The sequence below is a fragment of the Anguilla rostrata genome, chromosome 11 (genome assembly GCF_018555375.3).
Source record: "Anguilla rostrata isolate EN2019 chromosome 11, ASM1855537v3, whole genome shotgun sequence".
Taxonomy (NCBI): domain Eukaryota; kingdom Metazoa; phylum Chordata; class Actinopteri; order Anguilliformes; family Anguillidae; genus Anguilla; species Anguilla rostrata.
The window spans coordinates 27,740,507-27,862,673 of record NC_057943.1 but is presented as its reverse complement, the minus strand read 5'-3'; the positions used below and the strand labels follow the sequence as shown (position 1 = coordinate 27,862,673).

Below are 122,167 nucleotides of genomic sequence, written 5' to 3'. Positions count from 1 at the left end.
TTTGTCTTACAGACTAGCATGTACCTGCCTGAGGGACCCCTGGACTGTTTTTTATTTTATTTGCGTGTTTTTTCTCTCTCTCTCTCTCTCTCTTTCGGAAGCTAACATCTCCTTTCTTCCCAAAGAGATTTCCTGCAGGAAGTCTTGTATCAGGGGTGAAATGGAGCTAGACGAGCACTTCCAGCCCCTCTCACTTCGACACCTGAGATGAAGAATGGACCACATGTGCGCTCCCATTGTTTGCAAATGAAAGAGACTTAAAATTCCTAAAGAGGAGTCCATAGAATCACTGTATCAAGGTGGCCATCTGATCGGGTCGAGGACAGTGGGTGAGTAACCATGTAACGAAAGTCGAGGTCGATTCGTAGACACTGCCACCTGAGCAAGGTCAACCGAATTGCTCAGTCATCCAGCGAAGATACATGTAAATGCTATTAAAATATAAGTGCCGTAAGCGCTCAATCCCTATGATGTAATAATTTCATTTTCCTTCCTTTTTTATTCCAAAATGCCTAGTGCCTCACGCATTTTTTTTTTGGTTGTTTTGCCTTAGTTTCCAGAATCTGGAGTTGGTTTTTAAGCAGTATTCCCAGCTGAACCTTCACTTAATTTAGTATAATTTGTTCTGGGCATAAACCGCTGACCTCACTTGCAACCTCATTCATTTGCTGCACTCCTGAGGAATGCAACTCAAAGTCTTAAAAAGTGTGAAATGGTTCAGTGTTTTTTTTACCCCCCCAAACCTCTGTCACAAGAGAAAAAATTCTAATGATTACATGCAATTGCCATTCTGCAGCGTCTTGTGTTGCTTTTAATGCACAACTGAACAAATATTGGGACAATCCAATGTTTGATTTCCTATAATTATTTTAACTTGAAAATGCACACATTTGGGCCAACCTTAAATTGCATTTGCAGAACACAGCTTTTGGACTAAAGAAATAATGCTTTGTATCTGTGTTTTTATAATAAAAAGGCACAATTGCCTTGCAGTGTGACTCTCTGGACACAGTACAGAGACAGACAACTTAACTGTATGCTCTACATTAAATAAATGCCTCCAAAATCAAATCAAGCTTAAAATCAAATCTTCATATCAGCAATCTAGATAGCTTAAACCTGACAAATATACGAAAAAACAATACAATGAGACTTGCTGAAACCAACAGTTTAATCCTGCCAAAAACTAATCCTCCCTTGCGGACCTCTTGTCAGGACAAACTTGGAAGACCTGCAAGTCAAATAACAATGAGATCCCTATGTGTTGTCGTGACGGACTGTTATCATTTTGTGTATAATTTACTTGGTCTCCCCCGCACAAGCACACGGAAACAAATACACACACGTGCTGCACGCACAAAGACCCCACCCACCTCCAGGGATATCAGCTTGTCTGAGTATTCAGGGGTAATATTTGGACAGTGCAGAATATCCGTCTGTCTTGCTCTCTATCACTCCCTCACACACTAAAATATATACGGATATTTGGTCTAGAAGTACTGCATTGAATTTATTTATCTATGCATGGCCCTGAAAAAGTAAAACCATTATTCACCAAAACAAATCTAGTGTATACAGGATTACTGAGTCCAGATGTGTCCAGTGTGCCTTCTAATACTCTTTATCAAATAAAGTTTATTTTTTGTAAAAATGTATTTGAAAAACTGCAGTCAATGGCAACAAGTACTCAAATTTTGTGCATTTCTCTCTCTCTTTCAGAGATTCCACAGTTAACAAGGTGTTTAAATGCAATGAGCAATTTACTGCGAATACAGACATTGCCTCTCACCAGGATAGTGTTCTTCAACTAATCCCTCGTTATTGTGAGGCATATGGCACAGACATTGCAAAGTTGTACTCGACACGTACGTGTCTGTTTTCCCCATACACGCGCTTGACTTAAATTATTCAAATTATTTGCATATGACTATGACTATTTTTTCTTGGTAAAATGGGAAACATTTAACATTGGCTTTTTTTTTTTGCATTGGCCATTATCATTGGCCATTTTTCTCTCATTTTCTCCCCAATTTAGTCATTATACCAATTTCCTGTGTGTATCACAGTCCTGGGCAATGCACTATCCTCTGTCGGTCTGGGGAGGGTGTAGACTACCACATACCTCCTCCGATACATGTGGAGTCACCAGCCGCTTCTTTTCATCTGACAGCGAGCAGTTTCACTGGGAGAGTGTAACACATGCGGAAGTTCATGGTATCTCCCCCAGATCCCCTCCCTGCTGAACAGACACCCTGACCAACCAGTAGGAGTTGGTAATGCAATGATCAGGACTCATACCCTCACCGGCTTCCCACCCGCAAACACTGACCAAGCCGGAAGTACCGCTGCCGGGGATTGAACCCAGGTCTCTGCAGTGGTAGGCAAGTGCATACACCTCTACACTACCCAGACTATGGCCCCAACAGCTTTTTTATTAATAGTCATAAGTGTCAAAATGTATATAAGCCGTGGTATAATAATAGGAATACAATTAGTGGCAGCGATAGAAGTAGAAGCTGCAGCCGTAGTTCTCGGTTCTGCTAAGATCTTAAGTTCCTCAATACTTATAAAACACTGAAATGGCCGCTTTCCTTAGCTCGAACACATTTATCACCAGCAACTACTGGATGTGAGAAACACAGTGGTCAGAGTGCGCAAGCGAATAGGAAGTTAGACACATTTTGCAAAGTCAGAGGATCGCAGCTCCAAATCACAGCGGCGAGCAGGCTTCCAGACATTTGCAACGCAGCAGGGCTTGCTAAAGAGCCCTTGGAACACGTCTGTGCAGGGGTAATATTTTAATAACATCCGCCCCGCAGCCCTCCGCTGGAAATAAACACTATTGTGCCATATTTCAGACGGACGCTGACAAGGGGAGATGGCTCTCGCTCAACTTGCACAGCGGGGAATATTAATGGCTGCCAGACACGCACCCCCGACTCACCCGGGCTGAGCCGCTCGGAGAACGGCGCTTCCGATTTTTTACGGCCCCCTTCCACCTTTTCCAGGGAGGGGAGACTTGTTCCCCCCCCAGCCAGCAGACAAGACAGGGCGTGGTGGCGGGAGGGGGGGGGGTTTGCCGTGAACGACGGGCCGCACGCTCCCGCACACACAAGGCCTATTGTTTTCCAGAGGAGGAAGTGGAGTAATTCCCTGAGAAGGAACGGCGGACAATGCAAGCCGTCCCCCGACGAGGTCGGCCGCCGTGCGGACTTGGCTCCGGGTCCAAGGGCCCAACCCCCCCCCCCCCCCCCCCTCCAGGGCGGGGTCCCCTGATGAAGGCAGAGGTGAAAATCCAGCTACGGCCGTTCTGGGTACGATGCTTCCCTGCACAAACAATGGAACAATAACGAGACGGCCCGGTGTGCGCAAGCAGCATTAGCGAGAGCCGGGAGAGTCCACATCAGTTAGAGCACAGCCCGTGATTAGAGCCATTAATGAGGAGCACGTCTTTAACAGGGGAGGGAGGTCACGGGGTTGAAACCGCAGCCAAGGCAGAGACTTGTGAGGATGGTTCTCCAGCATGCACACGGACAGACACGCGCACACGTACAGACGCGCACACGTACATGTGCACACGCACACGCACACACATAAACGTACATAAACACATGCACGTGTGCAGTTAAGCTCATACACATGCCGCGCACACAAACACGCAGACACGCGCACACATTCACATATGCACAGACGCACATGCACGTATATGGAAATAGGGGGGTCTTAAAGAACTTCAAGCCAAACTATGGATAATCAGGACATCATCAGAACCTGTAAACGTTAAATCTGATTACCCGACCGAGCGTTCGAAAGTAGCTGGCGAGAACAGGAGAGTGTAGGTGGGTGAAGACTGCAGCTATGACCACAATCGGCGTGCATGCAACTGCTTTCCATCAGGACAGATCAACAGGAAACCGAAAGCGTAAACGCAGCCTCAGCCCTCAGCAGCGAGCGCCAAACAGCCTCACAGACGCAGTCAGGATCTGCCCTTCTGCTCCGGCTGCGACGGCTTTCTTTCACATGGGAAAATCTTCCAGCTGCGCTCAGCCTGCACAGCGCTGGGCGAGGCGGGGGTGGGAGGGGGGTTGTTTTGGGGGGGGGGGGTGTAGGTGAGCGGTCGGAGGCGTGGGGTCGCTGGGGCGTCGTGTTTCGGCACCCGGAGCAATCGCGGGGAGGATATCCTCAATCAAGGACCCGGAGTGCACAATGAACAACCTCGCTGACAGAAACATGGGCCCTGCAGCTGGCCGGGCTAACAACCTGAGGGACCCGCCGCGGAACGCGGGGGCGACCCGTCGCCTGCAGGCCCCCCCGAAACGAGCACCGTTTTTTAACCTTCGCTTTCTCGGCGAGGTGGTCTTGTTCATGTCCTTTCGTGCAGCAAAAAGAAGTGTGAAATTATAGCCTCTCTCTCCACCTTGGAGATGTGTATCCTCAAAGCGTTTCGTTTTTCTGCACAAGACCTTTAGTGTGCTTTTCTGCTTTTCCTAGACAATCAAAAAACTAGGCTTTAGTCGACAGATAATATCCTTTAACACAGTAAATGGACTCCTCAACCTCACACATATCATGTTTGCATTCACTTTGCATTGCTCTGTGACTTAGCTTCCATACCTCCACTGAACACCAGTACAACAGCCTGGCCTCCCTGCAGTGCAGAAAACCAGCAGTCAGAATTAGTGCAGCAGCTGAGAGAACAGCTACAGAAACCGTGGGCAGAACCTGGAGGTGATCCGCCATGACACTGAAGCCTCGGCCTCAGCCAACTTTTGCCTCTTGCAAGTGAGAGCTCTCGCATTCACGTCACATCTGCTTTTATTGCACCCACAACAGTGCCCACTCAAGCCCGAGGCAGAGTGAGGGACCGAGTAAATTACACACAAAATGATAACAGTCCATCACTACAACACACAAGGATCTCATTGTTATTTGACTTGCAGCTGAGTCTAGCACCGGGGCTACTGGTCTTATACGGTCGTCAGCCAAGCCCTGCCCCTTTCCCATCATCCCCTTTGTGTCTTTTCCTCCAGGTGGAAAGCTTGTGTCATCCAGCCAGCCCAAATTAAACACCTCTTTCTTCCCCCTTCCATAAGCTTACCCTACAGATACGGTGCACGTGTGAACCGTGTGAACAGAGACAATGAAGAGGCTGTTTTAGATGGTGAAAAACTGGACTTCAGGCAGTTTGACGATCAAGTGGGTTAGTGACAGCTGAAATCCCGAGCAGTCAAATGAACAGGCTACACCTGTAGGAGTATGCCTTGGTGTTCTACACTTCCTTATTTAATGCACTATACAAGGTTCAATAAATCATATTATTTCATTAATCTAACCAAAGGATCCTTACATTAACTCTAACAACACCTAATCTGCACAGCTAACAACTCAGGTTTTTTAAAAGTACTTTTAAAAAGAATTCACGTGTTTGACAATTACTGACATGTTCTGTTATAATCATTTGCTGGACCGCCTGTCAGTATTAAATGTCCATAATTCTTTCAGATTTGGTGCCAATTATGTTTTTTAAATTGTGTTCTAAAAATTAAAGTGTACAAATTGACTGTATAAATAGTAACATGAATAATACCGTATGGCATGAGTTAGAAAAGTGACCTACACTTTTAGGCGGGTTGCATAGTCTTTTGAGCTCACATATATTTATTAAGATGCATGAGACAGTTTTACTGCCCAAATATTTAACTTGACAGCATCACAGGTGTTCTGTCGTAAAACATGATCAACGGCTTCAGCTTCAAGGTGCGTTAAAGATCAAAACCTGCGTGAAACGCGGACTTCTGACAGATTAGTTCCAGGTTCCAGGTCTCGGACATGACTTCCTGTTTTGTCTTATTATCCAAAGGTCAGAGTACAAGCAAAAAATATTGTAAGTGCAAAAATGCAATAAGACAACCAATCCAATCCTATTCAAGCAGCTTCTCAGTAAATATGCATCTGTATGAACAGGTTGTGTGGACATCTAAATGTAAATGTAAATAGAAACCAAACTGAGACATATAAGGTGAGCATGGAGACGTGCTGGGGATAAGGTAGCTCTCAGGTAGTTGTTTTCATACTTGTCCTGTTTAGCCAGCCCAACCTATGTCTGGTGACAACTGTGTACTTAACTGTGATAAGCAGGCAGAACCTGTCCCTGGCTGAAGCGAAAAGCACATAATTTTAACCATGAGGGCCAGTGATCCGCTCACTGTGTCTGACTGCTGAACTTCTATTCTATTCTATACGGTGTAACAAGCAGTGTTGGGGAAACTACTCTGAAAGCATAATTGTACAAACTACCAATTACTTCACATTGAAAATAACTGAACTACAGCAAACCTACCCCCAAAATTCCCCAGACATGATGGGCATGTGAATTGAAGGTGGAAAGACGACAGGATATGGGATTGAATGAGGTGGGCAGTGGGCCTGGGAGTCAAAACTGGAGATTACAGAAAAACAAAATCTGGGGGAGGGGGAATTTAACCATCTATACATGCATCTTTCATATCTCAAGCACTTTTCTAGTTTGCTAGCAGTCTGGTGCCATCACTACACCCAGGTGTCTGTAAGGCTTGCAAGTACTCTATCCCAGTGCTCCACCTTGTGGCCTTATTTATTAATGACATTACTGCTGATGACAAATGCCTGATACAGCTGCAGTTCAACAAGAACCAGGTGCAGCTAAGGGCAGGGGGAGTCCCTCACAGCAAGAAGGTCCTGGGTTTGAATCCTGGACCGGGGCCTTCCTGTATGGAGTTTACATTCCAACAGAAAATAAGATTAAACAATTTCTTTGTAAAATTCATCTATCGTTTTAGTTTGGTTGTCTTCTGTGTTCTTCCAAAGAGCAGGGGTGGGGGTTGTTATGTGGTTATAGCTTACCTCACTTTACGGCAGTGATAATCAGTGCACCTTCTTGCTGTGCTGTGGGAAGATGCATATTGGCTACAGTAAAGCAGTTGGTATTGAAATCTCAAAACTGTGTGGACATGCTTGTCTCCTGGATTTAACACACCAGGCAACAAAGATGCCGCCAAATCCAAACAAAAATTCAGGATAGGCACTAAGTAGTAAGTCATCAGTAATCGTAAGAACTGAATTATACCTAGTTGCATTATAAAAAGTTTCCTTTTCATACCATGAGGTGGCCGTATATGTTAATGTAATGGCACAAAGGCTTGCTCCCACTCCCGTCGTCAGCCTTGGCTGTAACCACCCCATTGCCAGTCCCCTCTTTCCTTTGCAGTTTCTTTGTCCAGCATGCTCTCTTAGCTTCAAGTGCTCAAGTGCTCAGTTGCTAATGTCAATTCAATTATTACTACTGATGTTGGATCTTACAACTTAGGCTAGTTGATTTGCCATTGTTTGCAGTCAATTCTTCCTTATACTGTACATATATTTGAATGAGAAAAACACAGTGTTACCAAACACTTTCTTTACAGGAGAAAATAATTCACAAACAATAAGGAGTATGAACTTCTCAAATGATATAAAATACGTCAGAATATCAAATATCAGAAAGGGGATCAACTGGGGACATAAATATCACTGTAGAACGTACAGTATTACTCTGCTTATTAGATACAGTTGATTAGTGCAGTAGAGATCACAGTACCACACTAGGTCAAAAACAAAATGAAATAGAACCAGTAATATAATACAAGAAATTAAACAAGTCATTAATTTGGTAGTTGGTAATGTAAGAATTATAGTAGCTGTAACAGTCATGTAACATATTCCTGGTAACTCTACTGCCAGTAACATCTACACTACAATGAAGGAAAGCTCTAAAATAATCAAATCATTGTTACCCAAGTTCAATTTTTCAGTAAATGGTTAAATTAAAATTCAATACAATTGATTGTGTTAATGAAATGAAACATCTCATCAACTGTATATGGTCTTAGGATGCATTGAGAATAAGAAGTGAAAAACGACACACATTACTCTAAACCAGACAAGCTGAAAAGAGGTGTATTTATTTTATTTTCCAAGTAGTTGTGCTTGATGGCTTCAATTTATGAACATTTAAAAAATAAAATTTCTAAAGTTACTCAGGCTGTAGAGAAAGCCTCAAGATGGCTCTGGATCAAAAGAGCAGGTCCGTGGGAGGTTGCTGCTAAAGCACAAGCTGAGAGCTGATCAACCTCAGCTGGGTCGCCTGGTTGAGGGCGTTCGATGTTAAAAGGCCCAAAACACTTGAGGACCCCAGGTTACATCACTGCCCTAGCTGGTGTGCCGTAGCATAGCATCAGAAGATATTTCTATACCACAGCAGACAGAAAATAACACCCTTCTTCCACAAGTCAATCAACTCTTGCTTAGATGATGGCAGAGGTGGACAGTCCAGGGGTCAGAGAGTACGGATGCTTTCACACTGGCTTTGGTTAGTTCGGCTGAATCAAACCCTGGTGCGTTTACCTCCTTGGTGCAGTTAGTTTGGGCAGGTGTGAAAACAGCAATCACAAAACAACCGCACCGAGACCCAGTTGAGAAGGTGGTCTTGGTCCGGCTACAAACTAACTCGCATTTGTGGCGAGACCGTGCCACGACAGTGCCATGTCAGCCAGATCTGAGCCGCAAAACTGCCAATCAGCCAGCACCAAAACAGATCAAGAATGCCAAGATCAAGAATGGCCCTGATCTGGGTCATGCAAACAATGCACATTCAGGCAAGTACCATCATGGGCCCGTGGTCCTGATGTGGCCCATATACTGTATGGTTGCCAGAGTAAAAGCCAGCCATGAACCAGCACTGAACCAAAGCTACACTGTAATATAAATATGGTATTTAAAATTGACACTAAAATGTCCTAAATGTGCCGAGTACGACTGTAACGGAGCTGCTACCCCGTTACTAAATAACATCCATAATGGAACTGTACAATAAAGACAAAATGTACATGGGTGTTTGTATTTTAAATTTTAATGCTGTGTAGAAGCGCCTTCTCAATTCTGGTTGGCAGTGGCTATCGAACCGTACGCGCTGCGGTAGGCGCATATTAAAAAGCGGCAGCGTGTATGTTTTACAAAGTTTTAAAAATCCAATTTGCCGCCACACTGTCATTATTAGGGTGGACATCTAACAGGGCAGTCTAGCAGTAAGCTGTTCGAATTCTAGCCATGGGGTTTTGCTGTTTTAAATCGCGACGTTATCGTGCTAAAATAAACACCTTACCATGCGTCAGTTGGCGCTTGTAGCTGTGAGCCACTGCTTCCAGGTCAATGAGAAGCAAAAGGGGAGATGTTGTTGCCGATATATATTTATTGTATACTGGACTGATTGGAATATCCCACAAAGAATAATGGTGTAAAGATATTACTGTTACTTTGTATGCCTGTGGAAAGAAGCAAACTAGGTTATGCATGTCTGAAACATGGGTTAGCAATATTTTAAATAGGCTACTGGTGCTTGCAAATTGACGTTACACCAGTAATTTCTTAGGGAAGTGCATTTAAAGGTGCATTTGGTGCAATGTAGAGAAAGTATGCTTTATATAGGCTACATTACCCTACACTACTTGATTTTTTTTTTTTTTTTTTTTAGTTGAAAAAACGAGGAAGTCAGGATGAGCCCTATATCAGCTGGCTGCAGGCTCAGAGAAAGCGGTTCTGGACGACGCATGCGCAGTTTTACACCGAACATGGCATAGACCATTTTGTTCTGATGTTCATTATTATTTCTGTTCTGATGTTCATTATTTTCAAACGACGACTGAAGACCCACCTCTTCAGGCTGCACCTCTCCCCATCCCTCCCTTCCCCCCTGTAAATGACTAAACTTAGGGGTGTAACTATGCGGTTGTTCCCTGTACTTGGACCGGTACTTCTCTCTAGGGGTTTCGTCATACTTGTTCCTGGTTATGGTTATACACTTTGTTGTACGTCGCTCTGGATAAGAGCGTCTGCCAAATGCCTGTAATGTAATGTAATGTAATTATGATTCGTGACTCATTATTTATTTTCACTTGGAGGGGTTTTGGGTCTGTGAATGAAAGTAAGTTGGACATGGCTTGAGCAATATGTATCCAGGTGTTAAGGTTAGCTAACTAACTAGCGAACTTTAGCTAAATGAACACTACTCACTGTAACCGGGTGCACGCGACTACAGTGAGTAGTGTTAATTTAGCTGAAGTTCCCAGCGGCAGAGGCTCCTCCCTTTTGCCCCAGAAAGTGCATGCGTTCGTCCCAGAGACTGTAAAGACGATGATAAAACTGAATGGCTGTGTTGGTAACATTAATCGTCAATAAAAGTATGAATTAGTCCATCATCATCGCTAAAAAATATAACGTTACGAGCGCACAATAAGCAATACGCCATTGTGCGATAAATATTACAATTGAAGCATTTTATAGGCTAGTTTTAAAAACATTTACTAGCTTGCTATATTACATTACACTCCATTATAATGATGTTGTACTCCAACTGAAACTGCGCGTGCATCGTCCAGAACTGCTTTCTCCAAGCCTGCAGCGAGTTGAGTCCAGAGAGGTTGAGTCTCGCTTTTTCTGAAAACACAGCATGTGGTGGACTCACTGAACTTCATTGGGTGGAATGTGCAAAACAGAGGTCACATGGATGGTTACGTAGGAGCGCAGCGGGATGTAAACAACGGCTGTTACAAAATTGTACTACAAAGAATCCTTATTCGAAATGTTTTCCTCTGAAATGCGAAACATTTTGCAGTTAATCTGTAAGTAGGTCTAGGCAATGCATAGGTACTCGGTTGCATTTATAGACATAGCCTACCGTATTATAGGCTACGATTTTGCATGGCAGCAGACGTTAACGTCTTCAATGATATTCAAGTTGATGATAGCGTATTTAATCTTGCAGTAGCCTAATATTGTTTATAGCCTATTCAAATTTACGTAAACCGCTCTAGATTTTTACTGTGAAAGTTGTATTGTGTATATTAGCTTTTGTTTTTCTATTAGAGTTAATAGCGTTACTTTCACTTTCTATTCAGAGGAAGTTGCTTCGAAACAGGGAGTGTTTCGAAGCTACTGAAAGAATAACAATGAACAGTCCTTATTCCGAAGCGAAATCTGAATAAGATGGAGTGCATATAGCTAAAGGCTACCTCCAATAATATTCCGAAAATGAAACGCGTGTAGGTTAAACGCCTATTCCGATATGATGATATTCCGAACTCATAATTTTTTTAATTCTGCGTACTTTCTATTACCAGTCCAATGCAATTTGCACTTCCGCAAATTAGTGAAACTGATATGTCGCTTCGTAACCTATTATCCGAGGTTTTGTTCAGTTTAGTGTTCACACACTAAACTGTTTTTGTCTGTTCATATTCTCATTTTGCTTCTTAAGTTCTTATTACGGTTGTTCTGTTTAATTGTAGCATTGAACCTTTTACTGCTAATCAGTCGTCAGGGAGAGTGCTACAATTCGACAAAGTTGCCATGCCGAGCTCACCGGCAGCCAGGGGTGATGTACAGGAAAATTAGTTGGTACAAGGTATGCCAAATATATATATATTTCTTTTTATTAGTAATGCGCACACACAATGTCTAATATATCTTCATAAACTCTCTACATTGCATGTTAATCTGACTGTAGACAATAGTGTGGGTGAATATGTAATGCATTTAATCTATTATTAACCTGTGTGGCTTTTACATACAAATCTTGTAAATTGGATACCTGTAACATGGCACAACTGTTAAGAGAGCCCTTGGCTTATGTTGTAATAATGTTGTAGGTAGAAGGAGGTTTGACTGGGCTGGTGCTGAAAAACCTGAAGACAAATCAGACAGTCCTCTATAAATCAGCAAACCACTCATACCAGATTGGAGAGGACCTATCGCTCATTCTTCCCACCTCAGCCTTAAATGACTGTGGTAAATACCACTGCACTCTCTGGGCTCCTATTGGTCACAAGATTCAGGAAGGAGAATGCCGCTATTATCCTCAAGGTAATTCCAGGATGTGCCAAAATATAAACAGGCACAAATGTTGGTGTAAAACAAGATTGTTGTTTTCAGATTTAATTATCGGTGAATCACATTTTCACTGTAAAACTAGGACACACATTCACTGTTTCATGAACAGAGGAGGTTGTTTTTACTGTCTAACCTTCCCACAGATTCAATTTAAATGAGCTTCTTGCTAATTCAAGTGTCTCATACTCCACTCTCCAAAGTTTGGACTGGATTTTTGCTCATCGGTATATATTTTATATTTAAAATACCTCGTTTTTTATATGTAATCTCACGACTGCTTTGTTGTAGATTGCAGCATGCTCTGTCACAGCTGTAACTGAAGGACACAATACTGAATGGTGTCTTGTTGGTTGATGTTCAGGATGCCCCGACCCTCTGGAGACCCACCTGACCAAGGCCCTGCCGAGCAGGCTCTCCAGCTCCAGCGCTGGGGGCTGTGTGGCCAGTGAAGTGATGGCGGGCACAGGTGCTATGGCTCTGCTGCTCATTGTGTTGTCCGTGGGAATGTGGAAATGTAAAGCCAGGCAACAGAAGAAATATATGAAAGTTCCAATCTAAAGTGTGCAGTTGAAAACTGAAAGTTAAATGTAACAGCATTAATACAGGTATAATTATTTCACTAGATTTTCTACTCTGTTTCACTGTGATCGCCTGTCTCTTTTTGTTTGTTTGTTTTTTAAAATATTATTCCTGTTTTGAGGCATTTTGGATGTTGGTGGCATTTCTTTCCTTTTTCCTTGGCACTCTGGTGAGTAAGGTTGGTGTGACACCATGTACAGTGTATTCAAAAAAGCAGATAATTCAAACTTGCAAAATCTAGGCCTGGCATTAAAGGTACTGATATCAAAATCGGGCCAAGTTACAAGAAACAATATTATAATCTTAACTCACATACATTAAACAAGTATTCAAAAGCATTGCCAATGTTTCCCAAATTATTTCAAATAACTCGGCCCTGTGTTTTTACCATATGAACAGAATGTGATCATTCAAACTGTTTCACATTGACGTTTCAAATAACAAAAATTGCTTCATGGAAGAAGACATCATTACGGTTTTTCAATAGGGCGTTCTGAAATTGCAAGGGGGCGCTGGAAGCATGATGGAAGAAAGGGAAGGAAGCCTCATAAACTGTCAATCGGTGATTCTTCAATTCGGGGAGTTTTTCTGTCCCCAGGGTAGATTTTCAAGAAAAAATATTTTTTAGAAAAAACAATTCTTGTATTTGTTAGGGTTAGGTTGTAGTAGCTATGAAAAAAGAATTGTGTCTCAATTGTGACATTTTAATACTTTTTCAGTATGTTGAAAATTCAAATCCGCCAGAATTTCACTGTTTTAGGCTTGTCCCCAACCCACACTTTTTAACATCGCCTCTATAATAAAGTAATAAAAATGGTTAAATTCATTAAAACTGTACTTTGCATTTTCTCATAATAACTTAAAAAGATATATTTCAAATTCATATGGTTTATGTTGTGCAATTTGCACATTTTTTATAGTTAAATATCGCTGCCCCTACTACATATGTCATTACCATCACACCAAACATTTTAGAGAGCAACTATTTGATAATAGTTGTCGATAATGTTCTTTTTTAAACAAAAATACTCAAAATCCACACAGTTCTTGCTTCTCAATCTTTTATTATATTTAACTATTCATCTTTGTGTTTTGAATTGTTTGTTGTACAAAACAAGCAATTTGAAAATGTCAACTTGGGCTTTAGGAAATTATGATGGGTTTTTTTTCCTTTTACTATTTTCTGACTTTTTGGACAAACGATAAATCCAGAAAATAACACGCAGATTAACCAACAATTAATATAATCTTTTTTTTGTTTGTTTGTTTTTTGTTTTTGCAGCCCTAGTAATTTGAATAGTAAATCCATTATCACATAACTATTTTAATCACCAATAATTGGGACATGAATCTCACCAAAATCAACAAAGGCGTGACCTTCCATTTACAGATTCAAATCACATATTGACAATACCAATATTTTGTAATGTTACCTGCATGATCAGGTCTTGCTTTGTTGATATAACTTGCTGCTACTGTACACTGAGAGGGCACTTTTACTTAGACTGTTAGACTGCAGTAACTTACTGTTGATGTCTAAAAAAGAAAACACAATAAAAATATTGTAGTGATATATCATTGAAATATCAGAAACTCACTAGGCTATATGTTACAATATATGAGAAATTAAAACTAATATCGAGTTGGATAAAGATCAGTATAATACTGATGACACAGAAATATAAGTAGCAGAAAATGCATACAAAATGAATGACTCTTACAGGTTCAGTAAAATCACGACCTCCTCTTCTGCAACCAAAAACCTGGCCACAAAAAGTAGCGGCTTGTGCCACATGTGGAAAGCGGGGCCAAGTTCGCTAGCACGATAACTAGCTAGCAGGCTAAACTGATCGGCTAACGCTAATGTTAGGTATTCAGTACTCGAACACTGACTTTAGCTGACGAGCCAACATGAATGTACAAAGTTAATTAAACATATAACTTACCCCCATGGCTTCACATCGATGAATTTTCTCACCAAATTAGCGACCAAACCATCCTGCTGTCCACATGGTCCTGCTGTTATGGCGTCTCTGAAATACAAAGCGGAAATTCTCCTCTGACGTCACCCGCTGAGCGTGCACAAGATTGCCAGGTTCACTCCTGGATTCACTGCGACAGGAATCTCTGCTCGCAGTTCTATTTGATTCATTTGCTTATTATTTTGAACAAATTTTATATTCATAAATCCAAATTCTTAAGCAAAAAGCCAAACTTTTTAGTGCTGACTGTCCATATCAAACAATACATTTATTCTATATTGGAATGTACAAACAAAAAAGCTGTTACAACGTATAACCACTGTAAGCTTTACAAGATATTTATTTAATTTTTTAAAAGATCATTTTTATTACTACCTTTAGTCCCCCTGGCGTTAATAAGTAATTGTAGACTCAATTTATATACATAAGGTTTTGTAATCTTGCTGTATAATTGTTTCAATTTTTTTTTTAATTTTTTTTATTTTATTATTATTTTTTTTTAAAGCCAGGTTAACTTCTACCCAAGTACATTTCACTTTCTTTTGTCAGGTTGTACAGTCAATACAGTAGTTTAGTTAATATCACTTGGTGTGATGGATCAAATTTACATATCGAATAGCGGATACATAATTACAAACAAACACCTTTAAACATTAAACACATTAAATAAAACGTGACATTTTATTTACACTGAAATAATAATTTCTTGTATAATTTAAACAAATCATCGAGGTAATAATTACAGGGCCAAAACATTATTTTTTTCAGTGTAGAAAGGCCAGGATCAAGCGATGTCATCGGGCATTTTGACTCCAATTCAACTTACTTCAACACCGTAAATACAATAGCCTACCGTCCTCCTTCCACAGCGTTTCCTAATCGTTTGGGCTTAAAATAAGCATGTTTTAGATTTTCAAAAAAGTCGACTGGTTGAAGAAATGCAAGCAGTTTTTCACAAAACCCCCTGGACAGTAGGCTAGGTCGTGTAGGCTTACCCAGGTGTGAAAGGGTTGCTCTCTCCTCCTGCACACTATTCAGCAACTGAATGGCTTTGAAACTAATTTCTTGATTAAGCGCTATCAAAACTACTTTTGCTCATTTGATCACACAAATGAATGCATTGCAGTTGTTTGATGAACATGAATTATTTTGATGAGTGACCTCTGACACAGGCTACATTTGTACTGAAACTGCGACTGAATTGGCTAACATTTTTTTTTGTTGGTCTGGCATCATTGCACACGTTGAATGTCTTGACAAGACTGAGAGCAGAAGAGACTTCACCATGGACCTGGGATGCGACCTGTGTAAAAAGTAGCCTACATGAAGTCGAAGACAGAAGAAGCAGCCTTCAAAGAAGACAATCGCAGCATCATCTCGTACATGTACCACTCCTGGGGGGCAAATGCAGTCGGAATATAAGGTTAAGGCCGGCGTTACACCGAAATCTGTGACCCACCGAAATCTGTGACCGCGGATATAACTAAATCACTAAATGTCACACTGTGCATGCAGGCAGAAATACACATTTTTAGAAACAGTTTATAGTTAATTTCATAAAATGTAGTAGCCTAATAATAAAAATAAAACAGTTGTTTCTAAAACATTTTTTTAACTTAATTTATTTTATTTACTTTCTACTGACAGATACCATGCCTGGGGTGGTTAGTATGATCCACCAACGTTGCCTCTTTCTCCATGGGAAGCAATAACAACCAGCGATTACATGCACTGGACAGGGAGCGATGGCAATCCAGTGCTTAGGAGTAGTTTACGCCGTCTACGTAAATGCTCTTCTTCATGCCCGTTCTCGACAACACGCATGCAGAAAATGTGCAACAGCGGCCTCTGCGGTCACAGATTTCGATGGGTCACAGATTTCGGTGTAGCACCTGAAACATAGCCTATGTAAGCATGCGAACGCAGAGGAGGCGGACAGTCGGTTAAGCATGCTATGTAGGCCTAAAGCGCACTGCAAATGAGCGGGGGCAAGGGAAGGGAGAAGCGAGTTTCTTTATGACTGAAGAAATTTGCACTATTGTACTTTGCATTTAACTCCTTTTTCCATTTTGTGTTTGCTTTGTTTTGCACAGTTTAGCTCTTTTCTTAGTGTGCCTGCAATGAGCCTTGACACATTTTCCCATAGCTTATAGACCTATAACAAACCCAGGGGGCCCAGAGGGAGGGTGCAGCGTGGGCCCTGAACATTGGCGAGGGGGGCATTTGTCTGAAAAAGGTTGTGAACCCATGATTTGAATGAATGTTTTTAAACAGCTGATTAAAACGTACGTGCCAGGAAGGATATGTCTATACTCGGTTGTCAAGTTAATTTTGTAAAATGTACAAGTTCTTGTATATTTGCAACTTGAAATCAACACCGAATGTAAAATATCTGTACTTACATACATACATAAATACATAGAATATTTAATTATCACATCCTTCCCAGCAGCATGTAACATTCACAAGTACAAACAGACATATGTTTGCCCCATTAATGCATTGTATGCTTGTCAGTCAAATAAAGTTTAGCCGAATAAGTACAACAGCATAATTCCTTCTATAATGTTAAATAATGTTTTCTTAACAACAACAATAATAATGATTTTTATTAATTATGTGCTTTTCATGCACCAAAACACTGGATGCAGACAATTGTTCAAATAGTGTTGTCATTTTAAAACATTATTAGGTGTAACACAGCTGAATTGCAAATCATTTCCGCTATAAATGATTGACATTTGACAATTTGATGTCACACGAAGTTTGAATGACCACATTCTGTTCAGATGGTAATATGAAAAAACACAGGTCCAGTTAGTTGAAATAATTTAGGAAACATTCGGCAGCACTGCTTTGGAATACAGCTTGTTAAATTTGCTTGACCTAAGACAGCCAAATTTGTTTCTTGTAACACAATTTTGATATAAGTACGTTTAATGGCAGGCCTAGATTTTGCACATTTGAAGTAATGATTTATAGACAGCTATTTTAATGTGTGAGTAACGTGGCATTTAAAAAAAAAAAAAATTTTACATTGAAAACGTGTTTTTCATTGTAGTACACTTGTATGGGAATTTACGGTTGATAGGTTATTATAACGGCATATTGTTCGCCACGTTTTTGTCCTTAATGTCACAGATAACCTAGTCCTTTCAACAAGGAAACGAGAAGCTGCAGGCTATATGCATTCCCAATTTTGGATCTCCTTTAAATTTGGACGAAACCCCGAAACGCTACATGAGCAAAATTAACGTTACAGATTAAAACGTACGTGGATAAGTGCGCACTCACCCTGTATCTCTACTCTGATTGGCAATTGCATGGAATCGGTTGCATTTCAGTTGCAAGTAAATGGCAGTGGTGTTAAGCGAAGCAATCCTAGAGCAATTTAGTTGCAAGAAACAAAAGTTGTGTGGAGATTGCTTCGTGTAACAGGGCCCCTACTTCCAGTGAAGGGAAATCTTAATGCTACAGCATACAGCGACATTCTAGAGTGGTGTGCTTCCACCTTTACATTTTAGGGCAGGTCCTGTTTCAGCATTACAATGCCCCCGTGCACAAAGCGAATCCATAAAGAAATGGTTTGCAGAGTTTGCTGTGGATTAACTTGACTGACCTGCACAGAGCCCTGACACAACCACATCGACATCGACAACCCCACCTCATTTACGGGAAATGGTGGGTGGGTTGTAGTTCTAGCAGTGGAAACATCGTGCGAGGCTCTCTCTTCACAGCGACACCATCGACAACGAAAATGTTTTCAAGATGTTTATGTAAGTTTAATTTTTTGCCTCCTGTAGATCTTCACCATAAATAAATTTAACGATTTAACTGGTTATCTGGCGATTAAACTCGTAGCCGTTTGTGTCTTAAGGCATTATGAAAGGTAGTTCTTAATCACTGCTTTTCACTATACTCGTTAATTTGGATTTCAGAAAATGACAATAATGCATACGGTAGCTAATACATATTTTAATAACCAATTTGTGTCAAATGTGTTAATAGTTTTCATTGAAAAAGGAGAAACGTGTCGTGGTTTTTGAAAGTTTCATCTGTGAAAGTGAACAGAAGAAAAGGGGACCTGTAAATCTAGTGTTGTGCGCGAAAGTACAATGAGACCGCTTCTGTGTGCTCCAACAGCGTATTTGTTTGTCGTCGGGATCCTGAGGTGCTCGGAGAGTCTGAACTCGGTTAACAGCGAGTGCGGAGAAAATATCACTCTGCCCTGTGATGCTACCCGTCGCTCTAAGCAGTACAGGTCCGTCACTTGGTATAAGGTAGGCTCCGGCCGCCCCAAGATATGGCATGTCTTTTTTCGAATACGAGTTGTTTTTAATATAGCCTAAGTATGATTCATCAACATGTGAGCCATTCGTTTATGAAAGCGGTATTTAGCAATTGTCTGCAGCATCTAGAGCATAGAATTACCCAGCTAACAGTTTTTGCTTCTTATAACGTCCCAGGGCCATTATAGGAAGGTTAAGATAAACCTTCTACGCACTTACATACATACAATTGAGTCATAATTGACATTGCATGAACGCCATTCGGTTCATACGAGCTTAATGGGAATTTTTTTTTTTTTTTTTTTTGGTGGCCGCGAATTGCAAAATGTAAAATGGTTAAAAAGAAATAAAAAGAAACTACCATTTCAATATTTACATTCAGTACATTCTAAGAATGTAGGCTATTTGAAAGATATTTTTTGCGAGTTTTCATAACTGGGAACAACTATATTTAAATTTTTTTGGGGGGACACGAACTCATCTCACAGGGATGTTCCCCAGTATTCTTGAACCATTTGGGCTAGTGTTAGCTACGATTAGTGTTTTATCTGGACATTTATGACAAAATGACTTACGGGATTGCTATGAGTTTTCCCAGATACTACAGATTAAACAACTGAAATGACTTCGGAAAACTTATCAAAACGAACACAATTGTGCTACAAAATATGACATGGGACTTGAAAATTCCAAAGCATGGTATCTGAAAACGGTAGTTTCGGCAAACATAACCCAAAATAAGACTAAGCTTTCAATTTATAACAGTATAAAATTGTTGGGGTCATTTCATTGATCTATATTAATATCAATAACAGGAAAATATATGCTAAATCCTAACTGGAAGTTTATGTTCCATCATGGTTTTCAGGCTATTGAGAATTGTCCACCAATAACCTGTACATAGCAGTCCCTTAATGCCTCTTAACTCCAAGGGTTAAATCAAAAAAAAAAATTTTCTTCGTTTTTTTGTCGTTGTTCTATGTCGCTGGTGACAGGAAACAAAAGTGGAACGCAAGACTTTTTCCCTCTTACAACCAGCCAGGTGCAGACTATTTTTGTTTTTAACTTCCTCTTCATAGGCTAGAAGTTTTTTTTTTTTTTTTTAAGTAGTTCATTTGTATTTGCATCATTGCAGATGAACACAGTGACCCTCTGTAATTCTTTTTACGTTCTTGAAGTTGAACATTATAGTGACCTTTAATTGTGTTTACATTTGCTGTTGAAAATTTCAGTAACCTTCATTAACGTATTTGGAGTGCGCTTTTAGCCTACATACCATACGTATCATAAGCTACTGTCTCTTTCCTCTTACTCAGTTTCACAGGGAACGCATAGCTTTGGTTGCTTAGTGAGCAAGGACCGCGCACTACCTTATGTAAGTACGCTAGCGTGAATGACAACGCCAGGACGACACACTGCAAACGCACATCCTGGTTGTACATATGCACTGCAAACACACGTCCTGGTTGTACATAGCTACTCAACGTGCGTTCTCATGTCCATGTGGAGGTAATAAACCCAAGTCCTCAAGGGGCCGTTGCAGGTGAATGTTACAGGGCCTGTCTGTAACATTTTTGCATTCCTGCAGGTGAATGTTACAGGGCCTGTCTTTAATTGTGTTTACATTCCTATAGGTGAGCGGTACTCGAACCGGGATTATCAGGAAAGCTCAGGACAGAGTGCAGCAGTTCAAGGCTGCACGGATGGCCGAGTTCGGACATGACGAGAGCCTGTTAGTCCCCGGTGTTAGGCCTGAGGACTCGGGGGACTACGAGTGTTTTCTGTCTGCAAATGTGGGTGGCGAGAACAAAGAATCAAAACTCCATCTCAGCGTGTCAGGTACCGTGTGCGACACTTGGCAAGGGAATCTTTGAATCATCAGTGCATTACAAAGAGGTGCATTCACTTCTAGTATTGGAAATCCCTTCTTACGGAAATCAATGGAGGGGGAGGGCATGAAAAGTGCTGTAATTTCTACATGGTGAAACCAAAATGTATAAAATACCTTTTAGTAAGATCTGAGAATCTCTAATTTAACCATGTGTGAATTATTTAATTTCAGATCTAAAATTGTGGAGTGCAGAGCTAAATCAAGAAAAATGTGTCTTTGTCTCAAACATGGAGGTCACTGTATTTCCCAGAGAATCCCAAATTCACCTCCTACTTTTATGTGAATTTTCACAGAATGTGTCACCCCTGCTGATACCACCCTTGCTGACACCACCCCTGTTGATACCACACCTGCTGCTTTGGTTACTTTGACTGGCATGATGTCCTGCTTCACTGCTCCCTGCATGGACCAGGTGGTGGAGGTCTCCCTGGTTCTGGTCGTAACCAGTTTTTCAGTCATTGCCTTTGTCAAAGTCATTTTGTCCATCTTTTCGGTCTGGGTAAGCATAATCTTCATAATGACTTTTTCTGTAAAATACTTTCTGCCTCATTTGAGGAAAATTCTGTACAAATAAAGTTGTTGTTCTTTGGTATTATTATATTGCCTTACATGCAAGCAATTGAAGTTTCTATCTGGGAGCACTGCAGAGAGGCAGGTGCTTGTTATTGAAGTTGTTATTCACTTTTGATTCTTTGCTTTTGAACTAGTGGTGGGAAAGCAATTTGTCATGAACAACATAAAGGGTGGATCTACAGCTCCTCCCATTTTTGATCTCAAAGATCCTCCCATTTTTGGCCTCATTCCCCCATAAATGATATGACACCATTTCACGGTAGATTGTTTACAAGAGAATTAGCCCTGAAATTCATCTTTTCAAAATAGCTGACGGGAAAGTTAGTTAGTTGCCTTTTATTCAGAATTAGGACAAATAACTTAGACCAAGGGTGTCCAGTCCAAAAAGTGTCGGTGTGGGTACAGATTTTTGTTTTCGCCCAGCACTACAATAATTAACTAATGAACTAATTAGCTAATTAACTAATTAAGGTCTCCAATGAAGATAAGTTAAGTGGAATCATGTGCAGACCTGCCAACCTGCACGCATTTTGTGTACCAACCAATTCTTGGTTAAAAAAAAACGCATGTACGAAATGCCAACTGAAACTACGCAAAAAAAATATATATATATTATTCTAATTTTATTACGGAAAACAATCAATCAATACAAAAAATACCGTACATTATTCGGTATTTAAACTACATCCCTCTGATTGGACCAGATACGACCTTGTGCTTGTGGTTCTGTAACTCCTCCCCGACCCACTCAACATCCACTGATACGCAGCGGTACTTTATTATCCACCGAGGCGTAACGCTGCATAGCTGAGGTAAAATGAGAAGTGGGAGAGTAATAATCAAGCACAAAAATGTGACCGTAGTGTTAACATATAAAACGTTAAAACATGTTCGGTAACGAGATGATGCATTTCAAGGGGTATATCCTAACGAGATAAATTTGTGTATATAGTTAGCCGTAGTAGTAGCTCGCATACGATTTAGCCTCGTTACGAGACGGCTACGGTGTGAATAACTGATGGAATTATTTATCTGCAGTAACTCAAACGCCACGGAGACTTTCTGTTCTAAATTTGAATCGCGCACACTGTTGGAGCAAAATATCAGGAGCAATGGCCGTACCTCCGCCCCTCAAAACTTCCGCACCATGCATTTTGCACATTGTGCATTTATGATTTTGACATTAGCCACCAAGAAGCTTCATGTAATAATTTAGCTAAACCTCTAATTACAAAGGCCTACATTCCTAGATAATTTTTCAACTGAATACTTTTTTTCATTAGCCCTATATGATGTGTGCCTATATAAGCTGATTCAATTATTTAATTATTAAATAAAAATGGAAATCATGAACAGAAACTTTTTTTTTATTCATAAAGGACAGTGTTTTACATCGGGTTTTATTTATTTATTTATTTATTTTGTTTACATTGCAGCATAAGTTTCTGTAAATACTTGAAAATGAAAACATGTTACAATATACAAAATATTTTTTTGTATTTTTATTAAATAATTAAATGCAATTCACTTATGGTTATCAGTTTGTATAAGCACACATCATATAATGAAATATTAATCATGAAAAAATGGTTTTAAGCAGGTGTACTCAAACTTTTGACTTGCAAGTATATCATAATATAGCCCAGTGCAGTGCAAGTGATATTTTAGAATCAGGTCAAATTATACAATCATTATACATTAATCAATTATACAGTCAAAACTAGAATTATGAAGAAAGGCTTGTGTGTGTGTGTGTGTGTGTGTGTGTGTCTTGCAGACTGTCGTGTGCAAATCGAAGTGGTGCGAAAGCATGTGAACTAAGCATTACACTGACTATTGTGGTACTCAAAATATTTTCCCAAGGTTGGCAGGTCTGCATGTATCTTACTGCTGGGCTAGAACAAAAACCTGCACACGGCCCTTTTCAGATAAGATTGGACACCCCTGACTTAAACAATTGCTACAAGGCTTTTTTGATCTACCTGTGGTTGATATTTAAGCCTATTACGGACAGCGAGGCACTACTACTCCAAACCCACTGTGAGTTCCAGTGACAGTGGGTTTGCTACCGTAAGGCCGAGCTAGCGGTGCTTACCCCACCAGTGACAGTGCTTAACAGAGCTGGCTTACGGATCACTGCCCTTCTGCCTTGTTGCTTCTGTAATTTATTATACTTTTGTGTGTGTGCATCAACTTTTACATCAGGTCCTGCTCTTGATCAGAAGAAGAGGAGAGAGACAGAGAATGGACGACTGGTCGTAAGACCACTGGGGGGGGGGGATGGACACGGACAATCAATCAGGCGTTGGGGAGGCAGGGGCGGGGTCACATTCCTATTTTTTTAATGGATGAAGCAAATCAAGCATTGTTGCATAGGGATTTAAGTTGAATTTAACAGTGTTTTTAAAACCCATATGTGTATGTTAATGTGTATTATTTGCATGTACATACATATAGGTGGCTAACATGTTGATAATATAGTGTATATAATGTCTTGGAAAAAAATTATATTAATATTATAATTTAATATAATATTTTATGTTAAATTCTAATATTAATGATTGGCTATGTTTATATTTGTACTTAGATTTCATTGGATGTGTGGTGATGAAATGAACATCTTGAGTCTTTCCATAAAATATATTTTTTTATTATTTAAAAAGAATTCTCTATTGTGAGTCATGATAGTATTTGAAATCTAGTAAGTTCTATTTTTTAAAATGCAAAGTGCCAGAAAGACCTCTAAGTGATAAATCGGTTAAAACCAAATCGTTGTTTTTTAATTATGGTCAGTTAAAGATGGCAGTAGGCTTTTTACGCAATCTGTAATGTCCATGATAAAAGATAATCCACCCAAAAAGACAGAAAAATAAACGACTCCCTATTTAAATAATTCAACTTATTTTTATTGTGTAAAATGTAATATAAGAAACATCTGTCTTAGAAAAACCCTTTACAAAATGAAATAACAGCAGATGTGCATTGACAAAAAGAAGCTAAGGAAGAAAGTTGGTGGTCTTGTTTATTTAACTGTTGCTCACCAGTGCCACCTGCTGCTGTAATAGGGTGTGTACAAGCAATGTGACAACTTCCTCCCAGCAGACATTTCTATTTTCTGTATGTTTTCATATCGCATACTTCTTCAAACGCCTGAAAGAAAGTTTTGCCGTTGTCACTAACACTGCACACTCATGTATGCTGGTCCAAATATGTACTCACATTTTACATATTGCCCCTGTGAATTAGGCTGATGTCCTATTTTTTTCTGAACATGTCCTGTTTTCGGGACTGAAAATCTCTGAGGGTTGGGTTTACTAATTGGATAGATTGTAAATAAATAAATAAATAAATAAAAGGCCTAATATAATTCTCACCATGCCTACCCACCCATTCTCTTTTTTGAAAACTCTTTTTTTGACTACCCAACTGTGAACTGTGGTTTTGTATTGTGTGTAGCAGGTATGCTAGCTGATACATTAGCACAGCATCATTGCTTCACACTGTTGCCCATATAAACCAGCATTATTCCACACTGTTGTGCCCCCATACTGCCATGAGCATCTTTTAGTTTTAGAAAGTCTTTGCGTTGTGGAGGTAGCTTTGGGACAATCATATAGGTATATCTGTACAAAGATAGGTCAGCAGTATGATGGTGTTTACTGTTTTGCAATCCTAATTGTTGGTTTGTTTGGTTAACTTGGCATTGATTGATTGTAAATGTTCTTTCTTCTCCTTCTTTGTATGATGTCTGTATTCCTGAGAGGACCACTGATGTTGTCCACTTCTGCAAGTCACTCTGAATAAGAGCATCTTCTGAGTGATCATTATGTAATTGTCATGTAAAATATTTTCAAGGACTTTAAAACATTTTGAAAGTTAATTGTGTCGTACTCCCCTTTTTTGAGAATTGTGGAACGATTTACGTCAAATCCAGTAAATTAAAGTGCTCTTTGTAAAATAAATCATACAAAAATGTATGTACAAATCTATCAAAAATTAAATAAGTAATGGTATAAATGGTCAGTTGAAAGGCAGCCTTTCTGCTGGGCCCTTTATTATTTATTCTCTGGGATTTGCAATATTGACCTTCCTAATTCATGACTCATCTGGTTGATGGGATGCTTGTTGCTTGCCTGCACCAGCTAGTTAAGGTCTGTCGTCATTCAGCTGAATGTTTCTGGCTCACATGACTGGCAAAAAAAATAAAAAATAAAAATTCATAACCGCTTTCCAAGAACTGTGTGCAAGCCTGCCATCTCCTGATAATATGCATTTTGGCCTGACTCTGCAGTTGCACCTAATATTACTGGCAAAATATTGCTATTACAGTTATTTAGAAATGTCAAGAATCTTTCTCTTTTCAAAAGCCCTGCTGTTAACATGCTGTGACCTTTCTTTTATAGACAGTGGATAGCTTTGACATCATTAATGCTCATGCCAGCGAGCAAATGGCGGGGGGGGGGGATTTGGTGACTGTAAAAGTTTTGTGCCCTTATTGGTCCTATGCACATGTTCCAAGGCCCTCTTAGGGGTAAGTAACAGGGCAAACATGCCCTTTCTGGGGTTGTTTTATTTAAATTCCCTTTTAGTGTATGACTGATTGGCCCAGACAGTTTTTCTGTGCAACGAAGGACATTTTAGGTATTCAAACTTGACAACTTGCTGACTTTACGATGGACGGCTGGTGTCTGGGAAATCACACTGAAAACACTTCAGGTAACTGCAAGGCAGCTCGTTTGGTTGTGTTACCCGGCCGGAGGCTGTACGTTAATTTTCTACACATTACCCTGGAACTTTCCTGTACGCATTCAACCAGAGAACACTGCACTCAAGGTGAGCATGGCTTTCTATAGCAGCAGAAGTACATGTGGAGAAAAGCAAATTACTGCATGAGAGCGACCTCAAAGTTACAATAATCAACAGGACTAAAAATGGTTTGTGCTTTGTGCAGGGGGGTAAAATGACAATTCACACACCATCACTGCCCTGTGTGTCCTTTGGTGCAAATAGCCATGAGTTATTATTATTATTATTATTAGTAGTAGTAGTAGTAATAATAATAATAATGATCATCATCAACATTATTGTTATTATTGGGGAAATTGTAGCGGAGGGGTCTGATAATAAAATGTTACATGTAGCAAAGATAGGGCCAGTAATCCAAAATCCATGATAACAGCTCAGAGTTCTGGGTTAGTTGAGGCAAGATGCAGTGTAAATAGAGGTGTTTTCAGTTTGTGGAAGACAATCTTCAGTAATTCAGCTGTCCTGGATGCAGTGGGGTGCCCATTCGACCATTGTCATTATGATCATAACTGTAAAAATAATAACAAAGGCTAACATGGTTGTAATTCAACAGCAATTTAACATTTTATATATCGAGGTAATTATGTCATGTGAGGCAGGGCTGGGGATGGCCACTGCTCACGTAGTGAACAGACAGGAAAACAACTGAAAGGTTTGGCTTACCGTCTTTTACTGATCAAAAAACCCTTACGCTACAGAAATAAATTTTAAAAATGCCAAATGAAAATTTGCCAACCAAACAGCTTAAAGGAAGAAGAATAACCAGGCACCAACCAGGCATCAACCCACCACACCGTACATACCCACACCCAACGCCCTGAAAACCCTCCTCTCTAGGCCTTAAAGCTAGGCCTCTTATACAGCCCATAATTAGGCAATGGGCCACAGCTGATGTGATTGCAATGAACCACGGCTGCGGCCATACGTGCCTGTAGGGCCAGTGCTGCCCCCTGGGAAAAATAGTTTTATAGTGTTTTTCTTTTTACTTTTGTATCCTTTTGTTGCCGTTGTATTGCAATATGACAACCTACAGTTCCCTAATCCAAAATATGCGAAAGGATTTTATATAGGCAAACCATATCAGGTGGTAGTCAAGCAGCATCTAAACACTGCTGTTAGCCTACAGGGACAGCTCCTGTTTACATGCAGGCTGCTATCTACCTTCACATCCATGCCCAAGCCTAAGCATTCCCATCCATGGCGTCTGGTGACTTGATGGCTCCTTCGAAATAGGGGCAAGCATTTTGATTATGTTCCCGCAGTGATGGAAAGAATCACCAGCAGATGCCACTGCTGAGGTATTCACAGTCTTCTGTCTTAAATCAAAAATTGAAAATGCTTTTCAACCTGTCTTTTCAGACATTTAGGCTGCTATTGCTATTCTCCTCTCAACTGCACTGAAGCATAACCATAAGCTAGAGTCCTGTAATGACTACTAGCTTGACTCCACGGAAAAAAAAAAAAAACAATTTGGCACTCTTTTCCTTGCAATTGCAATTAACTACAATCAGTGACTCTATCCATTTTCCAGATCTAGCATTACTACTCTATCCTTGTTAAATGCAATGCCTTGCTGATTTTTTACTGAGTAGAAAATGCTACTGAGTAGAAGGGGCAGAGGAGATGGATTGATGGTTGAGGAAAGAGGGGGCTTGTGTGGGATGGGGAGGGAAATGTTCAGGGGGGGAAATGTTCTCTGGAAGAAAAAGACCGCATTAGCTAGATAGACTGAGAAAAACCAATTGAAGATACACACTGGAAATGAGAATTTCAAGGAAAAGAAAATATATGTAATTTTCAGCCCGCATTAACTTCTATTTTCCCCCTTAACAATGCAGCACAGCGGTGACCTAACATGGATTCGGTAAATTTTTCTCATTATTAGATATTTCATCAAACAAGACCTTTACGTTCTTTCCAGGGGCTGCCAGCTCTGAAGCAGTCATGAGGTTCAAAGCTGTTTTTTTTTATTTCTGAAAAACCTTTATTATGTTTTCCCCATCGCATGAGCCGGCTGTTTTTAAATGCTCCATCTGCCGCAGGGCCGGCAGTATTAATGATCAACTTCTCATTCTACACCAGTTTTTATCCGTGCTTTTTCTTCCACTTTGGAATGGCCAGTTGTACTCATTGGCCTGCCGGTTTCTGAGCAAGGTTCTCTGTCAAGTCGGGAGATTGCAGGGAAGCATTTGAAGCATTTGAAGCATTTGAAGCATTTGAAGCACGTTCTGGAGTTTCCGTTTGACTATTCGGTCCATCAGTTGATCTGAGCAGTCATTGGGTGGGAAGGGTGTACTTCATTGTGCAGTTGGTGCAGGCAGACTGCAGGGGCTTGAATGGCCAGAGGGGGCGCTCTTGCATGGTGTAGTTGGCTCTTTCCAAGCAGGACCCTCTATCTCTGGATGACTCGGCCCAAGGGGTCAGTTAAATCAGTTAAGCAGGCTCTGTAATGAAACGCTAACATTTTCCTGAGAAACTACACCTTTTAATCGAGTCCACTTCAACCCCAACCAATCCCAGTCACAGGCAAGAGCCATACAGGAAAATCAGTTTGTACTCAAACACGTGGTGCACAGATATTTTTTTGACAATCTCTGCGGTAGCAACATAAATTGTAAAATGTTTGTATGCAAAACAAATATGGATCTCTGTGAGTATTGTGGATGCGTTGTAGGGCATATTAATAACTTTATGTACTGAATGTTACCACAGAAGAGAACACATGCTTGTCTGCGCTTGTTAGAGGCAGCTTCAGTTATGAGTGTTAATATAGGATTGGGCATTCTAAATTTTGAGGAAATGGGGGGAAAGCAAATAAAATACTTCAAAATAATCAACCTGAAGTACCTGCCTCTCTATAGCAGGAGGTTAAAGGAAGAACAGAAATAATTTGCAATACATGTGTTATGTTTCATGTATGGAATATTGCAGGAAAATGTAAGCCTCCTGGGTTGGGCCTGTTGCGGTGCACATACTGATGCAACATAAATAAGTGAGATCGGAGAGAGAGGGGAATAAAAAGAACAAGGCACTAGAAGACAGTGTCCTTTCAACTTTCATCTGCAGCTAGGCACCACTCATTTGAAATTATGCATCTCTGCCCACAGCCAGGCACTCCCTAGCCCAGCAAAAAAAATACTCAAGCAGGGGCTCATGACATACTCTTGAATGTTTTGGATTGGGAGGCAATTTCATTTCAAGCAATTCATGAATTGGATCAAAACTCTACACTTCTCCCCAGTGGAATCAGTTATCAGCAATGGCATGATATCCAAACCCAGTCATACTGGCTCCTGGAACAAGGCAAGGTTGCCCAATATCCCAATTCCATTTTAAACTATTCATCAAATTGATTGCCTGTACGATTTGGCAGAATAGAAATTTCAACATTAATCAGAAAATCAGTTTTATGTGGACAATGTCTTGAGGTACCTTCTGAATGTTCTCATACTTAGGCATATGTTTTGGAAACATATACTAGTCTCTCTCATAACTAGTAAAAGCAAGCAATAACCGGCTCAGTGCTTTCCCTCCAGTGCACCCACACTGCCATCAAGTGCCTTGGAAGTCATATTCCTCCACATATCATATCCCTTCAATTCCAGGAGATCTTGAATGCTTGAAAACCCTACCACTCTTATTAATGGGATTGTTACGGCCCGGGTCGGGCAGGCCGAACAAAAACGGAAACCAGGCAGAGGTCATGGTGCAAAAAGTGAATTATTTATTTACAACCTATACATTAGATTAATTTAGTGTCCCGCCAGGTCGGGATAGAAGGAACTCTGGATCCACGCCATCTTCAGCCTTTTATTCCCAGGACAATTAGCAATTAAGGGTGGCAACTCCCCCTGTTGGCTCACTGAAACAATACAGGCACAGAGAAAGCAGCAGGGGAAGACAGACGCCAGGCGTGACAGGATGTATGTCATCAATTAAAATGTCAATACTTCCATTTTTTTCTCTCTATGGTCCTATTATTCCCAAATGCTTATTATTTCATATCGCTAAATTAAGTCACATACAAATTCCAGTGGAAAAGTAAGATGACTAAATTACTGACTTTGAAATGAGATGGACAAAAAAAGAACACAGTGGTGTCAGCTCCCATAACTTCACATAAAACTGCACCTCCATTGCATGTCCAGCTGGAAAACTAAGATTACTGAGAAAATCCATGTACTGCAGCAACAGTTATAAAATGGGTAGTACTGGCCCTGAATGTTGATTGGTTGACAAGCTGTTCTGCTGATACTCATAATATAGCATAGAGAAATAGAATGTTCATTCACCCTTTTAATATTCCACTAAGATGAACATACATGATATGGACACATTTTATGCAGACAACTGTAATAACAAATGAGACTTTAAACTTCTCATTAAGCCCCTCAGTTCAATGTCCAGATGTGGGCTGTCCGCTGTTTCACTTATTGGTGTGTGGAGAAGTGGGGGTTTTAACTTAAGCATAAGCCTTCAGTTTCACAGGTTTTGGCTTAAGACTCTCTCTTAACTACTTAATACCTACTACGTAGTACCTACTACCTAATGCATACTACTTATTACATGCTACTTAGTACATACTGACCGTATGTACTACGCAGTATGTACTAAGTAGTATGTACTGGGTAGTGTGTACTAGGTGTAATGCACTAAGTAGTAGGTGCTAAGTAGCATGTGCTACGTAATAGGTACTAACTAGTTAGTAGTTAGTAGGCAGAAGTGAGGGAATCAAATACTTTGGGTTTTATCACACAGAGTATATAAACAAGCCAGTTATATAGCTTGGCACTTTTAATATTGAAAGTTTATGGATGGATGTTCTGTCCTTGGGCATATAGTTTTGTGATTATTCATAGTCATTTTATAATCACTGTGTGATTGGGCATTCTCTTCAGTTAGCTGTAAAAGCTAATTTGCTGGTATTTGGATTGGCAATTATTAGTTAGCAAGCAAGGTAGCTTCCACACAAGACCAAGATGGTGAATGCAAAGTTTTTACAACGTTCTTTCGTCTGTGTATCGAGTGTCCGGTAATTGGCTAATTTCAAGATGAGATGTTCTCATTGGCAGATGTAGCTAAATGTCCAACAGGGATTTATTGAAATTATTGAAAGTGGTACCGAACCATTTGTGATGATGCAATTGGCAGAAAAAGTACAATAACCCAATTTTGGGGCTTGCGTGGACACGTGGAGTTGTTTGTGAATTCTGTCTGTTTACATGAGGTCAAAAGGTACAGAAGTTAATGCTTTTAAAGGCCGAGAGTCTGCATGGCTCTCTCGCTCTCTATTTAATTATTTTATGGTTCATACATTTATATGCATTATTATTATCAGTTACTCATAACAAACACTGTACAAAAAGAAATGAACTTTAAATTAGCACATTATTTTCAGATGGTAAGATGAAAAAACACAGGGTCAAGTTACCTGAAATAATTTAGGAAACATTGGGGTAGCAATGTATTGGAATGCACTTCTTGTACGTCGCTTTGGATAAAAGCGTCTGCCAAATGAATGTAATGTAATGTAATGGAATAGACCTTGTTTAATTTCATAAGATAAGGTAACCAACATTGTTTATTGTAACCGGGCCTCATTGCAGTTACACATATGTGGCTAACTCAGTGAATCTGATTCATTTGTTGACATTTTGGGATAAACTCAAATGGATGTTCACGAAGTGAGTTCACAATTTAGCCATACTGGTTAACAGGGCAACAGAGTCTTCAGCGCAAACCTAAAAACCTGAAGACTTATGCTTAAGTTAACCCCCCCAAAAAACCCCAAAGAATTTGTTTCCCCCACATCTGCCTACTAGTCACTAACTACTTAATACCTACTACCTAGTGCATACTACTGAGCACCTACTACTTAGTACATACAACCTAGTACACACTGACTGTGTATACTACATAGTATGCACTAGGTAGTATGTACTAAGTAGTATGTGCCATACAGTGCGTGCTGAGTAGTAGGTACTAAGTAGTATGCCATATTTGGTGTGTACTACGGATGGACAAAGATGCCACTATTTCAATTTGTATCTGTATTCAGCCAAAAAAAAAGTATCTGTATATTCTGATACAAACCGGGAGTGGCATAAACCGGATGTGGGTGGATTTTAACATGGAAGCTGTATTAAATGCCAAAAATTCCAGATTTTTTACCATTATAATCACTTGTACTGCTATTGTTGAGATATTAAAGCATTAAAGTCATGATGATTTTACAATGACATCAAAAATAATGCAGTTTAACAACAGGTTCTTTGCTTTTTAAAGCTGTGTTTAACAAACAATGACCTATATGTTATATAGCCATAACAGGGTTTTATAACACTGAGGTAAACAAACAGTCAAATCAAGCTTCAAACACAGGCAAATGTTTTTATAAATCAAAACATAGTTACTCATCCTTACTCTGAACTGCAGAGTATGAACGGCATGAAGCAGCGACCTAATTTAATAAAGATTACAAAACCAATTTCAATGTTTGCATTTCTAAATTATAGCAGTTTTATCATATAGGCTAAGAGAGGCATATTCCAGAAACATCGAGAAAAGCCCTAAAATGTACATGACAAAACAAAATGGAGAAGTAGTTTTTTTGTAGTTTATTTGAAGTCTCAGCTTCAGAGAAAACTCGAAAATATGTAGGTGGCTTTATAGGCCAATCGTTTCTATAACTACAGGGTCTGCAATTATTCATCCATACCTAATTGTTGAATAGCGTGCCGGAGTAGGCAGCGACACGATCGCACCGGGGTAAAAGCACCTGTTGTTGTCTATTGTCTGCCGGGGGGGTTTGTGAATAAAATGGCACAGACTGCCAGTATATTCCAAGGTCTATGCGGATATCTTTGGATGAGTTTGTTTTATAAAGGTATAATGGAACTTTAAGCCGTGTTATATCATGAATATTGGCACAGCTAAAAGGTTCACATAACAAACTAGAAGAGTGCACTCAGTAAAGTGCAGATCTCCGACAGGCTAGTTAGCTTTGCTGATGCAACAATAGAGGCTACACAATAAATGCAACCAGACAAATACAATATTACAAGTTTTTACCATGTGCCACTGAAAATCCCAAAAACGCCGATTCAGTGAAGTAATGCTAAAGGTGGTGACATTTTAGTTAATGTCATTCATATCAGCTACGATGTGTTAGACAGAGCTAATGTTGACGTTACAGTCTGGCACTTTCGTTTCAAATCTGGACAGGAACAATCTAGACGGGAACAATTCCAAAAGACCAGCGATGTAAAATATCAATTTCAGCGTGAAAATGGCAACAAAATAATTGCCACAGATTCAAACATTAACGTACCCCGTTATTTGGCGGATTATTTTGTTGGCATTTTAACGTTGAAATGGACATTTACATCGCTGGTCTTTCATTCCAAACCGAAGCAATTGTTGATCACTTGCGGCCACTACCGGCCGGTTAGGAAGAGTGTGGCGTTAGCCGTCAATGTAGGCTATTTCAATGGACAATGCTGGAAATTAATTCAAATAAAATACTTGTCGTTGACCGATTTGCAAGATATTCGAGAATTCAGGTTCTTGGCCTGCTGCCAGCATGCACAACAAGTATTAGGCTGATTGACCCAGTATTATGCGAGATTAGTTGCGGAAAGATACACACGCACACACACACGACCAAACGCATAATCCCCTGCAGGCTCTCGCCTGGCAGAGGTAACAACACCCTCAGCCTAGCAGTAAATGCTCCTTTCTGTCCATCCCTCCCTCTCTTCCTCTCTTAATTTATTTTGTTTACATAGATTAGAGTATACAAAGAGGCCCTGGGGTACTTGTGTACGTTATTCTAAAAACAAAAAAATGAGTGAAGCAGATTTTCTGTAAATGTATCCTACAACAGCTTGATACCAAGGAAACCATACCTCCTGCTTTCCAAAAGGGGTGAACAAGAAAACTGTCATTTGGACCACCGCCATGAAAACTATTGTGACTTGGACAACTTTATAAGCCCAAGGTCCCAGTTTTCCTTATAATTTTAATCATACACTGTGACAGAAAATCATGCTTTTGACTAATGCTTAACCCCCTCCGTTTTGTAAAAATAGGTACTTCACAAAATCAGCTAAGAAACTACTGAGGTTTGTACAACCTGTGTAATGATCTTGCTGTAGGCGGGGATGAAAGGGCTTATCCTGAAGAACACAGACAATGCATATTTTTTCAGATTTTCAGCAAATCAATTTGTCCAATTATGACTGGTATTCTGATTGCCATATTATTACGCTGTGTGTTATGTGCATGACAGAACAGAGCTTCAGTGGGTCTGAATACCTCAGCGGCCCCGATTGATTATGCTCCAGAGGGGGTGAGAAGGAATCCAGTTGGTTCAACGCCACCATCCTGTGTTCATTGACTTGACAACATCTATCGATTAACTGCACAGAAAGGAACACCTGTTAACTTTGAGAAAGCAGATATTTCTCAGTCAATGGCTTTCTGTTCAGGTAGGGAGGAATTAAAACCTTCATGCGAAGGAAAAAAGAAGCATGATTATTTGGGTCACTTAGATATTGACAAGTTCACCCTAGATGTGTCATGGAAAGTGTCAAATTCAAAGTGGGTTATTCATAATAAGTATTACATTCATTCCAAGGCAAGATTCATTTATAGGTGAAAGGCTGAAGTGAAGACATCCTGGTTAGTTATCTGACTGCGAATTAATGACTTGAGGTTTGAGTCTCAGTCAGGTGGACTGAGATTAGATTCTGAGTAAGGGCGTGATCGTGACATGCAGTTCAGCTGTATTGTAAACAATGAGTGAAACAGAGCCGCCATCACCTAGAGCACAATCAGTTGCTTGGCTTATGTGTCTGATTGAAAGCTGCTTTGTGGTCGCTTGAAGGAAAGGGAACAGAATCCTTTGTAAATGCGATGCTTTTAATGGTGAGTTCTATTCAGCGAGGGAGGAAAGGTATTCTGAATGGAGTACTCAGTCAAAACTTAGACACAGCCTTTTTTCTTCATTCCAAAAAAGAGATGCACTTATCTGCTTAGTTATGTACTGTATTAGTCTATTGTATCAATGTTCTCCAGTCAAATCAGGCACAATATCATCATGATTTAATGTCTGCAAGAAGATGTTTTTTTTTTAGATACTTGTAGGCATGCTGTACGACTTAATAAGCACCTCACCCCAAGACTCTGTACAATTTCTTTTCTACCTCCCACGTTCTGTGTTCCTTTCAATTTTCTTAAATAAACAGTGTCATAAACCACACATACAAACATTCATATTTCAAATACATGCTCTCAGTATTTTTTGTAACAAACCAAAACACTCTGCATGCACTGAACACTCGCAGATATATTAATCTTTCACAAATGAAAGCCTTGCTTCAAATGTTTTTTAATCATAAACTTTGATTCCCTTGTTCAAACCATTATCAACAAATACTCAAATGCAAACACATGCTATAGATAATGCAAATGTCTTTTTTCTTTTGATGATTGCCTATAGAATAGGAACATATTTTTAATTGTCATTTAGTAACTGCTGTACTTGTGTAAGAGTGACAAGAATGTTTTTGTGGGGATCTATCCACCTACAGCTAATACTAGCAGTAATAACATTTAAGCAGGTGAACAATCAGTCTGAAGAAAAGCTTATAATGATGATAACAGATGGGAAACACCACACAGCGTGCTCTTTCATCATTTATTATTTTGAAATATCTTTGCACACAGTGTTGCACAGCCTGGTTAGTCTCTCAGTTGTCTTTCCATTAACTCGGAAGTTAGGATATGGTAGCTTCATTGGCTCCACAGAAATATCGCTGCAAACATATCTATGCATCTCAGGTCTAGGCATTTGCTAGGTATTCCTGTAACATGGTGGATTTCTTGTCTTTCAGGGAGCGGGGATGTAGCTTTTGTATAATTGCCTTTGGTACACAAGACCTATTAAGCTAGAGACAAGTGTTTTAAAACCCACTGTTGGTATAAACACTGTCTCATTTTCATTAAAACATAACCTGTCTGACCGTTCTGTGCTGGTAAGTGCCAGTCAATCAGAGCAAAAAGCAGACATGCAAGCAGACAATTGTCGAGTGCCATTTTTTTTTTAACTGCGGGCTCAGATGCAGCCACTTCACTTCACTTGATTTGATGCTTGGTTTTTTAAACAAATTAATACACAACTACACAGCAGCTATTACAAACCACAACATGAGGGTACCCCTGCATAAAGAGGCACACATTAGCAGACGGAAAGGACCCTTCTAGAAGTCAAGCAATGCTTCCCGTTGCCCCTCGGCTAGACCCAGGGGGGTCCCCCCGGGGACCTGTCAGTACTTGCAGCGGAACCCGCAGCTGGCGCCGAAGCAGCAGACGATCTCCTTGAAGGTCTTACGCATCTCCAGACTGCGGAAGGCGTAGATGACGGGGTCGACGACGGAGTTGCACATGATGAGCACCAGGTAGGTGGTGAAGTGGGACATGTAACAGATGCAGTAGGGGTCCTTAGGGCAGGCGATGATGAGGATGAGGTGGAGGAAGAAGGGCGCCCAGCAGCAGACGAAGACGCCCAGCAGGATGGTGACGGTGACGGCGCCCTTCATGCAGGTCTGCTGGCGGACCACGCCCTGGGCGGGCAGAGCGGCGATGCGCTTGACGTGCAGCCGCGCCAGCAGGAACATGTGCACGTAGAGCGTGGCCATGAGCGCCAGCATGGTGAAGAACATGGTGATGAGGCAGACGATGACCGTCTTGCTCTCCGAGTAGACGATGAAGAGGATGCCGCAGACCACACAGGCGGCCCAGATGGCGCCGATAGCCAGCTGGGCCTTGCGGACGGTGACAATGCTGTGGTAGCGCAGGGCATAGAAGATGGTGATGTAGCGGTCGACGGCGATGGCCAGCAGGTTGCAGATGGACGCCACCAGCGAGATGCAGATCATGGAGTCGAAGACGTTGTCCATGAGCTGGATGAAGCGGTCGCTCACCACCAGGTAGCGGTTGTTGAGGACGGCGATGACCACCGTCTCCAGCGAGTTGGATACGCTCACCAGCATGTCAGCCACCGCCAGGCTGCAGAGGAAGAGGTACATGGGCGAGTGCAGGTTTTTGTTCTTGGCCACCGCCAAGATGACCAGGATATTCTCCAGCAGGCTGATGATGCCGAGGGTGAGGAAGACCTCGGGCTTGATCAGGACCTGCTCGCACAGCCCTGGAGCGCTGCGGTTGCCCGCGTCGCCTGCTCCCCCAGTGTCGTTGAGGGAGGGGTCCGGCAGTGGCAGCAGCCCGCGGGTGCCGTTCATTTGGCGGGTCTCGATCTCACCGTGGTCCTCAGGTCAAGCCTCCAGAGTGAAAACGGTTCTCCTCTAATGCTCTCCCGGCTGCTTCCTCTCCCTGACTGAGCCTATCATTCTCGCAGAGCGGAGACCAAGAGAGGGAGGGAGAGTGAGAGAGTAGTGAAAGAACCTGCCTTCCCTTCTGTTGGTCCAGATCTCTGCTGCTTATGACCGCCACGGCTCCGGAATGTATGAATGGATAACGGAGAGACACTCACCAATACTCATGCACACACACACACACACACACAGGCAGACATCACCGTCAGCAAGCTCCACCTTTTGTTACAAGCATCAGTGTTAGCCACTGCTGGCCACTCCTGCAGTCTACCGGCAGTGTGAGACTGTGGAAACCAGAGCACATGCTGCCCCCTTCAGTCACATTGCGAGACAGGCTGCACGTTTCAAAGTCTGAGTGGGCATACTGGGTTGAATAACCCTACTTATGCTAACAGGTTACTCTGAAATAAAGCACTATATCCTCAAGGTCTCGCTTGCACCGGCTGTGGTACTTAGCATTATATTTAGGTTAATGTATATTTATGTTGGTGGAGTTGGTGCATTCATGCATATTTCAACATTGCATTTCCATTTCTCATTAAAACGATTTTCAGTGGAAAGCTTACATGTTTTTATGCAGTTGTCTGGTTTGTTCCATGATGATACTGCAGAATCCTCCTGAATTTCACAGGAGACGAGGGTCAGAAATGGCCTGCAGTTTAGATGAAGACTCCCTGACAAAATAGAGTCTTTACTCTCAGTCGAAGAGGCTACAGACTTGACCTTCTGAAGAGGCAATGCCCGTCCAGAAAGCTATTGTGGTTTGGGTCGCTGATTGCAATATCTTTGTTCAGAATCTCATTGTTGCACTATCCACTTGTTTTTTAGAGCAGGGAATGCAATGACCAATTCAACATGTGTACAGTGCTCTATTTCAGCCTTCACACAGTGTGTGTGTGTGTGTATGTGTGTGTGTGAGCATGCACATTAATACATAAATATGAACAAACAAATATTGGGATGACTGATAGCAAAGATAATAGAATGTTTCTCAACCTACATCCCATTCAGGGTATGATAAAGGCTCATACCGTAATATCAGATTTTGACTGTTGGATTGTCATTGTTTCCACTTAATAGACAACTCTGTAGGTATTTTCAGGGGTGATGCCAGGGATTTTGCCCCCGTGAAAAAATGTCATATTTGGCCCCACCACCTCATTCCTGCACAAGTGCAGCAGGGTTTTTTGAGGGCCCCTGTCAATCAGGGCCCCCACACAGTGCTCCTGGGTATATTCATTGCCTGTTTTGTTTTCTAAGCGCACACACTCCCCCGTCCCCTCCACACTCACATTGCAAAGTTAAACTTTATTACAGTTTATTTATACATGTTTATGTATGTGATCCATTAATATATTCAAAATGATATATTCATTTTTACTTATGCTATTCCGCCAATTATGTAAATGGTTGGGTTATTCAATCAGTTTACATCACCTTCAATAGTTTTGAAAATTGGAGTGAAGTCAAGGTGAAATAAGTCTGATAGATTGGTGGAAATCAATAACTTGGTATCTGATGTTGAAAGGAAGTTTCTGAGTCAGCTTCCCAAGATTCCCTACTGAGTGTTCAGTCTGTCAATTTGGTCCAACTGAATGAACAGTTTGATACTTTTGAGAACTTATTAAATTGACTTCGGGTAGGGAGGTCATTGGATTTTGCAGATGTAAAAAACATCCTCTGGATATAAACTTGGGATCTGTCTGAAACCTATATTCCAGTTATGTCACTGATTTGTAAGATGACAGTGGCAAGGAGTTCAATAAATATGGCTAATAGTACTATTAATAATGCTGGTGAAAGTGGACACACTTGTCTCATACCTTGGTGCAGGTATGAGGCCATTAGTGATTAATGTGGCTAACATATTGAATTAATTGCTTTCCAGAACCAATGTTCAGATGCTTTTTCAGCATGCATCTATTTGGGAAAAGGAAATTAGTTGTTTGTGAAAAAGAGTAATTTGTCTGTGAGTATTTGACTAAGAATTTAGTCTAAGGCATTTTGTCCCTAGGTATGATGCAGAATGATGTAACTATTTTGGTGGAGAAAAGGTCAGGTATAGCTGGCCAACAAGGATGAGAGCAAAGAGGAGTCCTCGCAACAAAAAAGCAAATCAAAATGGCTTATAAACACAAAAGTGGATCTCAAAAAGAGAAAACGCGACTCAATCGTGGCAAAACATCTGACCACTACAGGGATATGTCAATAATTTTCACCGCTCAACTGCTGTTGTTCAGGACCCCTTTTAACCTAATGAGTTCCTGGAGGTGGCTGGGGAGGGGCAAAAAATGGCATCATCTTAAATTATTGCTTTTATCAGTCACTACAGTCACTACTAATTCAAGGTGCACTGCTGTAACACCTAAACCTCTGTAAAGCTTAGACTCTTTGCACTTTGATGAAAAAAAACCCATTGGTAGAACCACTAGAGCTAACAAAAAAAATAGGAAGGTAGTCCCCTTCTTCGAAACAGGGCTGAAATTGACACCCCAGGTTGATGATTATGGCATTTTATAATCCAATAACTGTCAGCAACAAGTCAAATAATTGCTAATACTACAGTGATTGTATTGATATCACTAGAAATCCCTCTCAGAGCACTAAACAATCAATCTGCTCTTTGTTCACAGGCAATCAAATGTCACTATGCATTCTGCATTATTTGCATTGAGCTGACAGCATATTCAGGGGCATCTGAATACGAACATTTCTATGTAAGTAAATAGAATTTTGAATGTGAAAAGTGTGGCTTTTCTTAAAAATCTACTTCTTATTTTGCAAACAGTGACAAAATTATCTGGATTAAACATTCTAGTGCTAAGTAAATTACCTAAAAGCAAGCTACTACTACCCTCTCTAAGACCTCCCCATCGTGACTTTTGCCCCTGCTCAAAAACCATGTGCATGTTACAGTAACCATATAGTGTCTTGTACTTCAAGATCATTTACGTAACTTTCAAACATAGCCTACTGCTTCCTGCAAGCTGAAACTAAGGCTTTGCTATACCACTGCGTATCAACTTACTTTCACATTGCGTTGGCGCACACTTTAGCAATAGTTTCAGAGGTTATTTATTTTTACTGGCAAAAAGACTGCAGTAGTGATAAAGGGCACTGTATTATTGTAAATCGTTCATGATTTGATTATATATTTTTGTCATTTTCCTTCTTGGGAGATCTAACTCTGTTGTGATCAGAAGGTTTACTAGATACAAGCTTGATTGTAGATCAGATCACTCAGCAAGGTAAAACCAAGTGGTTTGATTGTTTCTAAGTGAGACAAAAAGTGCTTTACATGGTGTCTGGTTTCCAATGGGTAGCCATGCCAGCCGGTTATAATTGAAGCTGGGACTCCACTGTGCCCCTCAACAATTGTGCTTTTGATTGGGGAGAGAAAAGCTGCCATGCTAAGCAGATAACCTTGACCATGAAATGTTGGTTAAGGATAGGCTAACCACAATCCACATGCTGTCAGGGCTCACAAAGAGAGTTAGGACCCAGGCACAGAGGTCACACAGGGAGGCAAAGATAAATAAAATAATTAATCTTTGCCTTTTATATAGACTAATTGTCTATATTATAGACTAAGGTTTTTGTTTCCACCAATTACTCTGGCTAAATGAGTTAATTGGCTGTACACACCAACACGTTTCACAGTGATCTCATAGATTAGACCACTGTGAAACGTCTTGTATACAGACACAAGAGCAGTCTTCGGCTGTCATTCATGCTCTTATCAAGAAATGCAGCTAAAATGCCAGATGGCGTAAATGTTATGGGTAAGTAAGTAATTAAGGCCAGAAGCTGAAATGGAAACCAGAAATAGATACGGCTCTCATTGCCCAACCCTGTGCTAGCGCCTGGTAGGGAAGAGCATGAGTACTCAAGTACTCAAAGACTTGAAAGACAAGGGCTACTCAAGCACTATGTATTACTTGAAACAATTATTTGAAAATAAATGTACGTGAATTAATAGTTTTAGTTTCATAATTAATTTTTACATTAATTTTAGCAGTTGGCTGCTTTATGGATGATGTTATTATCTTTTAGCTTCTGAAACCTTGCATTTCACCATCAGCAGTGACTCTTGAACAGTGGAGTTTTCAATTTTTTTGGCATCACCAAGGACACAGGCAATGACGTGCAACTTGAGTCCAATCAATTCCAGCATGCTGTTTGAAGCAGCACGGTGGTAGTGTGAATAGGACCTTCAATGAAACATAAGGGTTTTTTTTATTCAATACAGCACCTTGAACTCTTAAAATCCTTGAAAGGACTGTCAGCACTATAGGCGTACAGTGAGTGTACAAAACTTTTGGGATGCCTCTTATTTCCTTTAACTGGATATTTCACTTCAGTAAACAGCATCGTTCCTCTGGGTTGTCTGGTGTAATTGCAAAAATGATTGACCTGCAACACCTGAGTCAATCTGTTTCTGGTTCAGGTATCAACTGGATGTATAGACCGCTTTATTGGATACAATGCTAAGCATGCATAACTATATTCTTACTCATGTAGGTTCTGCATTGGACATTATTATCTATTATTAGCCTACTGGCTAAAGCACAGCAAGCTAGGTCGTTAGCAAAGAAAATGAATATTTCAATAGCTACTTGCTTAGCTATCAAGCTACCCAGCTAGCCAGCAAATCCAGGCCGGATCTGCCCCAATTCTGGCCTGGTAGTGCAGACTTTGTTCAGCTACAAAGTGCAACATTTCCACGATATGAATTAAACCAAATTTAACGTGGCTTTATCACCTCACTAGCTTGCAGCTAGTGTACTGCTAACTTTCGAGATGATAAAACCAGCTACAGAGCCTTGTTAGCCACCTTCATAGCTAAGAAAGCGACATATGAGGCTACTAAGTTAACTAACGTGCCAGTAACTTGCATGTACGCTTGCGCAAAACAAAGCGCTGAAGTACACAATCCTGTGATTGCATGGTATCCAATAAGGATACATGAACCAGAAACAAATTGATGCAGGTTTTATATGTCTACCATTTTTGCAATTACACCCCCAATTCACTTCCATTCAGTTTCATGACATCACCAATATCAATGCCAAAATCAATCATTTAAAAGCACAAACTACGGATAATAGATTGATAAAAGAGAGTACTAACATCAGTTTGTTTGTTTTGTTATATCTGATGTATTTTCAGCGTTTTATTGCCTAAATAAGTTATTTTAACTAAGTGATGTATCCTAGAACAGGATAATATATTCACATGGGCACATGCATTAAAAAACAAATTATGGCCTGCTGTATTTCTGTATTTTCTCTTTTTATAGCTAACCTAAACCTGAAAACAGCTCATCAGCCCAAAGAAACAGGGACCATTTGATGTTAGTACTCTCTTTTATTAATCTGTTATTCTCCATAGTTGTTTGTATTTTAAAACCAATTTCAGCAAGGTCACAAAAATGCATGCAAATACATCAGGATAAACATCACAAAATGAATTGTGTTATACATGTGAATCCAGATTAAATGTATTGTCCCTAATTGCTTTTATTTGTTAAATGCAGGAGGAGAGGAAACAGGCTAAATAGGGATTGTTAAGGCTTGAGACGACAGAATCATGGACTGTTTACATGAGGGAGAATGGCCAAGAAAGAATATTATAAAAATATAAGTGGAAGATGCCAGGCACACTGGTTTGAGTGTGTAAAGAACTGCTGGGTTTTTCAAGCTCAACAGTGTCTTGTGTGCATCTGGAATGATTCCCCACCCAAAGGACATCCAGCCAGTAGTCAAAATGGCCAATTGGTGAAAATGGCGAAAGGAGGCTGACAGAAATTGTGCAGAGCAACAGATGGTCTACATTTAGTCAACTGACAGTCCAGTTCAACACTTGTGCCGAAAGACCCGTAAAAGAATGCACAATTTGCCACACCGTGAAACAAATAGTGTACACCAATGACCCGCTTTGTTTAGCAAAAAACAAGAAACTGCAGTTGCCACGGACTAAGGAATGAAGACATGGGATGCTGGGGGATTGGAAAAACATTGCCTGGTCTGATGATTCCTGATTACAGTGTAATCAGTAAAGGTAAAGTGAGTAAACTCTAATGGATTGCTATAATATGTCAATTAAGTGCTGAGTAACAACAAAAACCAGCAGACACTGTGGTACACCAGGGTCAGGGTTGCGAACCACTGATATATAATCTCTGATAGAGCTTTTTGTATATACTCTACATATAAATACAATAGCATTAACAATGCTATTGCAATGCCAAACTAACCTATTACGGTTTCTGTAAGAACTCTTCTAAAACTTAATGAAAGGTTCATTTAAATATTTTTTTTTTTCAATTTAATACTTTTAATTCATAATCACAAAACTACAATGTTAGGAAATTATTACCGAGGGAAAACTGTTGCAGTGCACCCACTTGAAAATCTCTCAAGCACTTGAATTACAAATGTCTTTGTACATGACATAAGCCCATACTTGCTCTTTTTTCTTTTCTTCCTGAAGTAAAGCAGTGAAAAAACAGAGGAAAATTAGATTTGCAGGAAAAAGTCAGAATTACATAGGGATCGACCAGGAGACTGCACAGAACTTTATCAAGTTTTTTGTTTCCTTATTTCATTATGGCTGCGTCCAGTTAAAGACTTCCCGGGAAAAACAAGTTGCTGCTGGATGAGGTGCAGGCCAGTAGGGGTCACCCCTGCTGCCTGACCAAAGAGTGCATCACTGTGCTCTGGAAGGTTCCGGCCTTGGGATGAGACTTTAAACTGTGATCTTGAACTGCTGTGGATCATTAGCTTTTACACTTCTCAAAATAGCAGGGATGTTAACCCTTGCACTGTACCATAATTAGGTTCTGTTGAGCAAAATTTGTTCTATGTTCAATGCCTTTTCCCCTTTTTTTCTCCTCAATTAAGAAATCATGCCTACGCTGCAATGCCTAGTGCAACCTCTGTTGTCCATTCTGGCAAAGCACAAACACTCGCACTCCTCAGAAGCACATGACTTCATGTATGTACACCGGTTCTTAGCACACCACGTTTTATAAGTTGGACTTGCTCAGACATCCATCGGAAAAAGACACTTCACGTGCAGCTCAATGACAAGCTTGCGGGCAACCAATCAGCCAGTTGGGGGACACTGGTGCACCATGAGACACTCTGACTCCCGCTGACTGAAACCCTTCCATCCCCGAGTGATTCTACAGCCAATTGGGCATCACCCCATATGGTTGCCAGCCCGGCACCACTGTCACATTCTCGATTTGATACCAATAGTGAGGACCATTTATGCACTAGATCAGTGCCTTAACAAGATGAGTCACCAAGCAGCCCTTGTTCTATGTTTCTGTACATCAATGATAAAGAAGAATGAAACTAATTAAAATTCAGTCAGCCAGATCAAAAGGTAATACTCAGAGGAGTGGACTGATAGATTTTATAGATTAAATGAAAATTCTTTCAGGATGAATCATGACTACCATTAATTATTTTGTGGAAGGAAGTTGTATCACATTTTCAAAAAAATTCTTTATCATCAATTTGAGAAACGTTTCAACATCAATATGTTGAATTTCATATAACTGAACTGAGCTACAGTGCACCAGCTACAGTGTCATTCAAGGGGGAAAAAAACATTTAAATCTTGGTATCTGAGAGAAAACTGAGCACTTGAAAGCAAAAGGCCTGAACCACAGCGCCTGATACTAACACACTGAATGGAATGTAACATTTTTGAAGCTATATATCAAAGAATCGGGTTGTTTTTCCACTTGTTTGTTTACCTTGAGTCATCTGGTAGTATTGATGTGAGACCAACTAGGTCCAAGATCTTTAGGATACAAAATCTAACCTGTCAGAACATGTTGCCATCATCTCTATTCTGACCTTTACATACTGCTTGAACAGTCATATTCTGTTTTGTCCAAGGCCTTGAAATATTACTTCAACCTCACAATGAAAGGTATTTTTGTTATTTTCTGCATATTTTTCTGCTTTGTGAGTCATCTGAAGAGCGGGCAACCCACTCATGAGATTCAAGTCCAGAAATGCATTTAATATCAAATCATAGCTGTTTGGGGAGCAATGGGCTGGGTTCCACCACAATGCAAAAAATTACCGAAATGGTGAACAAAAATGGGTGAACCTTGTAGGTCATAGTGGAAAATTCTTCTTCATGATGGCATTGAAATAATTAAGGTGTTATCTCACTGTGGTTCAAATGGAGTGATAGGGGTGATTGTTCAAAATTTAGACCTTGTTATATGGTATGGGTTCCCAACCTGGGGTTCGGGACCCTTTAAAAAATGAATACATCAATATTTCTACTTTTTCAGACACAAAGTTAAGACACATCCATTGACAACAGGTACTGAATTTGGTGTCATTTGGATTTGCAGTTTGAGAGCAGTTGTTTTTTTTTTTTACCGTAGGCCTATTTCCAAAATGAAACCTGTGTGTGACCTGTGTGTTAATGATGAAGTAACTAAATTCTCAATGATTAGATCATGAGAGGAATATCTGTACTCTTGTCTATGGCACAGGTATTGCTGTGTGAATAGCGCAATCGCTTCGTAAGTAAGAAGGTGCTGAGTTTGAATCCTGACCGAGGGCATTTCTGTCTGGAGTTTGTATGTTCTTCCTGTGTACCCATCTGGTACTCCAGCTTCCTCCCTCAACGCAAAGACTGTGTGAGTGAGGGTGTGGGCGCTGTGATGGATTGGCAACCTGTCTGGGGTGTGGCAACCTGTCCGGGGATTGGCAACCTGTCCTGCCTCTTGGCCACTGCATTTCTGTTTAAAAAACAAGTTTCCGGCTTTCGTCTGGTTCCTTAACTATGGAAAATCCCAGAAAGTCACCTCTCTGATGTCACCTGTGGCAAACAATAAAGGCGGATGCAATTTAAAAGAAGGGTTACAAATAAAGTAAGATTTTTAAAAATATGTTCACTGCATCATGTTTCTATCATCCAGGACAGTTGTACTATTTAAAAAAAATTTAAATACTGAACCTTTTTTCTGCTGGGAGGATATGTCAGAGCATATCAAATGCCTTGTAAGGTGCAGGATTTAATATTTTACCACAGATTGATACAGGGGATGGTTTTATTTGTGTAGAGGAACAGAGGTCAGCCCATGTTAACTGAAATAGATTGACCTTGTTTATTCCATTTTGTTTGATGGTTTTCTTTGAATCAGATGCATTACTGAGTGAACAGAACGTGGCTTCTACTTAGCCCTAACAATTTATCAGTGACTCATTGCAATTAGCAGTTTTTTCTAAGAGGAAAATGGGCATACTTTATGAGTTTTATGGAAGCTGTGGGTCAGGAGGGCCAATATGAATTTTGCATTTTTAGTAGAATAATTTTCGGTTCTTGTGGTTGGGGACTGGAGACATTTTATCATAACAGTATTTTGATTTTTTTTTAAAAACAAGAAATACATTTTCCCTTGCTCCCATGACTTTATGGCATTGAGCTGCACTGCTTTTGCAAGCTGTATTGCAGATAAGTGTAAGCCTGGTACACAAGACTGTTTTTTAGGTTTAAGTCTGGGCTGTGTCATTGGTCAACTATGAATTGGAATCCAAAGTACTGGGACCTTGTGGGCTTCATCCTGTCAGGGTGGGAGGGTTTTATATTATCCAAGGCTTCTTGGATTACCACTGCATTGACAAAGCACCGGAGAGACACACCTGTCGTGCTATCTGCCGATCTGTCTGTCAGGTGCTAAATAGTCAATGACTTTCTTGTTGCACTGTGTTAAATAGTCACTCACTATCCTGGTCTGTGTGTAGTCTGTAAGGCTTAAATGCTCACAGACACTCCTGTCGTAGTGTGTGTGGTCTGTGAGGTTTAAATAGTCACTGGCTCTCCTGTAGTACTGTGTGTGGTCTGTAAGGTTTAAATAGTCACTGGCTCTGTAGCGCTCTCCAAAGAGCAGCTTCAAAACCATGAATCTTGCATCTCGTTTTCCAACCGATTAACAGTGATGGATGCTTTCCTTAAGAAAGGCGCAGACAGTGGGAGGTGCAGCTTGTAACGGTTTCTACACTGGAACTGGGAGTGGATAAACATGCCGATCTCAGTGAAATCTAACTTGTGCTGTGAGAGAAATTATTTCTGACAGTGTTGGGGGGGGGGGCTCACCTGCTGAGACCTGGAAAGGCATTACACGCCCAGCATGCATCGTTGCTAGAGATGCAAAACATCCAGGCCACAACCATTTCAACAGCATGCTGTCAGAGATGCAAGGAAGTAAAGTTCAAGCGCCATTCCTACAGCATTCCAACATCTCAGCAAAGCCACTAAACATTATCTTGATATACTTTTTGTTTTTGTAATGCTCTATGCTCACTCTTTCTTTCTGCATATCCTTTATGCTCTTCTGTGGAGGCGCATACCCTTCTTTGCACAATAAAGTTGACTTTTACAAAATTAGCACACCAAGGCGGGTTGAGGCTTGCTGTCGGGTAGCTCCGCCTATCAATATCTCCTCCCCAATCACTACTGGGCTTCCCCTCATTAGCTCTTACGACGCACTTGCCTTTTGGCAGGAATGCTGTCACTCTCAGCTCGCGCTCTGTGGAAGCTGCCTGCTGAAGTGCTGCTGGAGTGCAAAGGCGGTTGCAGCGCCTCACTCGCATCGGTTGGCCTGGCATTGGAGTACACCTCGTTTTCCCCAACAGCATCGCTCATACCCATCAGTCCCTGGATACCGCTAGGATCCCTCATCCTCTATGTCAGCACTGTGCAAAAGCTATCAGGCCAATTCCTACCCAATACCCGGAATACATTGCACCATCATTTTGTTTTGACCATGTACACATTACAACAGCCCCCCATTTCAGGAAATTACAAATATAAAATTGTTTCTTTACATGTATATGCCATGCATAAAAATGCAAATGACAAATGACTGCCTATAATATTGGCCAGCATTGCTGCAAGCGGAGACCTCAGTGACTATCAAAGAGGGTTGATGGTTGGGGTGCATACAGCTGGAGCTCCAGGGACCAAAACAACACATGTTCTACAGGCAACAGGAAATGTTTCAGGTAATGTCTGTATAGAAATCTGAAGGAAAGGTATCATCAGCAAAGGGAAACCACAAATGCACATAGCTCCGGATTGCGATGTCTGGGTACACATATACACAAAACAACATAATGAAAACAACACATCTTAAAGAAGAGGTCCTCAGAAGGGCCAATGAGGTCTTCAAATTTTGTAGCCATGGCAACGCTCCCATTAATGTACTTTTTATTTTATCTCCCTGGTAGATACTTCAGCCGCATGCTGACAAAAATCCAACCGCATGTCTTTTTCAGGAGCCTGACAATTAGCAGCAGATCTGCATACTGAAATCCAAACCCCGTGTCTTTCTATCCACCTTTCTTATAAGCCTATTTACAAAATCTCTCTTATTTTTGTGGAATAAAAGGGGTTTCTGAGTTGTCAACATTGTGAAATGATGTATTTTCTCAGTAATTAGGGGAGAGTAATTGTTTTTTTTTAGTGTAGAGAAAAAGTTATGCCCTCCATAACGTTAGGGACAAAGAGATAATTTTTTTCTTGATTTGGCTTTGTCCTCCACAATTTTACGCTTGTAATCAAACAATTCACATTGTGCAGATTCTCAGCTTTTATTATAGGGTATTTTTATACATTTTGGTTTGACCATGTAGACATTACAACAGCCCCCCGTTTCAGGAAATTACAAATATAAAATTGAAGTTCAGAGCCAAATAAAAATATGCCTAAAAATATGTCGCAAACCTTATGGAGGCAACTGTATATTGCATAATGACCATTGTGCATGTATATCATCCATGTTGGTGATTTGCTAAGGCATAAAAACATTGATTTAGCTAGTAGTTCAAGATTGGAAAATAGATCTGAACAGTGGCAAGAGAGAGAAAGATAGGTCATCCTGTACATAAAAAAGAGCAGTGAAATTTAAGATAAATGCTCATATTACCAAACTGGAAATTATTTTACGTTGAGATTGGTTCACTAATTTCAAGACATGCTACCATCTCCTGTTGTTTGAGTGACATCCTGGGGAGGGGCAACAACAAGACTACTACTTTGACACTCACTAAACTCATTAAAGTACTGTCAACCAAAAACCCATTTTTAGATTCAAGGAAAATGATGAGGGGTTTTCCCCCATGAAGCCATGTGCTTAAGCTACCTCAACCTATCACATGAATTAATATAAACTATTGTCTCTGCATCTGTGATTATAAATAGTCAAACGAGACAGGCTGAATGGTCTGTTCTCATACATGTTCTTGAGCCCTATTTCAGTAGTCAAGACGCAACTATAAAGCGCTATCGGTGACGCGAGGCTCTGGCAAATTAAGGCGTGTCCTATTTACGCGGGTAGCGCAGCTGCAGTGCAGTTATAAAATAGGTTGATCAAAGAGGAATAAGTTACTTGTGGGTGTGGTGGAGGTTTGGTTTCACTGAGGTCAATAGGATCGGCCATTTTCTTTCCCTTTAATACCACTACATATCGGATGTAGGCCAAGGATACTCTAATCTGTTCCTCGAGGCTAGTAGTAGGCCTAATGCTGTAAAATCTCGGGGCCAATTAGTGGAATTAATCTATGTTAATGATCAAATCGAAGAGAACCTCGACAGTATCCCTGATGTTGGCACACTAGCACTTTCCTCATGGCTGCTGTACTTGTTTAGGAGATGCAAAGTAGTCGTGTGAATTTATAGCACTTCAAATAAGCGTCCTAGGGAAAATTAGGTAATGAAGATGTACTGCGAATTGGAAGTCGTTTTTTTTTTTTCATCTTAGCAGGATATAAGGTTACGATATTGATCTATTATTTTAATTTTTTTAAATTATATATATTTTTTGTATTATAATTAGCAGTAGGAACATGTGGCAATCGACTCTACTGTTTCTCTACTTCAACTGAATTTCACTAATGAGCATTTCGTGGACCCGGTGGCGGCAGAGCAGCATAGCTTTGCTGTACACGCTGTACGGAGGACTTCTTGCTTTGACGGCCATATTCAGAACTGTACTGTACTTTCCATAGTCCACCATATGAGGGAGCGCTTTGCCTTTTTTATTGCCGTCAAGAACGTAAGTCCAGGGCTGTCGTGCTTAGTAACCCCGCAGTGAGACTCGGTATTGAAATTTATGGGATGACGAAAAGAAAAGAAAAAGCCAGTTCAACCTTTGCTTTATTACTACCGATAACATTTTATGGTCTTTTCAGTTCACCATGTTTTGAATTTAATTAATCACAAGTTTAATGCTGAAACTCTCAGCGGGGAATAATTGACAGAGACAGAATATTTTTAAATCAACCCTTAAAAACCTTAAAAATCAACCCCTAAAACCAAAAAATTCCCATCGATCAGGTGCTGAAGGGTTTTAATTCTCCATTCAATGTCCTGGGTGGTGGCCAGTTTGATTCATCACACCTGATCCTTACTGAAGGGTCCACTGATGTATACATTTTTATTGTTCCAAAATAACAATAATACCCTTTGTAATTTTGTGCATTTAATGTGTAAGTCATTACAGGCAGGTCTTAATTGTTCTGGAAAGGAGAATTTCACCTTGCAAAATTGACAACAAAACTAAAATTTACTTCTGCATGCTAGTTGAAGCTAATTTTCTCCCAGGACTGTAGAATGGGTCAGGTCTGCATTGTTTCTGCAGCGATTCAGAAGTGCCATTACCAGCTGATTAATATGGACACAGGCCAGGAGTGATCCCCTCTGCTGCCCTTTTGTTCACCCCTATCACCATCTGCTCTCCAACCGCACCTAGTTTCAATAGGCCCAGCAAGACCTGTTTCTCTGTCCTTCAGCTAAATGTCACAGAATGTCCTCATAGTTTCACAGGTTGCAGTGGACAGCCAGTCTTTCAGAATAGTTACGCTTTAACAAACTTAGATAAGATCATGACAGATTCCCTTTTGCCTTTCTATGATGATAATAATAATAATAATAATAATAATATATTATTAATATATAGTACTTATCCATACAAAATTACAAACTGCATCACAGAGAATTTTTTTTTTTTTTTTTTTTTTTAAACATTCATGAGATGGCAATCCTTTTCTTCATCTGGGAGGTTTTGTGGCCTTCCAATTTTTCCAACCAGTATCATCTGGCAACCTCCTATTGTATGTAAGGTTATGTATTTCCATGTCTTCTTCATCTTTCCATGTTGCAAATAAACATCCCTGTGTCTTTCTGCATTTTGGCTTACTCGACTGGATCTTCGGTTATGGTTAATGTGGCTTAGTGTTAAGTCCATCATTATTGCAACATTGGTGGATTTTGGGACGTGACAATGTGCAGAATGGGGTGCTCTACAGAGGTCAATGTGTTATCGTCCCAAAGGCACCGAGGGCTGAAATTCAGAGTCAAATACAAGTGAGCCACATTGACGGGGAGGCATAATATTCACATGCTGTTTATGAACTGTGTGTGGAAATATCTTTGGCCTACAGGTATATGCACCATTTTTAAAGAGAACATGAACCGCAGTAAGACGTAGTTGAAGAGCCATCGTTAAGCAGGCTGGTAGAAGGGAGACTTCCACGTATAAAGAGAATTTTTTGTTTTACACCAAAACAATTTCAGTTTTTGATGCGTCCATTAACCAAATGGTTATGAGCTGAAATAATTTAACGAATATGCTTTTCCTGACAAAATGACTGATTTGAAATATAGGCTACTTTTCAATGCTGAAGTTTTACAAGTGTACTAACTGTGGTGAAGAGAGATGTATTTGTCTTCGTAACTGAATAACTGCAAATTAATTAAGCAAACACTTGGTTCCCTCATTAACGCCTTGTGTTTTTCCTAAACATAGGCTATCAGCAGAGTGAAGATATTGGATGCATGGAGTCCACACTGTCTGTGTGTTAGTACAGTCCAGGGTCATCGCTGGGTTGCTAGGCAGCACGTCTTGGGGACAATAGCCTGGATGTGCAAATGTACACCTATGTAGCTCTCTGTCTAATCTCTTGTTATGACTTGTCAATGCCGAGACTTCATGCACCAATATTTTAATGCTTATAGATTACAAGGGGTGGGAGGGGGAGGGGGGTTATGTTGGATCATAACTTATAGATAATTGGTTAGGAATTAGACAATTGGCCAGGCTAATTGGACCCGGGAACAGGGGTGGCTGCACCTGTGCGTAGTGAGGCAATCAGTGCGCACAGGTTAAATCTGCCATCCCCACCCACTCAAAGGAGAGCCTCTCGGACTTGACAGGGTTAACATCTGCTCTTTGGCTGTACCATCTTGCCACCCTTGTAAATAAATGTGGACTGTTTGAACATCATCTCCCTGTGTCTCTGTGCTGGAGGACCCCTTGGAAAGCCACTTCGGTGGCCTGTGGCAGGCTTGTTTGCCACACCATTCTTGTTAATAAAAGAAAAATCACACAGTAGCTTTCTCTTTCTTTGCATCACAAGTGTGGGATGAAGCCAAGAGCACAAATGAATAAAATCTGCTTTGTTTCAGGAGCATTTAAACAGAATCTGTGCCTCCCTGGTGGAAATTCCAGCTGTAATTTGGTGATGGAACATAGCTGGAACCAGCTGCTGCTCCGACTGAGTACCATCTGGAATTTGGCGATGGTCTAATTGTCTGCACCAAGCTGGCCCACCATGGTTGCTATCTCAACTATCTCTTTGCCTGCTTGACCATCTCTAATCCAGCAGAAACCAAGCTGGAATTTCCATCTGGGATATCAGATAAACATGCCAATAGTGTTCCATGAATTCAAACAGAGAACGAAGAGTAATTATCCTCAAATTCTGATCATCTGTGAATACAAGAGTATGCTGTACAAAGTTGTGATGTAGGCCTATACAGACATAGGCTAATGCTATCACGCGAGTTAGTTGTCTGATTGTCAGTCGAAGAAGGTAGCTGAACAGAAACAGAAAGTAGCCTAATGGCCATTTGCTCTCAAGAACGAGCATAAACTCCCTCCTGCACTGACAACAAACTCACTTTCGATACAACACACACAAGCGCACTATGTAGGCCATGTCGGGCCTGTGAAGTAGATTCTCATCAGTTCTCATTGCATTTTACAAAGAATAAATTCTATTTAGTTAAACTACTTCAAAAGATGGAATATATGAAAACATCCATCAGTAATTAATCGTTAATTCCTTTCCGTTTATTGTGAAATTTGTTAGTGAGCATAGTAAAATTACACTATTTTTATGTACATTATTGCAGTAATTCAAAGTAAGCTTTATATATTTTGTGTTGTTATGTATCCTTGTACAAAAACACAATGCACTCTGATTTTAGTATTCTGCTTCTGGTAAAATACAGTTTACTTGAAGACCATATGGTTAATGTATGAGCACTTGTGTATAATTTGAATTTATGAGAGCGTGATGAACAGATAGTTTTGAGACAATATTAAATATTAAAATCAAGCTATGTTCCATTTTCTCGTGTGTGTATGTGGTAAAGCCTGGTTTGTATACGCACATAATACAATAAGGGAAATCTTTTTTAAAGAAAACATTTTACATCTGCCTAAATATGTTCCTAGACTTTACCCATGGAAAAAAGGGCCACTCATTCAAGGAAATCTCTGAGGTGACACGTCATCCTCCTCTGTGTGTCAACAGGCAGACAACACGATAAGGGTCACCATTTTTGATAAGCAGGCATTTCGCAGCCATCAAAATATGTGCCCTGAGTGTACCAATTGAAAAGAGTCACACATTTACCAAAACCTCTCTGGTGACATGTCATCCTCTCATGTTCGTACACAGCAAAGCAGGTTTTACTGGTGTTAACGGGCAGGCAATGCTACGGGGGTCACCATTTTTGATATGGCAGCATCTCTCAGCTATCAAAATGATTCATTGTTATTAAGGAGAGCAACTAATTGAACATGTAATGCTGCTAAAGCTCGCTATTTGACTTCTAATAAATTAGGGAATTATCTTACACTTTTAACTAAAATGATACACTCGGAACCTGTAATGATGTTAAAAAATGAAGTCTCTGGTTCTGGTTTATGCAACAATACTATAATTAACAATACTTTTTTTAAATTTCAATGAAAGTACATATAGACATCTGAGTTTTTAAAAGACAGTATAGAAATAGCAGACTACTTGAAGTCAATCCAATTAAAACAGATAAGCTCCACACACAGAAGTGTTAACAGCAAAAATTAGAGAAATAAAAGAGGTCGTTCATAGCTTTGCTTTAAGGAAAGCACCTGGTTTGGATGGTTTTCCCATTGAATTTTACTCCACATTTTGGGAAGATATTGTAACTTTATTCAAGCAATTACACAAGCTATAACAAGTAACCAAATGCCACAATCAATGTATCATTCAGTAATTTCAGTTATTCTAAAACCAGGAAGTATAGGACTGTCACCGGCAGACTATAGACCCATAAGTCTAATCAATTGTGATGATAAAATATTCTCAATCATAGGTAATAGAATAGTTAAAGTTTTACCAGACATTATATCTATTTATCTGTTGGGTTTTATTAAACATCACCATATACAAACAAACATTAGGAAATGCCTAAGTATAATACACTACACAAAAAGAAATCACACTGATTTAGTAGTGATAACTGCAGATGCAGAGAAGACATTTGACCGCCTTGACATGCATCCCATAAACTAAAATACTTGGGATGTCATATTATTTATACTAAAAAAATTATTTAAGGATTATTTTTTGCCATTAATAGAGGAAATGAAATCTTATTTTAAAAAATCAGTTAAGCAGAACAATCTTCTAATGTAACAAGAACAATTTATCTAATTTGAATAATGTGCCTTACCAGATTCATTCATATATTTTCATCTGTGCAGATTATGCCTCCGAAAGCCTATTTTAAAAAACGTAAATTCAATTCTTACAGATTTTTATGTATGTACATAATTTTCTTGCAATAAAACAGGTGTAGCGAGTTTAAGCTCGTTCTCAACAGCGAACGGCTGATTTTACGTAACAGCGACCCCCGGCGATAGGCACACATTCAGGTGGTCACCAATTTCGGTGTAATACCGGCTCAACATCGCCACTGAGTAGCAAGAGGCTGGAATGTTCGGACATTCCGCTGCGAGGACACGGAGCACTTGTTGCATGCAGGGTCAGATATAGCCAATCGGTTTTATTTCTGCTTTTTTCAAAGTTTGCGAAATTACGAGAAGAACTGAAAAAAATAATCCCATTGGTCATGACTCAATGGCGCTGGGGGTACGGTTCAGACAAGTTGAGGCGCTTAATCGAACTGTATTCAATAGAGGGGGGGGAAAGTCGAGCATCTCATAACAGGTTTACCCAGTCGTGTGAGTTAACCTGTAAACGGATGGTTAATCTTCTGTAGGGGTAGTTCAGCAACAAAGTTAAAGTGGACTCCACATTTCGGAGGTCTGCATTCTCAGCAGCGCGTTTTCAAACTTGAAAGTCGACCAAGAGGGGAATTCGTTCAGTTTGAAATGGGAGCAGTGTTGGCATTCATAAAAAAACTGTGGTGCGTCCGAAAACAGCTGATAATACTTCTCACGCCGCTTCTACTTCTCCCGTTAGTTTTTGTGCTTCCAGAGAAGGTATGTAACGCTTTGTTTATGAATTTAAAGTATTATTTTTGAAATAGTGTAATTTCCTCCAGTCAAGCCCACGGTCATAAGTAGGCTCCGGCAGCAAATCAATGGTTTCGAAATTTTATTAGGTTTTACTCACACTTCATTTGTTATTTTCTCACGCTTAGACAATAACGCGTGCGATATTTTAACTGAAATATCTTGGATGGGAAAGAGCTTACGTGTAAAGAAGTTTTTTTTTTCCCCCCAAAATCAAGGCTATCATAAATAGTCATTGCTGACACTGAGTAGCACTGTACAGGAATTGTAGATGTCTTAGAATAACAATAATAATGATAATAAATTATTATTATTGTTATTTCATTTTATTATTATTATTATTAAATACAGAAAGTCATAAATAAATGCACTACATCTAGATGTTCTTCAGCATATGCATTTCTCATTTGCTGGCCTTTGTCTTAGCGTTTGGCCTTTGGTCGGAGCACACTGAAACAGCTCAATCCAGCCAATATCAATATCAACAGAAAGTGGAAAAAAACAGAAATTAAAAGGAAAATGTAACTCCCCTAAGTAAAAATAAATAAATAAAAATAACATCAACCTTTCTCTACATGTCATACACGTAGTCCATAGGCATACCGGACATTATTATTTAGCTTCATGAAGCGTAATAAACACTAGAACCGATCACGTGTCATAATTTGACAGGCGTCTTCATATAGTTTCACACACTTGAGATCTTACCGCTGATGGTGCACAATCACAAATCAAAGTCTGACTCGAGTCATAAAAGTGTACATGATGAAATAAACATTCATACAAGAAAATAGCGTAATCTGTGTTATAGGCGGCCAGAATATCTTCAGCGTTACATTTATTCAGATAATTATTATCATTTTTGCTATTTTGTCATTATGCTTAATTTTGCATTGACTGAGGCCTCTGAGCAAGGATAATACAATTAATTAATTTATGTAATTCATATTAAATGTGGTTCCTCTTTCTCTCTCATGAAAATGTAGTTCTGAGGTCATATGCCAGTTTTTAAAATAATCCAGCTCAGCATAACGCAGCATACGCAGTGGTGAACCTGCATTCTTCTGTGTTGTAATTTAATTTAATTAAATTTAATTTAAATTCTCTCATTTTCGGGAGTGACCATGAATTAGTTTTAGTGCTAAGGCAGCATTCTATACCGTACGTGTCATTTTGGCCATTTGTCTTAAAAACAAAGTGAAGAGAGACACATTAAAAAACCAGCAACTACAGGCTAGAGCAGTGGTAACCATCCCTGTTCCTGGAGATCTACCGCCCTGTAGGTTTTCACTCCAACCCTAGCCCACATTGCTAGAGGCAGCAAAAAAGTTCAAATGGGTGATGTGATTTTTTTTATGGGTTATGTGATGAAATTTCTTTCACAAATCTCGTAACATTCTGCAGTGTATTACTCAGCTGTTTCTATTGTGAAAATTAGAGGTGGCCGATACTATTGTGCATGCAGTTTCGCTGGTATCCAGAGCCGGTTCCAGGCATTGGCAACAACGGTGGTGTGACACAATGCATCGATCCCTGTCAAATAAACGCAATACAGATACAGCGACATTTCTTAATGTACACAGTTCCATATTTGCGGATGAAGTCTGTGAATGAGCAGGTGCTTGACTGTTCTTCTCTGGTTCCTCTCTCAGGAGGGGAGATGCCTGTATGTGGTGCTGCTTATGGCCGTATTCTGGTGCACAGAGGCCCTTCCATTGGCCATCACCGCCCTCCTGCCCATTTGCCTCTTCCCCACCATGGGAATCCTCCCCTCGAAAAAGGTCTGCCCTCAGTACTTCCTCGACACCAACTTTCTGTTCTTCAGCGGCCTGGTCATGGCGTCCGCCATCGAGGAGTGGAACCTGCACCGCAGGATCGCTCTGAAGGTCCTCATGGTTGTTGGGGTGAAACCGGCTTGGTGAGAAGACACTTAGCACCTGAGCACCTAAATCAGATCTTCAGATATTGGTTACACCCCCTCGCCACAATATTTTATGCAAATATCACTAGCTAAATTCAATATCTGCTCCACATTTTGCTCAATTTGATGTTCGTCTTGTGTGAACACATTACACTTCTAACGCATAACAGTCCTTTTTGAAAAAATCATGTGAAATTAACATTTGTGAAAATGTGACATGAAATGTGAAAATTAAAAACTGGCACACTGGCACAACATGGCACGAAATGTCTATATGTGAAAAGAAAATTGGCCACATTGAGTCATTTGCATCTTCACATTTACTCATGTCACTGACTTAAAATGTGAACTACAGTTTTCACATGTGAAACCACAACCTTGATTTGCAATAGTATAGGTTACGTTTTTCCACTCTCGTCTTATAAGTGGGATTATGTTAATGGTTCACACATGGTTTTTGAACATATGTGATTTTGTTTCATAAGGTAGAACACCTGTGTGATTTGATACTAGTTTTTTGCATGCAGATCTTTGGCAGTGCAGACCAAAATGCCTTTACGCATTTTAGCATCACTGAAACAGGTTGGAGTACAACTTCCTGGAATTCCAGCTATGTCTTTCTACACCAATCAACAGCATATAAAGTCTAAAGCATCTGAATCTGCAATTAGCTTATATACCTTGTCAAGGCATGGGGGGATGTACTTTCTGTCTTTCCCCCTTGCTAGTCCAGCATTAGCCTGTTTGTATGAATAACGGTCTACCAAAAATACTCTCTGCAGAGGCAGGAATATGTATGACCACCAGTGAACTAAAATGCACAGTAGCTACAATATTGGTTGAAGTTTTCCATACCAATCACTTAATAAAGTCAGCCAGTAGGCACTGAATGTGTCTAAGAACAGTCTACAGCTTGGTATAATTCAGAGGTTACAATTATGGTTGAAGCAAAACAAGGACACTTGTGTGTAGTATAATCACTGTGAGAGGTGTGTCTGTCTGTCTGTCTGTCAGCAAGACAGGCGCCACCCTTTCCTCCCACTGTCCCACTGGGTACAGGGTTTAGGACCCAGGCGCAGAGTAAGGAAGACAAACTCAAAAGGCAAAATTAACAGACTTTACTAACAAAAGGGCAAACACAAATGGGGAACAGGAAAGGCCACGATGGGCAAAAACATGGGCAGGGCAGAACACAGGCAGGCAGAGTACAAGGGCAGGTACATATGGTCAGAAACAAACACAAGTAGAAAATAAACACAAGGAACCAGCACCCGAGTCAAGGGGACAAAGAACTTAAATAGACGGGGTAACAAGACACAGGTGAACTCAAAAAACAATCAAACCAGAAAAGGAGGGGATAACAAGACACAGGTGGGAACAATGATAGAATAACGAGACAATAATGGAAAACAATAATACAATTAACAGGGGAACGAGCAGGACACAAAAAAGAAGTGCCGCCATCTGGCGGCCCAACAAGGAAAAACAGAAACAGTAAAACAGAACCATGACACCCACTGACTGCGTTGCCCTTGCTCTCCCGCCAGGCTCATATTGGGCATGATGCTCACATCCTCCTTCCTGTCCATGTGGCTCAGCAACACGGCCACTACTGCCATGATGCTGCCCATCGCGAGCGCTATCCTGGAGAGCCTGTTTGGAGACTTACAGACACTGAAGGACAACTGCAAGATCAAGGATGAGCCGGATGGTGAGCCCGTAGGGTCTCTCTGTCTCTCTCTCTCTCTCTCTGTCTGTCTCTCTCTGTCTCTCATGGTACAGCAAATGTGAGGTAGCCCTTTATTCTAATTTCATGCTGGATGCTGGGTGTTCTGAAATGTTGATGACTTAGTTCATCCTGGGGTCTAGTCAGCAGTGTTTCCCAAAGGTTAAGAATTTACAACAAGTCTGTACGACACTTTTCGCGTCAAGTTGCTCCGGTGACACAGTGAATGAACAGAATGCAAAATCAATCCAAACTTAAACAATTTGCAGTAATGTTCTCAGTTACCGGCAAACCCTTATGCTATCAGAATGATATGGAGGATAAAATAATCACAAACAAATTCTAAACAGAAGTTAAGTAACTTTAAAGTAATTGGTGGCTGATATCCAAAATGCCCTCATTTTTAAACACAATGATTTTCATCAATTTCAATTAAAGTAGGCCTAACTGTTAACTGAAACTATTACTCTAACAGTAATGTTATGCAACCTCTCTGTGGTGCAGTTTCTCCTTTTTTTAAAGAAGAATTTTTTTTATACTCATCTCTGTCAAAAGTGAAAAGTTTGTGTTTTCATAAGCTAATTTTAACTAGGTGAACACTGACATTAATCCAAATAATGTTGATAATTTGCAGACTTAGTTAGGGCAGAGGACATATTCTTTTAAAGAAACAATGCATAACAACAATAACATTTTATCGATTTTGAAAAACGTAAAATATTTTGGTATCTGGCACAGATAAGGTTGCACGACTGCCCTTCTAGTGATGTTCGTGTTCAGGTACTGTCCTCCCCTATCTGCTCTACATCCACTGGCTACAAGAGGGAGGGGGAAGGGCCAGCTCACGCAGCGAAACGAGAGAGACGGTTGTATGTCACTTTGACATTTAAAAGAACAAATACAAATGTATAGTGTGTTGCTTATAGAAATGTACCAAAAAATCTTTTTGGATGGGGGCAAATCTATCTGGGCGGGCCGCCCAAATAAATTCACTGTATGGAAAACACTGAGTCAGTGGAGGAACCAGGAATTCTTCCCTGGAAGCGCTAAGGGGGAGCTAGGCTAATACATGGAGTTACTGATAATCTATTGTTATTAAATTTATTAAATTGCGGGTCTGTGCCAGTGCCACGCAGATTTATGTCAAGGCTATAGCCCCGGGTAGCCCTCCCATAGTGCTGCCACTAGGTATAGTTTACCCTAACCGTGGATCTAGTCACGTGGACATGTGTCAAGAGGATGTCAGTAGATGTCTTGCATTGGAAGAAGCCTTTTAATAGCTCCTTTTTTAAAGAAAAAGCCCTGCACCCATGCTAATTGTTAAGTGTTAGGAAAGTTGCTTTGCTGTGCCTGTATGGGAAAATAGTCTTTATATTTAAACCAGTATGTGATCTTTGATCAGTTACTTCTGTCATGTGCCTTAAAAAGGATTCCAGTTAGTTACCAATCTACTCTTGGTAATACATTACTATGTCAGAACATAGGGTATACTTCATGTTAGATGTAGTACTTATTTAAACAAGTCTGCCGGCAAAACAACTTTGCACTTGTTGATCCAAATGTGAATTTGGGGCAAGGGTCAATATTCTTTTGACACCGCTGTTAGTTGATTTAACTGGTTTGGCACACTTTGTAGGGTATGTTTGAGGTGATGTGGTGAGAAAATCCACTTGGCGAACGGAAGCACTGCGCTCAGAACTTTTACTTTTTTATTTTCCGTAAGAAGTGCTTGTTCCGCTTCATTGGCCAGTGAACTGTAGCTGAATATTTTTCATGAAAGTCCTTTTTAATTAAACTTCAAGTGTGCGGTTTCCTGCACAATATTTCCAAGGGATGGGGCTATTGAGTGGCTTGTCCTGGTTAAAGTGCATGATGGTCTTTGTAGTTTTGCAGTCCGATGTCATATTTTGACAGAGGTATCAGTCGGCTGGGATTTCCCGGTCTTATTGTGAGAATTTGAAGCGTATTAATCTGATGTGGTGACTGGAGTGCTCCTGTTGTGGAATGCTGAGTGAAAAGTAGTAACGTCTGTCTACCTGCACCTCGAAGGAGAACCCGTGCTCGTCTGTGCTCTCCAGAATTCAGGGAGGACTTTTCTTCGATGGGACATGCCTGCAAATTCAGTTTCAGAGAAAAGAAAAAGTCTGTACTTATCCTGAATTGCTTTCCATGTGTCTGAAGGGATATCTTTACAACTGAACTTGTGTAAGACATGCTGGACAGAGGTATATCAGCTAAGCAAATATAACCACTAAGTGCTGCCTGATTGTCTGCTTTCTCACCCTGCAGGTAAAACACCTGTGAAGCTGCATGCGCTGACCTCTGAAAAACAAATACTGACGATGGAGGACGGGTAAGAAAGCTAACTTATCCACAAGGAACAATGAGGGCTTGTTTTACCCCTTGTTCCCTCCTTAGGACAAGCCTAGCCAGGGTTGCTTTAACACCAACGCCCGTTTGCACAAACCTGGGCAATCTGATAACAGCGTCCCATTCTTAGTCCAAACAAATTCCACAAGATGACGAAAAAGTGGCTATAGACTACGATGTTTTAATTTTTACTCGAAGATTCATAAAAGTCTGACCCTCATGTGTGTTACAAAATTCAAAAATCGCATTCGCTGTACCTCAATAGATTGTATATATGCTTACTTTTTGGAAAATATAATGATAAATGGTTCATTGCAATGTCTTTTTGAAATATGTACAGTATATTGCTGTATCCAAAAGCAGCAACACATTGTATATTTAAGCAATAGCTCACGACAGGCCGTGGTATATGGTTATTATATCACAGCTAAGGGGCGTTCTTCGGCCTGACGCGAAGCGGACACACTCTAATTTAAATAGTTTTTATTAATAAATAGTCATGTTCAAAATAAAATAGCGGTTGCTATGCAACGTACACACTATCTATCGTAGTTTGTTAGGCTTTTTTTTTTCTCAGGAGTGGAGTGATACTGAATTGTACAAAGGAATAAGGCGTCATAGCCGTGGTATATGGTTAATATACCACGGTTATGAACCAATCAGATTACTTGATTTGAGCTACCCGTTTTATAATAGCCTATACACTAAGTGTTGCAATGTCATTATAAGTAAACAAGAAACAGTACATTGAAATATAAACAAAATCATCAAAGCATCAGAACGCAACAAATTTGTCCATATATTATTTTTTGAGTTGTGTCTCTTTCTTTGTTTTTTTTGCAAGGGTTTTGGTCCTTAAATGCAACTTAAACCAGTGCGCCCCTAAGATTTTGAACTAATTTTCCTTTAGAGATTCACGCCTGATCCCTTGGTTACTGTCCCGTTGTTGTTACAGAAGGAAGGATGGTCAGGAGCCATTTGATGGGAGGACGACGGTGGAGATCAGGACGGAGGCCGAGTACCAGCTGAAGGTGTGGAAGGGCTTCCTGATCTGCATCCCCTACGCTGCCAGCATCGGAGGGACGGCCACCCTGACTGGGACCGCCCCCAATCTTATCCTGGTGGGCCAGATGAAAAGGTAAGTCAGCTGCTTACGGTACTCCCCCCCTGGGGGGAAATGGGAATTGAAACTGTGCCCCTCCTACCGCTCAACAGTGTCCAGAGCTGCAGCAAGTGGTGCCATGTCCTGAGTCGTGAGGCTGCCAATACCTACTGTACTGCACATGCACCTGAGCCCCGATTTGCTTTGGCCTTGGGGAACTAATCCAAAGTTAACTCTATTTTTGCAAGCCAAATATTTAGCTAAGCAGAGATACTCCTCTTGTACTGTAGCTTGATGATCAGAAGTGAACGCAGATCAGGGCCCTCTTGGTGAAGCACCTTGGATTGTCCTCGATCATTACTTATACGCGTGGATGTTTTACAAATATGGGCCCTGGCTGTTCTATCTGTAGACAGCTTTTTGGAAATTTTTTTTGCTTTTTTGTTTAAAGTAACTAAGTGATTAGTTAATTATTTATTCAGTGTATATCACAGATTATCTTTTATAAGCTAAAGCAAATAAAGGACTGGACTACACCTTCTATGAGAGTGCAGAGCTGACAGTGGTTTGTTCTTATATTAATTTCACCCTTTGCCCTCACGTGTATTACTCTTACGTAACAGATTAATTATGCAGTAATAATGAAAGTGCAAGAAGGTGCTCCATTGACGGGGAATATTAGGATATACATTCAAAAACTTAATACAAACTTGCCAAAATTCTGTTATAATACAACAACAAAATGAAGAACGTGGAATGTTGCCTTATAGGAATATTCAAAACTCATAATCACAAATCCTCAAATCACAGTTTGTATTTATTTAAGATGTGTATACAGTGAAAAATTGATATTTGTGTGTATTACTTTAGCAAGAAATTTAAGACCAAATCACTGAAGAAAGCCAGCCGAAAAGAAATTATAAAAAGGCTACTGGTTTGAAATGCTGCATTTGGCTACCTGAAACTATGTGAAGAAAGGGGAGTTTAAGTGCAAAATTCTCTTTGGACCCCATAGTGTAAACATGGGAGTAAGTATTTCACACCAAAGCGTGGAAGTTCATACTGATACGCATAGCAGACCTACCTACATCCTAAAAATGGTTCAATCCATTGCTTTTCTCTCTCTTGGATTGGCCCTTACTCACCATTTTTTGGAAAATGTTTATGATTGGATTTTCCATGGTGTTATCTAAGCTCCTTTATATTCAGGATGAAAAAGGTTGGCACCTCAGACATGCTTTGTCACTGATGTCTGCCAAAAACCCGGAGAACAATGTATAAAGTTTTTTTGGGAAGCTTTGTTAGAATTCTTTCTAATTCCCGGGCCAAATCTCAACTGAGGGCATTGGTGTTTCGCAATATCTCTTCTGGTCTGTTCTTGTATCCTTGTGAACTTGTGTGACATAATAATTAACAACTCAAGTTCTGTTCCCAATGTTCCCAAAGCAGGCTTGAGAATGGTTAAATGGAGAATGGAGTTTGCATGTTCTCCCCGCGTTCGCGTAGGTTTACTCCAGGTACTCCGGTTTCCCCCCACACTCAAAGACATGCCTGTTAGGTGCGCTCCTGCAGTTGCCCTTGACCAAGGCACTGGTCTCAGAACTGGAGTTGGTCCCCGGGCGCTGCACCGTGGCTGCCCACTGCTCCTAAGTAACTAGGATGGGTCAAATGCAGAGGACAAATTACCCCAAGGGGTTCAATAAATAAAAAAGTATATCTTATATATCTTATATCGTATCTTATCTTAAAGATTCAGGAAGTGGTCTTGATTCCCCTAAATATCAAGGATGGTAGCGTAATTGTGCAGCAAAATATAGCAGCAGTTATTGCAATACCGCTCTTCCAGGGAAACCTGACAAAGAACTTTCTTCACAAGAGCTGACGTTCTTGGTATTGTGAAACACCCGATGTGCGTATTTCTTTGAGACATTAAATGTCCAATCATGCATTTATGATTTTTAGAATGTGATTTCTGACCCTTCCTGCTGACGGTAGTTCGCAGTTAATCGTCAGTGACTTCCTGTCAGCCTTTTCCACAGAAATAAGTCAGCTGTATGCAAGCAACATGTAAAGGGTCTGGGTTCCAGGTAATCATTTCAACATTGAGGGCAAAATACCTTGTTAACCTCCATGTTTTACCGGCAGCTGTGTACTCATTATCAATTCGGTGTGAGTCTCTTTCCAGGCGTCATCACAAATAGGTGAAAAGGTGTTAAGTTGAAACACGTTGAGGCTTACATGCTGTGCAGTATATTATTTTTTCCCTGAGGAAAAGCTGACACTATACACTGTTAACTCATCATCTGGATTTTAGCAGGTTGCAAATTCGTAGCAGTGCACCTAAATCTGAAAACTCTTTATTGCCCGTTGTTCCTGGACATGCCGTTCCAGTGAAAACTCTTCCTGCAGAACATCCACTGGTCAATCTGTACACGCAGCTGCTAATAACTGCTTCATCTGGCAGGTGCCTAAAAGCAGTTGGTTGATTCAGCTGCTTACTGCTCAGACAGGAAACCAGCATTGCTCCTGATTGCTCTTTGGGTTTTTGCACCAAAATGATTGCTTAACTGTATTTTATCGTGTATGGTTTACAGTGTGTTTTATTTATTTATTTATTTATAGCTACTTCCCCGATTGTGACCTCATCAACTTCGGCTCCTGGTTTATATTTGCCTTTCCTCTGATGGTGGTGTTTCTGTTCCTGGGCTGGATATGGATCGCCTTTCTCTACGGAGGACTCAGTACACAGTAAGACAAGACACAGAGGAATTATATAATGGTTGTTTCCCAGTGCTGTAACTTCATACGATACCTTACGCACTGTTGTGTATTTAACACGAGTGTACGTATAGCAGGAGTAAGCAAGTAAGTCACTTAATAGTGGGACAGAATGGGGGCCTGCTGTATGCTGTGCAAGTAGAGTAATCCAGTGTGTACTTATGTACAGTGAGTAGTGAGTTGACTTCATTATTTTCACCAGCAGACATACTGGTGTGGTGTACCTCTGGTTGAGGTGATTTTCTAATTTTACAGCGTGCCATGTTTATACTTGCATATAGTACATTTGTATTGTCTTTTCTGTGTCTATAAACACAAGAAAGATATATACACTCAAAAAATGAATTATTTGGTTTGATTAATTAAATGATTAGGTTTGGGGTCAGTACTAATTAGGTGAGTCAATTCAGGAAATTAACTGATATTCAAGTCACAGATTTTAAAATGGCAATAGATTTTTCAATTCAGGAATTGTAATTAAAATATATTGCCTGAACTGGCTGGATTGAAAGTAAGTTGACTGCAGCCCTGAAAACAGCAGAATGACTGACAGTATATGGAATTTTTAAAAAGAACAGTGAATTTGTCCATGTAGTAAGGTAAATAAATGGACAAATTACGTTATGGAAAGTTCATTTTCAAAAATAAATCATTCATATTACTTCAACTCATTTCTAATTTCTCATGCAGTGATGCATGCCATTTGTCCCATCATGTGAGGGAGGAGGGGGTCTGCTAACTGCTAATCTGAAAGGCTGTAGAGTTCTTAAGTTATTGGTTAAAAATTGGCTCTGTTATTGATTGCAGTTCTTTATTGCGCAGATGGCTGATTCATTACCTTTGCGCTGAGACATTTTACAGCACAGTTTTCTGCAGGCTCGCCTGGCCTGTGTTTCCCGGGCGTTGACATGCTCTCTGTCTGCACAGGCTGAGGCCCTGTGCCGCGAAGCAGGACAACAGAGCGGCGGCGGAGGCCAAAGCCAAGGCCGTCATTGAAGAAGACTACAAGAAACTGGGCCCTATGAAGTATGTGAAACTGTGGCTCCTGCTCTACTATAACAAGCTCAGTGATCAATGACCTCTCCACTGTTGGGAGGTCAAAAACAAATCGAACGTTTAAATATTGCGGTTGGCTAGATATCTTGTTTGCCTCGTCCTCCATCCCAAACATGGGTCTTTGATTGATTGACCATAGATTGTTAAAAAAAATTATTGAGAAAAAGTTGAGAAATCAGTAGTTTGCCTGGGACAGTCCATTTTTGTACCACCATGTTGTACAAATTGGAGCCAGAGACTACGCAGTAGGGAAAAGGGGGGACTCAATTGGTCATGAGGTCCATGCCGGGTTCAGGTCATCCACTAAGCACGTGAGATACTGCCTGCCCCAAGTGACATGCAGTGACTAGTCCGTGACACAAACTATCCCTGATTGGACTACAAAATATTTAAATATTGTCCAAATCACACAATAACTTAACAAATCAGCACGTGGGAAGACATTAAACGAAGAGAACACACCTATTGCAACTATATGTTCTTGTGGGAAAAAAATTATTGACTGTATTGTGACCCCACTGGTACCATTGACTTAAACACTGAAATAGGTGATAGAAAGATCTATGCTGGAGCCAACCCTATTGGCGCTAGAGAGCAAAGTCTCTCAACAAAACCCGGAAGTGAGTTTCAAAAACATAGATTTTCCAGGACAGGAGACAGATATCTTAAAGACTGTTATGTTTTTAAGTGGTTTTTAAATTTTCATACCTTATTTTTGATGGACAGATAAATTCCCCACCAAAAGTTGATTTTAGGTAGAAGTTTCCTTTTAACTTGTAATTTATGACTTGTTGTTCAGTTTATATTCATTGCAAAAAAAACCAAAAAACTATTTTTTGGTTGTTGAAAAAAACAGATTGGTAATTGAATGTCTTCTGTGGATGTGGCATGTTGTGTTTTAATAGCACTGACATCTTCCATTTTTCTGTTTTTTTTTTAGTTTTGCGGAGAAATCCATAGGTTTTTTTTTCATTATGTTCGCCGTTCTCCTCTTCACCAGAGATCCAAAATTCTTTCCAGGATGGGAAAGGTTTTTCAATAAGGGGTAAGTAAGATGACTAAACAGTGACACATATAGTAACACATATACAGTGAGCTCCATAATTTTTGGGACACAGACATTTTTTTAAATTTTATTTGGCTCTGTAACCCACAATTTTAAAAAGACATTTCTATATATTTTGTTTTCACCATGTAGAAATTACATTTTACTTTTAGAGTCCCCATATTTCTGGGCACCATAATGTTTGGGACAGATGTTTCTTATTAGTCAGATGTATTCAATTGCTGCCTTAGGGCAGATATAAGAGAGTTTTCCTTATCTAGCCTTCATTCCATGCTTTTGGAGCCTGCTATTCGTATTCGTCAACATGAGGAAATAAAACTGTCAGAGACATAGGCCAAATCTTAGGCTTACAAAAATCAACTGCTTGGAGCATCATAAGACGAATGAGAGCACTGGTGAGCTCAGTAATAGCAAAGGGTCTGGTAGGCCCCCATAATGAAGAAAAAACCCCAAACACCTGTCCAGCAGATCATAAATGGTCTTCTGGAAGCAGAAGTGGATGCGTGAGTCCCTACTGTCTGCAGAAGACTTCACAAATATAACCACAGAGGCTTGTATGTGTTGTACATGTGTGTATTACCAGATTATTCTTTTAAAAGAATGAACCTATATTTTTGTTTGGACCTATTTTTTGTGGCATCTATGACCCCTGCGTAAACTGCGTGTACGAATGTTTCCAAGACCATTTCAGCATTCATAATTTTTTTAAATCTGTATTTTTTGATGGCTGAAATCACATGAACAGGATTGCGTATAACATTTACAAACAGCCAGCATGTCATACACAAAAATAAAGTTCAGCACATGTCCTGAATCTCATATTGCTTTTTTCGTAGGAACATTTTTACAAAAGTAAGAATAATTTAAGCTTTGTGAGTGAGGCCCAAATACTTTTTAGAAGTTATTTGTTTTGCTTTAGACAACAAACCCCCTGACATTTCTGAAGCCAGTTTAAGTGTGATCACCTGAAACTTCTCATCTGAAGTATCTAAAATATTACCTGTAATTGTAATGTCTGGCCAATTGAAAACCAACACCAAGACAGTTTTAGTGTGATATGTGTGCTAACATGCTTCTGTTTGTCTGATTTTTGTTGTAGGTACGTTTCAGATGCTGTCACTGGTGTTGTCATAGTCTCCATACTCTTCTTCTTCCCCTCTCAAAGGCCTTCTTTTAGCTGGTGGTTTGATTTCCGATGTGAGTAACATAATTCCTTTTCATACCATTTTTATCAAGAGGAAGCATACTGGTTGTTCGGATATGTCTGTAGGCTCCAGTAACTAGTCATGAACATGCCACAGCAGACAAATCTAAAAGAGAATGTGTTGCTATAATAGGCACAAAAGGTGCCATTTGTTTTCAAAGTAATTATAAGAAAATACAGGCTAATCCCTGCAATTTCACTTCACATAAATGCACACTTCCTTTTATTGCATAACATGTAGCTCCTCCCATTCTAATCCCATTGATTTTACATACTCTGTTTTTTTGCATACCGTGGTTAAGTGTATACTGTTGTAGCGGTCTTCAGCATATGTTAACTTGTAAAACAGTGTTACAAAAAGCAATACCTTCTTGACAGTGCAACTGCTGTAAGCTCATTTTTAATTTAGCACTGTCATGGAAACAACCCCCCTGTTGTGTCTCTGTGGCCTCATGCGTATCAAATATGGCAGTGTGAAAATAGGCTTACTTGAGGTTCAGTTTTGAGACAGGATTCTAAGAAAGTAGACTGGCTGTAAAGCGGTTTACCACCTTGAAATGGTTTTGCAAAATGACAAGTTTGCTTCTTGTGTTAGACCTTCATTAGCTTCATTAGCGGGTTTTTTCCCTTCGCCCTTGCCTCGCTTTCGTGGGGGTTCAGGCCAGGGTCCATCGTAAAGTGGATTGTGACAAATGATTGTAAAATGCAGTACATTCATGTTTATTTGACTTGATCTGGCTGGATGCAATCTCGAAACATACAGTACTCAATATTGTTGATCGTTTCATTGTCAACATACTCATTTGTCATTTATCAAGAATCCCTATCCTTAATTATTCGTGCAACATTTTTTTTTTCTACTGTAAATAATGCCAGGAATGTTAATGACTTAGATTAGGCCACTCTGAGCGATTATCATAATCTTTCCCGAATTTGCAGTCATGCCTCCCAGTCTTTGTGTGCGCACTCTGTCTGTACTGTAGTAACCCCCGTGTCATGACCTGAACCAGCTGCTTTTCAGACAGGGTCAAGGGTTTTGATTTTTATTTTTTAAATTAAACTTCGGAGGAATTTTTTTATGCCATAGTCAAAAGGCTGAGGTTGTGAGTCACCTCCCACCTCCTAAATCTAATTTCAGTCAGCGGGCCTCTGCTCATTTGGAAAAAAAAAAAGAAAAAAAGAAGCCAGTTAAAAATTAAAAGCCATGTGATAAAAAGAACAGTATTTAAGTGTTTTATCTGACTGCCAAATGTATTTCACTTAATGATTCAAGTATTTATTTTGGAAGGAGGCAGGTTTGTTCTTGTTGTGTTTTGCTAGTAAAAGATTGCTTGTTGGATAAATAACAATGTTCAGTTACTGCCTGTTCCCTGAACTATAGAACCCAGTTTGAAAACCCCTACATATATCTAGGGGACAACAGGGAAGGTTTTAGAACCCCTAAATAAGGGGACTACAGTGGAGGTTTTAGAACCCCTACATAAGGGTACATAAGGGGTATCTACCTTTACTGTATCAAAAGCAGCAAATGTAAAAATGGCATCTTTTGAGTGTTTTTAAGGATGTTCCTGAAAAACTGTAATCTGTGTGTGATATGGTCCATATGGTTGTGTTACCTAATCTAGTCTCTGACCTTAGGAGATCAAAACCTCATCTACCTCAGCCAAATACAATATAGCTGTATGTATTGGCTTCAGTGATGACATTATTGAACACTACTCTCTTTTTTTCTCCAAAGCACCAAACACACAGTACATCCCTCTTGTCTCATGGAAGAAAGTGCAGGATTCTGTCCCATGGAACATCATCCTGCTGCTCGGTGGAGGGTTTGCAATGGCCAAAGGGTGTGAGGTAATGTCTCCCCCCTGTCCATTTCATAGATTTTTTTTTCTTTTTTCATTACAAATCAAGAACCTCAAACTCAAATCCTGGATGGTCATGACATCTGCAGGTTTCAACTCCAGGGGCCTCATTTCCAAAAATGTTCCTGGATTTAAATGTAAACATAATCTGAGGATCATTACCCAAGTTGTGTTTATGCTTGATTTGTAAAAATACCTGAATTTCACCTTACTCGCCTGTGATATGTAAATCTCAAATGAACTTCAATTTGAACTCACATGAATGTGCTATACAATTACCCTGTCTTGGGAATGTGGCCTGTAACAGCCATTTTCCTGTTAATAAGATTGCACTTCAACATTTTGATCATAGCAAGCATGGACTATCAACTGAATGTTATTCTTAAAGCGCACAGACAACCCACTTCAGGGAATCACGCGCAGCCCTCAAGTGTGCAGAACCTCCACTTAGCCAGGGGTTAATTAACTTACATCGAGAGTAAACTTCACACAGACATACGATCACATCCACGTCACATAAATAACGACTTAGTCATGGAGGGATGCAGCACCAAGCATTTCAGCACTCAAGTGCCTATTTAAGTCATCAATTTGCTAAACAATGCACACAACATGTTTCCAAGGCCTGAATTGTGCTTCTGATTGAAAGGACTGCTGTTAAACCTGCAGACACTCTGGCCCTCCAGGACTGGAGTTAAACCTGCAGACACTGCAGTTCTCCAGGACTGGAGTAAAATCTGCAGGCAATGTGGCCATCCAGGACTAGAGTTAAACCTGTAGCCATTGCAGTTCTCCAGGAATGGATTTAAATCTGCAGCCACTGCAGTTCTCTAGGACTGGAGTGAGGCCTGCACGAAACACCAATCCCAGGCGTCTGTCTGTCTAATGAGTTTTTTTAAATGTAAATGTTGGCAGAGTGCATACGGTTAGAAGCGGCTGAGCATTACTCAGTGACGCAGGCAGCCTTATGGGAGAGTGACGCGTGACTTCCGCACTACAGGAGTCGGGACTGGCTTCGTGGATCGGGAAGCATCTCCAGCCGCTGGCCGAGGTTCCGCCAGGCCTGGCCCTCTTGCTGATCACCGCCTTCGTCGCCTGCTTCACCGAGTTCGCCAGCAACACCGCCACCATCATTATATTCCTGCCCATCATCGCCGAGCTGGTACAGACAAAGCCCTCCCATTCACTGCTGTTAGTGTGTGTGTGTGTTTGTGTGTGTGGGGTTGTTAATGTGTCTGTGTGTATGTGGGAGGGTACTGCAGTGTGTGTGTGTGTGTGTTGTGTATGTGTTTGTGTGTATGTGGAAGGAGGGTTAATGGAACCAAACTGCCGAGGACGAACAGGCCTAAATGAGCTTCAGCAAGGCTTAACAAAAGCTTTTTCCACATGCTCTTTTAATGCATCTGCCTCAGTGCAGAAAATGCTACACTCTACTCTATGATATTTATCTATGTGTTTGGGACTGCACTGATCTTACATCTGCCACAGCACCATGGATCTTCATGCAGTCCAGCCCACTCCAACACATACATATGTAACATAACTCCTACATGGATCCAGTGGCCCTCCAGACACATGGAGACTCCATATAATGTGGCTACCAGTTGTATACTTTAATTAGTTTTTTGCAATATGAAACACATTTATTCAACAAACAATTTAACAGTTGAACAGCAAATGATCATCGCATTAAATGAACAAGGTTGAACAAGGCATTGGGTTTTCTCCTCAGGCATTAAACATCCGGATCAACCCTCTCTACTTCATGATACCCGCTACCATCGGCTGCTCATTTGCATTTATGTTGCCCGTCTCCACCCCGCCAAACTCCATCGCCTTTGCATCTGGCCATCTTATGGTGAAAGACATGGTGAGTTTGACATCAGTCATATTACATTCTCTCAGACAGTGCTATGCATGTGTCCATTAATGCTGCTGCTTCACAAATGGTGCAGTGGTGGATTCTGGGACAGACAACCCATTTTCACTGACATCCTTTCCCGAGGTGCACTTAGCCAGTCATTTGCTACTTGTCTTTTGTTTTGGTGGTGAGCATCAAGCTACCAAGAGCTCATCCTCCATTGGTCTGATTGGATGCCAAAGCCAGTCTGTGATGTAAGCTAGTCCAAAGCACCACTGCCTGAGCTCTGATTGGGTGGGACACACAGAGACATCCGGTCACTCCCACCACAAAGAAAGAGCATTACCAGTGACTCCCTGCTTCAATGCTGACAGATAATAAGCCTGGTCAGATTAGCTAGTTTCATACACTACAAAACCAAAAGTATATGGACACCCCTTGGTCTGGGACTGTATTTCATGGTTTGGGCTTGGCCCCTTAGTTCCAGTGAAGGCAAATCTTAATGCAATGACATTACAGATGATTCTGTGCTTTCAACTTTCCAACAGTTTGGGGAAGGCCTGTTTCAGCATGAGAATGCCCCCACACAGTGAGGTCCATATAGAATTGGTTTCCTCGAGATCTCAACCCCATCAAACACCTTTGGGATCAATTGGAAAGCTAACTGCGAGCCAGGCCTAATCGCCCAATCAGTGCTCGACCTCACTAATGCTCTTCTGGCTGAATGAAAGCAAATCCCTGCGGCAATGCTCCAGCATTAGAATAAAGCCTTCCTAGAAGAGTGTAGGTTGTTACAGCAGCAAAGGGTGGACCCACATACTTTTGACCATGTATGGAATTATCCAGAGTGCTTTGGACATTGTTGACATGTGGCACTATCCCTTCTCTCTTCAATTTGGTGGTTAAAAGGAATCCTCTCAGAAAGGCAGAATGGGAGGTTTTAGAAGAGGACGTGAAAAGTCTGTATTGCTCATATTCATCTTGCCCTGCTCACACCCAGCAGTCTGGTTCAACCTTTATGGGACTTTGATATCCCAGTAGTCTAGCAAGGTTTTCTCATCCTCTAGCTAATGTTACACTGCATTCCTCCCCTGCCCATCCTTATCTGCATGCTTTATAGGCAACAAAGGTCTCTGAAAGGCTTCAACAGGAGTGTTAACATTATCTGAAGACAGGTGGGAACCACTTGATGGTGTGAACTTCCTCCTCTTTAAAGACTGGGGCAAACCAAGCCAAAGGAGTACATGATTAGGAGTACAGCGATTAGCTGGGCAGTGATATTTCTTAGTACAGTCCTTTAAATCCAGGCCAGTGCAACCTGGATTTGATTAAATGAGCTAATCTCATCATCCCAGAACAAAGGGACCCTTCAATACTGCAATATGATGTTTGTAGTAATAACAATACTGCTATAATATACTATTTGTGAGTACATATGAGATTCTCAAATGGTTCACTAGTTCTATATATGATGGATTAACAAGACTGTTAGCCAAGTTCAAGCAAATGGCTGCCCTACCATGCAGCAGGAGATCTACCTTGTAGGTTTTCATTTCAACCCTAATTTGACACAACTGATTCCACTACTTAGCAGTTCAACAAGATCTCTAATTCTTGAATGAGGTGCACTTTGTTAGGGTTGGGGTGAAAACCTGCAGGGCAGAATATTTCCAGGAAGGGGGCTGGGTAGCGCTGCACTATTTCGTCTGTTATACACAGAACTAGCGGAGCCCTTGAGACACAGCCTTTTTGTATATGTAACTGGGTGCATGGGCGCACTGAGCTGTGTGATGGAGAGCAGCACGTCCTGATTGGCTGATATGAGTGACTGAGGCCCATAATGTGGTGCACTAGCTGCTCCCCCTGCCTCCTGACAGTCTAGTGTTGTGACCATGTGACGTCTCTTGCAGGTCAGGACGGGCTCTATGATGAACGTCCTGGGCATACTGGCGGTCTGCCTGGCTGTGAACACTTGGGGGGTGTACATGTTCGATCTGACCACGTTTCCCGACTGGGCCGTTCCGGTCAACACGTCCACGGCTCTCGCACACCCGCACAACCTCACGGTCAGGCACTTAAACGCCACCGGGTGAAGTAGGACACACCCCCTTCCCCACCCCTATCTCTCAGGCTCCTCCAATCAAAATGCAAATCTAAATGCCTATGTATTTAAGGTTAAAATATTATTTTGAATCAGGAGAATTAAGGTTTGAAATCAGTGTTGTTATATCACAAATATCTAACTTAACTGTGATTTAAAGGACTGGAAGTTTTCTGATTCAGTTTGTGCATTGGACTTTAAACATTTTTTATGTGTTCTGGTATAATTATTTGTCCTTTTTTAATTTAAAGTCAATTTTAATTGAAAGTTAATTTTAAGTTCTGTGGCACATAAAGGTTGAGTCTTTCTGAGAGGGATGCTGAGAAACTGTTACATTTTCTATGCTATGCATCATGTAATTGCCTTAACGGTTCATGCATTGGTCATGAATGTACACATAGATTGTAAGGAGTTTTCTTCTGTATATGTAAGTTTTAACAATGCATTTTTATTTCAAAAGACACATGCAGACATTTTTGATGTATGAAGTATTGAAGTATGTTTATGAGACACGGTTGTTATTATTTGGGATATTTTCACTGATTTGAGGTGTGACTTGTCATCTTTTACCCCCTCACTGTTCTGTGTGAATGCGTTAACTTGCATTTCAGTGTTGAAAAGGAGCAATGTCACAGTCATGGAAAGATAATTGTAAACTTGCGCTTGGGTGATTCTAGTTACACAGTTACCTCGATGGCCATTGTCACTGTATTCGGCACTCAGAGGAAATGCACAAATATGAAATGCCTGTCATATCTAGATGAACATTTGTATCAAAGTACAATATCTGTACATTCCAAGATTTGTTCTCACATTTGTCTACACATACACAGATGCAAATGTGCACCTACACACACGGGCACTCATACTCATGCCTGAACAAACACAAGCACTCACACACTCAGACAGACATAGACACACAAATTGAGAGACATTACAAGGAACTCGGCATTAATATTACAAGGACTTGGCATTCAAATTATATTTTGTCCAATGAGATGAAATGGACCAATGCTGCTATGAAAATGTACATTGAGGGAAGTCCCACCCTAAAAAAATAAAGATTGCATATGAGCAGGAACATAATAGTTTATTTATGCATATACTGTATGTTTTTAGAAAAATAAAATGAAGAATGTGAATATTGATCAAATCTTTTTTGGCGTAAATGTGATTAATTGATCATTCATGTCCTACTACGGTATGTACACCCTTGATTTTTCCTGGCTAAGTGATAGGCCTCAAGCTTAAACTTTTACCAGGCGTTGTAAATGTAGCCTATGATGAACACTTATCAACATAAAAGCACGTGATTAAATAGGGATCTATTTTCCTGAGTATCGAGGCTGTATCTTGGAAGGCAACTTCAGTGTTCAACTGGTGATCATCCAAAATTTCATCCGACTGATTCCACGGTTGAATGTGTAAATCCTCCTTACATACTTCTTGCCCACAGAATGAATGTCAGCATGTTTTTGAGTGTTTTGTGTGTAGGTGTGTGTGTTTGTGTGAGCCTGAGCGTGTTTCCTGTATGTAAAAAGGGCATGTTGCCAATTAATATAAATGTAGGTAAGCACATAGTAAAGCGATACATTCACATACCAGCGTATTGTGGGTTAATGTCATGTGTATGATGACTTGAATCACTTCCTCTCTTCATACTGAAATAATGAAAAAACACAATGAATCACAGATGATTGACCAATATTCCACAGAGCAGGGTATATTCATTTCATAATGACTCAGCTGACTTTTGTTGGTGTACTTTGTAAAGTTCTGCTGTACTTTTGACATGTTGTGTAAGATGTATCATAAGAGGTCTTTGGCTTCAGGTCTTGTGCTGGGGTTAAGTATTTAAGGGGGCCAGTTATAAGATTCTTGACAAAAGTAAACGGTTAAGAATTTTAGGCAATGTTACAGTCGAATTGGAACCAACAAATCAACTGGAATTTGTTATGTTTTCATGTAATTTGTGTGTGTCTATGCATTATTGTTATTATGTAGTCAATACCATTCAGTATAATTTGCTCAGTAAGGTCGATAGCCCCAAATTAGTACAATGTAAAGTTCTACCACTGCTGGACTATTGTATATTCATCACACGTGTAACTGTAGACAGATCTGTCTTACTGTTCACAATTTATTTCTTTCAAATGAAAATGAAATTATATCCTAAACACTGATGTTCCCCATTATAGGGCTAGATTTTGAATTCTTTAGGTGGACATATACTCTCTTGTCATTCGTTAGTCCACTGGTATGCTGACACAAACAGATGAGTGTATGCTGTGCATAAGTTCAAGCCACAGAGATGCAAATGGCAGTGCTGCTGCTATTATATCTTTCTCTGAACATAAACCTTAACCTTAGAACCAAACCACAGATTCTATATACTAAACAGATGGTCCATACACTACACTACACTAAACATTCCATCTGTCCTCTCTACTTTATAGTGACAGGTGGTTCTGGTGCATTATATTATCATTACCCCTTCCCCAATTGCACATTTCTAAAATGCGAAAATTGTCTTATGTTTAGAATGCTGACCATTTAGTTAAGACTGATATATAACATCTTTGACTAAACCCCAGAGCTTTTCAGTGTGTATGTGTTAAGTGCAAGCCTCCATTATCTCAGACAGTTTTGTGAGGTAATAAAGGGTGATGTCATAACGAAATGCGCTTGTATTGTGTCTGTGAATGGGAAAGAAGCATTATGTGAGCTCACAAGGTCTACCCCAGTGAACAGCAACCGACCTTGCTGTGTGTTTGCTTAAGTAACAGATGGGGTCACCAGAGGAACTTAAAAATAAACAACAGGAAATTGCAACAGCCTTGAAGAGGAAGAGATGTCATGACAGTCTAAAAGTAGGAACCACAAAAAGTAGTTGAAATAAAAACTAAAAAATAGAATGTTGTTTTTAGAATGTAATTGAAATGGAAAAAGTCATTACAGAACGACTATAAACAATAAAAAATGGTTTTAATTTTTGTCCTTTGATCTAGCCTACTGTCTTCTTTTGTTGTTATTTCTGGGCGAAGAACTTAAGCAATGCTTTCACTCGCCAATTTGTGCATGCGAGTAACATGGCTTTTTAAAACACTGAAAACATTTTCTGATTGAGATGGTCACATGACAGACATTTTCACTTACAGAATTTTAAATTGTTATGCCATTAAGCTCAATAGAAAAAATACCAAAAAGAAGATTTAGCGCCAGTATGACATCACAAATGATCTGTCTGATATGGTCATGGTTGGGCCAAAACAGACAAAAAATGTACCACATTACAATCTTGTAACTAATAAAATATCTAGTGTGTGTGGCCTGACTGGTCCAATTTAAGACCTCTCAAAACATCAGTTAGCAGACAGTCACCACCGTTCAGAGTTAAACACAAGTTTAGGTCTACTCACTGTGAACAAAAAGTTAAAATGTCAAATGTCAACAAAAATGCTTACTTGTTTTAAACTGACCTTTCCCTTTTTGCATTCAATTAGCACAATACAATAATGCCTAACAAATACAGCAATAGTTTTATATGGAATCACTCCAAAGTATTTTTTCAATATATACTAGTTTTGCTTATATATTGGTAACTACTGTAATCTATTTCTATATATTATTCAATACATTTCTCAGTACTTTGAAATAACATGCAGAATATTGTACATTTGAAGTAACTGTTCCTTATTTCATAAATATTTTCATGCTATGCATTCATATCACTGAAATGCAGAGCTAAATTATGAAAATATCATCAGCCATTTATTGTGTCATTTTTCACACAAATAGACAAAGAATGCACATATTTTGGAAAGCAGTACCTGAATTATTACTTTTGTTTGTTGCATAAGGGTGTTTTACATTATGTAGCATAGGTGCACAAAAACAATATATTTCTGCAACAGACAATTCGAGTCTGATGCTGCCTAAAGAGAGGTCAATGTGTGGAAACATCTTGCATCAGTTTGAACTGTCTTTGAAGTGACCAAATCATGGGTTTCTGTGCGTGAGTGTGTGCGTGTGCGTGTGCACATGCGTATACATGCGCGTGTGGTGAGGAGAGAAGTCATTTTTCCCATGTGTGAGCACACTAACTGCTCAGCTGATCAGCTGTGTGACAGTGACTGTGAGGAGAACAGTTCTCTTTTTCACTCTGAAGCAAGGACTCTGCATACACCATCAACAATCCGCACAAAAGATGGCATTTTTTAACAGATGGGCTGGCTTCACTCATGCTTTCAGGTATGGTCCCTTTTAAAAACACTTTCAACTTTTTAACAGTTTGTACTGACTGAAAAGAATGATGTATAGCACTAACCTTCTGGCTGAAATCATCTTCAGGTTAGTATACCTACAACATGAGAGACTAAAGCTGTCAATATGAATGTACACAAAAATGAAATGAACACAAAGCCCTCTGATCAAACTATCAATCTTATGGTCTTGAAAAAATGTTCATGTTGTCTGCATCTGTATATTATTTTGCTTTCTCATACCATAGTAATCATCATTCGCATAGATTTCTAGTTCCTATGTTTTACAAAGGTAAAAGTATCTGGAAGGGCCTTACTTGGTATTTAGCTAAATAAAGTCTTAGCCCTGAGAAACAGTGTAATATCATGAATTTGAGTCCATCAATGTTTTTCCTTGCATCTAACTTACAAATTCACTGATCATCAGCATTAACCCATTAAAATGTGTTTCTAAAGGAATGTTAAAGATCCAGGAAACTGAAATCTGAAAATGCAAAAGAGGCATCCTAATGGGACACTTGCCAGCTTCAGTTTTGCCCAATAAGGTGCCCTAGAAGTGCCCCTCTGGTGCTACTATGGTAGAGAAAATACGCTTTGTTTTTGCCCCAGGTACCTTCTGACCTTAGTACCTGTCTGGTGTGACATTAGGGCAAAAATGAATCATAGAAGTGTCCCTTTAGGTCTCAGACTTACAATGGTAAAATAAAGGTTTTTTAAAAAGGGCACTTTGCCACGCAGAGCAAAAAGGCCAACCCCCCCCCCCCCCCCATGCATGCCACTGCGTCTGGGTATGTGCATAGTACAACTAAATAGAGCACAGAGCTTGTGAACAATTCTGAACAATTTAAAATCTGGGTAGTGACCATCCCCTACCACGTCGATAAATGGGAAAGGATCGCACTGTTGACCCAAGTGCACACAATTTGAGCACACTTTTCACATTTTTCTTGAGAGTAATGAGTTAATCCCCAGCCTAAACTGACCTAAGCTTAGCCGGCAGCTTCTAAAAATTTACGCTAACAATTTGGCATTTTTTTGCATTTGCAGGCAAGGTCCTTGCCGGAGGATAAAACCGGCCCTATGCTATTTCTGGGATGCATACTCGAAGCCTGCACCAGAGACCTTCAGGGAAGGCCTGACCCTCCTGTGCCTGTGTTCCATTGTGGCCATGGTTACAGGCGGCTTTCTCTTCCACTGGATGTCACAGTGCCTGAGATATGACCAGCTGGCGTCGGCCACAGTGGCCGGCTTCTATGCCGTGGCAGCTTTTCTCCTCCTGTCCCTGGTTCACCCCCTTCGCTGCACTCTCGCCCTGATCCTGCCCTCCCTCGGATCCAAACAGGGGCGCAAGCTGATCATTTCCACCTCCATGATGCTCCTGGCGCTCAACGTCATTCCCAACATCGCCTCCAACGTGGGCGTAGTGGCGCACGTCCTGAAATGCACCGCTAGCGGCCTGGCCCAAAGTCTTATCAACTCTTCGGAGCTTGTCAATACAGCGAAAGGGGACCTCGTCAAGGAGGCGAGGAAAGCCGATTTTTCAGTGCACAGGCTTTTGACGGAATTTGATCACGACACGAACATTAACGTGTCCCAAGTCAAACAGAGGTTTGTGGTCGTCAGTCAGCAAATAGAAAATGACATTTCCCACATAAAAAGAGTCGTTGAGGACATACGACTAGTGGCAAACAGGCTTCTTGCTGCGTTTTTTGTCATTTACCTATTTGTTGAATCAGCCTTGTACTTAAACACATACCTAACCAATGTAAAGTTTGACAACATATACATTACTGGGCAACTGGTGCACATGGCACGCGAAAATGGAATTGAAATACTTCCTAGTGATATGAAAAACATGGTATATTCAACAAGCTATAAAATTTCTAAACAGGAATTTTTGAAATGTGTACTGCGGCTGGCGGGAGTATCGTTGTACTTTGTTGTCATGGTTTTTATTGTAGTTATGGATCATGCGGTTTGTCATCTAGTTAAAGCAGGTCAACCCTTGCTTTTGGACCAACCATCCTCGTCAATCTCCATCACTATAAACTACAAGGTATGTGGACTTCATTAATGTTGTCTGTGTATTTACTAAGATACATAATTCCTTGTGCTAGCTACTTGTTTTGCCTAGGAAATATAGATGTGTGATACTGAACATCGACACTTTGTGTTTAACCATAGTTCACCGCTAATCTATGGAAGACCAAATGTAACAAAATTAAATAAATTGATAATGAAGTAAATAAATAAGCAATGCAATAAATATCAATCAATTATTTAACGTCCATTTATTTCATGAGGTTTTCATGATGTAGGTTAGCCAGGATTATCTTTGGTGAAAACTCAGCTACATTTGGTTGAAAAGTGAAAGTTTTCTAGCCAACTAAGACACAGCCAGGCAATATCCGGGTAAAACCTGAGCTAAATAGGAGCTAATCTGTGTATATCAAAATATCTCTCAACCTAGACTTCCAACTCTCTACACGTCTAGATTTGGGCTTGTGCTCAGTGGGTCAGGTCTAATGGTATGAATCACTTTTTTCCTACTCATTGGCTCGGATTTTTTTCACAGTGTTCTTGGCCTTATTTGTACAGCCCACCACACAACAACCTCTTGACATTTTTATAATCTTGTAAATCCTCTGAATGCTAATTCTAGGACGGAGTGTAGCACAGTGGGTAAGGAACTGGGCTTGTAACTGAAAGGTCGCAGGTTCGATTCCCGGGTAAGGACACTGCCGTTGTACCCTTGAGCAAGGTACTTAACCTGCATTGCTTCAGTATATATCCAGCTGTATAAATGGATACAATGTAAAAATGCTATGTAAAAGTTGTGTAAGTCGCTCTGGATAAGAGCGTCTGCTAAATGCCTGTAATGTAATAATGTAATTCTAACTCTATCGTGGGGGCGTGGCCTATTCTTCCACTGTTAACAGGATCGTAGCCCCTGCTCCTTCCATGTTGAATGACAGGCAGAGTTGTTTTGAAATAAATATGCAATTAAATAAATATGAGTGAAATTAAATAGGCCTTGAAATAAATATGCATAAAAATAAATACGTGATAAAAGAGCCAATGTGCAAAGTGTCCTTCGGAAATAAAGTCATCAAGAAATAAAAGAGACATAAAATAATTAATAGATATTTATTTATTTCATTGCTTATTTATTTATTTATTTAAATATCAATAGATTTTTTTTATTTGGTCATATTTGGTCTTCCATACTTCTTAGTCTGACCTACAAATTAGCAATATATCGATTTTTCAATGTGTTTAATTGTGAAAATACAAGCTGATTGAAGTTTAATCAATAATTTCTGTGTTATTTCAGTTTAGTCATTTTGTATTTTCTACATGAGGTGTAGGGTATAGATGCATTTGGATATCAGTTTAATATTTACATAATGTTTATGTTTACATCAATATGCTTTTAGGGAAAATAAATATAATTTTTTATAACAAAATTAGAAAATCATGTAAAGGAGGGCAAGATGCCCCCTGTACCTGTGGCCAGAAGCCCCCCAGGGTGATCATTTATATTCATCTTTTTTAAATCAACATCTGTTGGTGTTGTTTACATTTACAACACCAAAATACCTTGTTTTAAAATTGAGTGGCTTGGTCATTTTTAATTGTAATAAGCTATGTCTGTCCATGCACCAGTGTGCCCTAACAGGGATCACAATACATATCCCCTACTAAATGGGAGAAATACCAAAACCCAAAAACAGCAGATCATCCAAGAGCCAAACGCTAAATTATGTGCACAGCAGAGCACCTGCTGTTTCTTGAAACATCAGGGGACCATACCGATATGCCTCCAGCATGGAGATGGAACACAAGCTGTGCTCCTGGATCAGAAATTGGCCATACTAACGTTATGTGATAGTGAAAGTATACTATCGGTACAGCAGAGCACCTGCTGTTTCCTGAAGATCAGGAAGGCCATACCGATATCCCAGTTTTAAGCACTGCAGATGTAACCTGGTGACACTAGGATCAGAAAAGGACATGCTTTAAACGCCCAGCAACCACCTGAAATAGTGTCGAGTCAAATCCAATGTAATCCCTCGTTAGCAGTAGTAATGTAGCAGTACTGAAAACAGAATTCCTCACTCAACACACATGCACAGTTGCCAGTGAGGGTGCAAAGATATGATGTCAGAGCATTTTTTAGGAAATAAAACATCAATATATTTGCCTGTGTGCTAGGGGGGCATCATCTGACATCAAAAATAATTATGAATAAAGTATAATAAAAAACCTATAGCATAGACTCTCTTTATAATGTGGAAATATAAAGAGTTTCAAGCTGGCCCCTTGCTCTTCCTTCCCCTAATGTCATTGTATTGCAATGACAAACACTCGTCTGAGTAAAATTACAAGAAATTGGTTTACAGCTTCAGCCAACAACAGTTTTAAGTCACTGCACAACTCTCATTCGTTAGGAACTGGAGTCAGTGAATAAGAGTCTGAAGTCGGAACCAGTCACTGCATGATTTCCCTTCTCACTTGCGGGAGTCGGTGAATGAATCCCTGAATGACTTTTCAAATCAAATGATTTGAGTCCCTGAAAGTAACCATAATTCCCACCACTAATTAGTATGTCCCAAATGTTATGATGTCCTGAAATGGTGGACTATGTATAAAATGGTGTCATTTCTACTTGGTGAAACCAAAATGTAAAAGCAGAGGATGTGCACTTAAACAACATTTTAACAAGATGTCCTTACATTAAAAAACTAAAATTGTGGAGTACAGAAACAAATCAAGAAAAAATATGTCCCATATGAAGCACATAAAAGCACACTATATATGAAGCACATAAAAGCAACAGCATATATCAAATATGTATTTATGAAATACTGCCCCATTCTTGGAAGTATTAGAAGAGATGGCTTTATTTTTGCGTGAGTGCCCATTGTTTATTTTGTTCCCCACATTTTTTGGCAGGTGCAGCTCTTCATCCCCAGCACCTGCATAGTGTTCTGCCTTAGGACAAACAAAGTGAACTTTACGAAGGACTACGGCTGGAACTTTGGCTTCATGTCAGAGCGTTGCACTCTAGAGCCGTCCGAGCCCGATGCAGGGGTGACTGTCGCCCTGGGGCTGCTCTACCTGCTGGCTTACTCTATGGTGCTACTGGAGGTCTACGTCAGGAGGGCCCGCAGGAAGGTCTCCGCCTCCTTCTTCCCCACGCAGGAGAGGAAAAGGACGGAGTTCATTTTTAAGAAAATACTGACCAGACAGGAGAAACAGAAGGGTGGCATTTTCTTCATAGAGACCACGCAAGGGAGTGGCTTTTGCAAACCTGAAACTTCAGGTTCAAGTTAAATGTGAAATCCGAGGAAGCAGGCGGAGCGAGGTGGGCAAAGCATACTGAAATATATCTTGTGACAAAATACAGGTTACCTTTCAGAAATGTATCTGCATATTATAATCAAAGTTGTGGAGGCATAGGTTACTTTGCTAGTGGCACAATACAAAAAGGCTGTGAGCAACTAATATGATATATGAAATACATCCAAGCAAATACATATACCAAACCTTGGTAGTGGAAACATGGGCTGCGTCCAAATCAGAACCCTATCTACTGTGCCCTGTGTTACTATGTAGCCTACTATGTACTAGCATACTGTGATCCTTTAATTGCATACTGTTCAGTGCGCAACATGCAGTATGCAAAAAATATCCCTCATACTATTTGTGACAGGAGCCACTGAACCCAGGCATAAGTTGCACGAGGTGATTCTCCAGAAATCGCGTTTTAGTTGAAAACACTTTTTTCACCAAAATTCGGTTTCTTTGCAGAAATGACTTCTTAAACATGTAGCCTATACTTTATAATACCTTAATATCAAACTCGTATTTTATCGGTAAACATGAGAAAAAGTTAAATAATTAAACTCTCTTTCTCTCTCTGTCTGCTTGTTGCGAGGGGGCAGGACAATGGGCGGGACATCCATATTAATTACCATTCCGCATGACATTCCTGCATAAGTAGTCAGGAAATACCTTGTGCTGTTTAGAATCTAGTCTACTTTTTTTACGAGTGATTACCAGTGTCGTGGGAGATTCTATCATGTGTGACAACGCTGGTAACATGGCTAATGCTCTCCGCCAAATTACAGAGCTGAATTTAGATAGTGCCAGTGACAAGAACGAATGGATTGACATGGTAAAAGTAAATGAAGTAAAGGGATACCTCGGCCTTTTAACAGTTCTAAAATCAATGCGCTACAAAATCCAGCATTCTAAGTTAAAACAACAACATTATTCTTTCGATTTTGAATTGTTGTTACGTCCCCTCCCTTTTTCAGTGTCCAATTTCGCAATTGATGGCAACGTTGAATCACGGTTCTAGTTAGTGGCTTCATTTAGGGTTGCCAACCATCGCGCAAAACACTGAATCGTCTCTTATTTGGACGTTAGAATAGGCGTTCCGTATTTAACTCATGGCTACGGGACGCATTATCTTTGTTAACGACTGCGTTTATATTAACCGCTGTTTTTAATATAATTCATTAGTTAGTTAGCTAGCTAGCTAACCGGGATAAAATGCATGCCGTGAGACGATTTTCAGCTAAAACCCAGCTGAATTTTAATATTGGCTAGGTAACAAGTGCGGCGAACCTATCATAAAACTAGTTGGCATTCAAATCCGGTTTCAGGGGGTCTTGGAAAAAACGCTGTACAGTGCATGACCGCGCGATTTTAAAAAGCAAGACAGAGCTATTGAGATGAATTTGATTGAGTTATGGTATGGGTCCACTTCTCTTATTTCCGAATGCGTGCTAGGCGTTTTGATGCCTTGCTGAAACGAGTAGCACCATTCATCAAACATGCGGGAACTCACAGAAATCCCATCTGTACAGAAGATAACATCTTAACATGTTAGCGTTTCGCCTACTTTAGTTAACCTAGTTAGCGCGTACGGATGCTATCCTGCACGCAAGAGTAGAAGCTACGGACACACAGCTACAACCCGCGTTGAGGCTTGAGGACAGTGCCAGTTGGAATTTGAAGCAAACCACACAATTCCTTCAGGAATTGTAACCTTTCTAGTTGCCCGTCGTGGTTTATTCCTTACGTATTCCATGCATTCAACATCAGATAGGTAGAATATACCACCACAATGCATTATGTGTAATTTGGTATCTATTTAAGCTCTAGTAGCTACATTTCCCAGTAGTTTGTGGTAGCTTAATTACTTTCAGAATGATGTACAGTACTATTCTTTTCACTGGTGAGTAGTAGGACATCAGCTATTGACAGCTTGTCAAAGGCATCATTGTTATTCAAGAGAGGGGTGTGACTAAGGCTGAATAAATTAATTCAGATTTCCCAACTTCTGCTTTCAACCTACATTAAAGTTGATTTCTAAGCAGTTTAAATATTTGTATTCCATGCATTCAACATCAAATAGGTAGAATATACCACCCCAATGCATTATGTGTAATTTGGTGTAACTGGTATCTATTTAAACACATGGTTGCTAAGGAAATATGTCACAAAACTGTGGGAATCCCTTGTCAATCTTTGGAAGTGAAAATCTCTGGTTTTCTGGCAGCCCATCCAGCATAAATATCTAACTTCAAAATAGCACAACTTCCTCAGTAATTTTCCAATCTCCATGTATGATACATCTATTTGAAGCTCTGTTTCTCAGCTTGCATATGGTATAAAAAAACTCTAAATCAACTTTCCTGCACTTAAGCCCGGTTTTCTGGCTCCTGTCACATTTTTCAACCATACTGTGGAAATGTTAAGATGTCCCGCCCTTGCTCACTTTTCGTTGTTGTTGAAGGAAGAAGTTTTTAAAGTGAAGCTGCGCATCATAATTATGGCACCAAAATGTTTAAGTACTTCCTGAAAAGTATGTTCTGAAATGTACTCAGAGAAAACCCAGAAATAAGTATATCTTTTGGGGATTTTATGTATACCACATTTACAGAAATTTTCACATACTTAACTTTCTCATCCAGTGTACTCAACAATGCAATAGTATGGCAGGGCACTGATTTGGACGCAACAAATGTCTTTATCCTTGTCAAACCAAAGCCAAAGTAAAACTTAAAAATGCTGTATACTTCACTTAAGGTAATGAATATACTGTATGTATGAATTCCCTTTTCTTACACAAAATGATGTGCTCCTCAGCAACTGAAAATAAAATATTGTACAAGGGAACTTTTTCATTTTTAATTCATGTTTAAGTCATCTCTAAACATAACCAATATCTGAATCTTTCACGGCAACTTAGCCTAAATAAAAATTTTCACTTAAATAGTCCTTGGCCAAAACCTTTATAAACATCTAAGAGAAACTTATTAATTTATATGTAGTGTATTCATCCAAGCAAAGTTAATGAAAACTGAAACTAAAATTAGCCTCAAAAAAACATTTTTACACTCAAATAACAATACGAAACACAGTTTCCCAAGAAATTTAAATTAAACTGAAACTAGAATCTTTGCTTCTAACTAAAAAGTAAAAGAAACTTTAAAAAAACAACAATCTCCCTTTCATTTCATTTTTTTACTTTTAAAATACAAAAGATTATTTTAAAGTAATTATAATGTAATTCTCAGTATATTTCCTCAGATGTTATTATGCTAAAGTTGACTTTAAAAGGTTTTGTGCACTGTACTTGGTATGTGTCAGTATTAGAAGTTAGTTATTTTACATGAGTTCCAGTAATTCAGCTGGGTATTAGTTAATTCTGAGTACATACTATGACCATTGCGAAATGAGCTTTTTACACTTTAAAGGCATTCAAATATATCTGGCAGCCTAATGTAAAAGTCTTAGCACAAAGGATGCTCAAGTCCTTCTGTTCACATATTAATGTGTTGTTGCCTTTGGGACTTTGAAGTTCACAGTAAGATGCGCATTCTCACCTTCCACTGTTAAAAGGCCACATGGGTCAACCCACTGTTTGAATTACATGTAGCGAGGGTGACTTGTGAGTCATGACACATCAACGTGCAAGTTTAGGGTTGTGCGCAGAATCTGAAGGAGTTCGAGGTTTAAAACGGTCACCATTTTTAAAAAAATGGAGAAAAGAAGTTTCTAAAGCTAAAAATTTCACCACTGTTATGCCTCCTGGTTTTGCTGTAAAACTGGCTTGCACATCTTCATTTATGACAGATTCATCTGAATTGACTAAAGCAATTGTGCTGTCTCGAGTGGTTTGTCCTCAGAATTCAAGTGTATTATGCAAACCAATCATTTTCATAACAGAAAATACTATTCAAGTCCCTGTTTAAATTACAGAGGGTGGCTTCAGAGAGGCCCGGGTAGCCAAGGTACTTGCCACAAGCAGAGACAGAGGCATCTCTGGTTTGAGATTCCTCCACTGTACATGATTGTCATATATTGCTTATTACTATCTAAACTGGACATCATTGACTGACTGCGACTCTGACGTGAGGGGGCATGAATGGTCTCATTTCACCAGGGATGGGACGCGTTTACGTTGACCAGGGTTCCTCAAGTTAACACCTTATTACCATTAGCTCCCTACTACAAGGGGTGTGGCAACTCTGACCGCCTAGAGCGTCAAAAGACATGGGGCAGCAAATGGGCCTATTTCACATCTAATGGTAATAGAACAGAAGCAAATAAATGCAGAGTATCGCCTCTTCTGCTTTCACATAGCTTCAATTGCAAAAATTCTCCTTCTTTAAAGTGCGGACTAAAATCTAAGTGAAATCCAGGACTGAAGTGAAATAGGCCCACTGAAGACAAATTGTAGCACACTTAAAATGTGAGTGTTAACAAAACATCTCTTACATCTGTTGTTCTCTAGCCAGCTAATGCAATTAAGTTACTTCATTAATGATTCCTTTACCCACAAAAATCTACCGGCGGCAGTGCTAGGACCTAGGCCTGCTGCAAAGAAGCAACTCGTTAAAACTAGCGTCATTGTTTCTGTCAGTGTTCATATTTTGCATAGGCTACCTTACTTCTCAGGTCATCCAAAAACTCATTGTAACACAAAACCATTTGTATTGCTTATCTTTACAAACCCTGGGGTTAATCATTTTCCATTGGGTAAATAAAAATAAAGATAAAAAAATTTAAGGCAAACTAGAAACTGGGGGAAATAAAAAATATAGTTGAATGCATGCCGGGACTGTACCATCGTCACTAAAATATGATGGAAGCAGTTACGCTGCTGTTGGGGTATGTTGCTTGTATGAGGTGTTCTATATAATTACTCACTCCGTAGAGCCCGTTCTGAGAGGCTACTCTTCATACATGTCAATATGGGTCCTCCTCGGTCTTTACAAATATAGTTACTCTCCATGACTACAATTACAGACACTGTTTGGGCACACTTAAATTGACATAGGTGAATGTCTTCGATAAATATGGCATAGGGTAATTGTACATTTACAATAACGAGTGCAGTTAAAAAGGAAGGAGGATATAGAGGACTCCTTACCCGGACAACTTCACAGGGACCAGCCCGAAATAAGGAACGCTGCAGCACACTGCACTCGGAACAAAAGACACTGGGCTCGTTCCAATCGCTTATTTTAACCGTCCTTGCTTCCTTTCCTTGCGTTTCATAGAATCGACAGCCAAACTGGTCAAAATACGTGAAACTGTTGTCTGGAAGCATGCGTTGTCAGCACGTTGAGAGCGCAAAAAACACATTGACAATATGGAAGGCCAAATGGGTCAAAATTAAGCCATAAACTCGACGCGTTTCGTTTCCAAAACTGTTATTAATACGGATTTTATATTTTAAATAAGAGAAAAAATGCATCTGTATGTATGTTGAGAATTGATTTATTTAAAAAGAAGTTACTCCACCATACACTACTAATGGTTGGTGTCTGAATGCCACCTTGTGGAAATTTGTTGAAATTACATAACATTAATTTTGTTCAGCAAGTCAGCGAAGCTGTCTAGTGAAAGTAGTGAAACAAAACGCCCATATTGAGAACGTATTTAAAATGAAACAAAACAATCTATTAGGAATTTAAAACTTATTATGAGCAGAATTTATCCTGATGCCTAGAGTTAAGTACTGCGCCACTGAAATGGAGCAACTGTAAACGAGATTGCAGTATGTATAACTTGTCAACTCTGCCAGAGGAAAAGTTCGGTAGAAATACGTATAATTCATGCATTATGTTCTCGGCTTATCTGATGAGACGGCACTCAATTACTTCAGTGAGCCGACAAACATTGTTGCAGATAGTAGGCTAGAAATGGATCTAACATCGGTGCAACTCCTTGGACTGTGACAGCCAGGGAGCACTCCGCAATCTCAATACCTGTAACTTTTATATTATCTAATTTAACATCACGTTGCTTTGACAAATAACGTACAGTCATGAATTCATATCACACATATGTAAAATTTAATAGGCACTTTTTTAGCAACAGATAAGAGAGAATTGGAGCAGCAGATAACATTTGTAGTGAACTGGTCTGCCTGGTCTGGTCTGACCTCGATCATAATTGATTTGGTTGAAGCAATTTCAACATTATTGGCTATGAAAATCACCATGCGGAGCTTATTTGACTGTTCGCAATACGCGTTTTAAGTGGCACAAGGCATGCGTAAAAAACGTGCATCTTGTGGAAAGAACACTCGCGTTTTTACGCCGTTTTTCGACATTTAAATGGGTTGTGGAAAGACAACTCGTGTTTTCCGCCATTTTTTTAAGTAAACCGCGACTAGTTTAGGCTAATTTGACCCTTTTCCATTCCATATGACAACACGTTGACAACGCTTGATTCCAGATCTCAATTTCAAGAATTTTTAAACGTTTGGCCGTTCATCCTAGGAAAGGATGCAAGGAAAGGAAGGAAGGACAGATAAAATTAGTAACTGTAATGAGCCAACTGTATAATGATCAGGGGAGACTGACGTTTCAACGCCTACAACGTCTTCCTCAAAGTAAAAAAACAGATAAGGACGCCGCACCAGGAGGAATATAAATACCCTCCGATCAATTACACAATATAAAGTCTGCATGTGTGAATAATAATAATAATAATAATTCCTTGCACAAATTACCACATAGATAGAATCATTTTAGTTGGAGTGCAGTATCATATATTTCCAATGGAGGGTAGAAGGGTGAAACTGATGTAGGAATAAATCCCATGCATCTTGAAATATGGTGGGTGGTCTTTATATATATATTTTTTTAATATGAAAATTTCTACAGGTCCTGGAGCACCTGTTAAGATAGACGTCACCATGAACACCAGTACGTACCAAGATATTTAAATAACAAAAGAATGCACGCTCCCCCCCCGACCTTACAAGATTTCAATTTTCAATTAAAAATTAAACTTTTGAATGCAATTCACTTATGATTATCTGCTTATATAAGTACAGATATCATATAATTAAATATTAAGTGTTTATAGACAAGTTTATACAGGTTAAAGTATTATAATCATGAAAAAACTGGTTTAAGCAGGTGTGTCCAAACTTTTGACTGGTACTGTATGTGGTAATTTGTGCAAAGAATTATTAGTCTTTACACATGTGCACATTACATTGTGTAATTATTGGGAGGGTATTTATATCCCTACTGGTGCGGTCCTTGTATTTGTTTTTGGTTTTTTATTCTGAGAAAGAGGTCAAAACGTCGGCCACCTCTGCTCATTAAACAGTGTCTATTGCTCTGAGTGCTCCAGCATTCCTTTTTCAGGCAAGTCCCCTTAAAGTTGTCCAGACAAGGAGTCCTTCTCTTTATAAGGGAAAAAAGATTCCCAAAGGACTCAATACAACTAAATTACAATAGAAGGTAAGCAGAAAGACCATGTCTGCATTGGTCCAGAGTTTTGTTTCTCTAAAGGCCTCTGCGTGACTTGAAATTGGTCATACACGTCGTAGGCATATGTTCTACATGATTGGCTGGTGATGCAGCACATGTTAAGGGCTGGTTCAATTTAATTCCAAGTACAATGTTTACAAAGCCGGCTGATTAAAATGTCTTATTCAATTGGGAGTAGTACTGCAATGTCCAAAGACAAAGCATTGTACTTAAGCCTACTTAAGCCTCAAAATCAGTGCCAGCTTTGCCAAGTGTATCGTCTCGAGGGTGCAGGCTTACAGTACATACCGCACGACACCATTTACTATTTAAAACGGTATGGAACACCATTTATTGAACGTCAAGTGTATCAAATGCATGGGATTACGTGTGTTTGGTCACAGGATAAAGGGCTACCATTCAGCAGGGCCTGGGACGTTGTGTAAAAATCAGTTCTTTCCACTAGGGGGCCGCAAAGCACCTCGAGATGTTTGCCACAGCTAATTTGCATAAGGATATGCGGGGGTGAAAAGTAAGAATACAACTTGGAATGATACCATATTGACGGAAGGAGCATTGCCTATTGTCAGGATGGCAGACTGAATTTACTTAGTCTAACTGCCGTATTGAGAGAGAACATTCATTTACGAGAACGAGTCACTCCAGTGGGAAAATGCGTAATTTGGAATTAAGACAGAAAACGTGGAGAATTAATACCAAGAAACTTAGAACACACACTTCCCTTTTGTGATGTGTTCTAAGTATTTCAAACAAATTTTAGCACCACTGTTGCATTGAGGGCATTTACAGTTCATCCATTATTTATTCGGCCCGTGTGTAATTATATTGTCATTAACATCTAATGTAGCCTACTCATATTATCATTTGCGTGTGAAATTTCTAGTGTCTGCTGCACAAACAGCTGAGAAATTTGTAATTGTAAGACCTTATCAAAAACGTATTGGATAATATTCAAATGCATTTTTGCTCTTGGATTTAGTCGAGTCGTGCGTAAAAGCATTCACGTTCCTATCACAATTACTGTGCGCCTCATGAGTGGTAAATTGATTTATTTTATGTAACGTATGCAAATGCCGCCATTGCATAGATCTACGTTTTTCTCTTACCGTTAAAATGCACGTTTTCTTATTACTCCGCACCATGCTTTGTGGAGCTTCCATCTCCATCCAAATCGACTCTCATTAGACGCACATTTATTCAAGACCGTTCAGGAGAAAAGGCATTTGAGTTTCACAACACAGAAACGACGCAATTTCTCGGGCGCCTGGCAGGAATGAGACTTTTCAAACGAGAACGGTTTGTCAAATTTCAGGTATAATGCCTGTGTATCTTTAGAGTGTTGCACACTATTGTGTGTTTGCGCACTAATGCAGCATTTGTGAGCAGGGGCGACCTTACACCGAATTTAGCGACTGCGGAGTTCTCCCTGCAGTGGTCAGCAGAAGATGTATTTGTTTTGAACAGCCATGTCAGTTCCAGCGTTCTCTCTCCTGTTTGGCTGATCAATAAAATGTGTACTACAGTACTCCTCATGATGGCCTCCAGCCTTTTGAAACTGGCCGTTTATTATACATATTACTTACAGAAGTTTGAAAACTGTGCCCTACTTCCTAGCCTTAATAGGACAGTTAAACTTCATGACCCTGATAATGGGACGGAGCGGGTTTCATCACCAGGTGTAATAAGCCAGTAAAAATGTTCTGTTGTCCACAATCACTTCGATTGGTTGAAGTCCGACAGTTACTGTGAGCTTATGACATGATAGCGCCACCCATTACAAGATCATTAAAGCCACTTTCTCCCATGGCAGCTTTCCAGGGGAGGTGGTTCTTGTCAGGTCATGTCTTGTAGAAAATACCATTCAGCAACAGATGAATGATGTATATATAAATATTTAGGCTAATGCAATTACCAGTATAACGTAATGATTAATGCAAGTTTGAGATAAAAAGTGATCTCCGCAGGAAGTCTTGAAGTTGTTTGGCTTGCTAAGAGCTCCTCAGAACAGGACTTTCATTACATTACATTACATTACAGGCATTTGGCAGACGCTCTTATCCAGAGCGACGTACAACAAAGTGTATAACCATAACCAGGAACAAGTATGACAAGTATGACTTTCAGCATATCCATTAGCAGATACAGCCAGGCAGTTCTTCACAAGTGGCTCTCAAAGTGTGGAAACATCGGAGATAAGATGATAACTGATATATACAAGAATTGGGAGTAGAAGAACACAGGAAGAGTATAATTCCTCTACAGTCTAATAAGCAGTTAATAATTCAAATGAATTCCCAGTTAACCTTGGATGGCTTGTACTTATCACGTTAGACTATTGAAAGGTCATACTCCTGTCTGTGATTGCTGGTAGAAGTGTTTCTAGGGTAAAATTAGCTGTATAAAGAGGGAGCGTGTCTGCTTCATCAGAAAGCTTTAAACACCTGTACCCACAGGGCTTGGATCTCCTTGATGTCACAGTTGTCCATCCTGCTGCATCTACCACCTCAATACCTAGAATAGAATGTACAGCATTTTATTTGAATGGAACTTGGGAGGAAACAAAGAAATTAGTTCTCCTTGTGTAGTCCTGATTACATGAAACAAGTGCTATTTAAAAATCGATACTCTTTTGACATCTTGGTCTAACTGATTATTTCGTTATATAATCTAACTTTAAAAAATAAATAAATCTGGTTTTGTATTTATGGTTTTGAAAATGGAGGTCGATATTCCCCCAGTTTGCTTCTTTTATTGCTTTCAGTTTGACGGGTTCACTCACGGCTTCTGAGAGTATTTATATGACTACTTAATCCCATGTGACTCTCGTTCTGGATCCACTGCCAAGCTATAGGTCCCATGGGAAAACAAGTGACAACATGTGTGTGGTATTCAGGATTGCTTGGTTTAGCATTTGAGCTGAAACACAAAATATCATCATTACAGCTCACTGCTTTCTGTTTTCATTAACCAGCATATGATTTGATCTTTGTTGAACGAAGAGTTGCAACATTAACATCAAACCTATTGTTAATAAAACTTCACTAATTGTTTCTGCCAAGCACACAGTACAAATATATTTGTGGAAATTCATGACCAAACTAACAGAGGCACAGTTAAAAAGGCATTTTCCAAAGTAGATAGTGTTTGGTTACTTACAAATGATTTTTAAAATACTATTACAGTGGTGTGTGGTTACATTTTTACATCTTCAAAAGAATATTCATTCTTGTTCAAGTTACCATACTGAAGGCATTTTAGATGATAACCTTGAAGTCAAAAGTGCATACTGTTTATGGAAACATCCCTGGATGTGCAGGTTATTCACATTTCCACAATGTATTTTTATTTGTTCCACTAAGTGGAAAATATCTAATCAGGTGCTAATTCTACAACAATAAATTAATCACAATACACATTGTAATACACAGTAAAATATCAGTTAATTCAAGTCTAACAGACCTTATATGAGTCCACACTATAGTCACTGTAGTCTGTTAGAACCCTCTGCATTTGGGTTCTCAGAATGACTTCTGAAGTAATATAACACTACTGATGTCCATAAATGGATTTTCACCCAGTGACTAGGGTCTGTTGCTTTCTGATTAGCTGCTGTGTAATCCTGGCCTTGTCATGCTCTCTGTCCAGCTCACATTTAACAGGGCAAATCGTATCCTTGGTTGGAAAACTGGTCTCTTTGCTCTGTTTCTACAGATGTGTCACACATACTGTATATTTATGCAAGCCTTTTTCCCCAAGACCGAGAACTAGTCCAGAAGAGACGCGGCATATGGCGAGCACACGGCAGCATGCACAGCCCCAGCACCCAGCAGACTTCCACAGCACAATCTGCAGCGTAAAGTCAACTCTGGCAGAGTACTTCTAACTCGAGTAGAGTAAATATCGCCTTTAAGTGTTGATTAACGTTAGTGCTAAATCAACACTGCCAGAGTTGATTTAACACTGGGAATTTTGCTATGTAACCTAAAGACCGAGCAGAAGAAAATTCAAAAGTGATGGAACCCCCCTGGTGACAGAATAAGGCACTGCCACTCTACTGACTTCAGTAGCGCAAAATTAGAGCTCAACAAAATCACACATTTTCATTCCTTAAGGGCCATTACATATTTTCACGATGTTATAAGGGTGAGTTATAAGTAGTTGTTCTTTCTACATGCGCATTGCAGTGTCACCACCAAAGCTGCTCATCTGCCAAAGTTCAGGTAAGTTCTGGAAGAGTGGATGGACCTGGCAAGGTGCATTCTTGGATAGGAAGGTGCAGTTGGAGAACAGTATGTATGGCCAGGCAGGAGTTCATGGATGCAGAATTCCAGAACTAAATGTGGGCAATTTCCCATGATTAAAACTCATTCCGAATCATTGCTTTGAGATGGCCTGCCGCTCCTGCAGAGTTTTAAAGAGGCTGCTGTACGCTGGTTTCCCACAGCTCAGCGAACAGAGCACCAATCCGCTCATTAACCCCCTATCTTCTGCAGCCCATCTCCCTGCATGATCTGTAATTAAAGGGGGTTATTATTATTTTTTTTAATATCTCTAAAATCGGATCGTTGTCCCTTTGTCATACAGAGAGTGTAATGAATGATTTAATTTCTTCTCAGCTTTATTGCTGCAATTCACTATATGAGTCTCAGCTGGCAATCCTGCACAAAGTTATAACTGGTACAAAATTTGCCAGCAAGACATCTGACAAAAAACTATAAGAAATTACATATTAGCCCAATTGCTGCATGTTGGCAACGGATGCCAGTTGGTTTTAGAGTCAATTTAAAACGCATTCATGAATCACTTACAATGCAAGACATGGGATGGCCCCTGATTTTTATATCTCTGATCTTATAAACTCGCGGCTATGTTCAGTATGACGCTCACAGCCCTTTTACTGGTCAATTTATTGTGTGTGAACTGACTTAACAGTGAACTGCTTTATAGCTTTAAAATATTTGGTAGAAAGTAAAGTGCAGTAATATTATGCTACATGGTGCTGATTTTATACAAAGATGTACTGCACTGAAAAATCGGGCCTTTAGAATCTCCCTGTAGTTATGATACATGTGCTCACAACTGATGCTATTAAATTAGACTGAGTATTTAATGAACCCCATTTGCAAAATCAACTCCCAGGTTTAGCACATTAATCCCGCTGTTAAATGAGTATAGTACGTCCTCACCCATCGGCAAGGCACACTCAATCCTTTAGCAAAGTCTGGCTCCAAGTTTTTTCCTAAACCGTTTGGGCAATTGCAGCATTTGTTTTTCCATGGAGGGGATAACACTTTCCAACCAGGATCCTACGTTACTGATTACTTACCTGGTCAATATACAACATGCGTGGTTTCATATGGGCCCCCATGTTCCTGAACAAAAGCAGGCGTGTGATGAAAGGAAGAGAGAGCGTGGGTTGGGCTGGGAAAGAGAAGTGGGGTAGGGGAGTGAAAGAGAGAACGGAAAGTGGGGGAGATTGCAAAAAGAAAGAGGAGAGAGAGGCAGAGACAGACAGAGAGAGAGAGGGGGGGAGGGTGGAGGAGTACGTATGAGAGAGAGAGAGCATCACACATTTCCTCACTCTGGACGGCTGGGAAGCACGGGGAGGGCTCGCGGTTTCTTCTCCCCCCTACATGCCTTTCTCCGCGGAGCACCTGATTAGGAGCGGTGCGCAGCTGCTCGGCGCGGCTCTGGAACGCGGCCAGCGCGCCCGGCGCCCCGGACACCGTGGACCGTCTGCACGCGCAGCGGTGAGCGGCTCCAGCGCCGGCGTGCTCAAGCTCACACCTGCCTCAGCCATGGTGAGTGGCTCACCTCGTCCTCTGCTCATTTCCTCCCCGCGCTCACCCTCCTCCTGCTCGTTCCCACTCGGAACAATTAGACCAATCTAACTGGGATGACTGAGCTGGTGGAAGTGCGTTTGTCTCCCTTTCTTTGGAAAAAAGTCGTAGGTTAAAACTGGGTTTGTGACTTATGAAATCTGTCCTCTTCTTGGGTTTAGATTGAACGTATCCCCCACCTTCTCCATTGTTCTCTTTGTAGGATTTTCGGCAGCTGGATGAAAACTGACGCCTCGCTCAATGGAGCCCGTTGCCACGCCGCCGAACGACTCGCCTTTCTCCGTCGGGATGGCGAACGCCACCCCCGCCCTCCAGCTGGGCTCGAACCTCACGCAGGGGGCGGAGCTGAGCGCCATGCCGCAGAGCCCCCTGCAGGTGCAGGTGGTGACCATCCTGCTGGCGCTGCTCATATGCGGCGTCGGGATCGCGGGAAACATCATGGTGGTGCTGGTGGTGCTCCGCACCAAGCACATGATGACGCCCACCAACTGCTACCTGGTCAGCCTGGCCTTCGCCGACCTCATCGTCCTGCTGGCCGCCGGGCTGCCCAACATCTCCGACGTGGTGGCCTCCTGGGTCTACGGCTACGCCGGCTGCCTGTGCATCACCTACCTGCAGTACCTGGGCATCAACGTGTCCTCCTGCTCCATCACGGCCTTCACCATCGAGCGCTACATCGCCATCTGCCACTCCATCAAAGCCCAGTTCATCTGCACCGTGTCCCGCGCCAAGAAGATCATCGCCTTCGTCTGGGTCTTCACCTCCCTCTACTGCATCATGTGGTTCTTTCTGGTCAACACCAACGAGACGGTCTTCGCCGACGGGGTGGTGGTCAAGTGCGGCTACCGCGTCTCCAGGAACCTCTACATGCCCATTTACTTCCTGGACTTCACGCTCTTTTACGTCATACCGCTGATCGTGGCCACGGTGCTGTATGGCCTGATCGCCAGGATCCTGTTCATGAGCCCCCTGCCGACCAACCCCAGCGACCGGGTCGGGAACGACTCCGTCCACCAGGGACGGTCCAGCAGCACGGTCAAGATGTCCTGCAAGTCGAACAAGGGAGCCATGACGTCCAGGAAGCAGGTATCAAAATATCTCACTCGCTTGAAAGAAAAATATATATCAACTGTTCAGTTGCCTGCACACACACACACAACACACACATAGACAATGACTAATGACTGACTTTTTGTACACTGATTATAGGTAATTTACAATGATTACGGGTAATTTACAGTGATTATATTGGGCATTTTAATTGCCTCTTGAGAAGAAGTCATTCAATAAATCAATGTATTATTCATATTACTTGATTCAAATAAAAGATGTGCAGGCTTTCTTCAGAAGGTTCACCGCTATGACATGTAATCCTTAATTTATTCTTTTGTAAGATAGAAGTTAAAATGGCCTCCACTGTCAAAGAAATAATAAACGTGAACAATTTAAAAACGACATAAATCCTAATTATATGAGGGAAAAAAACTTTTTGTTGTATATACCTGTTGAAGGCTATGAGCTAAACATTTTGCTAAACCAGTAATGTGCTCGTCTCTCCTCAAACCATTGGATTATAAACTCAGTGGTAGAATTCTGTGGAAGTCCAGCTATATAATCATCCTCTTATTCCTCTGAGGTTGTAGTAGACTACTGGTCTCTCAAAGGTGGAAAGAGAGAAAGCTGTTGTGCATGCTTGGTGCAGACTTTCATCATTGCATTTATGTTCAGCAGACATTATAATACAGAGATAAGAGTGCATAAAAAGTGCATACATGGAAGATCAAGGAGCACAGGTCAGCCAGCGCAAGCCATGTGTCATAATCAAGAGTAGTAGTTAGTACATTAACCTACGACATAATGTTAGATGCGACAGTAAGCGCAAGAGGGAGATTGAGAATGCAGTGCTTTAAGTATGAACCAGCATTGAGGACCTGATATTGGAAATAGCATAGGTCGGGCTAATGAACCGCTATTAAATGCTCGGGGTCAGCTGATCCGAGATGCAGTGTAAGTGCATGTGTTTTCAATCCGCGGGGGAAGATAGACTGTAACTCTGACTGGAGTAAGGAGCTCATTCCATCACTGGGGGGCCAGAGTAGAGAAGAACCGTGGCTGAGAGGATGGCCCCTTCAGGGGAATGAGAGATAATGGTCACGCGTTAACAGCCATGTCCAGGGGTAACAGACATACTTATGGTACTGATGTGCAGTACAGATTTACTGCCATTACTTCTAGTGGTCTGAGGTCTTTGTAATAATACCCGCAATGCCCAAAAGCCTGCTCTGTGTAGTATGTACATCGACAAGTGTAAGGTGTAACGTTTCAGAACACTTTATTCAAAGAACTTGATGATGTTAAAACACAGAGGCCTTTAATATATGTAATATGTTTTTAAAATGGAGTAAGATATATTTTCTGTGTAAGCGGTATTCTAATGAGGTAAATCTCGCTACTCACAGCTCATTATATGCTATCAGAGGTAAAAAGGTGCTACGGTGGAATGGCCTGGAGGGAGTGTGTGTGAAAGATTACTTTTTAAGTTTTCTGGTAATAATTTTCTCTATATATTCATGTATTTGGGTGGTGGTGGAAGGGTTTCAGATTCTTTGCATTCAATTGTAGCAAATATTAAGCTTATGCCACCCCTCCCCCCTGGCTATGTCACTGGCTTGCAGACAGTAAGTCTAAGACAGAACACTCCAATCGTTACATCAATTGAACTGCTCACTGTAAGTGTCAGTGCTGTATAATAGACTAGAAGATTATTTTTAAACACACTAATATAGCATTTATATTCTTCAGTTTTCATAAAGGAAATGAACCTTTTCTGTTCAAGTCAATGAATGAATGTACCACTCACTTCCCTCAAAGCATTGTAGTCTTTCTATGACAAAAGTTTAATAAAATAGTTCACTGGTTTTATGAAACCTCTTGATGTAATTTCCTGTAGGACTGAAAATGTGCTTTGGATATCTCTTTTCCATTGAAAGCCATTACCCTATTGACATGACTCAGTTAGCTATTGCTGTACAAAAATCTGTACCTACGCCAATGCTAACTAATTTGTTCTCCCAATACCGCAGGTCACAAAGATGCTAGCGGTCGTGGTGATCCTGTTCGCCCTCCTCTGGATGCCCTACCGGACGCTGGTGGTGGTCAACTCCTTCATGGACCCGCCGTACCTCAACACCTGGTTCCTGCTCTTCTGCCGCATGTGCATCTACATGAACAGCGCCATCAACCCCATCATCTACAACCTGATGTCCCAGAAGTTTCGGGCCGCATTTAAGAAGCTCTGCAAGTGCAAGAAGCAGCACCCCGAGAAGGTCGCCAAGTACAACATGCCGGTGTACTACAGCGTCATGAAGGACTCCTCCCACGAGAGCCCAGACCACGACGACACCGAGCAGGAGGACATGGGCGGGTACTCCGTCGCCGCCAAAAAGGTCAGCTTCACCGACAAGTGCAAGGAAACGGGGACCATGTTCAGCATCGCCTGAGCAAGCTCCTCCCACTGGCCACGGAACCTTTTCAGGGGGGAGGGTTGGCGGTTGGGAGAGACCACGTACGCATTTGCTGGTGTCCCAAACAAAAAATTTGATTGACGGTGAGCGCTTTTTCCAGACATGAAAGACTTAAAACTTGTAAATTTTGCCAAGAGAAAGATGAATGTCACCTTCTCTGATTCTCCATTAGCGCAACCTTCAAAATCATTTTCACTATTTCATGCACGGCATCTGGTAGCTGTACAAACAATATACACAATATATACCTATCACAGTATCTTTACCAATATGTGTTACATTAATCATAAAAATAATGCTGTCTGATTCTTTCAGTAATCAAGCCTGATTAAAATTCACCCTCCATATTACCAGTAATGACTAGCCAAAATAATATTTTGTAGAGAACAGAGGAAGAAATCATTTTTATTGATTCAGGGGCTGGCTATTCAAACAGAATGCCCTCAAAACACAACATGTTTTTTTGTGTTTTCAGTTTTTGAAACACAGTTTTAGTGCAGTATTCTTAATGGGACTTGAGCACTTTTTTGTTGGACTCAACATATTATGCTGTGTTTGTTTTCAGTGAAGTCAGTGTTTACTTTTGTAAATAATTTCAAAGTTGTTACTTGTTTCTATGGATTGCTGCTATCTGGATTGCCTATTCAACGACAGACCTTCCCTTTCATTACAAGGGAAGAGACAATTGAGATTTTGCAGCTCTCCTCCAAAAATATAATTATGCAGAGCCATTTCAATGTGACATTACAGGGGAGATAAGACATCTTAGAAATACCCCAGGCATATGACATTGCAGACCTTTTTCAGTTGATTATACTTGTCAGTTAAAATAAATTGATTCCCAGCTGAATTGCTGCTCAGCTAAATTAGATATGAGTTTGCCTTCTCATCCTCAAGAGACATTTCTGAAGGATAAATGCCATTATAAATGATGAATCACCAAGCACAACAACGAGGCGCATTCTTTGTTGTGTACAACGTGGACATAAAGATAATAATAAGCTGAATTGTGACAACAAATTAATCTGAAGCCCTTAACAACTCCGGGAAGACGAATTAAAATGTTTAACTTGACGTGTTATTATTTTACACTCACGAAACAACACGCAAACAGGATGCATCTTTAACTAGGTCAACGCTCCATTTTGTAAAATCAACACTCATTATTTTCCTCTCACGCAGGGCATTTAAAACTAGCAAAATGTGCTGTAAAGAAGGAAGGAGGCTATGCTGTATTTAAAAAAAAAAACAACATGAATCATGTGATGGCCTCAGGCAGTTCTGGAGGCAAGAATGAAGACATTCTGTGGGGCTCAGATCTGACTTCAAAAGTGCTTCTAAAGTCACACTTCGGTGTGTAAAAATAGCCTCCCTGTACACTCGACTTTCCAGATGTCACACCCCAGAATCGGCGCTCACGGTAGACAGGAAGGAGAACTTCATGGGGTAAAAAGAATTTGTAATCTCAAGACCATTATCACATGTCACAAGGAAGAGTCTCCAGTTCTGGAAGGTCATTTTAGATAATGTCATGAGATATCAAATCAAATCTTTTTTTAAATATTTTTTTAAACCTGGCTCTCTTTACCTTTTTTTATCTTAAAAACAAAACTTAGTTTTAAAACCACAACATTTTTACTACCAAGCTCCTAATAAGAGTCTGTACATTGGTTTTATTAAGGTTCACAGGAGGTTCCAAGTGTAACACTGCATTGGTTAGACCAGTGAAAACAGCTCAAGGTTTTGTAATTAATGTCATGAGTGGGACATTGATGTTAACAACAAATCTTGTAAATACATTTAAAAATACATAAGGTATGTATCTCTTTGATTTAATTGTATGTTTATTGTTTAGTTGAGTAGAATGATTAATCACTTCCTATACCAACAAATGAAAAAAGAAGTAAAACTATGGTATTATTAAGTCATCTGGTCGTGCACACTTTTCCACTGTAATTAAACTGTAGTGTTTTCTTGTTTGTTTTTGGTTTTCAATGGCATGCATACATTGTTTGTGTGCATAATTATTAACAGGGAAAAATCATTTGGCAGTGATGTCCAGTTTATTGTGCATATTAGTAGTTGTGCTGTAAATGAACTACCTAAATTTGGTCAGAAATGTGATGACTGACTGTTGTTTGCCAATAGCTTATCAGTTTGTTTTGTAAGCATGGTGTTGTATGAAAATAAATGTATGATTAAATTAGATTTAAAAAATGGAAATAGAAGTACCTTGTGAAGGAATTCTTTTTTTTTCTTTTTTTTCAAAACATATTCCCATAGTGTAAGGCAGTTTACAGAAGTGTGCCCCTAATCCGGCCCACAAAGGAAAACAGACTGTTAACTGTGCTGCCAGGGAATCAGCAGGGTGTAATAAAGAGACAGTGCTCAGTTGCAAAACATCCTACTGGAAAAAATACTGGATGGCATGTAAACCTTAGGTTCTCCATAATACGGTGTAATAGTGTTTGGTATTGCTGGAAAACCAATCGGCGTCAGTGTCTCAGCTACGAATGCTAACATGGTGTTAGGCTTACAGAAGTAGCGAAAGCAGGATCATTGATGTACTGTTTTGTTATGACTGGGTCTTTATTTCATGGGGAAAGTGCAATGGTTCGGGGAGACCTATCAACAAGGTCTCCTGTGCATCATATGTGTATAGCCATCCAACTACGCACACATTTTGCACCATTGTATATTGCTATTATTGAACACAATGTACAATAAACAGCATATATTTTGACCTGGCATTCCTCTTTTACAATTATTGCTGCACACCTAGCAGTTTTAAGGTCCTAACACACACATAGAACTCTGCTCTGATATCTGCACCCCATAGTAACTTGCCTGTACACTAGTGTCATAGCAAGATACACAATTGTATCTATGCAGGCTACACAAGCCAGAGGCATGTCCACATCTACCAAGATAGATATCAATCTGTATAGAGCCTCATTACTGGCAGAAAACCGTATCCTCCGTCTATGCATAACCGTTTACACAGAGGAAAGGTTAAAACACAATTTTGGAATCAGATAATCGAGATATCATTAAATGAATCCCATTCAAGTAGCATTGGGCAAGACTACACCCATTCCTTGGCCACTCAGATACTTCCACTGTTTGGTGTATCTGAGGGGTTTCTTACAATGGCATATACAGTCTGTTTTGGAGTAAGTCATTTCTAAAACCATTTTATCAAGTTCTGAACCTACATTTTCTTTGTGAAGACTTTCCAAAATTATTGAAATGGAAACGGTTATTTTTTTATATGAAAATGGTCAGCTCTTCATTCCCTCTTCAAAAATTTTACAGAAAGGTGATTTACATATATATTCTTCCACATCAATGCAAAAAAGATTAAAGATTAATCACAGCATCTGGGGTCTAATGTTTCCTTTGCTACTGTTTTAAATATCTTTGTAGTAGACTCCAAAGGACCCATATACATTATGACAGATAGTTTGTGCATTCAGTGTTCTTATACCGGTATGAGACGCATGTCTTCCCTTCAGCTGTGGAATCTTTCTGGAAAATTCCAGGGAGTTACAATGTGAACCTGTGTTTTGGGGCTACAGCACAGATGTTCTGTGTAGTTACACACATCATGCTTGGGAATGAAATCCTGACTGTGTCAGGGGAACTACAGTTACATCTCTATATATTGGGGGTGTGACAATACACTGAGCTCATGATTTTATTGAATACAAGAGAACGGATTCTCGATTCGATATACTCATGATATTACAAAATGGAGAAAATTCACTGAAAAAAAGATGGTCTTTTATTTTAAAGGCATACAATGTGCAGAACAATGCCTTTCCCCTATATTTGTTTTTCCCTGTGAAATTGCAAACAATATATCATCTTGCAGTAACAATAAACAAAAACATTTGCCATCTACCATTAATTTTGCTTTTAAGTGCTAACTAGCGTAAAGTATGAAGTGCAATGCCACATTCCCTTTATTTCTATTTCTTATGAAATGTGCAAAGTATATTTTTGATTTTGCGCTGAAAAGCTAACCACAATGACGTGTCCAGAAATCAAGGGTCAACATCTCACATTGTGACTGAGTGAACAGTTCCCTTTAAGCATTACAGCCTGGCACAAACATAGGTCTGGTCTTGTAACTTTCAGCATCTCTAATGCCCAGCCTTGGAGGTAGACATGTTCTTTTTAAAAAACATCAGCACAGCCCTGCGGCCAATGTGCTCGTGATGGGATGCTATTCTTGTGCTCAAGATTATTGATGAGCTGCTGAAATCCCAACAAAATGAAAGAAAATGGCCTCCTGTCCACAGCAATGAAAATGCCAATGCACTTTCTTATTCGGGGCTGCAAATTTGTTAAGTTTGGCCTTTTTACTACCCTCTTCTTCACTGGCACCAGCTGGAGTTGAGAACTGTGTTGGAGCAGGTGATTGTGCGTGCGGGTAGTTTTACCCGTGTGTAAGAAAATACGCTCTTACAATGCTTGAAGATGGTCCTCGACTTGTCCATGACTTATCTGTCGCCATTTTGTGTTCCGATGGAAAATCTAAAATACTGGCATACTTATATAAAAAAAAAGATTTAAAAGATATCCCCTTTCTGAATTTCACCTGACTCTGTTGTTGATTGCACCATACAAATTCATGCAGCAACGTGACATTGAATGAGCATGCTTGACCTGAGGTTATAGCGCCCTCTCTGCTCTAACAATCCAAGAAAAAAGACTAGAGGTGTGTCAGTTTTGCTCATATAATCATGGATATAATTAAGCAGAAATGAGATGGTATTACAAACCATTTTTAGTCACAATGCAAATCATATAGACAGTGAGCTCCATAATGTGGGGACAGACATTTATTCGTGATTAGGCTCTGTACACTACAGTTTTAGATTTGTAATCAAACAATTGGAGGTTTGTGCAAATTCTCAGCTTTTATTTAAGGGTTTTTTTTATACAGTTTGGTTTCTCCATATAGAAATTACAGCATTTTTTATACATTATATATAAAAAAAGCATATAGTTGTTATGCAAATGAAAGTCAGCATATGTAACACATTCAATTGGATTCTGATTTGTAGAATGAATTAGCCAGTGAAGAAGTTTCACATTTTTGCGTTTGAAAAACAGATTTGTTTATTTGGAAATCGGATTTGTTGACGGATTATATTCCGTCCAGAGAATCTGGAGGCATTTGGTTGAACCTGAAAAGACAAGATGCTTCTGTAGACTCCAGAATTCAATCTGCTGCTGCTATGCAGGTTCAGCCTGGCAGAGCAGCACAAGAGAAGATGCTGGTGATGTCTATGGGTCACAGACTTCAAGCATTTGTGCAATGTAAAGTGCTACATAATATTAATATGACCCAGACATTATGGTGCCCTAAAATGGGGGAACTATGTATAAAAAGGGCCATAATGTCTACACGGAAAAATCAAAGTGTTTTAAAATTCTAAAAGCTGCTGAGAATGTGCACTTAAACCACATGTGAAGTACAGAGCGAAATAAAGAGAAAATATGTATTGGTCCCAAAAACGAAGGAGCTCCCTGTATTAACTGTATTTGAAGCGTCTCCTATTCCAACAGCCGCCACCGTCTGCGAGGATAACAGCTCCCCGCGCTCCGCTGACACGGCTGGAGAAAGGACAGTTCACTTTCAGAGTGCGCTCCTCTTCAAGCGGCTCGAGCAGTACCTGCCTCCTCGTCTCTCCGCAGTCGCTCATAATTCAACCTGATGGAAAACGGACCTCAAGGCGGACCGCCAGAAAGGACAAATCCTTGAAAAAAAGGTTTTGAAAGCAGCTCCCAAATGGCCCGGACTGGGGGTTTGCGACGGGAACGGATTTTTATTTTATTTTGAAGACGAGAACCGAGATCTAGAAATAGCGCATCTGCCGCTCATCTTCATCCGAGTGCTCTACTTAATTCATGGTCATCAGGGAGATGCTGATTTTCCCCTGAGGTTTTTCGCTTTTTTTTTCTTCTTCTTCTACTTTTTTTTTTACATCAAGACATAGATTCCATGACAAGACACTTGTAAAGGCTATTGTGATGACTGCATCTTATTATATTTAATGCAGACGTGACTGGTTTTCATTTCAGCAGGTTAAAATGGATGGCTATGGGAGAGGGAGTGTGCAGAAATTTCTCAAAACCATTATAAAGCTAGATGTGCCTTTTTGTAAAACAGTAAACAAAAAAAACTGATTCTCTCTCCCTTTTCTGTTTTTCTCTCTCCCTCTGTGCATTGAAGCTATCAACTTCAGTCAAAATCCCCATAGCTTAATAATAGTTTTTCCCCCAGTAATTGCCCCTGTAAGGGTGTGTATTCATTTTCCCTTACAGATATAGTTCCAATTTCCCTCGTTGTGGCACCTATCCCTGTGCCCACAGTCAGCCCGCTGACAGTAATGCGGAGCTGGGTAAATAGTGGTTACTATACCGGGACCTGACACATCGCTGATCTCTCTGGATTCTCAGCCCCCTGCAGATGGTTCTTAATGACGGGGGGGGCTCCGAACGCATCTTTTCGTAAAAGATGCAGTAATTACCATTTCACCTAATGTCGGAGGAGCCCAAAATCATGAATGCGACCATGCAAGAAATGTATCATGAAATGCTAATGATGAATATTAATGCCCATGCTCGCTATTATCCGCCCCCTCAAAGAAAACAGCCTACCACTTATATTAGCCTGCAAGCCAGTGGAAGGGGAATTAGATGGTGGTTTGCTCTATCTGGGAAAGAGAGATATCTTCCCCAGACTGCAACAATACATGGTGAATATCCAGTCAAAGCTTTCCCCAGCAGCTGGAAAAAAATAATATAATTTGCGGCTTCATCCAACACTGTGAGTTGCAGAGCAGATAAGTTTAGAACAATCTAGCACACACAGTACACTTCTGTGGATCCTATTAGTCAGATACCCACCACTTTCTCCAGTCTAGTAACTAACATCACACTCAATGTGAGAATAGTGTAAAACTGACAGTGCGCTGATTATGTTTAGTTAATGATGCATACAGAAAAATATGAATTCCAATTTAAAAGCTTATGCAACCTATTATTATTTTCTTAAAGGGACAGAAATGACCTGGGCACTATTATCTCATTCAAACACAAGGTTTTATTTAATCTCTCTTCTTTTCCTCTTGTGTCAGAAAAAAAAGGTCATTGTAGGTTAAAAAAATGAGTTCTCTTACTGAACATGCTGAATTATTTCAATCTCAATCAACTGAATGATGTGTACAAGCCTGTGCTCTCTGCTAGCAATGATGCTTATGAAACTGCAGTCACAGGTAGCAGTGTTCAATCATAAGAAACCAATAACACAATTGTTTAAAGCCACAACAGCTCTTCCCCTGTCCACATTGCTTTGATGCTGTGGCAGCAGTCACAGTTTCCAGCTGTCTTTTTTCATTCCCTTTTTTGAGATGAGGCTCACGGAAATGTGAAGTCTGAAGCATCTGGAAATGCGCCGATTTCCACACCTAGCTGTGATTCAGAGTTTCAAGCTGTTGCAATTATTGCAATTGCACCCGGCACGTATTTCAGCAGGAGAGCAAAACAAACACAGTTTGTTTCCTACGGCTCCGTGTCACCCTGCATTGCTCACGAACAGCTGGGCAAGCAGTCCCAGTTCAGTGTCCCCACAAAACCGCTTTTTGCTCTGCTATGCAGGATAAAGACCCATAGCCTAAACCACAGCGTTGTGCTGTGGTATAATGTGTTAAATGTGTTACACTGGGCTCTGGGAACCTCATTATTAGAAGGCTACTGTTGCCCTTTTTAATAAGGTCATTATTAGAAGGCTACTGTTGCTCTTTTTAATAAGGTCATTATTAGAAGGCTAATGTTGCCCTTTTTAATAGGGTCATTATTAGAAGGCTAATGTTGCCCTTTTTAATAATGTGTATATTAGCTATATATATTTCATTATGTTGCGTTTGTTTGTTGTTTGAGGCCCTGGATTCATTTTTTAAATTATGATTTTCCTCCCCCTTCCTCCCCAATTTGGAATACCTTCCTAGTTTGGAATATCAGTCTTCATTGTCACAACGTCCACTCAATTCAGGAGGGCACAGACAAGCATGGGCTCTGTAACACATGGTGTCAGATGTCACTTCTTATCACACTGCAGTTCGCAGGTGAGGCTCGCACAGACATGAGCAGGAGGAAGACACTTCATGTGCTGATTAAGAGGTGGACCTGCAAGCCCCTGATTGGTCAGGGGGAGTGGTGTTGCTAGTATCAACTGTTATTTGGGCGCACTGAAACCCTCCAGTAAGAACTTGTTTGTGCATTATTTACTCATGGTTCAGCTCACCATGTTCTCGCAGTGCCCAACATGACTGAAATAGAATATGACATCCTTTACTGCGTATCACATCCAGTAGTATCTGTTGCAGGAACTGTGTATGTGTGTGTGTGTATTTGTACATGTGCACAAAAAATGAATGCTAGTGACCAAAGTTTTTATTTGTATCACGAGCAGAGAAGACCTTGCTTTAGTCAATTTTGAGGACAATTCATAGGCTGTTAAGAGGATCTGGCACCTATACACATCCTTACCTATGGGATGTTTTTGGGACTTCTTCTTGATTACTTTGTTGAAGACAGTGGCTTAATATGCAAATAATAAATGCATATTTAAAATTAATCAATATAATAGCATAATTTAGGGTGCTTAGCACAGTCTAAGTATTCCACGGTTTCCACAGTTATTGAACCAGCTGTTGTCCTGTAGTAACAATGTTCAAACTGATTTATTTGTACACAACATTCACCCTCGTTAGCTTACAAATAAATGCAATGACTTCCTTTTCCCCCATGCAAACAGAACTTTTCCCATTCATTTTTGGGAACATTCCCTCACAAGTAACTTAAAACACATCTTTGTGAGTAAAATTTAGTTATATATGATTTTATCCACACATCTTTCTTCAGTCCTATTACAGGATGAAGCAAGTCCATCCATGCTACAAAATGTCAAGTATAAATCAATTCTGCTAGAGTATATATTTATACATATAAACTGAAATAGCATGTATACATACAGTACTGGCACGAATTGTGAAAACACTGCATATCTTACCTTAGGGAATCTTATAATCAGCTTGAACATGTATTTCTTTGTCCAGTGTTTTTCTACATAAAATGATAATGTTAATGCAAAGAAAACTGTTTTTTTTTTGTGGCTTGTGTAATTTATTTCAAATTATTGATTGTTACATAATGCCATTAAAACTCATGGTCAAGAAGATAACGGTTTTAAATACATTTTTATAGACAAAAGTTGCTCCAAGAAACAACAACAGAAGAAAGGGCACAGATAAAAGATTTAAGAGCGCTTAACTTCTTCTTTAAGCACAGCGATTCAATAATTCAGTTCTGTACATGTTTATATTATTTGCATACTTATTTTTGACGCGTTATGAATTCTATTCAAAGAGCTCCGAGATGTTTTTTTGCATGATCCTCAGTAATTTATTTCGAGTACTATTTATATATGTATATCATTGTAGATACATGTATGTAAATTGCTTTTCAAGTCAGTTTCAAAGACTAGCAAATGAACAGAACACCATCTGATTCATAAGTGTGGGAGGTGGATGGCATCTTACTGCTGATCCCAGACCACCACAAATACTTCAAATTGAAGGGACAACTTTTTGTGATGACAGTGATGACCTACTAACACATCGTTAGTTCTGTTTTGCATATGTATTATATTATAGTTACCGATCAGTCCTTGCTTTAGTGAGTGCATCCGAAGAGCTTATTTCCAAACTCTGGGAGCTATTTTAAAAGAGAGTGCTTTAATGTTCCATCTCCTCCTCGAGCGGAAACGTTTTCCTTATGGCTGATGCCTTTATTGTCATTCAAAGAACAGCCAGCAATGGCTTCATTAGTCCCTTTCTAATGGAACATAGCACAGTGTTTTTCCTGGTGAAAAATTATGGCTTCAGCTGCCTATTCATTCACCAGTCACTTTGAGCCAGAAAACCAAAGGCGCGTTTCATCTGTGATTATGAATTCTAAGAGACCGACGTGTTTATGTTTTACACATATATGAATGGTCTCTTCTTCAGTCAAGTGTTTTACATTGAAAGGATATTGCATGCAGTCACTGTGGTAAAATATAAAAACAAATGAGTATTCGGTACTAAAGAGGGAATGTTCAATAGAAAAGAGTGCAATATTTTGCCCACATTTCACAGACAGAAAACTTTATTCCTGTGACAAATATTACTGTATAAGTATTGCCTGTGATTGAGAACATTTGTTTTAACATTTAATAAACAAATCATATAATGAATACTTCAAATACCTTTAAAATAAATAATATATGAAAGAAATTTTTTCCAATAGCATAATAATTGCCTTGAAGTATATGATTCATTATCTTTCACCTAAATGTAACCCTAAACTACACATAATAGCAATTAATGTTGTCTTTAAGTGATTAAAAGCATTTGGTCCCACTGGTTTTTGATATATCAACTTGTCATTTGTAATTTAAATAGCATCGAAGCCTGAGCATAACCCAAATGTCCTATGTATGATTTTTTTCACCAGTCAGGTTATTCATGAAAAGATCTTGAATTCCATATTCTCATTTGCATATTTCTATTATAGGTCGATTTAGGAAAGCCATTTTTCCTAGACTGATTATTCCTTTGTCATTTTGAAGCAGCTTCTGTATTGTGTGTCAAACAGCCAAATGATACATCAGGATAGGAGACATTTAAATGCAGGAAAGCCAAAGTATATCCACGGCTGTGTCTGAATCGCTTGCCTACTATTGAGCATACTTGTGTACAACTGGTATATGACTTGTATACTCAGTAGGCAAGTGTGCTGATTCTGACATGGCCCATCATGTATCAACTTATGCCTCTAAGATTTATCTGGGTTATTTATTTGTGAGCATAAAACATTTTTACATTTTATATGTTCAAAAGTAAGAAAAAAAACATATGTTTGACATGTTTCAAGCTATATAATATAACTGATCCATTCTCTTTTTGCACATCAATCTGACCTATGTTTTGCAAGATTTTTCTTCAGTGTTATGTGTTTTGCATCTATGCTATGTATGTTTTGTATTTTTTGTAGCTTTACTGACTATATGCCAGTATAGATCAATTTTCACATATTGCCCAAGTTTCCACACGCCAAACCTGAGAACCATTCATGCATCGGCAAATGAGGTCAATTCATTTGCTTTTTAATAGTCACAAACTCATGTATCTGTGGCAGCCATGCTTTCAAATTAGACATATTCTTTCTGTGCAATTTGGGTTGGAATAAATGCAAAAACCATGTGCAATACTATGTACATCAAAGCAGTGGGCCATGATAACATGCAATTTTTGCTATTATGATCTTTTTTAAATGCCTGCCAGAATATCATACGCTGCAGAACCAACAATTCTGTCCATATAAAAATAATTACAATGGCCACGGCACGCTTCCTCTTTATTCTACAATAGCATTCACGACAGCCTGCTCACATTGATTGCCCGGGAGACGCTGGGCTCAGTGTTCTAGAGAGAGGCTATCACTGTTAGGATCACACAGAGAAAGCCTTTTAATCCCTAACTCATGCTTACTGACACTCATAACCCTCTTTAGCATTATTGCCTGGATACTATCTGCAAGGCCTCCCTAGAATGAACAAGATAAGGATTGCGGATCTCGGGAGCAGAAAGCAAAGCGGAGTTAAGAGTTATATCTCTTTCAGTGGCTGTCAGCATATTGTATCAAAGAAGTGCATTGAATGACCTTTACCCACAAGTGTCACCTTGAAACACAATACATTTTTAAATGAAAGGCTTATTCATTTTTATTTTTAAATTTATTTACATTTTGCTAAGTTTACAGAATGTTCCAGAAGATTCTTATGCACTTGAGGCCTGGCCATTGTTTGTTAGCTTTGCAGGACACAGGGGCCACTGTTTGCATTACAAATAGCTAGCCAGATGTACACAATGTCAATAATGACCTGCACATGCATTGTGTGAAATTGAGGAAACCGGCCGTATCGTTTCCTTTGCATAACGAATGTGAGCAGTTTTGTTTTTCTCTGCTTTCCAGTAAGTATCTGCGACTGCTGGGAATAAGTCAGGGGGGAAGGAGACCGCCTCTCCATTAGCGTATTCATTTCAGAGCCTCGCTTGTATCAAAGCTGGCTTCAATAGCATCTCCTCCGAGAGGGTCTTGCCAACTGGCCAACTGGCATTTGTGAAATCACAGAGAGCGAGTCAGTCCCGTGAACCCCCCCCCCCCCCACTGTTAGCAACCAGGTAAGAAACAAGAGAGGGAGAAATAAATGATTTTTTTAAAAGTGTGCAGGAGAATACCTCCTTAGACCTCTGGGACAGCCACATCTCTCCTCCAAACCTTTGTACCGCCAGGCACATTTACTCACAATACTCAAAGTACTGTAGCAGCAGCCAAGAAAATCTGTCCTCTCGCCAACATTTTAACAGTGTTTCCTGAGGAAATGATAAAATGATTATTATTATGAGAATTTTATGTTCAACCTATTTAAATCAGTTTAGTGGACAAGACATTAGCGAGTACTACTACATATCTACAATTCTCTATATATAAACACAAATACACACACACTTACAACCATGTAGGCTATATCACCAAAAAGACAGTTACAGGCAAGAAAATGGCAAACAATCATACATTTCTTGGTTGACAGTACCCAGTACAAACATACAGGAAAACAAATAAGATAAAACAACAGATATGCTTTTCATAACTGTGGGGGTGTTTGGTGCACTTTTACAATGAAACAGGTTGTCTATCAGCTGAAGAGCCTATACTTTCTACACTGGTCCCGAAGAGGGTGAGGAGGGCTCCAGGATCTGCTACTTTTAGTTTTTCACCGTGAAATCACAAATCATCACTTAATAAACCAAGAACCTGAGTGAGGTGAGTTAAATGTGACCGGCTCCACGGTCTGGTCGGAATGGCCAACTGGCAATTCTGGCAGATGCCGGATGGGTCGGTCCGCTGGCTGCTGGACCACTCGCTTTTGGGCTACGACTGCAATCCCTCCCCGGTTCACGTTCGCAATCTCGCCCCAAATCTCGAGATTTGCCACATTTAAATTAACAGAAAAAAGAAGAGAGTGACATGCTGTTCTCAGCATATATTTCTGTTCCTGATTCCTGATTGGCCTAGGGGCTCCCCTTCATGTTACGCTCTTGAGAGACCCTAAAGTCTCTCGGGCACCCTTAAGGAAAATCGTAGTCTGATACATAATTCATTTAAATATTTCCCAACCCAGCGGGGACAGCCTAAACATGCAATCTGCAATTTGATGCGCTCGCCTCTGGTGCAGGAAAGCAATGATTTATCTCTGTGAGGGTCCACTTAAGCAGTGATTTTGAAGCAGGGTGCTTCTGGTTTCGATCAGAGGAGGCACATGGAGAAGGAGCCCGTCTATGGCCTCGGGGTGGGAGGGGGGTAAGGGGAGGATGCGGCTGGAGGCTGCTGGAAGGCTCTTTCACACAGTGAAAGCTGGCTGTTTGATCGGTCACACTGCAAGTCTGCCAGAAACATGCTTGGCAGGAGCCACAATTCAATTCTGCTGGCAGTGCCATGTTTTCCTTGCTAGTCTAGGACTGGCAAGCAGGGCTTCACAAGGCCTTCAAAGTCTGTCTTTAAGGGACTATCAAAGCCAGCTCCATTAAGCCACTATTTCCCTTCTTCCAGCCAGTAAAGCAGCCATTGTAACCTGCGGTGCTCATAAATTTGTGCTGGCTGATTTGACCCACACACCTGCACAAAATAAAATTTCTATATCTGACAATAATATATCTGGGAAGTATAACTATTCCAGTTCTGATAAAAACTAATGAAATCTTCAGAAACATTACGCCATTTAGATATTTATATTGCAAGGGCACAAGACAGACCTTGAGGGGTTTGGGGAGGGGGGTTTAGTATGAGTTTTATATGAAAATGATCTGATATATTTCTGGGGGAGCAAGGGGGGGGGGGGTGCATTTGTTGGTTGGGATTGCAATCAATCCACACCTGCGCACAAGCATATATTAAAACGGTGATTCATGAAATAGCGATAATACGGTGGTGGACCACACAGCAGAATGTTCTGTTCTAGAATTATCTTTTCATTTTATGATTTTCCTTTAAATATATGCAAATGTTGAAACTGGACCATACTGACAGCAATGCAGGTGGTGGCCTAGGTAATCCTAAAAAAGTGAGCAATATTCTCGAATCAGAACTCTAACAGGAAAGCATCATTCCTATAACCATGGTAACTGATGGCAACTTTAAGTGTATGAAGTACCCCTATTATTTTTGACCCTCTTAGCTCTGTTGTCTCTAGTCCACTATTTCTTCACATTTTTACCTCTCCTTACTTTACTGGGAATGGTAATGCACTGTAAATATAACCTAAGTACATTTTTGTCCTTTACGTAGACTTTGGTCATCACATTTATGATCTTTCAATAGGATTATTGGACATAGGCCCACACAATGTTAACAGAGATGGCATTGGTGACATGGAACACACTTCCTCTCATTATATTCAGTTTGACATCTTCCAGAATACACTGATACCTTATAACGTGTTTCTTTTTTAATGTGCAGGTACTTTTGTCTTTTCTCTTGGTGGCTCTTGGGATTTAAGACAACTACACCCAACAATTTAACCTGTTTGTACGCCACGCTTTAAAGTGTTGAATCATTAGCTCATAATCGCAATCGTTATTCCTGGTTTACACATTTAACACTCATCATAAAGAGAGTTTGAAATTATGATTACCCATAGTACACCTTTCCCCCACCCTCCACTTCCTGAAAAGGCTAACTCTAGAAATGTCAAAACATTATTGCTATGACCTGTGTCCCAGGCCTAGGCAGTTGATGTACAGTACAAATGAGCAAAAACAAAGGAAAACTGTGAATTTGGTAGCTGCTTTCATGTGGATGTGACATGTTATTCCCGAAACCCTGAAGCTGGCGTGCTGAATCTGGTTTCTTCCACTGCCCCATGAGTCATTGTCCTTGAGGTAATTTATCTCATGCCAGAGAGCTGAGCCTCTCGCGTCGGCTGTATTCAAACAGGCATAATGAGGGGCCCAATGGGCGAGGACAATGGTCGGACCGCCATGCTAAGAGGTGAATCATTTACCTTTATTTTAAGACGGCCATTATACCGCACTGAAGGGTGTTGCTTTTTTTCCGTTTCGCATTTATTCATTCTCTCCGATGAATAATTCAGCCTCATGTAGGTCTAACCTCTTATTGGACAAGAGATATACTGATGAGAGCGCCTTCAATCAGCACTGTTCTTTCATTGTCAAGATTAGCTGATCATCTCCCACCTCCCCTCCTTCCGATTTTCAAAAAGAAGACAAAAGCATTAATTCAGTCAAACGACAGTGTGCTTTGCCATTGACTTCGGACAAAACAGTTTGCTTGTTCTCCCAGTCTGTTCAGTGGCTGTCAAGGCCAACAGATGTGGTGCTACATATGACAGACCTTCAACACCCGTTTGAATTTGCATGGAACATTGTGTTTACTTTAGACCAAACAGAGGCTAAAGTGGCTTCATTGACTTGCATTTGCCCAGGATGCTATTTGATTAGCTCCTCTTTTATGTATTATGATGCTTGTGTATATTCATTCTGAAGCAGTACACTCACTCTGAAGCTGTTCTTTAGCAGTGGGGTGCGTATGTGTGTTTGCGGGAGGCAGTGATAGGGATATTGACACTGATGGAGACATAATATGCAACAAGATGTATCTAAATTTTCAGCCAAATGTAACTTGGATTAGTGGATCATAAATTTGACAACTGCTGCTCTCACATGAACTACTCTATGAGCATGTGAAGAGGATTTCCTAGGATCATATCCCAAAGGAAGGCACTTCCAGATACTCATATTCTGAGCAATGTTATAGCGCACACAGGCTCCTCATCTGGTCAATTAGCATATTTTAAGCAAATCAGGTAGGGTGAAATATCCTTATCTTCTAGGGTGAGTTGAAATAACTGGCACATTTTTAGAAAATAATCAATGCAAGCATACGCAAGGAGAAAAAGAATTCAGATGGCGTAGATGTTCCAAATTAAGCTCAGCTCAAAGGAGTTATTTTTGTCAGCTCTACACCAAGTAGAGACAGCTCTTCATTAATTCTATGCAATGCTAATCTGGCTCATCTTTAAAATGAGAACAAGAAAAGAAAATGCAATTTGTAATTTTTGAAGCAGTTTTGTGTACTTAGAAACACTCTTGAACGCATTGCCCACACAGCAATTATCTTTAGAAAGCAGTCTCAGCAAAGCCTGTCTGATAAATTTACTTCAATTAACTTTACCAGCTAAAACCACCCTTAAGAGAAGATGCACTAATGTTTTATTTAATTAATTTTACATTGTTCAATGAATAAAATTTGATTATTTTAAGTGAAGTCAATGGCAAGTTCATTACAAGATGTCCTTTACATTTATCACAAATTGTGGCCTGGATTCAATAAACATTTATCCTTAACTTTATTTTACAAATTAGTGTAAGTACTAGTTTTATATGTCACAAGTACAACTGTGTTTCAGCAGTCACCAGTTCTGCACAGGAACCAGTAACACTTTCATTGACTACAGTGGCATCAAATGGGGAAAGTAGAATATAATTAGTTAGTTTGGCCATATACTTAAGGCATTTGGATTTGAAATCTAAAGATTGCATCCGGAGTAAGAAGGCACACACTATCATGAAAACCAGAGGACTAACTATGGCTGAAAAACAACAAATCTGTAAGCCGAGAGGACAGAAGAAACCATTAAGAAGTATAGTATAGAAACTGGGTATATCATGTACAGCAGTTAGGAAAAATAAGTCTTGGAAAAGAAAGAAACCACAGGTAGACTTAAAATAAACTCTGTTCAGGTAGGCCAAGGAAGACAACTGTAGCTGATGACAAAAGAATCATAAGAGCTGTGAAGAAAAACCTTAAAACAACTGGCCGTGACATCACCAGCAGTCCCCAGAGGGCAGGGGTGAAAATATCACAAGCCACCGTAAGCAGAAGACTTTCAGAGCAGAATTATAGAGGCTGCACTGCAAGCAGCAAGAAACTAAAGGACAGATTTTGAATTTGCCAAAAAAAAAAACAGAAGAGTTCTGGAAATTTAATGGACAGAAGACACCAAAATAAGCCTTTACCAAAATGATGGAAAGCCAAGAGTGTGAAGAAAGGTAGGAACAACCCATGATCCAAAGAACCACCCCCCATCCCCACCCCACACCCATTAATCTGTGAAATATGGAAGAGGTAGTATCATGGCCTGGGCATGTATGGCTGCTTCAGGAACAGACTCACTCGGATGATGTACCAGAGGATGGCATCCGTAGGATGGATTCAGAAGTGTACAGACAGATTTTGTCTGGCTACGTATAAAGAAATTCCTCCAACCTCCTCAGCCGACACTTCATTCTGCAGTAAGACAGAGATACCAAACACACTGCCTGCACAACCGAAGCATTCATCAATGGGAAAAGTAAGAGTTTTGGACTGGCAAAGACACCTGATTTAAATCCAATGAATGCATTTCACTTGCTGAAGACGAGACAGAAGACATAAACCCCCTGAAAGAAAGACCAACTGAAAACAGTGGCAGTGAAGGCCTGGAAAGGCATTTCCAAAGAAGATAGAAAACAACTGGTGATATCAATGGGTCATAGATATGATTCAGTTTCTGTATGTAAGGGTTGTGCAACCAGTTTTTACACTTCAAAGCTTTGATTTACTTTTAAGTTCTCCCATTAACTTAGTTTTGCACAGCAGAAAATGGGGGGAGTTACAAAAATAGTGTTTCTGTAAAACATATATCAGAATCAGAATCAGAATCAGAATCAGAATCAGGTTTTATTGCCAAGTAGGTTTACACATACGAGGAATTTGTTTTGGTCAGGTGGTGCATAACAGTGAACATAAAATAAGATAAATAAAATGAAATAAACATAGTGCAATAAAAACATAACAGACATAAAATAACATAAACATAGTGCAAACGGTAAACAGTAAACAATAAACAATAGTGCAAGGGGATAAAGTGTTATAAGTACAGGTGCTGTCTGTTTGGTGTCCGTGGGGGTCAGGATAACAGTACAGTATCAGTGGGGGTCCCGGGCCTTGTTGATGAGGCCAGCTGCAGTCGGGAAAAAACTGTTCTTGTGTCGTGAGGTTTTGGTCCTGATGGACCGCAGCCTCCTGCCGGAGGGGAGTGTTTGAAAGAGTTTGTGTCCAGGGTGGGAGGGGTCGGCCACAATCTTTCCTGCCCGCCTCAGGGCCCTGGAGGTGTGCAGGTCCTGGAGGGATGGCAGATTGCAGCCAATCACCCTCTCAGCAGCGCAAATGATACGCTGCAGTCTGCCCTTGTCCTTGGCAGTGGCAGCAGCGTACCAGATGGTGATGGAGGAGGTGAGGATGGACTCAATGATGGCAGTGTAGAAGTGCACCATCATTGTCATTGGCAGGTTGAACTTCTTCAGCTGCCGCAGGAAGTACATCCTCTGCTGAGCCTTCTTGGTGAGGGAGGTGATGTTCAGCTCCCACTTGAGGTCCTGGGTGATGATGGTGCCCAGGAAGCAGAAGGACTCCACAGTGTCGACTGGGGAGTCATGCAGGGTGATGGGGGCGGGTGGGGATGCGTTCCTTCTGAAGTCCACTACCATCTCTACTGTCTTTAGGGCGTTGAGCTCCAGGTTGTTATGGCTGCACCAGGACACCAGATGTTCAATCTCTCTCCTGTAGGCAGACTCATCCCCACCAGAGATGAGTCCAATGAGAGTGGTGTCGTCTGCAAACTTCAGGAGCTTGACTGACTGATGACTGGAGGTGCAGCTATTGGTATACAGGGAGAAGAGTAGAGGAGAAAGGACGCAGCCTTGAGGGGAGCCGGTGCTGATGGTCCGGGAGTCGGAGACGTGTTTCCCCAGCTTCACGTGCTGCTTCCTGTCAGACAGGAAGTCGGTGATCCACCTGCAGGTGCAGTCAGGCACGTGCAGCTGGGAAAGCTTGTCCTGTAGTAGAGCCGGGATGATGGTATTGAAGGCGGAGCTGAAGTCCACAAACAGGATCCTGACATAGGTTCCTGCAGTGTCCAGGTGCTGGAGGATGAAGTGGAGGGCCATGTTTACAGCATCGTCCACAGACCTGTTGGCTCTGTATGCGAACTGCAGGGGGTCCAGGAGTGGGTCCGTGATGGTTTTGAGGTGGGACAGTACAAGGCGCTCAAAAGACTTCATTACCACAGAGGTCAGGGCGACGGGTCTGTAGTCATTGAGTCCTGTGGTCCTTGTTTTTTTGGGGACGGGGATAATGGTAGAGGTCTTGAAGCAGGCTGGTACGTGGCATGTCTCCAGTGAGGTGTTAAAAATGTCTGTGAATACCGGAGACAGCTGATCGGCACAGTGCTTCAGGGTGGAGGGAGAGACAGAGTCTGGTCCAGCTGCTTTGCTTTGCATATGCATGTAAATACCAAAAAAAGCTGATTGTCTGTACTTTAATCTCATGTTCATCTTTTGATCTAAAATCCAAATGCCTTAAAGGTACAGTATGTAAGCTTTTTTAAAACACTTTTGTTCATAGTTGGTTAAAGTTCATTCACATTCCGACAGATATCAATAAATTATAAGTTCTAAAAAAAAAAAATCTGGTCTCTCTGACTGTCCCAGCCTCTGAAATCAGCCACTCTAAATCTCACTGTGCCTGTATCTTAACAACCAATCAGGACTGCTCTTTGCAAGGAGGCCAATCACGACAACTCTCTGCCTGTTAATCATGTTGCAAGTTAAGAGCACTGTCACAGCAGACTACACAGTTAAGAGCACAACATACTGCAGAGATCGTGCTAGAGCTAGTTAGTTGCCTAGAAAACAAAACAAGAATGGCAAAGAAAAATCTGCCAAAATGACCAGTTCAGCGACTGTGATGGTGTATACTGATTTTTTTTTAAGTAAGAAAGTCTGTCAAAGAAAAGATTATGACCAAAAAGGGACTAAACTAATTAAAATCAATATTTTGTGTCTAATTATTGATCGATTTATTTTGTAAGGTGTAATAATTTCATAAGCCATGTAATAAGCGCCAGGTGGTTGTCTATTGAGAAATAATCAACTTCACTTCACGTCAGGGGGTTCATATCACGATTCCCTTTTTATAGAAGTGAAGGTTTAAGTCTGAAAAGTATCACCCATTGGACAGCTACCTTCATCCAGCAAGCTGAAGTTTGTTTGAGAAGTGTCATTGAACCAGGACCAGATTGAAGTTCATCAAAGGCCTGCCCAGAGCAATTTGTGGGCTGCACATACCTGTTGAGTGTACTCAAAAGGATCAGACTGGTTGTTTTATATGCAAATACCCGTGTCTGCATCAGCATGAAATGTTCGAGCTTCTCGCTCAAGTGGACATGTCCAAGGTTGCCGATATCCCTCCTGCGAACCAGTGATGAAAATGGCTCTGCGCAGTATTTTTATTCATCGCTACGGTCTGACTTGAGAGCAGTTGCGCAATCAGGCATTTAAT

General features: G+C 40.3%; 5 protein-coding genes and 2 long non-coding RNA genes across 11 annotated transcripts; 4 read left to right on the top strand and 3 right to left on the bottom strand.

Annotated features, from left to right (window-relative positions):
- Positions 1-9,936: 9,936 nt before the first annotated feature.
- Positions 9,937-14,648, bottom strand: LOC135234502 (uncharacterized). 2 transcript variants are annotated; one of them, XR_010324123.1, is made up of 4 exons: positions 14,487-14,634; positions 13,974-14,076; positions 10,206-13,334; positions 9,937-10,012 (listed from the first exon to the last, which is right to left on the bottom strand). It is a non-coding gene; the product is annotated as an uncharacterized LOC135234502 (long non-coding RNA). The 2 variants fall into 2 exon arrangements; XR_010324122.1 differs by lacking the exon at positions 9,937-10,012 and having other exon boundaries at positions 12,349-13,334; positions 14,487-14,648.
- Positions 14,649-17,885: 3,237 nt separating this feature from the next.
- Positions 17,886-25,155, top strand: LOC135234501 (uncharacterized). Of its 2 annotated transcripts, XM_064299176.1 has the most exons (5): positions 17,890-18,298; positions 18,666-18,802; positions 20,446-20,650; positions 20,996-21,201; positions 23,481-25,155. In XM_064299176.1, the coding sequence occupies exons 1-5, from the start codon at positions 18,280-18,282 to the stop codon at positions 23,535-23,537; spliced, it is 624 nt and encodes a 207-aa protein (XP_064155246.1). In that variant the 5' UTR covers positions 17,890-18,279; the 3' UTR covers positions 23,538-25,155. The 2 variants fall into 2 exon arrangements, with proteins under 2 accessions (XP_064155245.1, XP_064155246.1); XM_064299175.1 differs by having other exon boundaries at positions 17,886-18,298; positions 20,996-25,155.
- Positions 25,156-35,015: 9,860 nt separating this feature from the next.
- Positions 35,016-37,781, bottom strand: mc3r (melanocortin 3 receptor). The gene has a single exon (XM_064299173.1). The coding sequence runs from the start codon at positions 37,379-37,381 to the stop codon at positions 36,410-36,412; it is 972 nt and encodes a 323-aa protein (XP_064155243.1). The 5' UTR covers positions 37,382-37,781; the 3' UTR covers positions 35,016-36,409.
- A 17,750-nt stretch (positions 37,782-55,531) lies between these two features.
- On the top strand, positions 55,532-76,291 carry slc13a3 (solute carrier family 13 member 3). Its single transcript, XM_064299171.1, has 13 exons — positions 55,532-56,069; positions 57,755-58,020; positions 59,571-59,734; positions 62,039-62,102; positions 63,075-63,257; positions 65,844-65,969; positions 66,927-67,025; positions 67,996-68,100; positions 69,221-69,318; positions 71,064-71,176; positions 72,188-72,349; positions 72,920-73,057; positions 74,959-76,291. Exons 1-13 carry the CDS (start codon positions 55,959-55,961, stop codon positions 75,139-75,141), a joined length of 1,812 nt encoding a protein of 603 aa, XP_064155241.1. The 5' UTR covers positions 55,532-55,958; the 3' UTR covers positions 75,142-76,291.
- LOC135234499 (uncharacterized) lies at positions 59,128-90,223 on the bottom strand. 3 transcript variants are annotated; one of them, XR_010324121.1, is made up of 3 exons: positions 89,865-90,211; positions 76,752-76,810; positions 59,128-61,861 (listed from the first exon to the last, which is right to left on the bottom strand). It is a non-coding gene; the product is annotated as an uncharacterized LOC135234499 (long non-coding RNA). The 3 variants fall into 3 exon arrangements; XR_010324120.1 differs by lacking the exon at positions 59,128-61,861 and adding an exon at positions 79,477-79,509 and having other exon boundaries at positions 76,421-76,810; positions 89,865-90,212; XR_010324119.1 differs by lacking the exon at positions 76,752-76,810 and having other exon boundaries at positions 89,865-90,223.
- ocstamp (osteoclast stimulatory transmembrane protein) lies at positions 79,178-87,607 on the top strand. Its single transcript, XM_064299172.1, has 3 exons — positions 79,178-79,400; positions 80,459-81,467; positions 84,368-87,607. The coding sequence occupies exons 1-3, from the start codon at positions 79,357-79,359 to the stop codon at positions 84,746-84,748; spliced, it is 1,434 nt and encodes a 477-aa protein (XP_064155242.1). The 5' UTR covers positions 79,178-79,356; the 3' UTR covers positions 84,749-87,607.
- A 7,291-nt stretch (positions 90,224-97,514) lies between the features above and the next one.
- LOC135234496 (thyrotropin-releasing hormone receptor-like) lies at positions 97,515-104,880 on the top strand. Its single transcript, XM_064299170.1, has 3 exons — positions 97,515-98,027; positions 98,269-99,152; positions 101,150-104,880. The coding sequence occupies exons 2-3, from the start codon at positions 98,307-98,309 to the stop codon at positions 101,564-101,566; spliced, it is 1,263 nt and encodes a 420-aa protein (XP_064155240.1). The 5' UTR covers positions 97,515-98,027; positions 98,269-98,306; the 3' UTR covers positions 101,567-104,880.
- Positions 104,881-122,167: the final 17,287 nt, after the last annotated feature.

Excerpts from the sequence above, each read along its gene's own strand:
- LOC135234501 (XM_064299175.1), top strand. Across the intron at positions 18,803-20,445 it reads GGTCCGTCACTTGGTATAAG|GTGAGCGGTACTCGAACCGG; the intron begins GTAGGCTCCGGC and ends ACATTCCTATAG. Across the intron at positions 20,651-20,995 it reads ACTCCATCTCAGCGTGTCAG|AATGTGTCACCCCTGCTGAT; the intron begins GTACCGTGTGCG and ends GAATTTTCACAG.
- ocstamp (XM_064299172.1), top strand. The coding sequence starts at position 79,357 with ATGGCATTTTTTAACAGATGGGCTGGCTTCACTCATGCTTTCAG. Across the intron at positions 79,401-80,458 it reads GGCTTCACTCATGCTTTCAG|GCAAGGTCCTTGCCGGAGGA; the intron begins GTATGGTCCCTT and ends TTGCATTTGCAG. Across the intron at positions 81,468-84,367 it reads CCATCACTATAAACTACAAG|GTGCAGCTCTTCATCCCCAG; the intron begins GTATGTGGACTT and ends ATTTTTTGGCAG.
- LOC135234496 (XM_064299170.1), top strand. The coding sequence starts at position 98,307 with ATGGAGCCCGTTGCCACGCCGCCGAACGACTCGCCTTTCTCCGTCGGG. Across the intron at positions 99,153-101,149 it reads CCATGACGTCCAGGAAGCAG|GTCACAAAGATGCTAGCGGT; the intron begins GTATCAAAATAT and ends CCAATACCGCAG.
- mc3r (XM_064299173.1), bottom strand. The coding sequence starts at position 37,381 with ATGAACGGCACCCGCGGGCTGCTGCCACTGCCGGACCCCTCCCTCAAC.
- slc13a3 (XM_064299171.1), top strand. The coding sequence starts at position 55,959 with ATGGGAGCAGTGTTGGCATTCATAAAAAAACTGTGGTGCGTCCGAAAA. Across the intron at positions 58,021-59,570 it reads GTTGGGGTGAAACCGGCTTG|GCTCATATTGGGCATGATGC; the intron begins GTGAGAAGACAC and ends CTCTCCCGCCAG. Across the intron at positions 65,970-66,926 it reads TACGGAGGACTCAGTACACA|GCTGAGGCCCTGTGCCGCGA; the intron begins GTAAGACAAGAC and ends CTGTCTGCACAG.